The sequence below is a fragment of the Plectropomus leopardus genome, chromosome 9, assembly GCF_008729295.1.
Source record: "Plectropomus leopardus isolate mb chromosome 9, YSFRI_Pleo_2.0, whole genome shotgun sequence".
NCBI lineage: Eukaryota > Metazoa > Chordata > Actinopteri > Perciformes > Serranidae > Plectropomus > Plectropomus leopardus.
In genome coordinates, this window is record NC_056471.1 from 1731052 (window position 1) to 1850215 (window position 119164).

Here is a 119164-nt window from a genome sequence, read left to right on the forward strand (position 1 = left end):
TGCCTTGAGAGCCAGGCCATCTGTGCAGCCTGACCCAAGGGTGTGGTATCATCCTATAAAACTGACCATTAAATCTTTCTGCACAGACTGGAACACTTAATTGGCTTTAAAGGAATGGCACTAAGCTGGTTCAAATCATACTTATCAGATCATTCTCATCAATGATCAGTCCTCTGTGCATACTAAGGTCTGCTTCAGAGTGCCACAAGGTTCTGTGCTTGGACCAATCCTTTTTACTTTATATATGCTTCCCCTAGGCAACACATAATCAGAAATCACTCTGTAAATTCCAATTGTTATGCTGATGATACGCAACTATTTCTATCTATGAAACCAGATGAAACTGATCAGTTATCCAGATTTCAAACATGTCTTAAGGACATAAAAGCCTGGATGAGCCACAATTTCTTGATGTTAAATTCAGATAAAACTGAAGTTATTGTTCTTGGCCCCAGTCACCTCAGAAACTACTTCTCTAAGGATATAATTTCTCTAGATGGCATTACCTTGGCCTCTAGCACAACTGTAAGGAACCTCAGAGTTTTATTTGATCAAGATCTATCTTTTGTCTCCAATATAAAACAAACTTCAAAGTCTGCTTTCTTTCACTTGCATTATTTTGCGACAATTAGACATACCCTGTCCCAAACAGATGCCAAAAAATTAGTACATGCATTTGTTGCTTCTAGGCTGGTTTACTGTAACTCCCAATTGTCTTATGTCTCTCCAACTGGTGCAGAACGCTGCTGCATGTGTTCTAACCAGAACCAAGAGAAGGGATCATATTTTTGCTGTTTTAGCTTCGCACTCGCTCCCTAAAAAAATCCAGGATGAATTTAAAATCCTCCTCCTTACTTACAAAGCTCTAAATGGTCAGGCTCCATCCTATCTGTCACAGCTCATAGTTCCTCACCAACCCTCAAGATCACTGCGCTCTGAAAATGCAGGGTTACTTGTGGTTCCCAAAGTCTCCAAATGTAAGATGGGAGCCAGAGCCTTCAGCTACCACGCTCCTCTTTTATGGAACCATCTTCCAGTTTCGGTCAGGGAGGCAGACACCGTGTCTACTTTTAAGGGTACACTAAAGACCTTCCTCTTTCTGCACCAGTTAGAGAGACTTAAGAGATTTGTTGGGGTAACTGGATACTAGGGAGTTACAGCCTAGAATTAACAAATGCGTGTACTAATTTTTCTGCATCTGTTTGAGACAGGATATGTCTAGTTATGCAAGTGAAAGAAAGCAGTCCTAGAGGTTTGTTTTATATTGGAGGCAAAAGATAGATCTTGATCCAATATAACTCCGAGGTCCCTTACAGTTGTGCTAAGGGCCAAGGTAATGCCATCTTGAGAAATTATATCCTTAAAAAATGAGTTTCTGAGGTGTTTGGGGCCAAGAACAATAACTTCAGTTTTGCCTAAATTTAACATCAAGAAATTGTGGCTCATCCAGGCTTTTATGTCCTTAAGACATGCTTGTAGTCTAGATAACTGATCAGTTTCATCTGGTTTCATAGGTAGATACAGGTTTTTGTGTTTGGTTCTGCTTTTTGTTTCCACCCGGTTTATTGATAGTAATGATTTTGCTCCTTGTTCACCAGGGTCATTGTGGCTGCTGGTAATCTGGACAGAGGAGAGAGAGGGGCTCAGCAGTCTGAGCTCTTCTGTCTGTGTGATCAGACACTGGTGACAGATAGAGGATTTGGGAGCATATAATTCATCCTAGAGAGAGGGATAGATTGATTCTGGCTCACCTGTAAATATTTTGCCAGTTATACGTTGATGTTGGCCGGATAGAATCTAGTTTAAGATTTATTTTCTTTTTGGTGTAATAAGGAGGTGTAATAAGAAGCCACCTGGGCATTGACTGTGAGAAAGGTGTCAGTGGAAGCTTGCTGAGAGGTTGTGATTTTTTTTTCAGTTGTTTCAGAAAAAAAACATGTCACGCCCGATAGGCACACTGTACCACAGGGAAACAATGGTTTTACTGGCTACATTTTTCTAGTGATGCATCCCTGATCGGTCCTAAGACCATCTATGACCAGCTAAAACCAAAAAATACCAGCTTCCAGAACAAGCTGTTTTTTAGCTGTTTTTTTCAGCAGTGTGATGACTTATTTCACCAAAAACGTCATTCATTCCTTTTAATTTGCTGAATATATCCGTTATCGTATTAACAATGAATCATAGTGTTAGTGAGGACACCGCCAGACTGGAGCCCCTGAGCAGTTGAGGCCTAGGGCGACTGCGCACAGTCAACTGCTGTGGAGCTGCTGGCCTCAGATCCATGGCTCCCTCCTCCTCATCCTGACTCTGCCTGGCTCAGGTTGGCAGATGACGATGTGATCCTGACGCTGCGTTCCCCAGTGTTCACATTACCAGTGACAATAACCCCACGTTCACACTGCAAGCCTTAGGGCTCAAGTCAGAGCTTTTTATATAGCTGTTTAAATTATCATTTAAAATGTGGCCCTGATGTGGCCTACATGCTCAGAAGAACAACAAGACGTCACTATACGGGCACAGGCAGAGGGTGAATGAGACAAAGGGTTTCATCAGTCTCTACCTATGGCAAATGTCAATGCCCGTGTGCAATTTCAAATTGTTTTTAACCAACTCGGAAAGAATCTTTTAAGCTGCAATTCCACCTTCAACCACAGTGTGTGCTGCAATGGCAGAGTGGCGCTCTGTGTTTTCACTCATGTCCTCATTCAAGTCAGTGTTTTTTATGTAAGTATTTTTAAACAAAAGCACAGGCAGTGCTTGAATGAGACAAAGGGCTTGGTCAGTCTCTGCCTACAGCAATTCTCTCAATGTGCAATTTTAGATTGATTGGCCAACCCATCGAGGAGAGAAATGTATGCAGACAGACAGAGTGAGGGATTCTACATCTTATAGAAGGATGTTCATCTAGAGTGACGTAAAAGTGGCGTTGAATTCCGATACGTGTCATGTGGCTGTTCAGACTGAGGTCACAAAAAAGCAGATCTGTATCTGATTTAGAACCATAAATGAAAGTGGCCCAAGTCTGATCTGAAAAGATGAGATTCCATGTGATTTGTGCTTTTCACACTGACATTAAACAATCATATCTGGGTCACATAGGGGGAAAAAAAATCTGATTTTGGCCACATGGGCTCGCAGTGTGAACGTAGTGTAAAGAACATTATTTTCTTAACTCCATGTCTCCTGCCTGCTTATTGAACTGTAACATGTGCCTGACAGATGGTATGAGTCATTCTACATTTTATGTACTTAGCAGGAGTGATACATTCTCTGAGTCACCCTCATGTGCCAGCAGGATGCCAGAAAGGATGCTTTCTCCAATGATGGCAGCCAGTCCTTCCTCATGTGGTGTCAGCTCCAGCTTTCCTGGGCCCCCAGCTGTGGTTGTTACACTCTGCCGATGCATGGCTACCCTTTGTTTGACATCAGCTTTGAAGTTAAACAATTTTTTCTTGATTTCAGCTGTTGTGCATGTCTCTGACCCTGCTGCGTGAACTGCAGTTGTGACACTGCCACTCAGTCATGTTGAGTTTGTTACTGATTCCAAAGGAAAAAACACTAAGTAACATATCTTTTCCGCTTCTGCCTCAGTAACAAGCATTTCAAGTTCAGTCTCAGTGAAGCTATGTGAAGCTCTTCTTTTTTTGTTTCTCTTCCAGGGCGATTTTCTAGTTTTTATTTCTTTAATTGGCGATGGCATTGGGCATATTTATAGTCATTTGTAGTTATTAATGGGAGGACACAAGGTGGGTCAAGTGGCATGTGCAGCTGCGGTCAATTAACTGGGAAGTACAAAAGAAAGGTGCACAGGAACAGGCGCACAAATGCTTTTATACATGTGAAAATTTCTTTGCATAATATTTTTCAATTCAGCGCATGTAGATGCAGCAGCCTGTAGCTCCTCAAATCCTTCCTAATTTTTTTGCTATATATTTTTTTTAGACACCAAGGCCCCTTCTGCTGAAGCTTGACTTTTCTAAGATACTTATCAACATCAGGAGAAGTTGTGTGAGGTTTTGACTGGTGCAGACTGCCGACGACATACACCGAGCAGCCAGTCAACCAGAGGGGAGAAACAAAACCAAAAGCGCGGGATGAAGAGACTGAGGAGAGTCGGCATCAGGGCAAGGCTGACCCGACTTGGACCGAGAGCTGTTCCTTTACCAAGTGGATGAGATGTAACTGAGGCTCGCTCAGCAGCAGGGGACCGGGGACTGCTCTGCACACATCTTCAGAGAGACACGGTTAACACCTGGCATCCCGGATCAAGCTGTTGCACTGGATGGACTGACCTTGTGGGGGCCTTTTGGACATGGGAATCTGTTGCAAGTTGAAAATATGCATTGCAGGAATTGAACGAAGGCATCAGCAGCAACATCACTAAGCAGCTGGATGGAATCTTCATAGAAGCTGCTGATTTTAATCAACTCAACCTTCAACCCCAAAGATGTAGCAGGATCAAGGACAAATGTAATTTAAAAAAAATTGTAGGTAAAATGACTCATAAATCTACCTTCTACCCTCTTCTCTACAATCAGTATAAAAGCTGTGCAGTGTTTTTATACATGAGGCCCCTGGTGATTTTAAACAGTCACATCACTGAATAAAGCATTTTTCATTTTTCAAGTTTTACACGTCATGTTTTTAACTTAACATGGCCATATTGAACTGAACAGCACACACACACACACACACTTACACTTACACACATAGTTACAAAGATATTTTTCACTCCAAAGAAATCCTTTCCTGTAGTCACATTAGTGATACACCATTGCAGCGACTGTTTTGTGTTTTAGCTAAAAGCTATTATGAATAAATGATTAGGCTTCCAGAAATCTGGGTAACACTTTACAGAAAGCACACTCCTTAAATGAATTATGTGTTCTACACGTCCATTTATCTTCATAAAACAATTACCAGTCTTCTCTTGGCAGTAGTTTAGTGTGATTATTGATGTAGGATGTTACAGGCCGGGATGTAATGGAGGCAAATAGATTGGGCATTGTTTACATGAGGTTCAGGATTGTTGGTTTTCATTACTTACAGTGATCATCAACAAGGTTACAACTAAGTTGAGTCACTCCTTTGTTAACCCTTTGACACCTGGATTAACATCAGTTTTCTGGTGTTGCGTTCAGATACCTTTCACAAGTATTTGATCCTTTGAAAACTAAGCAAACTGATTTAATATCTGTTAAAAAATATGGGGGTAAAAAGGTTATGACCATCTTGGCAAGTAATGTACAAACAAATTGCAAGAGATCAGTAACTTTTTGTTTTTGTTTTTGTTTTTGTCTTATTTTCAGGTAATTTTCCTGTTAACTTTTTACCATTTTTTATTGCAAGTTTTGGGACCATGTCTCATTAAATTCTCCCCAAAATAAAATCAGACCAAACTGCTCAGGTTTCAAAGGATTACCAGTGCTTCATCACAGAGAAGGAGAAACAGTTTGATATAGTTTAAGCCACAAATCTTGTCTGTTCTATGGTAGTAATCCGCTGGGAGATTAGCCATCCAAATTAGAGAAGACACTGCACCTGCAAGCTAATGTGGTGCACCATGTATTACAGGAACAATCTGATGAGGTGACCCATATCAAACATCTCAACTTCAGCCCACACATCTATTCCAGAACACCCACTGGCATATTTATTACTGCACCTGGACTCATGGAAGAGGATATAACACACTTCCTCTTCTTAATGAAAAGCTGAATTCAGAAAAGTCAAACAGTAAGGTAACACACTGTTAGCCTGGTGAGACCTTCCTGATAACACAAGCTCAACATTGTGTTGATTCAAACTGCAATTCTTGATCTCACAGCCATCAAAACATAAAAACATTCATTATTATTTTTTGGGTGTCATTCTTTTGCCTTGGAAATTTTTCTTTTTTTACTATTTTCCAGCTGATGATGTAATTTTTTACCATATTTGGCTTATGGAGAAAATACATGCCATTTCCACTAGGTGTACTGTCACAATCAATGTTGCTGCAAATCATTGCAGCAACATATCCCAGACATATCTACTTGGCATATAGTATATTGAAAATAATTTATTTTCTGTGTATTTTTCATTGAAAATCATAGTAGCATCATGAAAAAAACATGGCATTTAAAGGATTAAAATTTTGTTGTAATATTTTTTAAAGCATGATTTTGAAAATCCCCTTTTGTGTGCAGTTTATTATGAGTATGTGTAATATTAAAGCGGGCCCTAAGGCATGATTGTTGTTACAGACACTATTTCTGCAATAACTTATCGCAGAAATATAATATAGAATATAATAATATATCATAATATATATATATTATATAGGTGTTTTCTCTGCTAATGTCAGACTTAAGCTTGTTGCTGTGAGAGCTGATTGGCTGCTTACATTGTTAACAATGGGGCTTAATGGAAAAAGTTTGGGGCAGCAGCAAGTCTAGCTGTCATCACAATTGTCTGACTATTTTCATCAAATGGCGTTTTCATAGCATGGCAGCTGTTTTGCAAATTTTACCATTAAACAGGACGCTGTAATAACGTGAGCTTACATTGTCTAATCTGCCTTAAATGTTTCATGTTTGATATGAGTCCTGGCCTCAAAACATCTCTTTGCCAAAATTGAGTTATAGTGATAGCGCCACCTACTGCCAACAGGAAATGACATGTTTTATACTTTGATGTGCATATCCTACCAGGTTGACTACATTCAGCTCAAATGTGAAGAGGAAAGCCATCAGACCTTGATGATGTTTCTTATGAAGATTGGGAGTCTTCCTTGAACACTGTTGCCATGTGAACGCATTTGCCCCAAATTAACATGTCTTATAACAGTCCAGCCCTGACAACATCAACATGCCATTTAGTTGTCAGTAATTGTACCATCTACTGGCAACAGGAAGTAAGCCCTGTGTGATAACGTCCTTTGATATTTGTTCATAAAGGTCAACAGCAAATAAACACATATGTGTGTGATATATGCAAAGACGTGAGGTGTAGTTCATCTCTGCTTGCAGCTTTACTTTTTTTAGTATCCTTTTTCTTTTTTATTGTTTCTCTGATATATAAAACTTAACATGTATATTCATACTGTAGTTTTAGTTGCTTAAGAACTCACAGCTTCCATTATGACCAATATACACAGCACAACACCACTCTGTAGAGTTGTAATGTCCATGTCATGGTAGGTTCTGTGCACATTTTCAAACACACTAACAAACTATGTCAACCACACACTTTATACCGGTAAGGGTTGCACTGACTGATTATTCAATGGAACATAGCAGGAGGAGAGACAGAGCACACACATACACACACTAATCTCAGACATACTACATTCACATTTTTCTCAATATTTAAGAAATATTGCTGGCAGCTGCTAGTGAGATCCAAGCACGTGTGGTCAGCTGGATTTCTGCTGTTTAAATATCACAGACTGAGAGATGGGCTGAACTGTGAGTATAAAGGGAGAGAGAAAATTAGAGGGGGAGCGAAGACTACAGATAAAGAAAAATAGATAGAGAGGAAACGAGAGTGATGAAGAGGATGAAGCAGAGTGAGAGAGAGAGAGAGAGAGGTTGGACTGCAATGCTGCAAAGAAGTAATCCACTCGGTTTTACAGCTCAGGAGACATTCGTAAAGCTATGCTGCCACTCTGTGGTTGGACATGGTGAGAGAGGACCATATACAGTCTGTGGGGAGGACTGAGGAGGAGGGTTTTGAGTCCTGATCATGCATGTGATGCACAAAACAGACTTATTTATTTATCTATTTATTGAACTAGTACAGGGGCTCTGTTTGCTCTTTAATCTGTTAATTCAGGTTGTGCACACTGTGCATTTTAAACACTGATAAAGTTCAGGTTTTTTTCAGGGGGTTTTTTTTTCGTTTTTATGTCTGTGCAGCGTGGTACTGAGTTGTTGAAAACCAGAATTTCCCTTTGAGAATAACAATCTATCTATTTATCTATGTAGCTAGATAGATAGAGAGATAGAGAGATAGATAGATAGATAGATAGATAGACAGATAGATAGATAGCTATATAGCTATCTAATAGACAGTGGTTGAAAGTGGAATCCCTTTTTTCAAGTATATTAGTATAATGTAGAGGTATTTGTACTTTATTTGAGTAATTCCATTTTTCCATTCCTCTTCTTATTCTGCTACATTTCACAGATATTCTTGCTAGTTACTTACACATAATAAGCTTAGAAAATACAACTTTACTTAGCTTGCTTACCTAGACCTTTGTATTCCCTTTAGAACAGAAACAACTGATGGGCTGTTTCCATCCTCGTCTGTCTTGTGCCATCCTTTCCAGATGTTGCCTCATCAGGCCCTCATTTTTTAACTCTTGCTCTGAGCTCCTTCTCCAGGTAGTTTTTGGGTCTTCCTCTCCCTCACTCAACAGTAAAACTAAGCAGCTCTTATCAAATATAAACCAAGATTCTGTTATTGAGCTGCGTATTTTTACAGTCTTTTACAGTCTTTTACAGTCTTATTTATTATACAGTCTTATTTATTTCTTGCGCACTGCTCTTTCCACTATGTATATAGTTTATTCTGTCATTATGTGCACTATGTGCATTGTCTTGTTTTTCTTACCTGTTTGTTGTTGAGCGGAGCACTGTTACGAACAGAATTTCCCTTGGGATGAATAAAGGATTCTGATTCTAATTTCTCACCTCAAATGTTTTCAGAAACATGTTTTAGATCAGCTGTTACACAGTTGAACTGTACTACAGTTGAACTGTGAGATCCAGCCAGCCGCCTTTTTTTCTTTCTCTCTATATTTCAAAAGTAACGTTTCAGAACAGAGTCATACATAGGTTAATAGCCGTTGAAAAGAATTTCAAATAGTGATAGGAAAAGAGAGAAATAGAAACTAACAGATGAAAGACTTGACTTTGACTTGGTATTCAGGACTTGAAAGGACATGAACATGTTTATTAACCCTTTGAAACCTAGAGAAACATCAATTTTCTTGTGCTGTTTTTAGAGGCCTTTCACGAGTATTTAAACCTTTGAGCTCTGAGCAAATTGGTTTGATTTCTATAAAAACATAGCGAAAAAGACAATGAGAAACTTGGTAATGTTCCAGGAACTGCAAGAAATACGTAGATATAGTGAATTATTTTTAAAAGCTAGAGAAACATGTCTAGAGAAAAAGAAAAAAAGCTAGGGAGAAACAATATATATAATTACATATTTAAAATATGTTACAGATTTTTTTTAATCTTTTTTTTTCTTTTTTGTTCTGTTTCTTTAAACTAATTTTTCGGGGTCTTTTCTCCTTTCATTGCTCATTGTCATCTTCATGTTTTAAAGAAATCAAGCCAATTTCCTCAGGTTTCAAAGGGTTACATATTTGCATTTCATTTAGATTTAGTGGCAATTAGCAATGAGGATTGCAGATTGCAACCAGCTGAAACTTCTCCTGGTTAGAATTCCCTGAGTGTTTATTGTTCAGGAGGTTTTCGTTGCAAACTAAATTATCCACAGAGATTTCTTACTCTCCAAAAAAAAAAAAAGACCGGGTGAGTTAGACAGGTAAAAATACAGAAGAAATGTTGAACAGGTGTCAGTACTCATGTTGTGTTTGTTGACCCCAGCTGGCTATGCATGAGAATCTTATTTTGAGTTTATTAAATAGCTGCAGCATTTATGTGTTCTTTTATTAGTGCAGCTAAGCCTATAAAATAAAATTTATGAAAACTCCAGATACTGCAGACCTTCCATGTCTGTATTTATCAATGTGCATATTTGTTATAAATTACTTATCCAGGAGATTGAATTACAGGACCAATAAATGTCTTGAATCAATCCTCTGTCTGCCTTGTTTAGTCCTCTGTGATTAATCCTTTCAACAGGACGGCCAGTACCAAAACAGAAGATGTGGCCTTACAGATGGCACCAGGAGGAGGTGGCACCCACAGGTCCTTACCATAACCCAGGGTAAGGCTAATAGATGAATAAATCATATATAGAATACAGGGTGTATACGGAGTAGTTGTAATTCATTATAAAAAATGAAAGTAACCAGTGGTGGAAGACGTATTCAGTTCTTTTAGTACTACAGTAATACTAGATTACAAGTAAAAGTCCTGCATTCAAACTCTTACACCAAGTATAAAATTCTTAGAATTAAAATATATTTAAAGAGCCAAATGAAAAATAGGCACAAGGCAGACTGGCCAATTTCAGTTATTCTCCCAATCATATGATATGATTTATTTACAACCATTATTGCATTAATATGTTCATTATTTTAATGCTGTAGTTGTTAAAGTTGGAGCTCATTTCAGTTACTTCATATAGCCTATTGCTGCGCAAATTCTAACCTACAATTTTATGTCATAATTTATAAGTCGTATATTTTGTATTTATAGTCTCAATTTCGCAAGTAAAGTTATGAAATAATGTAGCAGAGTAAAAATACAATATATGCTTGAGATGTAGTTGAGGGGAAATAAAAAATAGCATAAAACAGAAATAAACAAAATGAAGTGCAAAAACTCAAGTATTAAGTAGTAGGCACAGTGAGGGGAGCAGGAAAAAAAAGGTTAAAAGTTAGAAATAAGTTAACTTACATTCAGTGGATACGTAAGGAGAATATCCCATTAACGTCCTGCGCAACTGTTTGGTGGTAATACATTTTGAGGCGCTACATCTTAATGAAAAATCAAACAGTTGATTTGGCCTTTATGCAAAGGTAGTGAAGCTAAGCCAATGAAATCAAAACTGACTATTTGCTAACATATAAATTAACATAATAATAACAACAATATATACAGTGAAAAAAAAATGTTTTTTTACTGTTAAAAACAGTATTATTAATTATTATTATTATTATTATTGTTATTATATATATATATATATATATATATATATATATATATATATATATATATATATATATATATATATATATATATATATATATATATATATATAATAATCTATATCAGTATGACTGTTTCACAATTTCCGGTAATCTTAATACTTCTAATTCCATGGTCACAAATTGATTTGGTCTACTAACATATTACAGTATTATCACAGTACATTATTTGTAATTTTCTATTCTATTTTTCTTTTTTTACCACTACTAGCCATCTCAACCGTTTGACAGTGGTCTTTATTTTAAAATAACTAACAAACACATAAACAAACAAAAAAAGAGTGAAGAAGTTCTTTCACCTTTAAATAATGTTGTTACACTACCTCCTCCTGTACAGTAGGTGGCGGTATGAACCTTATGAGTAACGAACTGCAATTTGCCGTGTAGAAGAAGAAACTAACAGGAAGTAGAATATGACAAACAATGCTGGTTGACCATAGCAGAGGGCTCAGATAAAGTATGGAGAGCCCGGAGTTAACTTTCACTTTAGCTTACTTGGTGTTCTCTCTCTGTTTCGTGTTCACTCCCAACGAGTTCCGCTCGGCCGGTCTGACCGTCCAGAACCTGTTCTCCTCCTGGCTGGGCAGCGAGGATGTGGGCTTCATCCAGTACCACGTCCGGAGGACCAGCATCACCGTCCTGGTGCACTCGGCTCTGCCGCTGGGTAAAACCTGACACTAACACACACACAGCGGCTCTGACACGGTTTGTCATATGTCACCCTCAGCGAGCTGACACATAGTGGATGAGTCAGCAGGTGCTCATGGTTTTCCTGCAGATGACTCGCTCCGCTGGAGAAACTCACAGCGACTCATTTGTTGACAGGCAGAGGTTGTGTTCTGTCCTAATTTATGTTTTAGCAAAGCTCATTAACACACCGAGTGTAACATACGTTCTTCTGGCTTCATGTGTTCCTGTCAACTCCTTCATGTCAAGGTGGACAGCACTGGACTGTCTCTGCACGCGCTTCCTGTTTATGGAACACGTAGCATAGTGATGCTTAACTTAAGGTCCGCGGGCCAAATCTGCCCCCCAAACATTTCCTCATTCACAATAAAAAATAAAGTGATTGACACTGGGGATTGTTTTTTTTGTACTTTTAGTATCCATAAGGTGTCAGGGTGCATAAAACAGCATCATAATAGAGCTTGTTGATCAAAAAAAGAGCCAGTGGAGGATCCTCCACAACCCCCAACAGAGGTCCTTGATAAGACCCTAATGTCCTAAAATCCTAGAAATGTCATAAAACCAGAGAAATTAACTAAAGTAAACTGTGCTAAATACTAGAAATGCCCTGAAATCCCAGAAATGTCCTAAAATCTGAGAAATGCGTTTAAATAAGCCCAGAGCCAGACTGTAAATTTAGAGATGACACTGCAGTATTTGTAGGGACCATTAAGCATGTATATTGATTTTATATTGTTCTATAGCTTGGTATGTATAGACAATATATTTTGAGCACTAGTGTGGGTTTGTAGTCTATGCTGTCACATTGTTCAGGTTCAGGTGGTGACATTAGGTGTTTTAAAGTCAAGGTGGAAGGAAAAATTCCCATGAGCACAGGTGCAGGAACAGACGGTTCTTGCTGTAACATAACTGTGATCACAGCAAAGCAGAAGTTAACCTGATCACGTCACGTTTACATCATATCACAAGGTAATCAACTCTGCCATCAATTTGCAACAGACGAGAACATCACCCAAAGTGTATACATTGTTTCGACATTTCCGCATAAATAACAGTCTGTCCACCTATGCAAATGACCGTATTGAATTATTTTAATTTTATTAAGAGTCAGACGGTGAGTGACAGTTAAAAAATGTTGAGTCTGTCTTTCTGGGGATTTCATGATGAAATCGGAGCACAAACACAAGAGAGTAATAGAGCAAATATTTATTTGTTACTGCTGGTCCATTTTCCCCGTAGCGCAGAGGTCACCTGAGGCCGCGGTCATGCTCTCACACATGACTGGATTGTGTGACTCTTTGGTAATAAGAGTGTGGCAGTTTTGTAATTTTGAATTTCTATTTAAGTAAAAACTGAGATTGTGCGCAGAGTCCAGCAGTCTTGAGTCTTGGTGTTGATACATGAGCCTCAGGGTACTCATTTTTTGTGTGTCAACAAAGGAGAAAAACTCATATGTGTTCCTGTCAGATCCTTCATCTTAACGTGGACAACACTGGACTGTTTCCACATGTTCCTCCTGTTTTTTGAACATGTAGGACAGGCATGTCCAAAGTCCAGCCCGGGGCCCAATTGTGGCCTGACTTTAAATGGCCCTTGGCTTGTCTTTCAGAGTATGCTATACATGTGGCCCACCTTACAATTTTGGTTAATATAACAAGCTCACTTTGCATTTTTCCCATCACCTCATGATGGCAACAAAGACAACTGCAGATTCTTTAGGAGTAACTGAAATTCTATATTTTTTGAGAAATTCTGTATAAATCTTAGTAGAAATCTGTTTTCATTTAGTAATTGGGTTACCAACAAGATACTATTTTTAACCTAGCTATCAATATACAATGTTTTATTTTTATATCTAACATCTTTGTTATTCCAAATTAGATTTCTGTATGGACAAAAATGTGATTATGAATAAATAACCAGGATAATAATACTTTCTTATGGTAGTTGGATAGTTTAGTAACTTGAATTTAACTATGAAACTAGACTGTGTGTTTAATGTGGATGTGATGTGTTCCTGATGTCAGGGTTGATGACAGCATGTGTTGTTGTCCATGTTTTCAGGTTACTACATGGGGATGTCTATCGCTGCTCCAGAGAAAAACCTGGGATACATTCACCAGGTTAGTCTTCCTCCTCTCTCTCATCGAGGTTCTGCGTGTAGGCTCCCTTAATGTTAATGGGGTAAAAGGGGGGGGTGTTTTTTAAATATGTTGTACATAAAAATGTGAATGTCATGTTCTTACAAGAGACCCATAGTGATGCTGGTAATGAGGCAGACTCGGGGTTCAGCTGGAGGGGGTTTGGTAATGAGTCATGGCACAAATGTTAGTGCAGGGGTGGCGGTCCTGTTTTCTCCAGGTTTAGGGGTAAGCATCCTCTCTCAGAGTGAGGTGTGTAAAGGCAGGCAGCTGCTGGTGAGGGCTATTAATTTGTATGCTCCTAATACAGGCAGGGAGAGGATAGCGTTGTTTGGGCTGCTGAGACAGGAGCTGTTAGCTCTGAACCCTGACATGGTGCTGGTGTTAGGGGGGGACTGGAACTGCAATGTGGACCCCACTATGGATAGAAGTGGGAGGACAGGAGGGGTGCAGTTCTGCTTGACCGCCTTTATATCTTCAGTCAGCATAGCAACAGGTTAGAGAAACTAGTTTTTCTGATCACCATTTTGTGGCTGCACATTTAGTTATCTCACCATGTCCCTGTCGCTCTGCTTATTGGAAATTTAATGTAAAGCTTACAAGATGCCACCTTTTCCTTCAGTTTCTTCAGTTTTCAAGAGTTTTGGGAGTTGAAGGAAGAGAGAGGGGCAGTTTGAGTCCCAGAGTCAGTGGTGGGATACAAGTAAGGCCCAGATAAGACTGTGTTGTCAGCAGTATACTGCCTTTTCCACAGCTGATTCCAGCAGAACCCTTGAGAATCTGGAGCAGAGTATTAGGCAGGTGGAGGTTGAGTTGGTGGGGAGTGATTGGGGGGGGTGGGGGCTTCGGGAGAAGTTGTCAGACCCTGCACACATTTAATTTGTGTGAAGAACTTTGTTCTGATGTCATCATATGTGCTACAGTGTAGCAGGAAATGTGTCTGTCTCCACCTCTCTCTGTGGACAGAGCAGACACAGCCTGTCTTCACGAGGCAGCCAGGTCTGTCTGTGTCTAGCCAAGCTGTGACCACTGAGTCTGAACATAGTCAATGTCTTTCTCAGTTTCTGATCAGTCACGCTGCTCAGATAGTCGGCAACCGTGTATTGTCTGTTTGGAGCCAAATAGCACTGAAGTTTGCTTTGAGTATTTGTGATGGATGTCCAATAGTTAATGTAATGTTCTTTTTCTTTAGCTATATTTGGTTGGGCCAGATTGTGTGAGGGCTGTCCTGAGGCCATGTGCTGTTAGAGGAGGTGAGCCGCAGCACCAGCTGGCTGAGGAGACTCTTCTCTATGTTTTCCTCTTGGCAATGAATAGCTTTGTAATGGTAGGAGTTGGGGTCACTTGCTTTAAGTTTGTTTGTTTGTAGAATTTGATGGCTCTTTTTTGAATCTTCATTAAAAGGGGAAATTGTCCTTGTTCAGCCCTGCAGCCATTGTTGGGCATATCCCTGTGGACTTTGATGATACTCTTACAGAACTCAGTGTGTAGGGTTTTAGTTGGGTGTTTGTCCCATTTTTCAAAGTCTTGATTTGCAAGAGGATCCCATACTTCACTATCATACAGTATTATTGGTTCGATTATGGATTGGAATATTCTGATGGGTGTATTAATGTTTAAAGACTTTTTTATAGCATGGAAGGTCCTTCTCCCCTTGTCTCTGAGATCATTCAGGGCCAGATAGAAATGTCCTGTAGAGGTAATGTTTAATCCCAATATGTGCAGTTGTGTGTGTTCGATGTCTGTTGAGCCCAGCGAAAACCTATTTGGGTTTCGCTGACATCTGGGTCATTTCTGGAAGACCATAACCCTGGTCTTCTCCAGATGAACTGTCCTGGACAGGAGTTTTGCAGATGATCCAGTTGCTGTTGTAAGATCTCTTTAGATGGAGACATCAATTAGAAATCATCTGCAAAGAGTAGGCATTTAATCTCTGAGTCAGAAAGATTTTGCCAGATCATCAATATAAATATTAAACCGGGTTTAGTTATCAGGAAGATGCACATGACAACAGGTTGTCTTGATAAGGAATCCAGTGACATCATTCCCACTTTGCTGTAGCACAAAGTGGGCATATCTGTAAAGGGGAGACTCGTGTACCACAGAACCCATTTTCAATCAGATGTCTTGAGGTCAAAGGTCAAGGGACACCTGTGAAATGGCCATGGCCGTTTTTCCATTACCAAAGTTTAACTTAAATTTGAGGCATTATTAACTGTTTTCTGAAAAGGTAGCATGAAATTCTTCAGGTCCTCTAGTTTCAGGTGATGCCAGCATAATCACTGTAGCTTTAAGAGTCAGCCCAGTACAGCTTCTTAAAGACAGGGATGTCAGCTGGAGATTAGTGCGATTTCAGAAAAGTAAACTTGTTATGTACGGACCTTAATAGCATCACAATTAACAAATTAAGGCTGACAGCCCTGATAATTTAGTATTTAATTCTTTATTAAACTTTTTATGGGGTTTGTTTTCATATTCCAATTCCAATCTTCCTAATAATTAAAAAAAACTTTCTCTTTGAAAGGGTGAACTTGCATTATTAGGCCATAATATCATCATTATACCAGTGGCATAAAGTGGTCTCAAAATGACATTTTTATTGTATATCAAAGTTACTTATGGGACAATATAATATCCAACATGAGTTGGATATTACCGGTTTCATCTGTTCCTGTGAAATGTCATTAAACTTGTAAAGAAAACACACAGGTACTGTTAAGTTCATCCTCCTCTGTTGAAATATCCATTTTCACCAGACTTTGTGTTCATTTACAGCTAAAACATTGAAATGAAACAGTGATGCATTGAGTGGCTCTTGAGGCTGATTTCTGGTTGTGGACAGTAATTATTAATGCTGGTCTCAGCTGTGTTGTCATGTTGTGTTTCTCTAGGTGAGTGACAGCTGGAGAGCGTTTCTTCTTCTCTCTCTCTGCCTCCAGTTGGCCAGCTGGACACTCGTCATCTACTGGTCCCGCCATCACTGGCACAACCATCCCATCAGCCGGGCCCTGCAGGCCCACATCCAGCCTCCTCACTCTAGCTGGGGCTCCGTAGCGAGCAGTGTCAACACAGAGTTCAGGCGCATTGATAAGTTTGCTACAGGGGCGCCTGGAGCCAGAGTCATCGTTACTGACAGCTGGGTCTTCAAGGTGAGTCACTTGCCTCTCTCTGTATTTGCAGAGTTTCCTGTGAATTAAGGGTGCGACCTGTGGGCCATGTGCAGGTGGACACATTAACTGTTATGTCATTTAAATTATTTACAAACAGTGACAGAGGAAGTACCTAAAAGACATACTTGAATAAAATTACAGATTTCTCACCAGAGAAAGTCTTAAAGCATCTGGTATTTACTATACTCAAGTATCACAAATATTTTTTGATATTAAATGCAATTAAGTATTGAAAGTAAAAGTTCAAGTAAATGCTGTTAATAAAAAAGCAAGCGGTAAGAAGTTTAAGAATTATAAAGTTTGTTTCTTCATAACACGTACCACCTTGAAAAATGGATTTAAAGAGCAAAATCCAGTTTTTCTTTCCCTCCCATTTTTCCCTCCTTCCTTTCCTATTCTTTACTAAGTTACTAAGATGCTTAGGGAAAATGTGGAGGAGTAAAAGTATACATGTTATTTAGTCAATTCAAAGTCACCTTTGTCATTTCTGCCATATGTACAGGACATAGACAGGATTTAAATGCTTTTTCTCTCAGACCCCGCTGTAAACATGAAAGTACACAATCAAAAGAATTTAAAAAATTTAAAAGTGGGTAAGTATAAAATAAAAGTTCTAAAATATTAGTTAAAGGAAGGCACAAATGAAAACAGACAAGCACCAAGTGCAAATATAATAAATAGTTCAGATGTAATAAAAAGTGAAACACAGCTTACGGATGTGTGCATAATTTAAAAAAGAGGGATTTGGTTATTTAGGAAATGTATTTTAAAAAGTGAAAGCTGATAGAAATATAAGAATTCAAGTTAAGAACAAATACTCCCAAAAACACTTAATCACTGTAACAAAGTATTATTATTTTGTTACATTACATCATTGTTTAAAAATGAAATCGATACATGGCCTGTTGGCCATATTAACATGCAGTTCTTACATTAAACACTAGGTGTCACTATAAGCACGTGTAGATTGCCAGATGCCATCAAGGAAGTCAATCTTCCTCTGGAAAAATTGTGGTTAATGAGTCCGTTCCAGCTCTCCAGCCAAGACAGGTGAGCAGAATGAAATGACAGCGCTAATGTGGATTAAAGTTAGCGAGTCTGAAGCAGAGGCTGTGATTATACAACAGGAAGCACTATGTGCCACAGCTGCCCAGCCGGGTGATGTGATCAGATCTCGTTGTTCCACTAAGGTTTGGAAAAGTGAAATTTAATGATGATGATCAAGTATGCAGCGCAAAGTTCTTAAAACGTCTCTCATTGCAATAGTAACTGAAATTAAAGGTTGTGTTTACATTCACTCATGTCTTTTTCCAGGGGTTGCCTCAAAGAGCTCTGAATTTCCACGTATAAAGGACAGTACCTTATGTTGTCCTCCAGTATTTCATGCACATTGCATGTGCACGTGCCCGGTGCCTTCCAGCCGTCCCACATGTGACACATGTAACCAGCACTATCAGGCATTGTGCTATGTTTTAGGTGATGGAATGTTAACGTACTGCAAATCAGCAACTTCCAACTTAAAGAGCGCTCACACAGCAAGGTGCAGACCAGTACAGGCCTCAATGCAGGTCCATTCAAATTGGGACTTTTCTCCGGTAAACCATGCTAAATGTTTTTCAAATATCTTGCCTTCAACAGGATGATGTTTATTTTAACAGCCAAAAATCATACCTCCTCATGGCTGACCATTTCTGTCTCTCGTCAGGTGACCACCTACTACATCCACATGGCCTTACAGAATGAATGTCATGTGACCGTGACAGAGTCCAGACAGCACCAGCTGAGTCCAGACTCGCCGTCCCCCACACAGATCCTGACCTTGAGAGTGGACAGCATTAACCCTGCTGCCAGACCCTTTGATATCAGGTACCAATTGTGTGTGTCATATTTTCTTTAAAAATCACCCAAAAAACAAAAAATTGCCACAATTTTCTTGCCAGACATTAAAAAATAAAATAAAATCACCAAATTTTTTTCTTTAAACATCACCAGAAATGAAAAGGAAAGGAAGCCAAAATATTTTCTTCAAAAATTGCCTCGAATTTGTTTTAAGAAAAGAAAAGTGCAAAAATGTTTGTTTTGTTTTTTTTTAGAAAAAAGGTCAATGTCTAAAATGTTTTTGTTATAAAATGCCAAAAATAATAAAAACATTGCCAAGTCTTGTATTATAAAATATTTTAAAGAAAAATACAAAAATTGTTGAAATGGCTTCTTAAAATGGACACAAAAAATTAAAGGGGAAGTTTTCCCTTCAAATCAGCGGTAAAACAAGTACAGAATACAGAAATCTAAAATTGTATGCCCCTCCCCTAACCCAGAACAAAAAAGTCCCTCCCCAAAACTTACAGTTCCTTAGTTATATTTAAATATTCAGTTCTAATCCTCTTCTGAACTTATAAATTTTTTTTAACAATATATGTGTGAAAAAGCTGTTATACAGTAATAAAAAAAAAGAACCAATAAGGAATATGAAAGGTCACTTCAGATTTGCCTCAAAGTCATGGAAATTTATTGGTAAAAATGTTCATCAACCTGGTGTGTGCTGAGTCCTCACATGTCAGGACAAAACAGCATATGCCATGTCCAAAAAAAACAAAAAAAAGTCACTTCTCCACAAGGCGAGGGCTGTATCATACATCACATACGATACATCCTCGGTACAGCATCAGAGTGGAGTTAAAGTACTTAAAATAATGCGTTTATGTTTTTTAAAAGCCCTACATCACTGTAACACCATGACTGTGACCAAACCTGTTTTCAACTGTTTCCAGGCTCAACTCCACAGAGTATGCAGAGCTCAGGGAGAAGCTCCATGCTCCCATCAGAAACTCTCCTAATGTCGTGATCCACCAAACCATGAGCGAACTCTTCCTGGAAACATTCAGAGCTCAGGTGGAACTCAATCAGCCATACACCCCGCCCAGTGGACAGGTGCACTACTGTTTGTTTATATGCCAGAATCCTTTCCATACCATCACAATCAAAATATAACATGTTTTCTCTCCATCCGCAGGAGATGGAGCCCTGTATCGGCTGCATGCAGGTTCCAGCAGGCACCAAGCTGGTCAGACTCTGCCACACAGAAGGTGAGAGACATTCTGTGTTAGGTCATTCATGTGTATAGTAGGCATGGGCGGTATGTAATATTTCATACCTTCCTGAGATTTCAGGGGGGTATATACAGTTTTTAAAACTTTGCTGTTGTTTGGCTTTTTAATCACACCACAACGCCGTTCTGGAGGCCTGAAAATGCAAACTTTTGAAATCGGGTTCCAGGGTATAGTCTTTTGAAAATGCCACCCCTTCTGTCTTAGTGTAAACTGGCAATGTGCAGATCCTGTGAGAACACACTTTGCGCATGATCCTAATGTTCTTTTACGGTGTGTCGTTACAAAGTTATACCACTAACTACTGGCCTGGCATGCATGCTACAGCGTTTTGACAATGTTACCATATGAACATAGATTTCTTCAAAAATGGAAATGAAAGACTTTCCAGTTTTAGTAGGGCCCTTCTCGTCTAGACGTGGCCTTAATTACCTTGTTAACATATCATAAAACGCACCTCAAACAGTAAAACTCACCCAAACCATCTTGGTTACTCTTGTGAGTAATCTAGTTAGTAAGTCCACAGTTCCAACAATCACCAGCTCCAGTTTGGTTCAAATAAATCCGTAATTCACCAAGTTGGATGTAAAGACATGCTGTTATTCCCTGCAATCTCTCTCTGTCTGCTGGCCGCCAGCTGTTTACAGTCCTGTAACTTCTCCATCCACCACTAGGTGTCGCTGTGTCTTTCAGTTCAGCTGCCTGTTCCACCAGTAGAGACTGGAGACTGAGCTCTGGAGTTGCATGCTCTTCACTACATAAAATGAGTTTGATTGAAAAAGGAGTGTCTCTATTTATGACAGTATTGACAAACATACCTTCATGATTTCTAAAGACCCTGGTATACTGTGATACCGTCCCAGTCTCGTGTGTTTGCACACATCCCTGTCCAGTGAAGCAGGTTGTGACTGAGACCGCTGTGTGTTGTAGGAGCAGAGAATGAGTCGGAGTGCCAGCAGTGTTTCTGCAGACCCATGTGGTGTCTGTCCTGTCTGTGTCGATGGTTCGCCAGCCGCCAAGACCAGCAAAGACCTGAGACCTGGTTGTCCAGCAGAGTCCCCTGCCCGACCTGTAGAGCCAAATTCTGTATACTGGACATCTGTGTGGTCCACTGACAAGACACACACAAACACACACACACACACGCACACACACACACACACACACACACACACACACACACCTCCAAACAGACTCTTTCCTCTCACAGTTATGCAGAGTGTGCTTTTAAACAGCAGACATCTAAAGGAGAGGAGCAGTGGACAGGACGCTGACTGAAGTTAGCTATTCTTTGCTTTCAATAAAAAGGGATCGTTCAGAATGATGATGTAACACTCTGATTGGTTCTAATCCCAAACATAGTTAATAGTTGTCTGGTCTGTTCAATGTGACATTTTGGGAGGTATGCTTGTTTGGTTGAATCACAAGGGAAGATATCAGTGAGCTCAGCATAAAGACTAGATGCTTTTGAAGTGTAGAAGCTGCTTTTTAGAGCGACTCACAGGTGATCACATGGTTATTCAAATGTGTCGTCTAGAGCAGCAAATCAGAAATAAAGATTTAACCCTTTAACGCTAACACCTGCATAAACATCAGATTTCTTGTGCCATGTTCAGACGCCTTTCACAAACATTTAAACCTTTGAAATCAGATAGAATTTGTTTGATTTTTTTAGAAAATAAAAAGAAAACATGGAAGAAACATAATGAGCAACTTGGCAAGGAATGGTCAATAAACTGCAAAAACAAATAAAAAGTTGACCAGGAAATGAACTGAAAAGTAGCTGGGGGGAATGTTAGATATTATCAAATTACAAAAGGAAAATGTCAAGAAACTATATTTATAATTCTGTTAATATTATCTTTAAAATTATCTTTCAGAATAAAGAAAAAACATTAAATATTTGAGCACTTTCCTGAGGTCATTTTCTTATTTTTTTTATGCTTATTTTCTTTTAATTTTTAATTATTTATTGCCAGTTCTGTGGTCATTTCTTCTTAGGCTGCTTGTTGCCCTCTCCCTATGTTTTTTAAAAGAAACGGAGCCAATTTTCTCATGTTTCAAAGGTTTCACAGGTAAACTAACATATTTATTCTTTCCCAAATCCGTCCATGTTCTCAATGAAAATGTTATTCTGCAAATGTGCAGGTTGGAGACCAGGTGAATTCATACATATGGAAATGATGTAGAAACTTATTCTTTTTGGGGGAAAAAAATCTCTACGACAGTGGCATCTGGAGTTGTAGCTGTAAGGCATCTTTATTTCCCCTTTTCAAAAGACTAATTGGACCTGATGTCACATAGGGTAGAGAGGTCACACTATTTGAAAACTGTTAGTTTTGACACAGTGAAGGCTGTAAATATATATTCAGATGACAGAGCACAGCCTTTCATTCTGAGCCTGCTAGATGACCAACAGACAAGATGAACAGAAATATGGACCCTCAGTGTGACATGGGGCCTTTCCCAAACCGGCCCCTGCACTCTGTCCCACTCTCTGAAACCAGGGTTGGTACGTTGAAAAACCTTGAAAAGTCATGGAATTTGCAAATAGGAATTTCCAGGTATGGAAAAGGTTTGGAAAACTAAATATACCCTGAAAGTTATGGAAAAGTCATATAGTTTTTATGTAATGAACCTGTGAAATAATATATGATGTGTACAATGACTGTTGGAAATTTGAGAATCCAACAATAATTTCTGTTTTTACAGTTTCTGGCTGTGAGAAATGGTGTCATTTTTGTTGATTTTCAAGGAAAACATGCCTTCTTAAACCAGTCACCAAAAAAGTTTTTATTTAACTTTTATTTAACCAGGTTGGTCCCATTGAGATTAATTATCTCTTTTCCTTTTTTTTTTTTTTTAACCTGTCCTGTTCGGCAGCTTAGGCATGCAGTATGAGAGGTCTGGATGCCTTGAGGTGCCATAACAGATTTGCTCTGCAAAGGAGGAGTCTGATATACTTCTTCCTGTTGCAGTCCGTACTGAGATTTATTGGCAAGGCTACCGGACAGCACAACATCTGAGTGGATAGGGAGAGAGAAAAGAGAGAGGTTGGGGGACACAGAGGGGAGGGGAAGACACAAGAGACAACAAAAACAACAGCAACAACAACAACAACAATGACAATGAGAACGATGACAACGACGCTAACTACAATAAAGATAGCTGCAAATATTTACAGCAGTATTAACGGTGGAAGCAGGAAGAAACTGAGTAAGTAAAAAAGAGGAAAAGAAAAGAAAAAATAAATAAATGAATAAAAAAATAAACAAAAATTTAAAAAAAAACAGATTGCATAAACACCCAAAATAACCTTGACATGGATAACATCAACATTTGTAACTGTTGTACGTGTGTGATTGTATAACAGTTGTGTGTGTGTGTGTGTGAGGGTTTGTCATTGGATGTGGTTTGTAGTTGACGGGGGGGCCGCAACAACACCCCCCAAACTCCCAGGGGCAAGCAGGCCAAATATCTCTTTTCCAAGAGAGACCTGGCCAAGACAGTCAACAGTGAGAACACAACGAAATATAAAGAAAAAAATGGCCCAGAGTTTTTGCCCTCCAAATCCATGCATGTTTTCTTTACTCTTTCTATCAACACAGCAGCTAATTCAAAGCTCACAGCAGAAGTGTCTGACCTGTATGCCATCAAGTTTAAAGCTACTGCTGAGTACATCAGCGGAGAAGTTAAGAATGCAGACCCCTTCAGTCATGCAGAGGAGACCTAACTGGCATGAAAGGAAGGAAAACTGTCCACTGACATCAATGAGTAGCAAACTAACTGAGGCAAACCTCATCATCTCCCACGTTCACTGCTCCTGTCACAATGAACGGCTGGATGGAGCGGGTGCTCACACTTGGCTCTCACAAGGAGTGATGCAGCCAGGTAGTCTTCAAGGACAAACTGGCCATGCTTTCCTTCACCACTGGCTCTCAGAAGTCGATGTTCAGACATTAATGGAGGCATGAAGATCACACTGTAGCCCCTGCAGAACAGCATCCAGCACTGTGTGGCCTCAAGGTTCTGGCTCCGTCTCACTCCATTGACTCCGAGACTCCAAGACTTATTATTTTTTGAAAGCTATTTTCAGAACAGCCTCAGAATTGAGCTTCAGAAATGTTAAAATAAGAAAAATAATAAAACTTTTTAAACAACATTTTTTTTATCTTATTAGTTGCTACTGTTTAAAATTACAAAACAGATTCACAAGCTTCAGATCAATGTTTTCGATCACAAGAGTAAGAACTACTTAAAGAACAAAACACTTCATTTGGCTGTGAAGGCGACTACAGAGTGACTCAGCGTGCAGTGGGAGTGGACAGAATGTAGTTTGGGAAAGGCCTGTAGAGTTGAGGAGAAGTGGTGGACAGCAGGGCAGCTGTCTCAGTGAGGGACAGGTGTTCTATAGCGACAGCTAATACTGTGTTTACATCCCAACACTGTAGAGTTACTGTGATACTGAATTTCATAACAACACTAGTATGGGTTGTCTAATACTGGCAGGACTATTGATACACTTTCAAAAAAAAACTATACAGCTTGTGTCAGTAGTGTCCTGCATTGTCCTCTAGGACTTGCAGTAAAGACAGTGAGGTACTTTCTGCACTACAAATGTAAACTAACTGCACCATCAAAACTCAAAGCACAAGACTTGAACTATTTAAAATATGAATGTGACTTTAGACAATGTAGAAAATAGATCCATTTCAAACTACAAAAGAACTCCTTCAGAATAAAGCTGTGCTATCCTCAATGCCAGATGTTAAATCAGTATAAATATCAGAATGAGTAAATGGTGAAAGCTTTTAAAAAATGTCCTGTGTTGTTGAAAGTGTCACTCTGTGGTTAACACATGGCCTAATTGTTGACCATATTTAATCAAAATCTCAGCAGGTTTTAAAGTATCTTGCACATAAATGTGGCATTTCCATAAGCTCCATTCCACGGGCTGATATGATTGATCTGACTCTGTCTTCATAATCTTAAGCTCTAAATCAGGCTGAACCATGAATGCTGTGTAGGATACGGGCCAGCTGCTTCATCCATTGGGGTTAGGGTGGATTATGTGGGGCTGCAGGTGCAGCACTGCTGTCTTGTAGAGTCTTTGGTGACCTGACGGACCCCTCTCTCAGAAACTCCATGAGGGCCAATGCCAAGGGCCAATGCCAAGGGCATAGCCTTCGTTCCAACATTGGGAGGGTACACATTAAGGTCTGGGGGTAAACTGAGCATCCAGAGCCATTTTTACACCGATGGCACTGTAGGGCCCCAACAAAGTCCCTTATTTCTGCCTCCTTAACATGTTTACACAGAACCAAACATCAGTGAAATCATACTGCTCCAGCTTGTGATGTAAAATTGGTTACAGCATCATGGGACCAAAAGTGGCATAACAGGTGTGATGTTTAACATATCAGTATCTGCCAATAGTGTGACTTATAAGTCAGTAGCCCTTTCTAAACAATATCAATGACACAAAATGGCAATAACAATCATTTAACGTCACATAATACAGTGGCTGCTCTCGTCCTTTTTGATATTTAAAGAATGTTAACCTTAATTTAAGAAGAACATTCTGGGAACTAAAAGAAAACTTGCCGCTAAAACATTACTAAAACATTGCATTGTACAATTTTCAAAACATTTTTAGAACTAAAAATTGCTAGCTGGGTAGCCACTGTCTGAAAGTACAGTTCAGCTGCAGCATCCGTTCACCTGATGAGGACGGCTTCAGCCACAGGTGTTTTCCCTGTTTGTTTTCTGTCCCTAACACTTAGCCAGAAGCTTCTAGGGGACCACAGTGTCATGGAGTCGGCAGTAGTTTTACATTTTCATGCCTCCTCGCCGACGATAGCCAAGGCCCGAGGCATTTTGTTTTCACGTTGTCCAAAGGGTCAATCCAGGTTTCAAAGGGTCAATGAATATAGAACACATACAATGTACAGTCGATGTATTTCATAAGCATATTGTGAAAAATCACACTGGAGGTCAAAATTTTCAAAATCTTTTTAATTGTATTGCATAAACATAATTGGCATATTCTGAATTATAACAGGCTTATAAACTATAAAACATCTACTGTTACAAACTGCATATTGTATGAGTTGCTTGAACTGCAGTAACGTTTGTATAATTTGACTTCAGATGTTTGATCCTCATTAAACTGGTGTTTCACCTTTTCTATGAGTAGACCAGCTTCTTGCTCATGGGGATTTTTGCAGCTCACAGGTCAGGGCTGCCATGAAATATAAACTGTTAGATGGCTCCAACACAGAGATGGAGCTCAGCAGTGGAGTTATGAGTGGAGGTTATTGCTCAGGGCTGAAGTTTTTCAATGTTGTTGGTGGGCCTTGACACAGCTTTCACAATAGCACCTCAGATATGTACTGACGTTAGTTTATCTGCTAATGAGTGGTGAGAGCAGCTCATGTTTAACCTCTCGCTCATCCTCTCTCTAAACCTCATCTCGTCATCTGTCCTCCCGGTGCTCTCCTCACAGCTGTGTGTGTTGAACGTGTCCATCGCTACCAGCTTTACTCCTGAAACACAGAGAGGAATGAGTCATTCAAAACATGCTGCCATGATCCCATTACTGACTGCTGCTGCTTTTACTAGACGGACTTCCTTTACAGGTTTGCGCAAAACTAAAGCGGTACTTAAAAATGTTGATCAAACACAATATGGTGATGACTGTGTTTCCACTGAGTGATGTTTTGCGACTTCTCCTTTGGTGATAACACTCCAAGAAGCATGGTGTGATGGATGTTGAAAACATTAGCAGCTTTATTTCTATTGCAGCCACCACACTAGCCGTCATTATTTACAATCCAAGGCTACGTAGGCGTGTTATGGAGCCATAATGGAAAAGCAAGCCCCTTATATGTGGGAACGGCTAGGTATGCATTTCTGGGAGGTCATACTCCATGATTTTACAGAGGAATTCAGGATTTAAAACTTCTGGATGATCCACTCAACTTTTGAAGAGTTATGTGATGCAATAACACCTCTTGTAACTCCTGCTGCATCATGAGGGAGCCAGTTACTACTGACAAGCATATAGCTAAAGCATCATGTGACCTGGAAAAGCCAAAAAAAATGTTTCCATTGCAATTTTGTGAAATATGGCTTTTTCAAATTGCCTGAAATACCACATTTTGCATAAGTTTACAAGTTTACATTTTGTGACCATGGAGTTCTACTGCGATTTGCAAGTACTGTTAATATATGAAGCTGTTAGTTTGTTTCCAGCTTAAAGAGAATAAATCATCAGACTTAATGGCACTGCAGTAACAGTCTAACCTAATGACTCGTAGTGGTGGTAGTGTGTGAGCAGGTGAGGTGTGTGAGCTAACATCCAACTGTTGACCAGAAGCTTTAAGTGCACAACAAAAACATCGACATTTCCTGTCTGAGAGAAGCCAGGTCCTTCAAACTAAAAGCACCATGGATCCCCTTTGATTTATTTAATTATAACAATTCTTATAATTAATTATATAATTATAATTTCCTTATAAAAGTACTTTATTTAACTTCCTTATAACTGTATTTCATTAAATGTTATTATAACAGTAGTGTATTCAGTTTTATTATATTTTATAACTTATAATTTACCTTTAATGTGACTGCAGTTCATTCATTAATTTTGGATTTTAGTAGTCAACATTAGTTTAAAGGACATTTAAAAATATTGACATATATATCGTGTATTGCGGTATAGCTTTAAAATATCACAATGTCATTTTAAAGCCCCATCGCACAGCCCTAAAAAAAAGAAAGTAAACACATATGAGCTACATTTTTCTGCAGAAAAAGCATATCTGTAAAAGTGCTAACATTATGTGGCATTATAACTACAATGTAAATAGTGTAAACTGTTAGAACTGACAGGATGTCCATCAGTCAGGTGATATTTGTGTGACCTCAGGCATACGCTTTAGCAAGAATCAAAGTCACAATGAAGTAATACAAGTATTTTTTTCCTGATAACTGTGCACACAGACTAAGTGGCTCTGAGAAATATAAAAAAAGAGTATTTCATCTCCCCTCCACACACACACACACACACACACACACACACACACAGACAGACACAGCCTACTCTCTCTCTCTCTCTCTCTCTCTCTCTCTCTCTCTCCCTCTCTGTGTTTCCACCAGCTGCTGATGTCTGACAGGCTGATGATGACTGTGTTTTTTCCCCTCCTTGTTTCAAAGTATGTTGGAGCAGATGGCCTGGAGAGGCAGAGTGGGGGAATGTGTTGGAGAGACTGCTGGGGAATGTGCCAAGTGTGTGTGTGTGTGTGTGTGTGTGTGTGTGTGTGTGTGTGTGTGTGTGAGTGTGTGTGTGTGTGTGTGTGTGTGTGTGTGTGTGTGTGTGTGTGTGTGTGTGTGTGTGTGTGTGTGTGTGTGTGTGTCTGTGTGTGTCTGTGTGTGTGTGTGCGCGCATTTGTGTGGTTTCAGTTCGCGTGCCTTCTCGCTGCCCTCTGCCCTTCATGGCGCCAGCTCCACTTCCCCTCCACTCTAAACATCTGGTGTCTGGAACTTTGAGAACACACACACACACACACACACACACACACACATGCAGGCATGCACACAGTGAAAAACAGCCAGCGAGCAGGGAAAAAGCCCTCAGCTAGTTTACATCTAAAAGAGCAACATGAGTGCACAAGTGTGAAGCTGGATATGAAAGCTGTACACTGTGATTGTGTGTCATTAATAAAAACCTTTCACCCAGGCTTATTTATTTTAATGTAGGTTTATTCCATAACCACAAGGGTGCAGAATGTGTTCAGAGTGCACTCAAACCTGTATAAATGTGAATTTCAATGTAAATATCAATATATATCTTGCACTCCAACCATTCTTGTATATACTTTAATTCCATGGTTCTGTTTCTTGCACTGTTACACTGTTACTTGTGTTACTTGTGTTACTTGTTTTGTTTTGCACTGTAAGACTCGTACCTTATATTTTATATTTTATATTTGTATCTTCTATTTTATCTGTTTTCTTTTTCTATATTTATGTTGCACCAACCCACCAGAAACAAATTCATCGTATTGTGTTAACTATACCTGGCAATAAATCTTTTTCTGATTCTGATTCTGATTCTGATTCTGAGATGGCCGTTTGGGTCATGCTCCTTTAGAGTCTTGTCAAAAATATGAAAATCACATGAACTCATCCCTCTTTGTAGTAAAAGATCAAGTCAACATGTGTTTCACATTCATGTTTCATAATTTTGTATACTTTAAAGAAAAGGTCTTTGGGGAAACATCAGAAATGTTGGAGGGGAGTGTCCCTGTCTGTGTTTGACTGACAGCAGCTGGCAGGCTGCCAGAGTCCCAATGTTACACCGTAGGGTAGTGGTTCCAAACCGGTGGGTTGCGGGTCCATTTTGAATGAATTGAACATTGAATTCCTGGTACAGAGCTTTTATTTCGAAGTGCTGTTTCTGTTTATTTTTTCAAGATGTTTTATTTCTTATGCTCTGAGCCAATGTGTTGTTAACATTTTGTGAAATAAAATTGAATATATGGTTATTAATAATGTTTGAACCTTGAACTTACAACTAAGGAGAAATCTATACCCCATGACTGGACCAGTTACAACATTGACATGATGTTGGAATCGAATTATTGTGTTAGTCTAACTAAAACTGGATTTTTTCTTAAGTCAAATTTCTCAAAGTCGTACTAACAAACCTGGATTATGCAGTTGGGGGTTGATTTACTCTTTCATGTAATTGCCTGAACTGGCCTAGGCGTTCTGCACATACTCCATAATCCCTGCATGGGCTTTGGCCCACAAGTCAAACAGCAAAAATTTGTAGATAAAAGCTGTGAAAAACAAAATAAGAAGGGAAGAAAACAAAACAAAGTTACCAAGTCAAGTGTAGAGTACGTACGAAATGTACAGCACTGAAAAGTTTTCCATGTTGTCAATATTCCACATGCAACCTGTTTGCCAACTTGTGTTGTATGTGATGTAATCGGTCAACCTGAAGAAGGTCCTTGCTGAAAGGGGGCATATCTCCACCTGCTGTGGTGGAGTCAGACGTACTTCTGTCAGTTAATGGATTCTCCCCCTGCACTTGTACATTGTGACAAGAACAGTAGTCCAGTTAATTGAGCTTTATGTGTAGCTCCATTTAACTGTGCATGCTCTACAGCGGGTGATTAAAACTGCCGAGAACACCACTGGTTCCCATCTACAGAGCATCAGTGACCTCTGTGAAGTGAGGTGTCTGCACAGAGCCCAAAAGATACTGAAAGACAGCAGCCACCCCAGCCACAGTCTGCTCACCCTGCTGCCATCTGGAAAAAGATACAGAAGTATCTGCTGCAGAACCACCAGACTACAGAGCAGCTTCTTTCCCCAGACTGTGAGACTCCTCAACTCCTCCTTCCACACCAAAAAGATGTAGAAGGATTTAGGATAATTTTTAATTTAATTTCTTCTTAAACTACGTTTAAGAAAAATGACAAATAAATCTATCTTGTAACTTGTACCTTGTAAACGTGCTGACTCCTGTAGGGAACTCATTAGTAAACAATCTTGTGCTGTAGCCTACATTTCATGGGCTGACACATTGACATGATTTACCCATTGTATGATATATGGATAGGCTCATATTGGCCATTGTGTTTACATGCGTGTTTGCTTACATATGAATGTCACCAACATTTTTGCCAACATGCTGCCAGAATAAAAAGCATGGTTCCTCACCATTATAGAACTTTGGGGCATCTATTCTCCTTTATTTCTCCTCTCCACCCCTGCTTACTTGTGCAAGTCTGAAGAAAAATAATACAAAGGAGCACGCAGCTGCACTTTCGAGTGGAAGATGCACAATCCTGATAGTAGTAGATGGTAATTTTACACAGGCCCCAAGGAAGTATGCCAGGCTTTGATTTTTTTTCTTTTTTTTTTGTAGTGGCCATAAACAGTAATAGTAAAATACATCATCACATGATGCCCTGTGATCCAAAAAGACATTTTCCCATTGACTTCCATGGCAAACCAGACATCTGTAAATCAGTGGATGCTTTTTTGAGTATCACAAAGGTAAAGGTATTTACCTTTACCTGCACCTTTATAGCGCTTTTCAAGTTGTTTGACCACTTTAAGCACTTTCACACCACCCGTTCACACACATTCATATACTGACCAAGGATACATTACAAGGTGTCACCTGCTACTCAGTTTTATAAACATTCATGCGCACTCACACAGCTCTGTGCATATTGAGGGAACAGTGAAGGTAGTTCAATTTATGCAATAGTAATAAAATTTATGTCATAGGATTATGCTAATAACATAAGCATGTTTATTTTGTGGGAAAACGTGTCCAGCAGAAGTCTATTGTTTTGTCTGTGAAGCTTGTGAGTTATAAAGAAATTAATTAGTGTACCTGTGATTAATATTGTCCTTATTAAGCCATGTTTAATGTGTGTTTAAGGTGTGTTTTGAATCAATCAAACTCTAAGTCACTTCACAGAAAGTCCATCGTCAACTAGTGTTGTGGAGGTGTAACTGCAGTGCAAAATAGACACTGCACAGGTGTAAATGTTCCAAATGGTGTAGGCCACTTGCATAGGCTGCTACGTAAGCTCTGCATAGAGCTGACACACAAGTATAAATCTACTTTTACTGCACATAAAAGGATGGCAAAGTAGAAATGACTGGAATTAATGAGTAAAAACAGTATTTGTGTTAAAAATGTGTGTGGTGGAATTCGTCCTGTATGTCTTGTAAAGAATTTATCAAGGAAACAGGTTAACATGGAGAATGCGTCAAGTTATAATCAATGGCAAATTAAGACAGGAGCAAGGAGGGCTTCTTACTGAGATATGATCAAAAATAAACATGAAGCAGGCAGAATAATATATAGAGACCAGACGAATTTGTCTCTTTCTGTTACTGGAACCACAGACACTGTTTTAAGAATGTATGTTATATACAGAGAGAGTGCAGCATTTACCTTCCTCTTCTTGCTCCTGCCCTCGGCCTGCAGGGTCCTGGTACACTGCTCTACACACTGAGAGAAGTTCAGACTGCTGTGGTCTGAACTGTAGTCCAGCTCAGCTAACTGAGCCAGGGACAGGATGTAGTTACAGGCAATACGCAATATAGCCAGCTTGGATAGCTTCTGCCCATAGGAGTAACACGGCACCTGGAGAGAGAAGGAAATGAAGGAGGATGGGCAAAGAAAGTTATTTTTGTTATATTTGCTCCCATTTTTCATTGGTTTGAGTTACAAATAAAAGACTTCTTTTGTGCACTCAATAGATATAGTATAGTATTTCTTTCAAATTTCTGTTACAAATGTGTTTGAATCAGTGTTAGTGAGCACTCCTCCTTTTCCAAGATAATCCATCCACGTGACAGGTGCTGCATGTCAAGATGCTAATTAAACAGCATCATTACTACACAGGTGTATTAATGTGTAGTACACAGGTGTGAAAAACAGTATGTAAAAAAAGTATGTAATGTATGTAGTAAATATGCAAAAGAAGCCACCACACCAGATTGGTATGGTCGAAAAGGCTTTTTTGGAGAGCACATTGAGGTGCGGTGTGAGGGCCGTGGCCTTTTGGAATACTATTTTTTAGGCCTAAATTATAACCCCACCATGTGGCAAATTTGGCCCATATTTCTTGAGAAGCATTTGCACCTCATTTAAGTCATGTTTCGTGTCTGGAGCTTATTTCAGTTTACGGCAATTTAAGCGACAGAATAAGACACCAAATAAAAATTTTTTTAAAAAATACTGAATCGGCTTGAAACTTAATAAAATTTTAAGGTCACCAAAATGATCATGGTCAAGTCTATTGTATAATAAGTCAATAAAATAATTATTGACAGGCTTACTTATTTTTGTTTTATGTCTTAGTCATAGGTATAGTATGGTTAGTATCTGCACATTGAAGCCACCATAAACACATCTATTGTCAAAGGAAACCAAAACCACCATGTATGCAGTTTTGCATAATGTTTCTGTGTACAGTATGTGTGTGTTTGAGCTCCTACATACATTGTTGTTGGTGTTTGTTTTCAGGGTGAACTGGCTGTAATCTGACCTGCTTCCTCAGGGCCTCGAACGCAGCACTGATGGTGTGGACACGGGTCCTCTCTCGGGCGTTGGCTAGAAGCCTCCTGGTCTGCTGAATGGCTTTGACCTCTGGAAGACGCCCAGGTCCATCAGCACTCACCCCAACCCGCTTCCTGGTCAACTCCTGAGAGTAGAAGGACATTTTTCTGTTTCACTCAACAAAACATCAGCACACTTGTTGAACTTGTCCTTATGTCACTTATAGGGTTTCTCCAGAGTGGGGGGGTTACCACAGTAACAGCCTGTCACCTGCAGTTCCTTTCAGCTCACTGTGGTTGTTTCTGCTTGTGTATGTAAACAAATCAGACACAGACGTGAATTTTAACAGCCACTGAATACTTCATATTAAAATTTAAACACCACTGAATTCATAGAATGAAAATATTTTACTTTGAAAACCATGTACTTTATAAGATTTCAAATGGCAACATCCTTGCTACCTAGGACAGGATAGGCCGGGCAGCCCAGATATTGCTATGTGAATTATTTTTACTTCGACTTTGTAGATCTGAATTTAACCAATCAAATTTGTTTTTTTTCTTTGAAAATTTTCAACATGAATTTTTGCATCTGAATTTAATCCATGGAAATTAAACAACCTTTTTTCATTTTCTTTCTTACTTAATTTCTTTCAAAAACTTGAAATTCTGAAATATTCTATTCTTTCAAAATAAAATATTTCAAGTCAATGGTGTTAGAAATTCAATATGAAGTTTTCAGTCTCGTTTCTTATAGTTTCTTATTTGCTTCCATAGTTATACTATTCCTCGCTGTAGTATTTGAAACTCGTCTGCTGAACAGAATATGTCCGGAACTGCTCGATTAGACCTGTTTTTGTTAAAAAATAGCACCACTAAAGCTCTGCTAACTTGCTGAAAACACATTTCATTTCCTTCTTCACAATAAAAGCATCCTGCCAGTTCATCAGTGGATAGTTTTAATGTGAACAGTAGGAAAGGAAACTCCACACAGCTCCAGTCCAGCTGAAAGCAATCAGGAAAATCACAATCTGATATCTGAGAGTTCAGACAGAACAAAGGAGGAAGACTAAACTCCAAACCACAGACATTCAGTTAGACGCTACAAAAGCACTGAGAGCTGAACGCAGAGAGACTTTGTAGAACAGATATTTCTTTCTGGTCTCTGGAATAGTCACACAGCTGGACAGACAGGGAGGAGGACATCACAGGTAGGTGGACCACAGCAGCACATTACAGTTTTCCCCTACTGCTAGCTCGGCACACCGTGACTTAAGTGGACCAACTCCGGCCGATTAAAACCCTTTCAGATATAGAAGGAAGCAGTTCAGGCTTTGGTGATATATAATATTTCACATCTTCATACCTTCCTGAAATTTTACCGGCGCTTGCAACCCCTTGTTAACTCATCATAAAACATGCTTGATTCATGTTTGAAGAAACACAATAAAACTCAGCCAAACTGTCTTGGTTACTCTTGCTAGTAATCTAGTCAGTAAGTCCACTGTTCCAACAATCACCAACTCCAGTTTGGTCCAAATAAATCTGCAATTCACTAAGTTACATGTTAAAAACATGCTGTTATTCCACACAGTCTCTATCTGCCTGCTGGCTGCCACCCGATTACAGTCCTGTAATTTCTCCCTCCACCACTAGGTGGGGTGTCTTTCAGTTCAGCTGCCTGTTCCACCGGTCGAGACCAGGGACTGAGCTCTGGTGGTCCGTGCTGTGCACTAAATACAATTACTGTTATAGAAGAAAAGCACCTGTATTGATGATTGTATTGAAAAAAATACCTTCAGGATTCCTAAATACCCCAGAATATCGTAATACCATGAAACCTCCCAAGCCTAATTGACATGCCAAAATATTGTGATACTATTGCCATATTGATTTTGCCTCCACCCCTACCTAGTGGTGATGTTGGCTCATGCAAAAATGTGAATTGCCCTTTTTAGGGTTAGTGTTTGGTTTGTCTTTTCTGGGCTATTGTAGAAACAACATGGCAGACAGAGGATATGTAGATATAAACAGTTAATTCTACGTTAGCGAAAACACAACGATCCTTAGTTACAGGTGGTTATGCACGAATGAAAGCATAGCTATGACTGTTGTATTCTATTTCTCCATGGATTAATGGAAAAACAACCAATAAATTAAAGTCCAGTGCATATTCTATTGGTTTTTCAGCACTTAGAATTATAATGACCTAGAAGACTGAAAATCTTCACCAATTTTCTATACAAAGATATTTTTCCAAGGTAATATTTATCAGGACAGGTTTTCATTCACCTTAGGTGACTGGACTTGGGGCTCCACATGTTCGTGACACTGGGAGGTCTGGGAGACTCTGGGGGCAGGAGGAGCTCCAGTTTGGGTTGGAAGAGAGGGCTCCAGGGAGAAGGCCCGGTGGCTGGGAGAGTGGCTGTGGCTGCTGCTGCTGGATGATGACAGAGGGAAGGTTGAGCGGAGGCCCAGTTTGAGTCTGTTGGACAGAGGCTGGGAGATGGCAGTGGGCCAGTGGGATATCTCTGAGTTAGAGAATGGCGAGGCAGGTAGCTGGGACAGTTTGGAAGTGATGGCTGGCACATTGATGCCAATTCGCATGTCTATGGCACCACTCTGAGCTGGAGCCACGCTGCCTTCTGGTGGTCCTGAAGGAGCCCCTGTAGAACTGGACATCCCCTCCTGTGACACCATCAGCTGTCTCTCTAGAGGAGCCAACCTGCTCACATGACACCCCTCAGCCTGGGTGTCATCTACAGAGTCCACATCTGACATGTTTGCTGGGTACGTTTTCATGTGTTCAGGCTCAGGGCTGCTGAAGACCCTTTTAGGCTCCCGGGACTTCCTCTTGAACTTCTTGTTAGTGTCGGGCACAGACATCAGTACTGGCTCTTTGTTCATGGATCTGCTCCAGGTACCACTCAGGGGATGAGGGTTCTTCATTTTCCCACAATTAGTGTCACAAATAAGCTCCTGAACTGAAATTAATTGTACAACAAATGTACTTCCAACTAAGAAAAATATCAGTGACACAGAACTAGGGCTGCCCCTTGAAAGTCAGAGATTGGAATCATCAGTCGGAGACCCTTTGTCAGCTGAAATTACTTGAAGTCAAGTCGTTGTGTTTTTTCCTGAGCAGTGTACTTCTGGGGATGTCTTGGTCCCCAGATTTTGCTGCAGTGTGAGTGCTCTTGACATTCACAAAGCTGCAGACATGCAAACAGCAGCACTCTACAACACAGAGACCTTCTCCTTAGAGATGGTGACTTTACAGCTCACAGAAACTTCATACAATACAGTCTCTGGCTTTTGTTTGATATCTAGTGACAGCAAAAAATGTTGTTCCACATTTACGACGTGCTGCCAGTGCTGTTAGCTTGTTTACTATATTACGTGAATGCTGCTCACACTGAACATCCCACTGTGTATGTTTAACCTTTATATAGAAAACAAAATAATTTGTTGAATATTTGTAGTGAACAACCTAGTCTGATTCAACTGTAATAATTCTGAATCAGGTACAGCCCTACACTGAACTATGTATAAATTCTGCAACGTCTTCAAAACTGTCAGAGTGTTGGTATTGAACAGGGTCTCTCACTGTGTGAGTGTCATTTTTCCAAACGTTCACCTCCTGGAAGCTTTGCTTCATTACTGTGAAAAAAGTCTAAGAGGACGTTTGTGTAAGACTGAACTTTTGGTCCCAGTCTGAGTGAAACGTTCACATTCTTAATGTACACATAGCCTACTTAACCAGTGTAAGCTGTGTTCAGTACCACACAAACTCGGCAGAAAACCCCAACCTTCCTGACAAACTCTCAGCTGCCAACTGTGTAACACAAGCTGCTCAGCTGCACTGACAGAAGCTGCACAGCCGTGTGTGTTACTTTAACTTCAGCAGCAGATTTTCTGTGGCTCCACTCTGTCTGCATAGCAGCATCCTGAATGATCCACATTAGTACACAAAGCTGTGTAACATCTGCTATTCCGCACAAGTCGTCCCTTTGGATTGAGACTTGCAGGGAGCGTTACTCAGCTCTAGAGGTTTCTTTCTGTGAGGCCTCAGAACTGGGCTTACTGTGGAGCTGTCTGAGCGCGGCTCCACTCAGTCTGCATAGCAGCTCTGTGAATAACCCACACTGATACACACACTGAGCACAGATAGGCTGCAGTGGACCCGCAGCTGCTGGACACAATAACGGGAACAGCACATGAACGGAATAACAACTGTTCAGAGGCAAAATCAACACTCCAAACACACTGACCGGTGCTGTTATTAAAGTGAATTGGTCTCACAGAAGCTGTTTAACATACATTTTTAAAGCGACCATAATATGACTGGATAAATTACAAAAGTGGACAAAATGAGGCTTATTTGTCCAGGGCTGTCACTTTGTCATCATATTCCAAATTGACACAAACATTTTTTAAACTCCAGCAAACTGTGAAAAGTGTCACAGGTCACAGTTCAGCTGTCAGCTTGACTGTGAGAACGCCTGTAACGTTACTTTTCCAAGACGCGTAAGTCCTCTACACGCTGTCCCGGTACCGACACATCCCTCTGTGAAACTCCCGGTCCCCTCTTGAAGAAAGCTCCGGTATGCGCTGCCGCTCCAACGCTCACACTCAGTGAGCTGGCTCTGCACCAGATATTAATCACACTTCATAAATCCACAAACGGTGTCTTCTGATGACACCGGTAGCTCTGCTCCGGTCCCCTCCGTGTCTCTGGATCCTCTACGGTCTTTAAACGCTGCAGCGCGTGCAGGGTTCAGCCTGCCGCTACACAGGAAAGATCTACAGTGACAAAGCAGAGGGGGGCTCGCGCTCCTCTAACTCTGCTGGCGTCTGACTGGCTGGAGCTGTCTCGAGCCTCACACACACACACACACACACACACACACACACACACACACACAGTAGTCTGTTTCAAAGTATTTCCACTTTAATTTATTTCTCTCCAGCCGCGCATTCAGGTGCCATGATTTCTGTACCATCGTATGTGTAGCCGTTTCACCAGATATGACAGATTATAGACCATTTAAAGAAAAAGATTAGCCTCCACTGAAAGTTAGAGAAAAGACTCAGCAGCGCCACCTGCGGGAACTCCCCGAGTCTAATTTGCACAAATAAAACCAACTATAACACAGTTAATCATATTACAGTTGGTTAAACTGGAGCGAAGAGGACCAAGAGTGTGCAAGTTAGCCTGCTTACAATCTAAGTTAGACTAGCCATCTTTTATATGCTAATTTCAAGGTGTAGGCTATCTTGCTTGTCTTGATTTTTCCAGTTTTGTCATACTTTTTACTCCTTTTAGTTACTCTTTTTGTTTTATATTGCTTGTTTTGGAGTTGCATATTCTGATTTTGTACTTTTTGTTGTGTGTTATACATCTGTAGGCTGACTTGCTGCCTGTCTTGGCTTTAACACTTTTGAAAAAAGAGCAAAAATTACCAAAAAGCCAGCTGTAATAATTTAAGGTGGATTATTCTCGTTATGTTTCAGAGACTTCATTAAATAAACAAACAAAAAAATCAATCAAAAAACTTTTAAAGAGGGGGATTATTTGGTAAATTAAAATTTATGAAACACCTCAACCACAGACTAAATTCTCAGTAAGTCACAGGAAAAGCTTTAACTTTAAGAAGGTTACATGGCTTAAGAAATGGCCACTATCAAACACATCAGTAACAAAGATGATATTTTTTATTGATCCATGCTTGTAAGAACATACTTTTGCTTTTACTAGTGATATCACAGTTATTCCACAAAATTGTCTTATTGGGTAAAAAGTCATGTACAAAACATATTCTATGCAATAAATGCCTGCTGATATGATGATATTGTAATGATATGATAATTGCATGAATTACCCAAACATTGGGGCAGTTTATTTGGCCTGATTCTGGGGCGTCATTCATCCTGAGTCTTAGATGAGTCAGGCAACTGGATGCTGCCCGACTCATTTCTACTGGCAAGCCGGGTTTAGACCAGTGCTGGGCCAGGTCAATTTTGATAATGGTCCAGTGATGGCAGTTATAGCAGCTGCAATCAGGCCAGTTTATTTGTCCTGACTCTGGGGCATCTTTCATCAGCTGAGTTTAGCAACCAGATGTAGCCCGACTTCATTCTTCCAGCGTGCCGAGTTTGGGCCAATACAAGGCCAGGTCATTTTTTTTTGTAACGGCCCAGTGTTGGCAGCCCTAATTGAGCCAGTTTACTTGGCCTGGTTCTGGGGTCTCATTTATGGGCAACTAGATGTGTCCTGACTCATTTCTTCCAGGAAGCCAAGTTCATGCCGATGTTGGGCCTCCAGCTTTTTTAAGGACATAATGTGGAATAAAATAGCCTAAAGACTCAGGATATTCTAAGCACTTTTTCAACCACTTAATCTTAAAGGTGCTCATATCCACAGATTCCAATAACTCAGTACCCCCTACGGGCACATACAACTACCTGTCCTCCATGTAATGTTACACACGAGTAAAAAACAAACAAATCATGACACAAGCAGAAAACAAGTTTAAAAACAATGAAAAGGGGTACACTGTAACTATTGACATAATGATATATATGTTCAGAAGGTGGTGTTAACAATTATCAACAATAAAAGTGTTAAGCTTTCTTCCCCGAATCATCTGACCGAATGTAGGTTAATTAAGCAATATGACAGGAGAGGGAGTGATGTTGAGCTCGTATATCGTCACGGCTGTGATTCGGTCGTAGGCACGAGTCCGCAGGCCGAGTGCTGAAGATAATCACAGCCGTGATGATATAGCTACAGCACAACACACGACCTCGAGTGTGATATTGCTTTTATACAACAGCTCTGCAGGCATCTTTTATTTGTCAATAGTAACAGGCGAAAACAGATTATGATTTGTTTGTTTAATTAAAGTTTTTTTTTTTGGCTACGCCGAAACAAATAGTTCCGCTACCGCTGGACGTGACAGCTGTTGCCTAGCAACACATTAACATTTTCCTGCACGCTGCTCGCTCATCTGTGTTGGCTAGGTCTTCATGTTATGCAAAGAGCAGCTGCTCAGTATCATGAACATTTATCTCTGTGTTTTCAGTGAAATCAGTCTGTTAACAGACACTTTGGTGGCCTGTGTGATTCAGATGAGCTAGTTAGATCAGACAGATCGTCGCTGCAGTGTGTGTCCGCTCGTTGCTGTGATCTCCGTTACCTCGAGTACCGTATCAGCATGTGTGTGTGTGTGTGTGTGTGTGTGAGGCTGTGGATAGGTTCAGACGAGTGTGTCCCTGTCTCACTGCACATCCTTGTAACATCTGTGACAGCTGGTTTACTCCCAGTGAACGGAAGTTTACCAAAACCCGTCCGTCACAGCTGCCCCCTCCTGGGCTTCCTCATAACTTTTAGTAACTCCAATGCATGAACAGTCAGCTCTAACCACACAAAATTCCCGTCCTTTCTTGCTCGCCTCCCACTCCTCTTTCTCTCTCTCTCTCTCTCTCTTTCTCTCTCTCTCCTCTTCTTTCCTCCCTCAACCTGTCCAACTGGCCAACTGGCAGCTGCGTGAACAGCGCAAACCAACAGTTTGAACCTATGCTTACACCGTACTATAAACATATCCCACTTTCACTCTTGCACTAATTATCGGATTTTGAACGGCCGTGAAGCTGAGTGATACATGCAGAGTTAAAAGTTAACAGTCCAAGTGATGTTGTACTCCTGTATCAGCACTCATGGAATGCCCCTTAACCAATCAATTTGCTTGGTCGGAACGAACTGTTGTATAATGTGTATTTGTACGTTTGCACCAGAGCCCTTTAAGGGAGAGTCGCGTCATCTCCGTTCGCTCCAATGGACCGTTTTTTTCACAACAGAACGTGGAGCATCGCAATAGTTCCCGGAAGTAGCAGCACAGCAATCATGGATGTATTATAAGGAAGGACAGCAATGCATGGTCTATTTGAGAGGACACCACAAAAGAAGGACATATACCAACTGCTTGATGTACTATTTATGTTTCTAAGTTTATTAGATATTAATGAAATTAATTAATTGCCGTAAGTCAGTATAAAGACAAAGATCAAAAATCAAATCTTTATTTGTATGGCACTTTTCATACAAAGAGTAACACAAAGTGCCTAACAGAGATTAAAAACAATAACAGAAATGAAAAACATCAATGAAAATCAAGAAAAATACAGACAGCCTGACCCTCCCACCCCCACATATACGTACGCAACAACACACACACAATCATGTAGATATTCCCACACATATTCGCAAAGGCACCCGAACATCCACCCTTACCACCCACACACACGCACACATACACCAACACACACCAATTGTTACTAAAGATGGCTAGAGAGACACGGCTAGGCACTGAGACCTGAGGCGAGGGAGAAGCTACCTTTGGGGGCCAACCTCACTGAGAGAGGTCACGGTCCAGCACCGCCGGGGCGCCGCCACAGAGACCATCCCAACCCGGGCGGACAGGAGTGCCCGCACCAAGATGCAGAGCCCTCTAGCCACCCGGGCCGAAACAGTCCACGGTACAGCACCCCCAATGGTGGACCAGAGACCACTCCCAGTCCGGTAGGCCCCGATGAGGAAACACTGGAGCTAAAAACTAACACAATAAAATAAGGTAAAGAACATAAAAGCTAAGAACGTAAGGGACTGAAACAGTAAAATAAGACAAAGAATACAAGTGCACAGTAAAATAGTTTAAAGGTTATAACCGCGAATAATTAGATAAATAAATAAATAAATGGGAGACTAAAACAGTGGGATAAGATAAAATAAAAAAGTAGAATAAATAAATAAATAGTTATTTAGTTAGTTAAAAGCCTGATTAAAAAGATGGGTCTTGAGCCTCTTTTTAAAAACCTCAACACTGTCTGTGATCCTGAGGTTCTCCGGGAGGCTGTTCCACAGACGGGGGCCATAGTAACTGAAAGCCGCCTCCCCATTTCTTTTAGAGCTAACTTGTGGTATGGTTAAAAGGCCAGTGCCGGAGGACCTCAGGGTCCGCAAGGGTTGATAAGGTAAAAGCAGCTCAGTTAGGTAAGAAGGCCCAAGACCTTTGAGACACTTAAAAACAAGTAAAAGAACCTTAAAATCAATCCTGAAACGCACCGGGAGCCAATGAAGCGATTTTAAAACCGGTGTAATATGCTCCCGCCCTCTGGTCCTCGTCAGCACTCGTGCGGCCGAGTTCTGCAATAGTTGTAAATTGGAAATGCTCTTTTTGGGAAGACCAGAGAGCAGGGCATTACAATAATCTAGACGACAAGAGATAAAAGCATGCATCAGTTCCTTCGTGCTGGCCTGAGAGAGAAACGGGCGGACTCTGGCTATGTTCTTTAGATGATAAAAAACAATTTTTGTTGTGTTTTTGATGTGTGGGATAAAAGTAAGCTCAGAGTCAAAAATCACACCCAGATTTGTTACAGATTGTGATGTTCTAAAAGCCTGTAACTTTGGTAAAAGTCTCTCTTTCTGGCCTTCAGGACCGATGACTAAAACCTCTGTTTTGTCCTGGTTGAGCTGTAGGAAATTTGCTGCCATCCATGAATTTATGTCTGAAATGCAGTTAAAAAGGGCATCAATAGGCCCTGTGTCATCAGGAGACACAGCGATGTACAGTTGAGTATCGTCAGCATAACTATGAAAGCTGATGCCGTGACTCCTGATGACGTCCCCAAGGGGAAGCATGTACAGATTAAAAAGAGTTGGGCCTAAAATTGACCCTTGGGGAACCCCACACTTTATCTCATGGATTCCTGAGGAACATGTATCCATACTTACAAAGAAGTGTCGATCTGTGAGGTAGGAGTCAAACCAGTTCAGAACAGTACCAGAGAGGCCGACCAGGTTCCTCAGTCTATTTAATAAAATGTGATGGTCTACTGTATCGAAGGCGGCGGTTAGATCCAGTAGTACCAAGACAGTGAGTTTATGGTTATCTAAGTTGAGCCTGATGTCATTTAAAATCTTTACAAGGGCCGTCTCGGTACTGTGATTCATCCTAAAACCAGACTGACACCTCTCTAAAATGTTATTTGTCATTAAAAAGTCATTTACTTGGTTAAACACAAGTTTTTCCAAGATTTTACTTAAAAATGGTAAGTTCGATACAGGCCGATAATTATTAAAAATGTTGGGATCTAAATTGCTCTTCTTCAGAAGGGGCTTCACCACCGCCGTTTTAAAGGAGGTGGGGAAGACACCCGTCTGAAGAGAGCAATTCACCATGTATAACAATTGTTCCTCAAAGAATGCATGAAACGTTTTAAAAAATGGAGTGGGAATTGGGTCTAAGAGGCAGGTTGTGGGCTTTACTTGGGAGAAAACTCGACCAAGTGTCCTCGCATCTACCAGGGCAAAACTCTCCAGTGTTTCCTCCGGTAAAATCAATGATCTGGGTGAGTAAACACTTAAAATCTGATGCGGTAAAAGACTCGATCTGATGTCATTGATTTTACTTCTGAAGTGGTCTGCAAAATCCTCACAAAGGGCGTCACTTGGTATCTTGGAGGGTCTATTAAAATTTGCGTTTGTTAAAAGGTCGATTGTGGAGAAGAGGAATTTTGGGTTGGTTTTATGGTCGTTGATTAATTTTTGAAAGTGAGAAATTCTTGCCTGTTTGACTGTGTTATTGTAGGTTTTGAGGTGTTCACGGAATATTTCGTAGTGAACTGTTAACTTTGACTTTCGCCATCTCCTCTCAGCACTCCTGCAGTTTCTCTTCAGCTTTTTGATGTTCATATTTCTCCAGGGCGGTGTAGGTTTTGTTTTAACAGTCTTCAATTGAAGTGGGGCCACTGAGTCCAGTGTTGTCTTTAATTTATTGTTAAAACTGTCAACAATGAAATCACATGAAATCAGATAAATAAAATACACGTTTATATATATAACCAATAAACAGCAACCTGCTCCTTTACTATATGGTTAGTCTAAAATTATGACAGCATAACCATATATGTCATATCCACATCACTCATATTTATACTATGTTATTATACATTTTACATATATAGGTACTATACATATACAGTATATATATGAGTATGTGTGTGTATAGATTTGATATATTTTGCATTTTAAAATATATTTTTTTGTATTTTAATCATATTTAACCCTTATTTAGCACTCAGTCTATTCTTTTCTATTCTTGAGCTGCTGAAATGTGTGAATTTCTCAAGTGTGACATTAATCAGTCTAATCTAGCCCTAGCTATTAACATTAATCTTCAAATATAAGCATGTTTTACTTTTAAAAAAAACAATATAATAATGAAACTACATTCAATGCGCTTCGTGTATATTGTAAATCAATGCAGTTATTGAGTGCTATTTAGCGAAAAATTGAGTTTTGTCTCTCCGTATTATGTATTCAAATGGCCCGCCAGACATTTCCGGGAACTAATCGAAGCCTCCATGTGTCACGAGACACCGGAGCATTTTGAACTTCCGTTGTCAGTACTCTGCTTGTTCCAGTGTACTAGTTTGCACATCTATTTACTTTTCTTGTTATATTTTCTTGCTTGAATATTTATTTTTTACCTGCATTTTTAACTGTGTCATCTATATTATTTGTATACTGCATCTTAACTTGTTTTTTAAATCTGTGTACCTTTTAACTGATGTTTTGTATATACTCTGTTTATCAGGTTTTTTTTAAAGAAGGGGTGGGAAAAATGTTTCTACATTGCCCCATCGTTCTTAGACATAGCATTACAGTATAACACCCACATTAATCCCTGTATTTTTGCAGGACTACCAGTGAACTCGTTTCAAGTCTTTTATTTTGTAGCTTGTTTACATATGTGAGTTGGAGCCGGAAAATACGTCAGCTCCTCTGTGTACACCAGCTGATCGGAGCAAAATCAGATCCGTCATCACTGTCGTTTTCTGATGTTGTGAACATCTGGGAGCTCGGCGGCGGTAGGGCTCGGTCCCCGCACACGTTCAGCAGGAACCTGCAGCGCGTGCGGCAGACTCTCGAGCGCAGCGAGGCCTGTTTGTTTTGCTTCATACCGAGGCCTAACTGCGAGGCTAAGCTAATTAGCTAGCTGTCACTGTTAGCAGGATTCCTGAATGTAAAGTACTGGGGAAGGAAGGGAACGGTCGGAAGATATCTTTCCAGCCACACTCGATAAAACGATGAAGCTCCGAGCGACGTACAGCTATTGAACATAAAGCTAATATTCGCTGTGAATGGCTGGGAAGTTGATGAAGCCCGTGTAGCCTGTGCGGGTTCCCAGACAGACATTGTGTGGTCCAGCTGCGCTCTCGTCCAGCTGCAAGATGTGGCTGAAACTCTTCTTTTTGTTGCTGTATTTCATAGTGTTGTTTACAATAGCGAGGATTTTTGAGGCGGTAGTCTGGTATGAGACAGGCATGTTCGCAACTCAGCTGGTGGATCCAGTTACTCTGAGCTATAAGAAGTTAAAGACCATCCTGGAGTGTCGGGGGCTGGGGTACTCTGGACTGGCCGAGAAGAAGGATGTCAGCGAGCTGGTGGAGAAATCAGGTAAAGGTCACACATGATGAGTCATCTGCTGGTTTCATGTTTAAGGGCTGGGAGATGCCACATCATCTGGATTCAGTCTGACACCAAGTCAGAGCCCGAATCCTTCACATTGTTATTACAGTTAGTACTCCCAGCTAGCAGGGAACGTTCCCACAACATTGATTAACGTTACCTACAAGTTGCAACAATGTTTAAAAGAAAACCTTTTAATCTAATGTTCAAAGAACGTTTTAAGGATGTTTATCTTTTCAAATAATTTCCCTGTAAGGTTAATGCTGACTAAGACGCAAAACTTTAACTGCAACATTCTGAGGTTATTCTGTTGATATTGAGAAGTGGCAGATCATGTTCCCACAATGTTACATGAGAACAAAGGAAGAACATTTTCAAAGCAACATTCATAACATGTTTGAGGCCTGAGATTACACAACATTTCTCTAAATGAAAATGTTATGTAATTGTTAAAAATTAAAAAAATAAAAATCTCTTCAACATGTTTTGATGTTTATGAAGAACGTATTTTACAGGTGCAGTATTTCAAATCTCTGTTTGATCGAAAATGTTGTACAATTAAAACCTTTAATGGGAGCTTTTACTATGGTGTACAGATCTTTTGTTTTATTCTTGCCAAAAATAGCAAGAAATAGAAATTACAAAAAAAATAAATCAAGGAAATGATCTCGAAAAAGTGCTTAAAAATACAACAGTTAATCTATATATGTAATTACAATAATGATAAATGTTTTCCCTTTGCATTTTACTTTTCTCTCAAGACATTTTCTTAGGCTTTTTGAAGATAATTTTTTCAACCTAATTATTTCTTGGAATTTGTGAAAAAAAACTTTTTTATTTTTTTTAACTTTATTGCCATTTACATCAATGAACAGGCAATTAGCATTGCAGAACAGAAGCCTAGAGAGCTGTCTTACCCTACACAATTGCACAAGTGGGCAAAGATTCACCATAGCACCGTAGTTGATACTTACATAGTAGACATACATACATACCCATGTATACACCTTCCATGAACATAATTACATGCATCCATCCATACACATACACCTAAGCATAACTCATATGTATACACATACACATACTACACACATGCTGGTATACATAATATACCTACATGCAGACATACATGCAGGAGTGCATGAAGGACCAAGCTTTAAAATACTTTAAAAAAGATTTAAAAAAACAATAAGGATAAAAGTATAAAAAATATATAAGCATATACAGACACATGTACATATACCCACATCCAAACATACTCATACATATATATACATACATGTATATATACATACACACCTACACAAACATACACACCCACATACAGTACATACATATACAACTGGAAATTATTTTAAAAAATAAATAAATAAAAAAGGAGGGGAAAAAAACAAAGGCTAAGGGAAATAAAAAGGTTTCTTACCAAGATAATCAACTACTGATGCCCATCTTCGTTTAAAAATAGGGAGTTTTAGTTGTAGTTGAGCTGTCATGCGCTCCATCATATAGACGTGTTTGACTTTTTGCAACCATTGAACAGTCGTAGGAGGGTTAGGTTTCAGCCGATTGATGGTTATTGTTTTTCTTGTAGTCATCAGCAGAATATGCACCATATGACGCTTGTTTGTGGTAAACCTGTGATCAGGCAATACGTCCAATAAAAAAAACAATGGATCCAAAGGAATGACCAATTTCAGGATTCTCTCCATTTATCCTTCAACGTTCTTCCAAAATGTCTGTATTCTTGGGCAGTCCCAAAAAATGTGGATGTGGTTGCCGACCATACCACAGTTTCTCCAGCATTTGTTGGTAAAATTATTTTTAAACATAAGGGTCATCAGCGGGGTCCTGAAGAACCTCAGCATGAAAAGTTTCTTACCAGAATTTTCTTCATTTATGGCCACAAAAGAAAAAGATAATTTCCCAAAAGAAGTCTTGGGTTTTGGAATACTGCACTTTCCCCTGACCAAGTGACTTGTGTTGTTTTTTTTTCTGAGCTGAGTGTAATTAAGTTTTTCAAAGGAGGAGCAGCAGCATTATGAATGATTTTAAAGAGCAGGCAAACGTCTAAAAAAACAACAAAAGAACCAAACAATGAATAATGAATAATAAATAATTCATATATGTTATTATGATAATTATAAATATAGTTTTCCATTAGCATTTTTTCTCCTAGACATTTTACCCTAGCTTTTAAAAAATGCTTTTCTAAATCTACTAATTTCTTGAAATTTGTGAAAAATTAATCACCAAGTTGCTCATTGCCTTTGTGTCCCATATTTTTTGTCAGAAATCACACCAACTTAAATATTTTTCTTCAACATTGTTTAACCCTTTGAAACTTGAGCAGATTAGCTTGATTCCTTTCAAACAACATAGAAAGAAGGCAATAAGCAACAAAAGAGTATATGACCGAAAAATGAGAAAGAAATTAAAAAAAAAGTACATGAAAATTACCTGAAATTATTTAATAAGAAAAAAGAAAGAAATAGAAAGTTAAAAATCAAACAGGGTCATGATTACTCACATCCTATTGTTTTCTGATATTAAGACAACAAATACTACACCTCAAACTCAAAAGCATTGCTGTGACACATAAATTCATTTAATCACTGTATCTCCCAGCAGTTATATCCATCAGCTGTCCCAGTGTGGGTTAGGGGAAACCATTTACAGACTGGAGCAGCATTAGTTAACATTAGTTAAAGCTGTTTTTTTTAATATTTGCACGTCTGTAAAAGTCAATAGAAAATATAAAATGGCCCAATAACAACGTTTGGTGACACGTGATTTAACATTAGCAGCGGTGCAGAAAATTTCAGTGACTACTACAAATATAAACATGCTTCACATGTTGAAAATTCCAACATATCAGGCTTGGGCAGGGAAGAAAGTAAACAGGAAAATGTGTCAATATCTGCACTGGTGGTCAAGTAAAATTTGGGTAGCTGTATTCAAACTCTTACTCATGTTACAGTTTAGTGTAAACTGTAACAACTTGTATTTAAATGTTTGCTTTGGTTTGGTTGGATAAGTCTCATCACTGCGCTGTTTTGTCCCCCCACAGGAGAGCTGACGCAGGGGGAGCTGTACTCAGCCATCAAGAAAGAGTCGGAGCAGACAGAGGCAGGAGATGCCAGCACTACACACTTCAGCGGGGAGATGCACTTCTATGAATTAGTGGAGGACACTAAAGACGGGATATGGCTTGTTCAGGTAAAAGCACTCGAAAAAGGGACAACTAACTGCCTCCCCTGCTACGCTGAAGTGCCTGTGAGAAAACTGCAGCTGAGTCCTTCCTCTACAGAGGAAAAAGAGGTAGATAAAGTACAGCAGCTGGGATGCACCACATTTGTTGACAGGTGCACCAGTTCTGCCTTCTTTATTTGCATTTTGAGATCTGAGGGGTGTGTCATAAAGTCAGAATACCAGTTCAACCAGATTTTCCACTGAACATGGCTTTATTTTTTTTCTTCGTTAAGTTGGTTTAAATAAGTCTGACCTCTCTACAGTGTAAACGTATCCCTCCAAAGTAGCCTGGTCCTGGTCAGGTTGGTTCTTAGCTTCACTTTAGGCGAAACCAACTTGAACTGATACACGTCAGATTGTCTGACTAAAATATTTTTTGTTGAGTTCTGCCTCGACATCTCTTTAATATTACTGTTGTCAACAGTAATATTGACATGGGTGATAGCTAATTGTATATTTAAAATTTGAGCTCTAGGCTTGGGTGTTATCTATTTTTTTATGATTTCATACCTTCCTTGAATTTCACAGAGGGCTTACATAGTATAAGACAGTACTTGTGTGTGACGCTTTTGACTGTATTGAAAATCATACCATCAGGATTTCTAAATCCTCCAGTATACCGTATACTTTTATTTAAAGTGCTGCAGTAAGTGGATTTGAGAGCATTTTCTGAAGACACATTTTACTTTGTTTCTTGTGCTGCACTAAGTGGAATAGTGATGAGAGCCATATCTAATATTTTTTGTTTAATTACTTTGTTATTTAAGTAAAAAAATAAAAAAATAACCTTAAGGAATTGTTTTGTTTGGATGCAGAGATTTTTTCTTGTATTGCATTGCAGAGCTATGAAACTGTCAAGCACATATGCCGGCTTGATCTGAATAACTTTAAAGTAGCTGAAGTGTGCAGCTGGATTATCCAGGTAAATACGAGTAGCGGAGTGGGACTCAATATCTGCACATACTCAATATCAAATAACTCGGATCGGGGAAAAAAATGTGTTCGGGAGTAACTACTAACAAGCAGAGTGCAATGCCAGATGAGCCTGTCAGAGGGGCTTTCATGAGATTTGCGTTGTGCTAGTTGTGTGAGCATGTCATGTCCCTGTGTGTACCTGCAGGTCATCGCTCAGGACCGTGACGCTCTGCTCAGCCAGTCCAACTGGGGGAAGATGGTGCAGAAAGTGTCCCAGTTTGGGATCAGAACTGGAACCTTCAACTGCTCTAATGACTACAGGTGAGAAGCAGGGCCTCCCTCCCACAAATCAAATGTTAAAATTTGTCCTTACTGACTGAGAAAAGAAAAATGGTCAGGCAGATTTCCCTCACAATGCCTTCATTCCTGAATGCTAAATGCAGCCGTATAAAGATTTGACGATGTATGCAAGTGTTGTTATTATTAGTGCATTATCACCACTCATGGAAACGGCCATAACTGAGTGACTTTAAATCCGATGTACTTGAAATGATAAATGGACCTGTACTTGAATAGTTCTTTTTTAGTTTTCTTACCTCTCAAAGCGCTTTTGCACTTCATGTCACATTCACACACACATTCACACACTGGTGGAACAGGACATTTGATGTGGTGATGTCATCACTATCATTGTAAGTGTGGGCAGCAAACAGTGAGACTGTTTTGTGCATTTTACACGCTTTTCATTCTTCTTTTTTTAAATAATTTTAGCTGTGTTCATTAATATGGCATACATTTTTGCAAGATTGTGTATTTTTGTTTAATCTTTGAATTTCCAGCTCAGCTCCTACAATAAGTCTAAAATACACTGTGGAAACTAAATAGTTACATTCAGACTGTGAAGTGTAAAAAATGCTCCACTGAAACCCATTCAAACTGACATTTATGATCCCACAGCCACCAAAGCATAAAAACACGCATTGTATTATTTCTGGGTGTCATTCTGGGCTTTTCCCTTAGAATTTGTCATTTTGACTATTTTCCACTTGATTATGTTATTTTGACCATATTCAGCATATGGAGAAAGTACATGCTATTTCCACTAGGTGCACTGTCACAATTAATGTTGCTGCTAACCACTGACATATCCCAGACTGTCAGAAGCAAAAATCTACTTCGCAATTAGCATGTTTAAAATAATGTATTTTGTGTGTGTGTGTGTGTGTGTGTGCGCACGCGTGTTTTTAATCTAAAAACAGTGACATCATGACAAAAATCTGGCATTTAAAGGGTTAAAATTCTGAAAATGAATGAATATATATATGATTGGGACTTATGTTGGATAAAAATGATCTCAATGAAAGTAAAAATAATATTAATGTATAATATTTTCAAAGCTTGATTTTGAAAAGTGCATCTTGTGTGCGGAGCAATATAAGTGTCTGTAATATAAAAGCGGGCCCTAAGGGTTAAAGATCACCCAGCAATGGTCAGTTCATACATGTCATGTGTACCTTGGGTAACGTCTGCCATGGCGCTCTCTGCTCCGCCCAGCAGGTCATGTATCAAGCGTGGCTGGCAGCGCTCCACCCTCATAATGTCTGTTCCTCAGACCTCAGCGTCGAAGGGCAAAGTCATGCTTAAAGAGTACAATGGCCGCCGCATCGAAACGGAACACATCTTTCGATGGATGACCTCGCACGTGGCTCATCGAGTCAAAACTCTGCGTCGTTCTGAGCAGTTGGTGGAGGAGTGGCGCCCTGACCCCACCCACCCGGTGAAGATGTTCTTGTTCGCCCATCTGTCCCAGCCGCCCGCCTTCTTCTCCTCACTGTCCGTCAAGTTCACCGGCAGGATCGAGTTCATCTTCGTGGATGTGCGTCACTGGGACAACCACAGCAGCCTATCAGAGATCGGTGTGACACAGAGCCCCGCCTACATTCTCAAGATGCCAGAGGGCATTTATCGCTATGGCAACAGGTGATGATCAAACGTGGGAATTACCCTGCCTTCACGTGCTCCTCGGAAATATCCTACTTCCCAGTCGTACAGTCATCATTACAACACGGATTCGAGTGCTGTGGTCAGAAAAAAGCAACAAACATACACGTTAGAAGTAAAATGGTTGTTTTTTTGTGGCTGATGTTTTACCAAAAAAAAAAAAGGCTTGACTCTGCATCTAGGAATACAAGATAATGCAACATGCATAATAAGGGATAGTTAGACATTTAGATGATTTTTTAAACTCTTTCATCAAAGTTGTATTGTTAATTATAGCAAGCTAATTTAACGTTATCAATGTCAGTATACTCGCCTGGCATGCTTTATAGTTCAAGTTTACTTGCTTGCTACAGCTAATAGATGCTTTTACTAAAATGTGTAACTACTAAAAGTATACGATAGCTACTAGGAAGAAAATTACAAAATATGTAATTCTTTCCCATCAGTTCTTGACACTGTTTTCAAGCTTTCCACCATTTCTGCTGCCCTGAAATGTCCCGCTAACATCACAACTCGGGTGTCATCGCAATTTCTCAATTTCTGACTTGTAATTATAACTTTAGAGAGCCGTTCATGTGCTATTTACTTTTAAATGCTATGTTTCCGAGGAGCACGTGAAGGCAGCATTAGACTGGGTTATTGTTTCTACAAACAAATACAGATGTCAATCAGCTGTCTCAGCTTCTTTTTTCTACTCCCTGTCTCCACCTCTTCTCCTGTACTCCTCCTCCTCCTCTCTCCTCTTTTCTACCTCTTCTCCACTCCTCTTTCCCTCCTCCTCTTCTCTGTTTAGTACTGGGGAGTTTCTGTCCCTGGCTGCCATGGATACGTTCCTGCGTTCAGTCCAGCCGGAGGTCAATGACCTGTTTGTCCTCAGTCTGGTCCTGATCAATCTGCTGGCCTGGATGGACCTCTTCATTACACAGGTCACTGTCTGTTTATCCAGTAGACACAGCGGTGATAGTTAACTGTGCATTGACTGTTAAGTACAATTTTGAGGTACATGCATTTCCCCTGGGTATTTGACTTGATCCTCCTCTTCTAGATACCAAAAGGGAAATAATGAACCTTGTATTCCACTACATACATCAGCTGCATTCTGCGAGCTTCATGCTCAGGCTGCCTACATGTTTGTGCAGCCTGTCTCTTGAATTTTGAAATATCAAGGTCTGACCTATACAGGTTCATTCTGAAGAACTTTGATGCTTACAATTTGTTGGTTAAAACGTGGTTGTGGAAATACTGTACTTTACTTAGAATAATGTTTGAATTTGTTTTGTTTTTCACATTGTGCTACAGCTAGTCTTATTTGTAGGATCTGAACACTTACTCCACACTTTGGGGCTGTTTACACGGCAACAGTTCTTGCATGAAACATTAAACTTTTAGTGCAGTTTTGGCCTTTGATCACACTACAACAGCATTTTGGGGGCCTGAAAACGCAAAGTTTTGAGACCAGAGTATAATCTTTTGAAAACGCCACCCCCTCCGTTGACATGTAAACTGCCAATGCAAGGATGCACTTCACGCATGCAGATTACGTTTCACACAAACAGCCATGCACGAGCAGGAAGACAACAATAACAAAAATGGCGGACTACCGAGCTGTGTTTGTGCTGCTGACTAGAGATGGCAAATTCGACACCCAAGATCAAATTGTTTCGAAACGTTTCATCACTTCCGGCTTCGGCACGTAGCTCGAGACGGGTTTTGAAACATTATGTGATCGGTAGCAAACCCTGACAGACAGTTTCAAAAGAGCGTTTGAAGTGTTGTGTTGTGGCGAAAAGTAGAGGGAGAATTGTGCGAATTGAACTGAGTTGTTGGTAGATTGATAGATTGACAGATACATGCATACATACATATAATATAATATAATAATATATTATATATAAATAAATATACACACATAGATATATTTATAGATTTATATAGATACATGTAACTATATTATAGCTATACAGGCTTTTAGGCTGGGGAAAAGGGAGCTTACAACATAAACAATGATAAATGGGTGCAATGCAAGCTTTACCAGGAGATGCCAATGTAGAGCAAACAGGTTTTGAAACGTTTCAAAACGTTTCAAAACAATGGTTTAAAAGTATTGAAACGTTTCAAAGTGTTGAATTTGCCATCTCTACTGCTGACCACTGAGGTTATTAACGCTTCCCGTTCTCCTGCGTGTGTTCACAGTCATCTTCTTGGTTGTTTATACTCACTGCTCTGTAGAAGAACACCTTTATGTTCTTCTATGGTGTGTCATTACAAAGTTACACTGCCAACTACAGGCCTGGCATGCATTTTTGGATGTCTTTGCGGATGTTTTGCTCTCTTCTATAGGTGACTCTGGAGTAATATTTTGAATGCAGGACTAACCGTTTTTCTACACTGTGCTATGCTACAGCTAGTTTTATTTAAAGGATCTGAATACTTTTTATACACTTTATTTCATTTCATTTTCTGAATCTGTTCTCCACAGTGCTGGAGGGAGAGAATACAGAGATACAGTCAGTTCTGCATTCATGTCCAGATTCTGGTTAACATTTTTTCCTTCTTATGTTCAGGGAGCAACAGTGAAACGATTTGTAGTTCTGATCCGAACACTTGGAACCTACAACTCCATCCTGCTGGTGTCCTGGCTACCTGTTGTGGTAGGAAATCATTCACACCACACATTTCTCACAGCAGACATCTTCCACAAATTCTTCTTCTGTTGAACAACTGCTTCTCCCAGTGTTGGGGTGCCTACAATTACATGCATGTTCCCCTATTATTCCAACTATGATAATATTCTGATTTTGATGCGGGTCATGTAAAAAGCATATTCCAATTAAATATTCCAAATTAGGCCCTTTTCCAAATGTAGCAATTTCCAATTAAGACATGTGGGACATGCCAGTATTATTTGTTTTTTCGTAACAATATTTGGATGTTTATATAGCCAATTCAGAATATGCGTCTGTTTTTCTTTTTTTTTTTGCCTGCAGTATGCGACACATGGCCTTTTGTCCGTTTACAGTTGGCTCTGTGCATTGTCATGGATACATTGTATAAAAACCAACTGGCCAACAGTTTACAGGCTGGTATAGAGATGCTTACTCAAAAGAATATCCCACATATCTGGTCTGAAAGAGAAAGACATCTACTTTGATTCATTATGACAGACTTAGATATCAGCATATACTATATCACACCAACCTTTTCAAGGAGATGCTGAAAGAATGAAAGAGGGATGCTGTTGTGAGTTCACATGGTCCAACAAGTCTACCCCAAACTGTGAAAAAATATATCACAATACTAAGACGAAAAATGACATGATTAATGATGTTGGAGCAGGTTAATCAGAGTTTGCACGTTTATCTGTAAATGCGAGTGTTAATGCAATATTCATTTTCAGTATCCATACAAACTGCTCAGTAGGATTATTGTCTTTTTCAGAATAAGTGCAAAAATGGGACTATTTTGTGCATGTAAACATCGATTCATAATTGATCAGCGCTTCCGAGTTTACAGATTGATCAGATTTCGTGCAGAGTTTTAATGGCAGAGAGAGGGGCGGGTGTATCTCTTGATAAGCTGTATAATCCTTGGCAGCAGCAGGGTTGGCAGGCAATACGAAAATGTGGAAGTACAGCTTGTAGTTCAAGCAAAAGCTCAAGAGCCAGCGTTAATTACATCGTGCTTCGGCAAGGGCCAGGGCATATATTGTCCTTGAAATATAATAATGACAATTATGTATGTAATTTTTATTAGCTTCTTTTTTATCTATAGAATTTTTAAATCTAATTATTTCTTGCGAAGTTGCTCATTGCCTTCTTCCCCAAGTTTTCCAAAGAAATCAATTAGCTCAAGGTCCAGAGGTTTAAGTATTTGTAAAAGGTGTCTGAACACAGCACAAAGAAAAGTCCAGAAAACATTTGTTCAACACTTCTTGAAGAGCTCTGTTTGCTATTTTGATCTGTGCCACAGCCATGCATCTAGGGCTGCACCTAACGATTATTTTTTTCGATTAATCTATTGATTATTTTTTAAATTGATCTAACTATTATTTTTTATTACTCGAATAATATAACAACAACAACAACAACAACGAATTTACTGAAAATAACATTTTAAAACTTGTCTTGTGCTGCAGGGCTTTATTCCCCAACAAAACACAGCTCAGTCTTAACTGGTAATCTGTGTTTTACAATAAAATGAATGCAAGAGCTTGTTCCACTCAAGTAAAAGAAATGTAGTACAATCTACATTTAGCAATTCAACAGCAAAATAAATAAAACAAAGTAAAAATCAAGTCACTTTTAAGAGGAGTAACAAAACAGTTACTCTTTGTTACAGTAACAAACCTCAAATCTAGCAGTCCAACAAAACATCTTACAATAAAATTAGTGCAATTTGAATAACACTATAACTTTATCTAACAGAAGTAATTATAACTAGTACATTCTTCCTGCATCAAAATAGTCCAGCCTGAACTGGGCCTTAAAGCATATCGCTGCCTGCTGATATGAGTGCTGTATTTTCATATTTATAATCACATATTCCACTCATTTATTAAGTTGTCCAAGCTCCTGCACAGCTGACAACCCCATCCTGTAAATGTTTCAAAATAAAATACATTGTATCAGCAACTGACTGCATCCTGTCCACAGAGACACAGTCAGAGGACTTTTGTTTTGAAAGGGAAGCAAGAAAGTTGAGTTAAAACAAACATCTTTGTATATCTTCATCTCTGTGACAGAGAGAGACTTTAAACTGCAGTATAAAGTGGTATAGGCTGGATCCCAAGTCTCTTATTTTTCATTTCCTTGCTCCGCGATCCTCGCTGGGACTGGAAGTCGGTCTTGGTGCGCCATCTTGAAGGACGTACCAAAGCACTTATTTGTGCCAAGGATCGAGAATCGAGGAGGGACCTCTGAGGGGCGATGAGTGAGGACCCTCCAGAGCAGTCTTTACGGAAGTCTTTTATCTGCCGACACGCCCCGTCAGCACCGGAGTGAAGACAGATCAAAGATTGCACTCAAGTTTATCACTCCCGAGTTTGATATTTCATTCATCTCCTGATTCACTACCCAAGGGAAGTCAGCTTGGCGATGAGGAGCATGCGCTGAACGCCGAGACCAAAGTCTGACTGAGGTGTTGACATGATGGAACAGCTCACCTTCCAATCACATTATGTGGGTGTGTTAGTCTGATTTTGAGAAATTCGTTTTAGTCCGATTTCAGTCAGACTAACATGTTTACATGTACTTTAAAAGTCCAGTTTGATTCCACAATGATTCCACTTTTTCCGACATCATGTAAACATCTTTTAATAAATGTATTGTTGAATTGATTGAAGCTGATCACTAATAAGTGATTAATGACTCCTTCCAGGCCCTTCTCCAGCTGCCCTATCTGGACACTCTGTATGGGTACAGCCTGAAGCTGCTTCGTTATGCTGACACCACTACACTGGCCAGCCTGGTGAGAGCTGACTGGACCTTCTACTCCTCCCACCCAGCTCTCTTCCTGTCCACCTACCTGGCCCACGGCCTGCTGGTCGACTACTTTGAGAAGAAACGCCGCTGTGGCATCCGGAGCCAGGAGGACAGCACCACCAACCTGGAGTGGCTGGCCAGTCTGTGGGACTGGTATACCTCCTACCTGCTCCACCCAATCGCATCACTGCAGCAGGTCCCATCTGACCACTCAGACTGGGAGGACGACCCCAACTTCTTATTTGAGCGCTTGGCGTTCCCTGATCTCTGGCTTCGCCCGTTAGTTAACATGGACTATATGAAAGCCTTGCCCACCTGGAGGTTCAGAGCGGTCCGTCAGGAAAGGGGGGAGGTGTCTGATGAAAAGACAGATAGCTCACAGTCGGACACAGAGAGCGGCGAGCTGATGGATTCCTGTCCTGCAGGTCCAAGGGAACCTCCACACAGCAGGCAAACACACAGGAGATCACTGAGCAGCGAGGACAGAGATACACAGCTCTCTATGGACAACAACATGGACCCCAGCTGCTGTCAGTGTGCTGCCGCTGCATCATCCTGCTGTCGTCATGGGAATGGGAGCTCACCATCAGCTGACAGGGCACTGGAGGATGGCTGCCTCCCACCTGAGGGCGTCTCGAACCATCAGCGCTGCGACTGGTCGGCATGGCCCTGTGACATGCTGCAGTGCTCAGAGTGCGTGGTGTGTCTGGAGAACTTTGTGAGCGAGGAGTTGCTGATGGGTCTCCCCTGCGGCCACGCCTTCCACCAGCAGTGCATCGTGGTGTGGCTGGCAGCAGGCAGACACTGCTGCCCCGTCTGTCGCTGGCCAAGCTACAAGAAGAAACAGCAACGAGCTGCACAGAGCAGCTCAGCCGAACACACACTGCAGGACTGAGGACATCTGATGGAGCCCTTCCTCATGTGTCCTCTCTATTCTCACTGCTCATTGGCTCAGAGATCACTGAGCAATGACACTGTGTGGTATCATCACAGCTTAGGACTGGGAAGGAATGAAGGAAGAAACATTGCCAGTTGGTGTGATCAGGGCTGATGGTGTCATCATTCAGCCTGCTGAAGGCAACATGCTGGCCTTCATGGCAGACAGATGAAACTATGAGAGCCCGTCACCATGGTTACTCCATAGACAGCAGGTGATTGACCCAGTTACTATTGGTGAAGTCACAGCAAACTTCGTAGTGCAATAAAAGATATTTCTGGTTTTCTTTTTTTCCTCTTCCCAGTCTGTTCCCCCGTGAAACCATCAGAGGAAGAATTCTCTCACATGGTTTGATTTCAGGCTGGACAAGAAGCAACTTATTAAGCTAACTGCATCCAAACACACGTAAACTGTCTGCTCCATCCTGTACCATGACTGACTACAAATGCAAACACCTCCATGCTCTGTGTTTCTATTGTTATTAGAATTTTGTGAAGAATTGGGGGGAACTGGATAGTCCTCTCTGTTGAACCCTTTCATTGGCCAACATAGAAAAGCTCAGCACAATAACACTATTCACTGAATTAATCAGGTGTGAAATATCACACTCTGCTTCCTCTGGTTCTAAAGGGATTGACATAACCCCACTGATAACTCCTAAGAATCTTCATTTTTCACTTGATTTAAGTATTTATTTGATTATCCAGACCAAAGGCAGTATATAAAGATGGACGACATGACAACTCCCCGAATGTGAAGCCAAAACATCTCGGATTGCTCCCTGGTGACTGACTGCAGTGTACCCCGCCCCTTCCACGTCAGTGAATCGGCAACATGTTCTCATCCCATCAGTCACATGTTGCCACTTTGCAGTGGACTTCCGTGTCTACATATCACGCTCCAGGTATCTATCTGCACCTGCTGCTGATGTTTCAATATGCCACTACTGTGATGTCAAAAGCACATCGTGGGATGATGCTGCATGTGGTTTTGTTAGGCAACAAAAGCACATGGCAACCAATATCAGGACATTAACAAAAGCCCATGCTGACACGGATGGTTAGGTTTAGACAAAAGAGGCACATGGTAGAAAAAAAACATCACATTCAGAAGGGAAGGAAACACCACACTCCTGGAGGGGATCATGAAGACATGACAGGTGCCGTCTGGCCGCATTCTGAACCAACACCACACATCAGCATATCACGAAGTAGTGATAGGTGATGTCCAGCCATCCGCACAACATATAATTACACTGCAAAAGCATATATATATATATATATATATATATACAGAAAAAGTCATACTATTCTGCTGCAGAGCCATGTACACTCAACTGGCAATACGCAAGGAGTCTATAGCCCATTTTTAGTGTGTTAACCCATGTTTGAAAAGCCCACATGCACTGCTAATTTTGGTGGAAAAGCAGTATATGAGGCGAGCAGGAACATGTGGGCGGGGCCAGCAGGACAAACAGTAATGTGTATATTTTGTGGGCCGCATATCACAGAAGTAAACCCGGTAGTGAAAAAACTTCTGGCATATGCGCTAGGCGAATAACTCCATTGAAATGAAAAGGTGCCATCTTTGGTCCGGTTGGTCTAATGTTGTCCATCTTTATATATAGTCTATAATCCAGACAGAATGCACTTAATGTCTGTTTCCCGCCCCACCACTGTCACTGGTTTCTACCTTATTTCTGCCTAATCACATCTCAGAGTTTGTCTCTATCATGAATTTAAAAATGAGCTGTGATTTGTCCCTTAGTCCCAAACCTGTTCTTTATATTAGGATACAGAGTAATGCTTGGTGGTGGAAGGTCACGCTTTATTTGCTCTGGGAAGATGGAATATCTTTGTTACCCGTTGGAAATTTTAACATGAAACCCCCCTGAAGTCAAATTTCTGACCTCAAAATCCAAGATAACTGCTCTGTGCATCCATCAACAGTGGTGAAAGCTGTAGTAATATATGTTTTATTAGCACTTGTCTTATTTGTGTCTCATTAAAATAGTCATACACGCAGTCCTGTCCAATGCCTATTTGTGGACATGTTGCTACGGTGTTTCTATGCTCAGGATACCACGTAATGTGTTGTTTTATGCTGATACTGCTAACAGTGGCTAACCTGGCTAGAACTGGTATTGCTAACATTTTGGTTTCCGACTTGTTGTTGGACTACAGTCAACTTGGGTGTGATGTAATTTCCAGCTCTGAGGTAAAGAGGCTTTGCAGACGTTTAACAAAATAACCTCCAATAATCATATGTAAGCCCAGTAACTCCCTGGTCTGAAGTGCATTAAACCACAAAAGGTGACAGTTTTTATTCAGTGCACTCATAACATCCCTCACATTAGCGGTTGCCCTGAGACACACTGATCTGCTGCCAACACATTTCTGCTAGGACTTTATTCATCAGATAAGAAGTGGCTCCTAGACTTTCTAAACTGGTGTAGAGTTGCAGAACTGGTACCAGTCAGTCCTCATTCCAGCCCAGTCCAGTACTGCTCCTCTGGCATTATTTCTCTTCATCACATTAGTCTTGGATGTGTGGTCAGTTAAAGATTTCCTATCATAGAGACATTGAAAACACTAATTTATATTAGGCTTTGGCGGTATGTTATATTTCATACCTTCCTGAAATTTCACCAGGGTATTCAGTTTATGATGGTGTAAGTGTGCAGCGCTACTTACTTTCAGCTTTTCAGACTAATAAATACAATACAGCATAATAGAAACCCATAAAATGTTGAGAAAAGTAATACTATCACCTATTTCTTTATTAAACAGAGAAATTCAACTGAGCACCTTTTGAATTCAACTCTCTCTTGGTCACAGAAGGCTGACAAGGCCTAACAACCTCAATAACTCGGGATAAAACACTCTTCTTTCAAACTGAACAGAAACAAAATAAAACTCAACCAAATCGTCTTGGTTGCTCTTGCTAGTAATCTAGTTAGTAAGTCCACTGTTCCAACAATCACCAGCTCCGGTTCGGTCCAAATAAATCCGTAATTCACCAAGTTAGATTAAAAAAACATGCTGCTATTCCCCACAGTCTCTCTCTCCCTGCTGGCCACCGGCTGTTTGCAGTCCTGTAACTTCTTCCTCCACCACAAGGTGTCGTGGTGTCTTTCAGCTCAGCTGCCTGTTCCACCAGTAGAGACCAGAGACTGAGCTCTGGTGGTACGTGCTGTGCACTACATACAGTGAGTTTAAAAGAAAGAGGAATACATGTATTTACAATACCATTTAAAAAGACATATTCAGGATTTCTAAATATCCTGGTTTACCTTAATATTGTGATACTGCTGGAGCCCCATTTATATGACAGAATCCTAAAGCTTGTGGGAGTGTATGTGGTTTAGCACGTGGGGATAGTTTTCTTTGTAGGTTTTCTCCCAGAAACACAGACACAGAGATCTATTCATTCTAGGGCTAGGAATTGGTGCTCAACATGTTTAAGGTATCGCCCAAAATACGCAGTACCAAATCGCATCGAAACATCTTCAGCCAAACACCTGGGGCTGCACGATTATGGCCAAAATAAGAACCGCCATTATTTTGTTTAGCCTTGGGATTACTATTATTTATCATGACCATTCATTGTTTTTAGGAACAAAATGTTTTATTGGATTTTCACATATAATTAAAAAAGTTAAATAAAATTCTTTCACCTCTATGTTGTGCTGCATTCCTGCTAATGAACTAATCTTTGCACCAAAATAAGACTTAAAATAAATTTCTTCCTCACCTGAATTCAGTGGATGTGTATCTACCACTGTATTTCTTAACCACGCGTGGACCACAGTGTGGCTGACATGTTCAGAAACGTAAAGTTTCAAGGCATCTGCAACATAGTAATGTACAAATGTAACGGCTCTGGTTTTCAGAAATGAGAAATGAGCAGCTCTTTGCTAACAGATTCACCTTTATAGGATGATGTGTCAGATGTGTTTCTGTTCATTCATCTTTAGCAACACAATGCTACCGTTTAATTAGTCCACTTAACCTTAAACAATGCAGCAGTTTTACATGGATACTGCATGTCATGGCTGTTATTGCCCTTTGCCTTTATTACAAATAGATGTATGTTAATGAGACAGCCTGATATGAATTTAATGTGACGTGTATCATGTATGAAGGTGCAAGAGTCTCTGTAAACATGACCCTGTTTCATCAGCCAGCCAAAGCTTGGAGCAGCTGCTCAGTATGCATGCCTTGTGTTTCAGACTGCTGCTGTACACATTCTCCGGAGGTGGCATGCCTTGCTCATGGGCAGCTTGGTGTGTGGTTCAGCAGTGTACAAAAGAACAGACAGTAGGGTTGCAACATTATGTGACTTTCATGGTACAATAATTGTTTCAGGAAATATCACTATTAAACTGCATATGGTACTACACAGTTACTATTAACAATTTCTACCACAGTGTGTGTTTTTTGTATAAAACTGCTTTATATTAATTAAAACTTAAAACCATTTTTAGATGGGAGTATGTGTAAAAAGTCTGACAGGCAGTGGAGCAGTACAGCAGATGTTACATGCAGGAGAGATATCCGTCTAATTGCAGTTTATTTTTATTACTGTAGATAAGCAAATGCACACAGAATGATAAACCTCCAATTATAAGGCCACATTTACACAGGCAGTGATTCAATCTGATAGATATTTGTACCTCACACCATGATCTACTCTACATTCAGCTACATGCACACAGGTAACAGTCCATTCTGATAGACATTTGTCCCTAACTGAAAGATCTAGTCCACATAAAAATTGTCACTGAGGGCCTTTGGGCAGCTGCTAAAGAGGCGTTCCACGGTCCCTCTCCCCGAACACAGAGGGCAGGAAGGGGTCTCGCTTTTTCCCCAGACGTGAAGGTTTGATGTGCTTGGCAGGACATTGCAGACAGCTCCAGGGACACCCTGGAAATCTGCTCGCCAGATGTTGGACCAGGTGATCTTTGGCTGCAGTGCTCCTTCCCATCTAGTCCATGCCCATTCCTACCGTCCTGCTGACTATAATAATAGGACTTTTTTCTTGTAAATTCACAAGTTTAATCTTGTAATATCACAGCCTTTTTTCTCAGATATTTACAAGTTTAATGCTGTAATATTAAAACTAATTCTAGGAAGTTTACCAATTTTCTTAGCTTTTTTCTTGAAATTACAACTTTATTCACGTAATATTATGCACAAGATTATAAATTATATAAAATGAACAGAAAAAAACGAGGTTACTGTAGTAAATTGTTTGGGTTTTTCTTAAATAAGGATTATAAAAAATAAATGAAAATTAAAGGATAAGTAAATGTAAATCTTAATGATCTATTATGGTAAACAGTGGAAGATGATGGATAAATGGATGGATGGTAAACAGTTGCATTGCTTTTTATATTTAATGTATTTAAAGGCTTTCAAATAATATTTAGTGTGTCACTTTATAGCCCTTAAAAATCCTGTTTTATTAAAAAAAAAAGTACTGTGCCTTCATTGCAAGAACATAGGTTTCATTTCTAAATTGGGCAGGGAGATTCTATCTTTGAAACATCTAGCACTGATCACTTCATTTCCTACATCCTGATGGATTTTTATGCACTAATTTGTCCCCTTTTTAAATATATTTATTTTTGGCATAAAAGTCTCTAATTATGTCAAACTAAAAGTTTTGTGTTGCGGTTCCCATGTCATCTTCTAGAAAAAACATTTGCTCCTCTTCTCTTTTTTTCACCAGTCAAAAAAATCAAGCAAAAGGGAAATGTGTGCAGACTGTAAGACTGACAGAAATTCCAGACAAAAAAGGGAAGAAATAGACGAGTTTTGCAAGTTTATACCAAATTGTATTCTTTTATTATTTGTTATTGTTTATCTGCTAAGTTGTTGCTGATATCTTTATTATTATTATTTAAGCAAAATTAAAGAGTAATATGCCACTTCAAAAACACACCAGCTTAGTTGGCATGTGTGGGCTGTGGGAGGAAACCAGAGCACCTGCAGAAAACCCACATGTGGAACACAAAGGTGTCACCCCTGAGTCCCCATGCTGCCCTTACACTGAAAGGTAAGTCAACCTCAAAACATCTGGGAACATGTCAAGTAATGTGTGTTCATAGTTTGGCATCACTAAAATATAGTTTGCATATTTTGCTCACCTCAATTCATTTAAATAAAGATGGGGGAAAAATAGAAAAGACCTTCATTTTAAGGAAATCCTGACAACTTACTGATTTTAAAAAACAAATAAGTTTGCTAACATTTGACTTCTATGTTGGCCAACAGGAGCAAATGCACTGCAGCATAAGCGGTCTGTGTTGTTGCCTGCCAATCTTCTGCTCCACACTCCTGTCCAGCAGGCGGCAGCAGTGCATATACAGGCTGCTTTATCAGCCGCCATTAAAAGCCAAAAGAAGAAGAAGCGGACTGTGATTGGCTGAGAGCTGGCCAATGGGCAGCTGACAGGAGGTGTGTGTGTGTGTGTGTGTGTGTGTGTGTGTGTGTGTGTGTGTGTGTGCGCGCGCGCGTTTATAAAGTCGGCAGCAGTGTGAGCAGCGGTGTTGCAGAATGTTTGGAAAACTTTCCCTCTCGCTCTTTCTCCTCACTCTTTTCTACCATGACCCTGCGGACGCACAGAAGAAGAAAGAGGTAACATGTGTTCAGTAACACCGCGCAGATAAAGTTCCTCCACTCTGGCTGACATGTTTACGACGGTTTCAAAGTTGTCCCGTGCCAACCTTCGAAGCTAAGCTAACCAGAAATGAGCTAACGTGAACGTGTGTGTTTGGTTCGTCACGGAGTAAAGAACTAGTTTGGAACAGATGACACGAATGTGGTCTCCACTCACACTCAGTGGTTACTATCGTGAAGCTCTGTCTGGCAGCAGGTACGAACGTGGTGTGGGACTCGCTCCAACGAAAGCACAAGTGTCTTACCCAGTGAGAGTCCCACTTCAAGATGTTTTCAGGACTCATTCATTTGACGTTAAATAACTTAACACAGCAAAAAGGCAGAAACCGAACAACTGCTTCAAAGTGCCGCAGAAAGTAGGCTACAGTTTTCAGATAAAGAACCACTTCCGGTTTTGTGTCTTAGCTTGTCTTCTCGTCTATGTTCCTCGTTTGTCCTCGTCTAAACCTTCAGCTGTTAATGCTTTGATACTTTAAGCACTCATCACGTCATGGTTTTATTACGACACTAAGTGTGTTTTAATGTGTTTTTTTATTAAATTTGGCGCTTAGTTTTACATGAAGCACTTACACAATTCCATTTTAAATTATTTATTTTATGTATGTTTTATTTATTTATTTTCTATGAAATAATCACTTTGCATATTTTATACAACAAGCTATATTTTATATTACTTATATGCATTTATATTTTATTAAATGCGTATTAGTCATTTTAACACTACAGCTTTGATCAGTGCTCCCAAACACTGGTGACCCAGGGGAGCTATATAACTGATCCTTCCTCTGATCCTCAGAGTATGTGGACCAAACCTTTTTTTTTAATTTTGTTTTATTAGAAAAATAATTTTGTATGGTTTTTATAAGGAAAACTTGAATCATTTTGTTCACACTTGGTCCTTGAACACCTGTGCCTCTATCAAACCTAACCACTGAGAAGGGAAAGATTAACAGGCGGAAACACTATTTGACAGGAGAACATACTGACATGGGCCAGCAACCACGCCGGCAGTGGTGAGGTGTAATAGCCTTTCTACAGCCACAATAAGCTACAGCCAACATACCCCAAGAGTCAGCGAGAGCAGGGGTGGAAGATGACTCACAGGTGGATTACACAGCAAAAGACATCGGAACGGACATGACTATGCATCAAATACGTGACTCAGTGAGGGATGGGGCACGGACCTGTCCGCTAGGGTTAAAACTAGCAACATTTGGGATAAGGTGAGCTTATCTGTGGAGGTAAAAGGTAGTACAATAGTGCTTCAAGATGCTTCAGGTTTGTCCTTGTGGCTGGCAGAAAGTCACATCAGTCAGAGGCCTTAAAACTCATCAAGGAAGAAAGGTGTTTAGCAGAGGAAGGGCAGAGTGGCCGCATCGATCAGTACTTTTTAAGAAGTCAGTCGAGTCAGTCGAGTCAGTCGGGTGATGTCCAGCGGCAGGTAGAAAACCACAGTTCGCAGGATATCAGTAACACTGCCCCTGAGGAGGAGGAGGTAGTGAGAGGGGATGCAGTTGACACTGAGGTCAGCAGGTCAGCCAAAGAGAGAACCACGGAGCAGAAGGCTAGAGCTAGATGGCCAAGGGCAAATGATAGTAAAGAGTGGGAGGAGGTTAACAGTGACTTGTTGGTAATCTTAGGTGGACTTAGAGGAAATGTGGTTGAGAGGTTAGAAAAGATGGGAGAGGTGATTTACTCAAATGTTGCGGAGAGATTTGGGGTGCATGACTGAAAGAAAAACATAAAAAAATAGTGTTAATACAGATAATGTTAAATAGGCTGTGCTTGTATAGCACATAGTCTTATTGACCACTCAAAGCGCTTTCACATTACATTTTCCCATTCACCCATTCACACACACAGTCACACACTGGTGGCCGAGGCTGCCTTCACAAATTTGCGTTTTGTTTTTTGTGAGTTGCTCATTTTTTCAAATTTTTTCGACCGTGCATTAAGTCTTTTCAACGACACTCTAACTTCAGCCTTACGCAGTAACAAAGTTGAGACTAACAAAAAACACCCTTCCACACCGCGCTCTATGCCTGGTCTGTAAAGCTATAATCTTTACAAATATACCATGTACCATTTGACAGCTTAACAACATGAATTTAGGTTTTTAACCTTTTATGAATTAAATTATTTTTGGGGTGTATTTATTAAGAACTGATGCATTGAGTATTTTTAAATAACACTGCTTAATCTGTAATGTCAGTAGATTGGGGAGTGGATAAGTGACGTAGATGCTGTGATGTAAAAACCAAGAAAACCTACATTTTGTTGTGTCTGACATCATCTTTGTGTCCGTGTCCTGTGTAGACTCTTCTGTCGGAGAAGGTGACTCAGATGATGGAGTGGGCCTCTAAGCGGTCAGTCATCAGGATGAATGGAGATAAGTTTCGTCGCTTTGTCAAGGCTCCTCCCAGGAACTACTCGGTGGTCATCATGTTCACGGCGCTGCAGCCACAGAGACAGTGTGGAGTCTGCAGGTAAGAAGCAGGAGCAGCAGCAGGAGAATACTGCTGCTGTTTGAATTTGCACCTATGGATCTGAATGCACCTTTTCATTTCAGACAAGCTGATGAGGAGTTCCAGGTCCTGGCCAACTCCTGGCGTTATTCCTCGGCCTTTACCAACAAAGTCTTCTTTGCATCTGTGGATTTTGATGAAGGATCAGACGTCTTTCAGATGGTGAGACAACTTATTATTATTCTCCACGATAGCTCCCTTCTACATATATTGTGTGTTTTGAAAGTAGTGGTGTTTGTGTGTTTCAGCTCAGTATGAACTCTGCTCCGACCTTCCTCCACTTCCCATCCAAAGGGAAACCTCGCAGGTCAGATACCTACGAGCTGCAGGTCCGAGGCTTTGCAGCGGAGCAGCTGGCCAGATGGGTGGCAGACCGGACTGATGTGCAGGTAACTGTAAAACACACCACTGTGTGGACCGTTTGCTTTGATACATTTGACCCCAACTCTGAACTCTACTGTCACACTCAGACATGGGGATGATGGAGCCTGTGAAAAATGTGCTCCTGTTTGTCTGGTTTTCAGATTCGAATCATTCGTCCTCCCAACTACGCCGGGCCTCTCCTGCTTGGCTTCCTCCTGGCTGTGATCGGAGGACTGGCATATCTGCGACGACACAACTTAGAGTTCCTCTTTAACAAGAACGTCTGGGCCTTCTCTGCACTGGTAACATGAACTAACACACACACACACAGACACACAGACACGTACACACATACACACACACTTCAATGCACAGATGACTACATAGTGAGTCCCAGTGCAGTCCTCTAATGCACACCTATTGATAATAACATATCAAACTTCTGTTCTCCCGCTCTGCATTTAAACTCAAGGTATAATTTTACACATAGATTATACGGGGAAGGGGTGGACAGACAGACTGTGCCGACACCTTGCTCCCCAGAGTTACACCATAAGGTGTGTGAGGGAGAGACTGTGCGCTTCACGAATGAGGGAGGTGAGGGAAAGGTGGGATCCCGACCCCCGGTAGCTTCAGTGTTTTAGGAGAGAGAGAGAAACCATGTGCCACGGAGCTTCAGTGTTCCTACCTGAGAGCAAGCCTGATGTGCCTCTGACTGCTTGTCAGTGGCTGTATCTCTTTATAATTTGTAAAAATAAATTAAAAAAAACTCAGACAGTTTCACAATTCAGTAATCTGTGTTCAGTGTTCTAATTTAGTTAGTTAAATTTTGTGCATCTGAAATGATAAGTGTTCACCTGATCTGTGCTGCAGGACAGAGCTCCACTCGTGGTGAGCTGCGGGAGGGCTCACGTGTTGCTCACAGCGACACAGAAACAGCTCGACTCAGTTTATAAAACTTGTTAATAACCACTGCATAAGATAATCATCCCTGCTGTCACTGTGTGTGTGACAGGCACAGCAGCAGTTGTGTGTGTGTGTGTGTGTAGATAGATAGATAGTATAGTATAGTATAGTATAGTATAGTATAGCAGTACCTACCCAATTAACAGATACCTGGGTAGATGAATATCTGGGTCCAGCCTTTGTCTCTAAGTGTGGAGGAAATAAAATATTAGCTCAAACATATCCTGATTTATGTGATGGTTCTTGTGTGTTTCAGTGCTTCGTCCTGATCATGACTTCAGGCCAGATGTGGAACCACATCAGAGGACCTCCGTATGCACACAAGAACCCCAGCACCGGACAAGTTGTAAGATAGAAACACATTATTTATCTCTGCTTGTTCGAAATTTAATTTGATTTCATTTTCATAGTAGTGTGTGACTTTTTGTGTGTGTGTGTGTGTGTGTGTGTGTGTGTGTGTGTGTGTGTGTGTGTGTGTGTGTGTGTTTTCAGAGTTACATCCATGGCAGCAGTCAGGCCCAGTTTGTGGCAGAGACACACATTGTCCTCCTCTTCAGTATCCTTCAGCTGTCTGCAGACAGTCAGCGCACTCTGAAACTCTGAAAACCAAAAACCATTCCTTACTGCATCGTTTCCCAACCTGGGGGTCCCAAGCCCAATTAGTGGTCGCCAAAGCTTCGGGGGGGGGGGGTGGGGGGGGTTTACTAGGCCATCTTGATTTTAAGAGCTGTTAGAAAAAATTTTAATAATAATTTTGAAAGTTTAGATTATCATTTAACGCTTTGAAACCTGAGCAAATTGGTTTGATTTCTTTCAAAAACACGTGGAGAAGGCAACGATTAACGACACAGCCCCAAAATTAGCAAACATTTAGTAAAAGAAAAGTTACAAAAATTACCTGAAAATAATGGATAAAAAGAGTCAAAACCAGGTTGGACATTGCCTTTTTCTCCCCAATGTTTGGAAACCAATTAATTTGTTTTTGTTTTTATTGTTACGTATTAAGTACGATGATGTTACGCACTGTGTATGTTGAGGAAGAATAATGAGGAAAACAAAACAAACAAAAAAAAAAAAACATAAACCTGAGCACAACACTGGTAGTTTGTAGAAGTGCTCGGTGTGAGTAGACTGACGTCATGCATCACATGCAGCTGTTATCTGAACCTTGACCTCACTGCCAGATGCTGCTGTTACCATGGGAATAGTGCTGCTGTGTGAGGCTGCTACCTCGGACATGGACATTGGAAAGAGGAAGAGTATGTGCACACAGACACTTTCCGATGATTCCTGTTTTCCCTGACTTTGTTGTATTCACTGATATTGTTTTTCTCCATTAAGTTGTCCAAATATTGGACATTTTCCATTTTCAAGTCAGGGAGCCCTCAAAATATCCATGTTGTAATTTCTTTGATCTCAGTCCTCCTGCTGCTTTATTAAAGCCCCACTCCAGCCTCTCATTACACAAAACAACAGGAAGTTATCCATCAGCGTTACCATGGTGATAGTGATGATGGATTACTTCCTGATTGCAGTTTTAGAGCACATGTCAAGGTCAACATCAGCAGCAAGGATAGCGATAGCCTGTGTATTAGCATGGATAGTGAAAGCACAGAAGAATGAGGAGGAGGATTTTCCTCCTCTTCCCTCACCTGAAAATGTGAAGCCCACAGAGACGAGGCCATTGGAACTTGTGCACATCAGACACTGGCTGACGTTTTGGGAGACACTGCCGGTGCCTCTACTGCTTTTCAGCCAGCGCCGCCCCTGCCCCAGCTGCTTGCACACATCCATTTATCAATTCCGTTGAAAAAGCTTTATTCATCCTAAAGGGCAGTTTGGTTTTTAACAGTTTACAGACCATAAACATTCACAAATAAACAGCAGACAGAAATAAGGAGCATGTCAGAGACAATAAATAAATCTATGTTGGCTGGCACGCTGGCGCTCTCGTGTGGTAGTAGTAAAAAACACGAGGGCTCAGCAAGTAGGACACAGATCAGAGTTTAAAACAATTAAAATAAAAAAGAAACAAATAAAGTTACAAGGCAAAAAATACAAAAGTGATGAGTATGCTACCAATAGGTTTGAACAATGCTTACACAAGCACACAAATGTGCTGTATAGGAAAACTAACTGTGTGTGTGTGTGTGTGTGTGTGTGTGTGTGTGTGTGTGTGTCAGTTATGTGTGTAGCAGGTATTGGTCTGGTGATGCTGTTCTTCAGCTGGCTGCTGTCCATTTTCAGAGCAAAGTACCATGGATACCCGTACAGGTAGTTCCGGAGAGACACATCTGTACCTGCGCTGCCATTGGCTGAGCGGAGGCCTTGTGTGTGTGTGTGTGTGTGTGTGTGTGTGTGTGTGTGTGTGTGTGTGTGTGTGTGTGTGTGTGTGTGTGTGTGTGTGTGTGTGTGTGTGTGTGTGTGTGTGTGTGTGTGTGTGTGTGTGTGTGTGTGTGTGTGTGTGTGTGTGTGTGTGTGTGTGTGTGTGTGTGTTTAGTGTGTCGACTAAAAGTCCTCTTGTGTGTGTGTGTGTTGCAGCTTCCTGATGAGTTAAAGGCGACCGACATCTTCCAGCCTCACAGCAACTTCCCCAAAGTGCTGTCATCACACGGAGCGCTGCTGCTGGGAACGGCCACGCCACATCTGTGTGTGCTGAGCCACGGTTTGTCTTCTAATCTGTTGAGCCAAAAGCGTGTGTGCCGGCACACAGAAATAAACACTGTGCCTTCTCAAAGACTCAGCAAGCTATGAATTTGCCAACAACACAACCATCAGCAGTATGCATTCTAAACCGTTTTGTGCCAAAAGGTGTTTTCTACATGCACATTTTGGAAGTTTTTCAGTCCAGCTCCTACTGGACACAAATCTCAGCGTGTCTTATTTTTTAATCAGGCCATGGACTCTGTTCTGTTTGTTTTGTTGTTAGTTTGTTGCTTAACTTGAACCAGGGAGTGATATTCGTGGAGTAGCAAAGCGGGAGCTGTTATTTCTCTTAGCGGGAGTTCTGGGAATAAGTCATTTTGGTAACATCTTCGTCAGGACTTGGAAACAACGTCCCAGGAAGTTTTCTGGAAAGAAACATTTTGGAGATTGGGAGAGCTTTCTGTGGTAGTACAAACACAGAGTGCATACTCATTTATCAAGTTTTTAAGAAAGAATCAACAGACTTAAATAGTTCCCCTAGACCTAAAAGTGGGTTTCGAAGCTACTCCTGACTGCTTGGATCAAATGAAACTCATTAAGATATTACTCTTACTTCATGAAAAATGTAACTTTATATCATGTTCAGCTGAGCTGTGCTGCTCTGTTCTGACTAAAGGATGCCATTTTTGCTAAATATGAATCACAAATATAACAATTGAACAATGTTAATTTCCCTAGTAACTGTCACCAAATTACATATTTCTTTCTCGGACTCTAAGTACTGTATATACAGTTGGGTTTCTGTTCCTTTCTCTGTCACGATCTGCTCGTTACAAAATGACAGAGATGAAGGAAAAATAATCTGTTTGCCATTTTGAACTAGTGAAACAAATGAAGCCAGATTTGAGTCAGTGCGTACATAAAAGCTCTGTAAAAAAGACCGAAACCTCCATCAGCAGGCTCTTCCATTTACTTAATAGTAGGAGTCTTGAAAAAAGCAGCTTTTGAGTGCTTGGTTTGAGTAACTGAAAGAGTCAAGTGCAAAAGTGATCTGACTGATTTACCTCCATTGTATCGACCCAAATTTGCTGATTAACCCTTGAAATTTAAGTATATTGGTTGATTTTTTTTCAAAATCATGGAAAGAACCTGATCAAAAAAAGAAGAAATGACACATAAAATAGCAAGAAATTACCAGAACGTACAAGAAAATTACCTGACATTTATTCAAATAAGAGGGAAACACAGAAAAAAATGAAAAGAAAGTTTAAAAAAAGGAAATGACCAGGGAAAAGTGCTTAAATTATAATAACTTTGTAAAATAATTTTTTTAGATGGAATTTTGATTTGAATTTTTCCTAACTTTAAAAAGAAAAATTCTAAATCTACATTTTTTTTTTCCTTTTTCCCATGATTTTGAAAAAAAATCAACCAATTTTGTCAGAGTTCAAAGGTTTGAATAAAAACGGCTGAAAGCACAAGGAAACCGATGTCGCTCCAGCTTTTAAAGAGTTAAACACAACCCAGAAACATGAAACATAACGGCACTACACTGTGTCACAGTGAAGGTGATGCATCTAACTTCACACATTAGTGCCTTATAAACCACCTGCCTAAAAGTTCTGTTAATATGTTTTCATTTCATGATAGCCCGGCCATTTTTGTAATAATTGGTCACACAACTGTTAGTTCTCCGTGTTCGTAGATGAGGAACTTGTGTCCATACAGCCAATCAAATGGCCTTATGTTCAACCAGGGTTTGAATTGAATTGAATTACATTTATTTCAAACTTTTACAAAAGTAATAAAATAAAACAAACAGCAGTGATCACATGTAGCAGATTTTCAATAAGCAACACAAAATTACAGTGTTGTGTTCCAAATCTCTTCATAGCTGCCAGCGATCCAGACAACCACAGCAGCTGGCCTGCACAAGTCTCTCTATAAACTGAGTCATGAACACGTCATGTCGAGAAGCTCAGAATCCTCAAATACGGAGCAAATTGGCTTGCTTTTTTTTAAGACATGGGAAAAAAGGCAATGAGCAACTTGACAAGAAAGGTTTCACAAATTGCAAGAAATTAGTAGCTTTGGAATTTTTTTTTAAGTTGGGGGAAAAATGTCCCAAAAATATTAACACATAATAATTATCTTAGTTATGTATTTAAAAAATATTTTACTGATTATTCTAGCACATTTTTACAGGCCATTTCCTTGTTTGTTCCTTGTTTTAATTTTTCCCTTTGTTTTGTTTGTTTTGAAAGGGCTTCAAGGGGTTAACAAGTCACCAAACATATTAATTTGGGGTAATTTGCAGTTTGTTGGCTAGCTACTAAGTTGCCAAGCTGCAGCACATTGAACACCATCCAAACGCTGTGGAAATCTGCAGTTGATATTTTGGCTCCTCTCTGGCATTCTTCAAGTAGCAATGGCCACTCTGGCTCATGGGAACTGTAGTATTGCTCTCAGAAACCTTCAACAAGCATTTAAAGCTTTGAAACGTGAGAAAAAAGATTTCCTTCTATGGAAAGTATGGAGAACCCTGACCCTGAAAACTATCTTTAAAAAGGTGGATCACAAGAAAATTGTCAAATGGATAGGAGAAAATGTCCACATGTATATCTTTTAATTTCAAAGAAATTCTAATCAGGTTATGTTTGGTTTTTGGGTTGTTGTTTTTTCATTCATATGCTTTTCTTTTTGTTAGTTATTTTCAGGTAATTTTCTTGTAACTTTTTTTTTACTAATTTCTTGCCTATTTTTTCGTCCATTTCTTGCTCGTTGCCCTCTTCCCACTTATTTGTTGTTGTTTTGTTCTTTTAAGAAATTAGGCCAGTTCGTTCAGCTGTTCAAGGGTTGAAGTGTTTTAGTTAGTGTGCAGGTGTTGCGCTGTCTTTCGATAGACTCGTTGTGATCCTTGCAGAACCTGCAGCTGCACCCACTCTGCTGCTCTCTGAGCTCTGTGCCTTACACTGCTGAGCCTCTGGGTCTGATGACATGTCTTACAAACTGAATAAGATAAGAAGTAAGAATGGCCTTAAGCTCAAAGATTTTGCAGTTTGTATACATAATAAGAAATACGCAAACTCATTCATGAGAAGTAAACGTATTTTCTGTTGTGTCAAACCAAGTGCTTTTAATGTTTGTGGATGCTTTCTAATGTACCAGGAGAGAATATTTGATCTGCAGTAATTATTTCTAATATTAAAGTGCCTTAACTGCCCGTCAGTTTTTATCTTTCTGTTTTTACATTTTTTTGGAGAATAAATTCTTATTGCAACAGTATAACCGTGTGAACCCGACTGATACAAAATGACTAGATACAGCGTCAGTGATCGTTTCATTGACAAATCAGACGCAACATTCCTGGAGCTCCTATATCTCCTATATCTATTACTTGCTTTTTTTGTCACCAAAGCCTCTTTTATAACTGAATCGAGTTTTTAGTCCGTACTGACTCATTTGTTATCCTGTATTGCCCACAACAGTCGCCACACCTGGGGTGAGGCTCTTGACTCCACCCTGTCACATCTGTTTGTGGCGACTCGGAGCTGTTTGGCCAATGAGCAAACACGAGGCTCGGTGCACGCAGTCAGCGAGGGGCGGAGTCGAGGGCGAGCCTCTCCCCAGGTGTGCGGAGTGTTGTGGCGAATGCGCATGTCCAAGTTCGGTAGAAGCATGTGTGGTCATGAAAACTCATGGACTAAAAAAGTTGGAACAGATGAAGTGCCTCCAGGCATGTTGTGTCTGATTTGTCAATGAAGCGATCCCCAACTCTGTATCCAGTCATTTTGTATCAGAGTCGGGTTCACACGGCTTCACACAGTATATTCAGGGTTCCTTTAGTCATGGAAAACCTTTTAAAGCCATGTCATTTCACGAATTATTTTTCCAGGCCTGGAAAAGTCACGGAATGAGTAAAAACCATTGAAAGTTTTTGAAAAGTCCTGGAATTTTGTCGTGCATGATGAAATTCTCACAGTAACCTTCCACGAATAACCTTCCAGGTGATGAATGTAACATAGGGGCATATTCATTTTTTTCTGGCATGCTTTGATGTGTGACAACATTTTGTTCACCATCGCATATGAGTCTTCATTTTCTTCATGCTTTCTGTCTCTCCTTCCATGTATGCCCACGAGCTGGAATTGTGTGAATAGACTTTGAATCTGATATGTTTGAAAAATATATTGCAAGTGGAGCAAGAAAAGAATTATAATGGTTCCTTAATAAGTCATGGAAAAGCTTTGAAATGTCCATAAAATGTGTGGGAACCCTGTATATCAGTGATGCTCATCTGACCATTTTCTAATTCATAGTGAAAATAAAGTGATTTACATAGGGAAACTTATTGTTTTGCACTTTAGATGTCAAAATATGAATTTTAAAACAATGTCTCAGCGTGTAAAATAGCATCAAAATAGAGCCTATTTATAATTAAGTAAATAATGATAAAAAAAGGAAGGGAAGGATTTGGGGTCCTGGCTAAGCCCAAAACCCCTCAATTCCTGAGGACGCCCCTGCATGTACCTGACCTGTGCAACTGGATTTGCCTCGTTTATTCACTTTGTGATAAATATTAGAATGTTTCTTTATCAAGTGGCCCCTGGCCTCTTGTCATTTTGTAGAAGCAAGTTGAGAATCCCTGCAGGTGAAGAGGTTGGGCTTACAGTGTAGTGTCAGTGTTTGACCTGCGGTGGCGCTGTAATGTTCCGTAAAGCACTGCGCCGCAATAAACACACGAAGAGGAAGAAGAACCCGGAAAATATGACAAGATGGCGGAATGTGAAAACATCAACGATGTCTCAGACGCAGGACCTCCCAAATTATCCGAGCTGATGGATCGTGGCTGGAAGATATTTGAGGATGTAGACAGCACGAGCGAGCCGCTGGGCTCTAACGCTGTCCAGGTGAAGGTGAGGCGCGGTATCAGCGCGCTGGAAGAAGCCTCCAGAATGGTGGCTCAGCTCGAGCTGTTCAGCCGCAATGAGGAGCTGGAGGAGGTGGCCACGGCGGACCTCCGCTACCTGCTGCTGCCCGCCCTGCTGGGAGCCCTCACCATGAAGCAGAGCGGTCGGGACAAACGGCTGGAGATAGTGCAGACAGCCCGGGCTTACTTTGTGGATTATCTGAAGAGATGTAAAGAGTATAACGTGTCACAATTTGAACTGCCAAAAGTGACGAGTGACAGCAGTCCCGATGAAGCATCAGAAAATGGACTCTGCTCAGCCAGGGTAAGTGCGCAGCTAGATGATCTGCCACTTCAGATGTACCGTTCAGTCACATACAGCTTGATACTGTGCCGCACCCCAACAGAACCAGCGCATTAAAATACATATCAATGCTCCAACATGTAGAATGAGAATTAGTGTAAGTACATCCACCGTCGAAGAAGCAGGTACTGCAACAGTTTGTACAAAGCAGCAGCGACAGGAGCATCAGTAACATGCTCCCGTCGCTGCTTAACTTAAGGCTGGGCGATAAAACGATTACGATATCAATGGCGAAATAACTTCTCCTCGATTGAAATATGACACATAGTCAATAGAATAGAGCGCATTCCAGTCATGTTTGGACGGACAACAGGAGCAGCCAATGGTAATAAGAGTAGCAACACAGCGAATCAAACACAGTGAACGACTTTGACTCTAGAATAAAGCTGAGTGTTTGGCAACGAGTCCTATGAGCTTCCATAGCGTATCATTATGGCAGATCAATCAGCTGATGGTCCCACAACAGCGCAGAGCGGAGCTTTTCTTCACAGCACCGAAGTGTCTGAAACAGCCAAATTTGCAGATGACTTCTACAGACTACAGACTACTGTTTTGGGGGTCTTGGGCCACAAGCACACACACTTATTTTCACCCTCTCTCTAACTGGGAAGTTGGCAGGCTGTTGGTAGCTATAGGAGAAATAGGTCTACTCAAAAGTTTTTAATTCCTGAGTAAAATGATAAACGAGAGAAAGAAGTTTAAGTCAGAGTCCTGCAGTCAGGTGAGGTTGGCCTATTATCAGCACTATGTGCTTACATTTACCTGTTTGGTTAAGATGGGGCTTTTAATTTTTATATAATGCTGGACAGTTGAATAATAATAAATCATATGTTTATTACACTCTAACACATCATGGTGAAATGAAGCTGTGTCAGTGAACTATGAGGGCAAAAAACAAACCAAAAAAAAAAAGCAAAAAGCAAAATACTCGTTCATTAATCGTAATCAAAGTAAAATGTTCAATCGTGATATTGATTGTAGGTATGAGGTTCAGACCTTTGCTGGGAGGAAATTTTAGTAACTGGACCTCTTTGAATTTAATTGGTTAGGTCCATCAGTTGGTGATGCTGTTATACAGTATATTTGTCATGTTCTTGTCCCGTGTCTGACAGAAAATAAATATTTAAACCAAAATTAACCTTATGATATCTACATATCTCACTTAGGAGTCAAAGGGAACCTTTAAGCTTGACTGAAATAGTGATTTGATGTTTACTGTGATATATATCGATTTCGACTGATATGAACAAAATTATCGTGATAAGGCTTTTTTCCATAATGCCCAGCCCTATTAACCCTTTGAAACCTGAGCAAACTCGATTTCTTTCAAAAACATGGAAAGAAGGCTATAAGCAACATAGCAAAAAAGACCACAAAAAACAGCAAGAAATTAATAAAAAGATTTTTATAAAAAGAAAGTAACTGGGAAAAAAACAGGAAATGAACGAATTTGTAAATAACCAAGTTGAGACAGATTCAGGGGCTGTTATTAAAAAAAAGTACCCACTAAAGGCCATCTAAACTAACTTTATCAGCCACAGAGTTAGCTTGATGCATTTTACCATTAGTCTTGATACATTATAGCATTGGTGTTTTACCTCAGTTATGTTTAAGGGTTGTCGAACATTTTAGCTTTCAGTTTAATGTTTTGGCTTTTCATTTACAATTTTGTCCCCCGGATTTTTCAAAGGTTTTGGCCCCTTCTTTTTCACCTTGATTGGACACTTTCTCAGTTTTGCCTTCTACCTGATGTCAGAGGTGGAGAGAGTAGCCAGAAGTTCTACCGAAAGGATGGGCTCACATTGCTCAAGTCTGTCCTAGCACAATACAGGTTTTTATATAATGTTTTGTTTTTAAGACTATTGAGTCTCATTTCTTAATGTCAAATATAGAGTAGCAATATTCACCTTGCTTTGCTTGGGGGCCACTTTTGTAAAATGAAAGGAGGCCAAGGGCCAGTTGCAGCAGCCCCATACATGTTTCTAGAATTTTAGGACATTAAAATGGGCTTGGTTAGGACCTCTGACAGGGGGTGTGGGGATCATTCACTGACACTTTTTTTAATCCATGTCAGTCACTTTTATTGTGAATTAGAAAATGGTTGGGGGGCCCACCTGGCCATCAGGGGTCAGATTTTGCCCAAAGGCCGTAAATTGACATCACATGTCAGACTGTATCTCTCTCTCTCTCGCTCTCTCTCTCTCTCACACACACACACACACACACACACACACACACTCAGTATCATGCAGTAAACTTCAACAGCAGCACAAAGTGCAGGTGCTGAAATAAAAACACGTCATGAACACTTCTTCCAACCCAAACTTGAGCAGTATAACCGTCCTGTCATTTATTACAGGGCTGCTGAGCTAGAGTGAATCATTTTAGCTTTAGATGTACCTAATAAATTGGCACCTGAGTGTGTGCTGGGAAACAGCTGTGTAGGCAGGTGACTGACACATGGTTGGCTGACACAAATCAGGGGTCGCTCCTTGTTTTCCACTCTCACTCTACGGGGCTGCATGAGAGATGGATTCAAATGGTGCATTGTTTAATTCTTCCCGACAAAATGTCCTGAAACTGTCTTATAATAATAGAGGCAATTGTTTGCTGTCAACTGTTGGGTCCTAAGACTGCCTTCAAATTAAAAGACTTTTATTGAGGCAAACCATGTTTTGTGATAATGGGCTCTATAAATAAAATTGACTTGACATTGTGGAAGGACGTACAGGAAGTGTTTAATTAAAATTAACAGTAGCTTCACATATAAACATCAGCTGACTGTGAGCAGAGCAAAACAGAGTGATGAAGTCCTGACTGAGCGTGCTGTGTGAGTGACAGACTGTCTGCAGGGAACAGCAACAAACAGGGACTCATGATGACCTAAAAATGAAGCAGGCCATTCTCTCATTTGTGATGTGTCCTTCTTGTTCTAGGCTGCCCCCTGTCCCTCAGACCTGGTCTCCATGGCAGCACAGAGACAAGCAAAGATTGAGCGGTACCGGCAGAAGAAGGAGCTGGAGGCCAGACTGTCAGACATACAGAGAGCTGTGGACAGCGGACAGGCTGACGATGAAATCATCAGAGATTATTACCTCCTGAATGTGCGGAGATGGGTCACTGTGTGTCTGGAGGAAATTGAGAGCATCAACCAGGAGGTGGAGATCCTTAAGAGAATGGACGGTCTGAAGCAAGGTGCCGCCAAGCAGCCAGCTCAGCCAGCCCGGCCTCCCATGAAACCCTTCATTCTCACCAAGGACGCTGTACAGGTGAGACTATGTGCAGGAGACAAACCAGACCTGGCTGCTACTCAATCAGCCACATTAAGTCATTTAGTGGGCGGGTTTCCATCACAGATTTGTACAAATTCTAATCAATATTTTCGAAATGTCGATAAAACATTGAAAACTGTTAGATAACTGTGTTTCCACTGAGTGATGTTCTGGTTTTCCTCTGGTGATAACATTCCAGTTCGTACTGACAAGCACATAGCCATAGCATCATGTGACCTAGAAAAGACAGAACATTTAAACCAAATATGGCTGTTTCAAATCACCTAAAATAAAACTTCATGCAAGCATAAAAATGTTTTTACTATAAATGGGAGATATTTTTTCGAAATCGACGTGTTTTTATTAGGTAGATTTTATATTCACAGTTGCAATTTGCGCAGTTTGAGGGTTAATTGAAACCCGCCTATTGACACAACTAGCAAAAAGAGCTGCTGCAGAGTGCAGAAGTAGCAAACAGAGTAGAGTTAGACCGAAAAATCAGCCAGTCTGAAATGTATCAGCCAGTATGGAAGCTGGTAGCGAGGAGGTAGCTGTTTTGCTGTACAGAAATGCTAAACTTGGTTTGAGGTCATTAAACAACAGAGTCACCATATCCCAACTGCAAGCGTCAGATCGTGTTACATCAGACGCTCTCAGTCTACTTTGATTCCAGTACATATAATGGAACTCTGTTACCTCATGTAAACAATCCACTTTACCTATCAGCTGTGCACGCAGTGACATGATGGGCAGATATTTAATTTCATCGGGGTTCCAGAGGATCATTAAAATATCTTAAAATGCGTTGAATTTATCGATCTAAAATAAAGGCCATCATTGGTATTGAAACAACCTAGATTAATCTTTCAAAAGTTTTTAAAATGCTCAGACATGGGAAGTACGATTTAATGGATTTTTTTTCTCATGTTACTTTGTAAAATCTCAAAAGAATTAGTGAATATTTTTTTGTTGAAATGAATAAATTCCCCTTTATAAACTCGTCATGGTGGGAATCCAAGCGGTGGAATCTCACAACCAGAATGGGAAATACAAAATACAAAATCACCAAGAAAACTGTCCAGCAATGCCATTTCCCACCTCTGTCAGTAAACCCAATAGATACTTTTATGATAATATAATTTGGGCTGGGGCAACACGTCAACGTTATCAATTACGGGGATACGCCGTTTTACGTAACGAGTCGACGTGCCACAAGGAGAATGTAAGGCCGTTTCACACAGCGCGTCATGAGCATGAGACTGTGACAGAGAGGGACGTTAAACTGCAGTAAAATGTGGTACAGAGTCAATATAATCATCAAAACACCATATTCACTGTCTGTTCCCGCTGCCAAATGTGCGTGGTGTATAATTCATGAATTTGTTAACCTGTCTTCTAGTCTGAGAAAATTTTCACACTGAGATTTAATACTGAATTCAGGGGGCATTGTACGGTTAATAAGCCATTTCTGCACAATTGAGGTGCTTCCAATGCGAGCGACGGTAAAGTAGACAGGGTGTCCAACAAAAGTTCAGCTCACATCAGCACGCTGATACAGTCCAACAGAAAACAGTGCAATCAAACTGATTAAGGGGCGTAAAGTGTAACCTTTTCAAAACACCACTCTTCTGTCGCTGTGTAAATTGGCAATGCGCAGATTAGAGGTGTGCGATATGACAATATTAGATCGTGAAGAATTAGAATGTGTCCACGATTCGCCATCACGGAGAGAATGTTGTATCGTGCTACAGTGCACATTCTATCTAATGTAGTTCTATGCTCATACACGCGACGCATCCAGACTTTTTGGCTGGACTGCAGAATATGGTTTGGCTCTGAGAGTGGCCACAGGCAGCGCAGCCTCTGCCAGTCACACAGGGACGTCCATCCCTGGGTCTGAGCGGAGCTGCAGAGGGAGGATGTGTTAATGAACAGCGGGCACAGCTCCAGAGAAAGCAGCTCCCATTCACTGTGTGACTGCATCTAACGATTTAAGTGTATTGTTCTGCATTTTACCTTATTTCAGCGTTGCCAACTTTCACACTCCTGACGTGTGAGCAAATCTCAGGCCAAAACACTGCGCAACATCAGAAGTGCTGAACAATCATGTAATGCAGTGAACGACTCACTACAATACAGCCAATTATTTGACAACCGACCGCCGTGTCATTATCACGGATCAAACAGCTAATCGCCCGACAGAGCAGTGCGTTTAGAGAGAGACAGACAGACAGAGCGGAGCTTCTCCTCACAGTACCAAAGTGTCTGAATGAACCAACAAACAAATATTCAGAGGTGGAAAGGGACTTCTTTAGATTTCTACAGACTATTTTGTGTTACTTTCAGGTTCAGCCAGAGTTTTGATGGAAGTATTTAGAGCGCATCTCTCTGTTTCTCATCCAGCCGCAGGCACTGAGCTCTCACTATTATTACCAGGGTCAGACATAGTGATTTGGGGGCCTGGGGCCACAAGCACATTGCCTTATTTTTAAATTTTCTCTAAATTTAATTTGAAATATCCCTAAAATATGTCCTCAGTGTTCAAGTAAATAAGTCCCTGAAGGAAAAGGGTTTGGAACCACTGTACATGGTCCAGCCATATACTAGGTTTTAACCTAGTCTTGTTTTTTTTATCAGCCGAAGTACATTATTTGCTAGTCTGTTTCATGCCTTCCCTATAGATACACAGATGAACCAATCATCACAAACCGTCAAGTCTTGTCTTGTCTTGACGGGTTTTCACCTGAAAAAAGGTATGGTTCCCATCAAAACAGTGGAAGAAAATACACACAGATTAAAATCTTTGCAAAAAGGTACTTTGGCCAAAATGTTCTGTTATTCTTTTTTATTTCAGGGCCATACTTTCTAATTTGGGAAATTAGCTTGATTGTACCATTCAGTAACATACACAATAGTCTTAAAATCCAAAATGAAAAAGAATGGTGATAAAATCGTGATTCTGCCTTTAAAAAATCGTGATATGATTTTTTTGCCATATTGCCCACCCCTAGCACAGATCCAGTGAGAACTGTAAGGTCACGACCACACTTTGTGCAGGCACATGATGTTCCTCTATATGGTGTGTCATTACAAAGTTACACCGCCAGCTACTGGCCTGGCATACATACTACAGCATTTTGAACTGTTTCTTGTGGAGCCATGTATATGAGGATCATTGTTATCATATGAACACATATTTCTTTGTAAAACACAAAAGAAAGACTTTTCCCTTTTTAGTAGGGTTGTTCTTGTCTAAACGTGGCCTTAGAGTCGCTGATGTTTGCCTGTATCGCTTCCAGTTCGGTTGCAGTGTTACAGTAGCAGTGTTTCCCACACACAGACTTGACTTAGGTGGACCAGACAGCAATATTATCCTCCTGTGCAACCAGTTCCCATTTTTTTCATTTCTATTAATGTCTTCATCAGTTGGAGAGAATGACACCACCCACTGTCTGGTGGACTGGATCATAACACTACACACATGATCTGTCTCATGTCACACTGTGGCTGTAGTGTTTCAGCAAATGCAAAATGTCAAAAAGCTTTTATTCAGTTACCAGCTCCAGTTTTTAACATGCGGTGCAGCAATGTGTGACAAAGTGTGTGTGTTTGGTCCACAGGCTCAGGTGTTCGGGGCGGGATACCCCAGCCTCCCCACCATGACCGTAGATGACTGGTATGAGCAGCACAGGAAGCACGGAGCCCTCCCTGACCAGGGGATACCCAGCAGGGTCTCTGCAGAGGACACTGATGCAAATGAGAGGGAGGAAGAAGAGAAAGAGAGAAAGGCTGAAAACGATGATGAGGAGTCTTTGCTGAAAGCCAGAAACTGGGATGACTGGAAAGACACTCATCGCAGAGGTTATGGGAACCGCCAGAACATGGGCTAACTGATCCCCACACCGTGTGTCCCCAGACAGATTGAACTCTGTCCTCATTTCTATTCTAATCAGCCCAGGACCTTCTTCAAGATCCTGATTCACCAGACTGTTGGTTTGAGAAGGTTACCAAACCAGAAACACACCACAGCATTGCCAAACACCCTTTCGGGCTCATGGACCCTCAAGGTGATTCACTGATGTTCTATTTTCTGTTGTCAGTTAACAAGGTGAGATTCAACAGTCTGTGTGGTGTTTTTCAGTGAATCTGAGTAAAAATCTACAATTGATGTGGACTGAATGGAGCCCAGCTGTAATGCCAATGCTTCTGCTGTGTTGTGTGTATTCCTCTAACACTGTCAATGCAAATAAAGAGTCTCAACAAACCATGGTGTTTACACAACCTGCTAACAGTCTGATATGTTCAGATCCAAACACACTTCCTCTATATTACTTTGCCACTAGCTCACAGTCAAGTGTCATTTTATGTGGTGGGACGGGTTAGCCAGTAACTGCAAATGACTTTTGATTGGATATATTTTTGGAACCAATCCTTTCATGAAAGGAAAAAAGAGTTTGATATGAAAGATCTCAGCATTACTGAAGACAAATAACCCAGATCCCCAAAAGGCAAAGATGTACTTGACCCTTTCAAACCTGAGCAATTGAAAGAAGGAAATGAGCAATATACTGAAAGAGAGAGATTTCAGGTAGTTTGTACATCAAATGAGCTGGACATCTGTAAGTTCTATGAAAGCCAGCTCAGTCATATAATTAAAGCAGCTTTTTTCACGCTTAAGGATGGAAGACTTTTTTAAATACACTTTATAGTTATTAGTATAGTACGTATAGTATAGTAATTATTTCTCTCAAAGTTTGGTTGCAAATTTGTTAAAATCTGTAAGTAAGCACTTCACCTTCTCCAGGATAATCCCTCCACCTGACAGGTGCGGCTGATTAAACAGCATCATTATGACACAAGTGTGCTTTGGGATGGTTACAAGAAAAGGACGCTCTCAAATGTGCAACATATAATATAAAAACATATACAGGTATATACAACATAATAACATAGCTGGTACAAGCTTTTGTACAAGTTTTGAGAAAGCATGCCATGAGCTCTGCTGCAACATTAAAAATGGATCTCAGTTTAATAAAGCCAATGTTATTTAAACTGAAAATTTACTGAATTTAATCAACAGGGACAAGCACCAGATTGACATTTTAATAAATGGTGAAATTTAAATGAATACTTGAACACATAAATACATACATAGTCGGCATGTCAGCACCTAATAAGCACGTCACGCGCAACAAAAGTGCTAGAACTGCTGAAAGGCTCAACTTTTTCCTTCTTTGGGAAAAAACTTGTCGGCTGAAATAAAGGATCAATATCGACAAATGATAGAAGTTGGAATGGTCCGGAGTTCCCCTTGCCCGGACGCAGGTCACCGGGCCCCCCCCCCCCGGAGCCAGGCCTGGGGGTGGGGCTCAATGGCGAGCACCTGGTGGCCGGGCCTTTACCCATGGGGCCTGGCCGGGCACAGCCCGAAGAGGTGACATGGGACCTCCTTCCCATGGGCTCACCACCCGTAGGAGAGGCCGTAGGGATCGGGTGCAATGTGAGCTGGGCGGCAGCCGAGGGCGGGGACCTTGGCGGTCCGATCCTCGGCTGCAGAAGCTAGCTGAGGTGTTCAGGGCACGTCTCACTGGTAGGAGGCCCCGGGGAAGACCCAGGACACGCTGGAGAGACTACGTCTCACAGCTGGCCTGGGAACGCCTCGGGGTCCCCTGGGAAGAGCTGGACGAAGTGGCCGGGGAGAGGGAAGTCTGGGTTTCCCTGCTTAGGCTGCTGCCCCCGCGACCCGACCCCAGATAAGCAGAAGAAAATGGATGGATGGATAGAAGTTGGAGTATGAGTGGGAGCAGCTGGTCCAATCCTCCTGTTCAGCTCCAAAACATTTTCCTTGGTGAACAGTTATCTTCACATGAAATCATTACCATTATCAAGGGCATTGGGTTGAGTCTGTCTCTAAATTTTATTATACGAGATTAACTCGTTTATTTTGTTCAATCCATCTCAAAAAGGCAGCCATTGTAAAACAGCTCCTCAACTGTAGGTTACTTAACTTAAGTAACCCACAGTTTACTTAACCCAGAATTACAGAAACAGAATTGATCATTTGAAATCTGAGCAAATCGGCTTGATTTGTTTAAAAATGTGGAAAGCAGACAATAAGAAACTTAAAATAAAAAGAAATGACCCAGAAATTAGAAGAAATAAGTAAAAACAAAACGACCTAATATTTGGGGGGGGGGGTCTAACGACTTTTTATTTCTTTCTTCTTTTTTTTCACAAATTGCAGGCCATTGACTTCACTGTAATACATACATGGACATTTCATGCTAAGTTGCTGGTTGAACAGTTTTATTTAGAAAATCTAACCGGAAGTCCCTCGCGGTTCCCGGCAGCTTGTCAGACAGCCTGATCTGTCATTCGCCCTCTAAGGACGGTGTTAGCTGGTAGCTAGCAGAGCGAAGAAATCCTCGCCAAGGAGAACCGCCGTGTGTGTACAGTGTGAGGTAGTATCATGTTCCTGTCTCTGTCCACGGTCTGTCTGTCCCACTCACCCTCTGCCTGTCTGTCCGTCTGTCCTTCCGTCGCCTGAAACAATGAATGGTGGAGGCTAAGTTAGCTAACTGTGCTAAGTTCAATTGAGGATAGTTGGTAAGTCATTGTTTTATAGCCCGATTCAGAGCTCACTGTCTTTAATGTCATTGGTTTTCATTTTCAACCCGAAGAAGAGGAGACCCAATGAACCGCTAACCTGGTTAAAGTTCGAAAGGTCACGGCTTGTCATTTTTTAGACTCCGGCTGTCAGTCATTGTTGTGTGCATTCTAACTTCTGTCAGCTGTCAAATGCTTCAGTAGCTCCGCACAGCTCACTGCATTACTGTATTAGTGAATGCGACCAAAGGCGAAAGTCTTGAACATAAAACAGCAAATTTCTCTGGAAACCAAAAACAACAAAGTCCAGCACTGGGCATGATGGGAAATATAGGCAAAGTGATTGAGACCGCAGTGAAAACCTTGTTTCTGAAAGGCCACCAAGAGGCAGAATAAAGCAGAATATTTCATTCGATAACATGTTGTGAATTTTGGAAATGATCTCCTATTAATTTTGACTTTTGGACATTGTCTTGTTCTGAGGAAGCTGTGTTTATATCTGGTGTATTTATTTAGATTATAATCTGCACATTAACCAGAACACCAGAAGGTGTTTTAAGACTGAGGATGTTTTTAATTCAACATGTTTGAAATGTAAGATATGCACAGCAGTGAGTCTTACACATTGTACATATTTTGCATAATTGTTATTGATGCACATTACAAAGTACTTAAGGCAGCAAATTAAGTTTGAAAAAAAAAAACATAAATAAAATCACAAAAACGAAAAAAAAAAACCCAACTATGTTGTGCATAAAAACTGATCCAGTGAGGATGTGCTTTTAGTTGTCTATTATTGTATTGTGTTGTGTGTTGTGTTATTGTAGTTTGATCACAGCAGATCCATGTCAGTAACATCCACCGTCACATCATCACAGAGCCGAGAAGAGCAGTCGGATTCTCTAGACGCGCAGTCGTCTTTTCCTAAGTCATTATCGATTCTCTGTCACATCTGTCCTTGACCTTGACTTTTTCAATGGATGTTAAGGAAAAGGATTTGGAAAGGTTATTATTTGGACTTCTTGAGCGTAGCCTGGCTTAATGACGGACATTTTTTTCATTTTTGTACAGTAGGAGGAAATTGATAGGAGTTTTAGTGCAGTATCCCACTCTCTTGAGACTTTCTGTTTAGCATTCTTGACTTCATTCGCTCAACTTGTTGCTAGCTGCTGGTTTGATTAAGTCTTTTCTGGCCACTCTGAATGAGGCGTCTGCCTGTCTCCCTCCGTAGATGCCAGGTGCTGGTCCATGGGTGTGAGCCGACTGGATGTATTTTACAGAAGGCTGCTCCTCACCAAACTCTTCATTGGGGGATGGGGGAAGCCTGAAGACCTCAAGAGGTACAGAAAAAACGAGAACACAACAGAATACAGCTAGAAATACTGTATCAGAGAGTAGAGAAGCTTGTCATCATACACAGGAGCAGCCTCTTCCTCCCATCTCTACTCTCCTCCATGGCCAGAGTTTTTTAACTGTTCAAAGTCAAATGTTGGACTCAGCTGTAACATAAAAGAATACATCCTTGCTCCTATTCACAAACATGATGATATAAGCCATTTATCACATTTCTTCAGACATGTTTTTGATACAGTATGTTATTTTGAGCTGGATGTATTTTCAGAATATGGCTGTTTTAGCTCACCACCTGCAGCTGCTGCTCCATCATCATCTTGTCAGTTTCCAAAAACACTTTTGATTTATTCATCAAAAGTACAAACAATAAAAAGTAGGGTCCGTCAATGCCAACTCACCCAGAATTCAGAACTTCTTTCAGTTCATGTCATGGATTTTCTCAAAATGGTAAATGTTAAAATGTCTATTAAACTCCTGGTCCTTGTAAAATCTGTTAGCTCTACTCCAAATACTTTTTTAGTTACCAATTTCTGAAGTTTGTCCCCGTGGCTAACTTCATTCATATTGCAGTTGTGTTTAAGGCCTCACCAGCTGCTTATTTTTCACTGGAATGGACTGAAATCTTTACAGTCATCAAATAAAAAGAAATTTCCCAAAAGAAGAATCTTTCATTTTCAAAAATGAATATGTCCACTAGTTTTCACTTTAGTGCATCAAATGTTGCCTTTGTACAGTATTTGTATAGTTTTATGTTATCTAGAAGTTATGTGGTCCTGCAGAAATGAATGAGTGCTACAGATCTCAGACGCGAACAGAGCTTTAGAGCTGAACACCTTCCTCTCTTAGACATTTTGATTACATATTTTCCCAGGAGGGATTATTCTAATTTCCTTTTTTGTGGGAAAGTGTCAGTGTTGATTGTAGATATATTGAAAAAAATATAGATGTTATATCACTCCATTACTGACTACTTAAAAGAGCTATTTTTCTTACCTTGCACTGTCTGTAATATTGTGGTCAGCGGTTACATTTCAGAGGAAGATATTTGTACTATGTTGACTGAAAGGTTTTCTCTTTGTGTGTGATTTAGATTGATTAGAAAAAACTAAAGCAAGTCTGAACTAATCCCTCAAACAGGTTTGGGCAGATAATTGCAAAACAGATTGTGAGATACTCAGCAGTATGCAGAGTGTAATCACAGTTAATTACTGAAAAAGTTGATCTTTCATTGAGGTATTTATTGTTTTAAGTGTGTTTTTGGATGAAACAGAACAGTGTCTGAAGGGATAATGTGAAGCCTATGATACATTAACTGTTTAGGGCATTTTATGTACTTTCTTTCTTAATTTTTGGATCATTATGGCTGCGTTCATGAATATGGCATACATTTTGGCCAGATTGTGTTTTTTTGTTTAATCAGTGAATTTCCAGCTCAGCTCCTACAATAAGTCTAAAAGAGACTGTGGAAACTGGAAATTGTTACATTCAGACTGTTAAGGTCAAAAAATGCTCCACTGAAACCCATTCAAACTGTCATTTCTGATCCCACAGCCATCAAAGCATAAAAGCATGCATTGTATTATTTCTGGGTGTCATTCTGGGACTTTGCCTTGGAATTTGTCATTTTCACTGTTTTCCATCTGATGATAGCATTTTTACCATATTTGGCATATAGAGAAAATACATGCTTTTTTTCTGTAGCTGCACTGTCACAGTCGATGTTGCTGCTAATCACTGACATATCCCAGACTGCCATCATAAAAAAATCTACTTTGCATGTAGAATATTAAAAGTGATTAATTTTGTGCTTTTTTTCCATCTAAAAACATAGTGGGATCATGACAAAAACTTGGAATTTAAAGGGTTGAAATTCTGACAATTATTGAACATTTCATGTTTATGATTAGGACTGATGGTTAAAAAAACCTCAATGAACGAAGAGAATGATATTAATGTATTAATGTATTTTTAAAGCTTGATTTTGAAAAGCACATTTTGTGCTCAAAGCGATACGAGTGTGTATAATATTACAGTGGGCCCTCAGGGTTAATTACTTTGTCAGTAACAGGAGGCAGAGGATGAGAATCTAGTCAAAGGCTGGTGGATCGGAGTGTGACTGTGTAGGCAGAAACTAGCCTAAACACTCTGTCATTTTCTTAAACTAAAAATACTTTTTGAATTGGCCACCAAGATGCACATTGCAGTAGACGAGGTAACATTTACTACTGACACTATTGCAAGTAGTTGATGAAAAGCTTTTCTTCTAGAGAGAAGTTGTTTCCCACTTTGCATCCTGTCAGCTGCCCTCTGACTACGTGTCCGCAATCATCAAACTATAGTAGTCAGACTACTCATTAATTTACCTCTACTTTTTAAAATAATAGTGACAGTTTAGCGTGATATGGATTTGAGGTCATACAGTTGAGCCAGTTAAGTGATGAAACAGATGTGTAGTGATGTTGAACTGAAATGTTCTCTCTTGTTTGTATTGTGCAGAATATTTGAGTTCCGTAAGATCATTGGAGACAGAGAGAGGTGCAGGTATCTGGTGCCAAAGGACTACCCAGTTTACATCAACAAGGTACTCCACTTCACTGCTCAGTAGTGTAACCAAGTAGTTGTATTCTTACACATATACGTCTGTGTTTGTGCCTTTGTGTTCAGACAGAGGAGCACTCTGACTGTCAGATCCACGAAGGCTTCTTCATCTCTCCCCTGGAGCACTTGGTTCCTGGAATCCTGCCCCCGGAGGCTGTCAAAGCCAGGTACAGACCGTAATGACCCTCTCCTCAGGCTAAATGTCATGATGTCACAGCAGTGGACATGAGCACTGTGACCTCAGGAAGATAAATATTTTTACTCCTAGTGAAGTACAAATATAGGAAAAGAGCAGTGATACAACCTGAACAGCATGAGACAACAGACAGTAGAATAATCTACATGTTGACAACACGCTATTGAAATACAAGAATAGGACTAGAAAAGGCCCAACTTCACTGTAGGAAATCCAGTAAGAATCCTGTAAGACGAAAATTCAAATGAAAAGGTGTTGATAAGTCATGTGAGTCTTCACAGTGTGTGTTGTTGTTTCAGTTTCCAGTTTATAGTTCCTAAGAGGTGGCAGAAGAACAGACCAGTATGTATCCACCTGGCAGGGACTGGAGACCATGTAAGACTCAAAACCTTTCATCCTCACCTTCAGTTCCTGATATCCGCCCTGTTTCTCTTGTTGGGGTTCTTCTCCATTAGCCGTGTGATATGAATAATGACTTTATTATATTTTATATAAATATTTTTGGGTTGTTTGTCCTTACGTTTGTGGCACAGATGTCCATTGGATTCAAGGGCTGAATCCAAATGTCCGCAGACTCGCAGACTGAGCCATGGCGGACTTCAGTCTTACCTACTGTGACAAATTCCCTGTCCTCATGTAAAGTCTGCGAAGGCAGATAGACAGGCCTGCAGTCTGTCTGATTAGTTGCCGTGGAAACATTTGAGTGGTGATTGCTGCAGTCACAGTCTGCTCATCTGTCTCTGCAAATATGAATACCATGTATAGGCTTTTTCATGACTGAACAAAATGATATTCATGCGTTTCTATACAACATACAGGCTACACATATTACATAATACAGAAATGTTTGTAAATAAGGAAACTATGACTTATTGAATTGGGCATTACTGACATCAGAAGACCTTTTGATGTCACTTTTCTTATACTGGGTGTTACACTGCACAGTTTTTAGCATATAGTTTCATAACAAAATGCTTAAATTAATACATATTTCTGTATCATGATCAATGTCAATTCATTTCAATTTTATTTACAAAGCCCATTACTACAAATCACAATTTGCCTCAGAGGGCAAAGTCTGTACCGACTTCCCTATAATACATCCATGGTCTGCACCCTGAGCGGACTCTCTGGAGGTCTGCAGAAAGTCTGATTTAGACTCCTTGTGGACTGGATGAATTGTGGATTTAGACAGCCCTCAGCACACTTTCTGTGAGCACGCCAGCAAAGTGCAGACATTTGGATTCAGCCAAGGATGAAGTGATTAGACTTTGGTGATCATGGGTCAAAGGTCAAAGTCATTGTGAATGCACATCTTCACTGTATCATGATCTGACCCTAACACCTTGTAGCAATAGAACCCTGGACAGATAATTGTCATGTTAACGTGATCCACTTCCTCTGGATTTTCTGACTCTCAAGTATTAAGGATGTGTGTGTGTGTGTGTGTGTGTGTGTGTGTGTGTGTGTGTGCGTGCGTGCGTGTGTGTGTAGTTTTTCTGGCGTCGGCGGACCCTTATGGCCAGGCCCATGGTCAAAGAGGCAGGAATGGCCTCACTGCTGCTGGAGAACCCTTATTATATCCTTTGTCTTTTCCCATCTGCTCCTCTAGTTTTAAGTTTTTGTCCATTGTCCTTAGAAACATAAATTGTAACCCCTGTATACTACTGTGCTTCAGCTTGTACTGAGGCAGTTTTTGGTAAGTATTTTTATTGTTAATCATGCATCCACTATATCAGTGTTACATAAACATATATTTTATGTTAATCAATCCCCCTATCTTCATCCAGTGGCTTTCAAAGTTTGGGGCAGGCCTCCTTTTGGGAAGGGCACAGGGGTGTGGAGGGGGGTTGTGCATGAGATAAGAAGTTTGAGAACCACTGTCACAAACTGATGTATGTGTACCATTTTTTTTCCTTGACCGACCTTTTACATGGCTATCGTAAACCAAAAGACCAACTGTAAGTCAGCTCCCATTCACACACTCTGGACTCCCCTGATTGATTAAAAATGTGGAAATTGTTTTATTTTTTTCAGACAGAAGTTGATAAAAGCGAGCTCTCAGTCTTAAAACTGTTTTAGTGTCACAGTGTGTAAAGCACACTGTTGAAGTTAAGTTGAACATGTGACCACTTTGGGCCTGTTCATAGTGACAGTTTGATAAGTAGGGCTTAGGATTTGAAATGCATCTATACCTGTGCCTAAAGCTGCAATAATTAGTTGACTAATTAATCAGTCAATTCAAAGAAAATGAATCAGCAACTACTTTGTCGCTTAGATGTTTCAGTCATTTTTCAGTCAAAAAATTCCAAATTCTCTGCCTCTGGCTCCTTAAATGTGATGATTTTTGGTGTTTTTGACATTAAATATATGTAAATACCTTATGATTTTCAATGGTTAAGTTATATTTTCGGTGCACTTCTGCTTTAAATCTGGGATGAAGTCATTGTAAAGTTAACAGTGACATTATTTGTGAGTATTTTAGGCGGTCCTGTCTAAAGAATGTGTCTGACCTGTTTGTGATGGGAGGAGCTCTGATCCTGGAGTCCACGGTGCTTCTCCGTTGGCTGGAGAGAGAAGGTTACTGGCCGCTGGGAATGACGGGCATCTCCATGGGAGGATATGTGAGTCACAGACCCAGCTCACTGTTTGTCACTCTGTATACAGAAGCAGTTTGAATTCTTTTGATCAAACCTGTTTGTTCTGTCAGTGTCAAACTAAGTAACTATCCAACATGTGTGTCATTATGGAAACCCATAAACACCAGTACCTTCCGTCACATTTGAAAGTAAATATTTTACATGCGAGCCTGCAAACAAATACAGTGGTGAGTCCAATATAATACCTCATCCCAGCACAGATCCTATTTCTCATGAAATCTTGTGTGTCTGTGTACAGATGGCGTCCCTGGCAGTGACTAACTGGCCAAAGCCCATCCCTCTGATTCCCTGTTTATCCTGGTCCACGGCCTCCAGTGTCTTCACCACGGTAACGCTCTCTTTACCTGACATACATCAATATGGAGGCTCTCGGTTATTACAACAGCATTCAGACTGACAGTACAACCAAAAACTGTAGCAGAGGTCACAGGTTTTTTTCTTAATACTGGTTGATAGAAGCTATGACTGTGCAATCAAACTAATAATAATAATTATTGTTGTCGTTTTCAATCACTTATTGTTGTAATGGAGGTATGACTTTGTGCGTGCGTGCGTGCACGTGTGTGTAGGGTGTGCTGAGTAAAGCAGTGAACTGGGCAGAGCTGGAGAAACAGTATGCAATCAACTCCGTGTATGAAGAGGAGATCATTAAGCTGTTGGAGTACTGTGGGGTATGTTATCCTTCCTAATACTTTCACATAGTGATTGAAAATCTGTAGAATTTATGCACACTTGGCTCAAAGGTTCCAGTTTCAGTTTGATAAGGATCTGAACAATGCTAATGAGTAAGTATAAATTTAAAAACTGCATGCACCAAACAATAAGCTGAGTGATAAATTGATGAATCACAGGAAAATGTATCAATAATGATGAGAATAATTACTTATAAGCAGTGGTAAACACCTGCTTGTTGTTACTTTACACATTGTTACATCAGCGTTAGGCTTTGGTGGTATCACAGTATACCAGGGCATTAAGAATTCAGGAAAGTATCTTTTCCAATAGTCATAAATACACGTGCTCCTCTTTCTGTTAAACTCATTGTATGTAGTGCACAGCACGCACCAACAGAGCTCATTCTCTGGTCTCTACTGGTGGAACAGGCAGCTGAGCTGAAAGACACAGTGACACAGAGTGGTGGTGGGAGAAGTTACAGGACTGTAAACATCCGGCATATTTTAAACATCTGACTTGATGAATTAAGGATTTATTTGGACCAAACCAGAGCTGATGATTGTTGGAACAGTGGACTTATTAATTAGATTATGAACAAGAGTAACCCAGACGGTTTGGGTGAGTTTTATTTTGTTTCTGTCCCATGTGAATATAGTGTGTTTTATGATGAGTTAACGAGGCAAATTAAGCCTCATCAATCTTAAGTAACCAAGAGAAAGTTGAGTTCCAAAGGTGTACAGTTGTATTTCTTAGTTTAATAAGGAAAATACCCTAGTGAAAGTTCAGGAGTATATGAAAAGGTTGAACCCGTGCAAAGCCTAATTAGCATGCTTTTCTTTGAGTCATGTAAATGTGAAAGACACTGTTTCTTTTTCTTTTCTTTTTTTGACAAACAGTCAGACCACATTAGAATGGTCACATGATATTTCAGTCCAAGAAACATTCATCAGGAGTAGTCCATCTATAACAAATGGTTCTGCCGTTATATTTGGCTCTTTGAGTCAGGACGCTGTCCAAGAATCAGAGCAGCGAGGATCTGAACCCTTACCCTAGCACACATAAGCTTGAGTAAGTGGGTTGTGTCTGTGTGTTGGTCTGTGTGTCCACATTCATCAGGCTGATTCCTTTAAGATGGGTCCAGAATTTACGAAGAATGTGGACTCTTTAGAGCATCTGCTGGGCCTGTCTGGAGGTGCCAGAGCATCAATGGGTCAGAGCTCCAAAGCTGGAGGGGAAGCTGAGGCTGGACGAGGCCTGTTGATAGGTGGAGGACCTGCAGGGGGCGGGGCTAGAGTAGACCAATTGCTATCATCAGTGAACAGCAGTGGGATGAGCATGGACACGCAACCAAGGTAAACAATTTGAGTTATTGTGAGTCAAAGTTGTTGAATGTGATCTCTGCTGTTTTTAAGGGCAAGCCTTCAAACGTCACCTTCATATTTGTTAAATCCACTTCTGCTCCAAATGACTGTGACTTTCTATTTTTTGATTGCTGGACATATGTTCCACATGCATCAACAGACACAGCACACTCCAAACATGCTACTACTGTATATGTTCATAAGGTTAATAGATGAGTCAGTATATATATACTGAGCATATTGTTTGATTTGTTGTTCATAATCTATAATTAAGATCTCTAGATGTAATTCTTGCGATACATGCTGGCATGCCATTTTCTTCAAAGATGCAGTTATTAATAGATATTTAACATGTAAATCCTGAGAACAACTCATTTATGCCAAGAGAGTTTTTTGAGAAACTAGCCATGGGTCAATATGAAAACTTGATGTCACAATGATCCAACTTATTCTCACTCTCAACTTGTTAAATACAGCAGCTGGGTCAGTGGCTGTATGCTTTAAAGTCTGATGCTCGAGGTACCCCTCCAGCATCAGCTTTAGATGTGTCAATTTCTGCTTGTTACATGCTACAGTGTCTTTCAAAATAAACTTCTTGCTGACAGGAAATGCAGGTTTTGCAACCTACTTAACATTTAGATAACAAAACTACTTTTTTTAGGTTTAGAAAAACAGTCCTGATGTTGTGTTAAGATCACTAAGTTTTTTGCAGTAACTTAGGGATGTTGCTTGATCACAATGACATATAATGTCATCCAGTAACCATGCTACATGCTGAAAAAACTTGTCAACTTTTGGTTTCAGAAGGGAAACAAACACTGATCTCCCTCCTGCCCTACTTTGAATTTGTTGCTTAGTCTCTTTGTTTTTGCTGCAGATGAGATTACACAGACAACTCCATTAATGAGTCCTAAAAACTGGAAATGAGTTAGCATTTCAGCGCCTCTGGTTCCCTCGTCTCAAAGTCAGTGAGTTGTTTTTATGCGTTTTTGGTTGGATGTCTGACATAAGATCTGTGGTTAACAAAAGCTGAAGAGACTTTCAGGTTTTGTTCTATAACATAAAATATGTCAGTAAATAACCTACTGTGACCTTTGAAGCTTCATTTGTCTTTTGTATTGCCTTTTCTTTCACTTGCTACAGACACTTTTGTTTAATCTTCTTTGGATCGACCAATTATTACTTTATTTTTTACTGTCCTTAACTGTCTTGTTCAATAAATAGATTTGGGGGAAAAAAAGAATTTGTCATAAAAAAGGTGGTTGCTGACAAGTGGCATTGTGTATTTTGTTTATAGCCTAACGTTAGATTTTTACTTTTGGCGATTGCGTTTAGGCTTCAAAACTTCTAAAAGTGGTGTTCATTTGTGAGGATTATCTTACTGAACAAAACATGTCAGTATAATAAACATTATCTTATTTTCTGCAATAATCCAAATGAAAAAATCCATAGGCTTTTTGATGAGGGAACCAGGGCGATGCAAACTTCTGGGTTCGGCCCACAAAAAAACTTCATCCCACACATAGGGGTGACCCTCTTGTTCACCATGGAAATTTTCAACACAACAGTGCTTAGTCAAGGGCATGTGAGTACATCCCATAGACTTTGATAATACCTAGACAGCGGACCAAAGATAGCAACTGCACATCCCAGTGGAGCTGCTCACCTGGGACATAGGCCAAAAGCTTGCCAGTTGATGTCCACGGTATTCAGCCCATTGAATATGTGCAGTAGTGTTTCTCCCGCTGGCCTCGCCCACGAGTTCCTGCTCAGCTCTTAGATTTTATATAGTGATGACAGCACAGTTCCAATTCCAAGATCAAACAAAAAGACACAAACTTGCTGGGAATAAATCTAAAATAATCTTCTCTGTGCAAAGCATCGTTGGATCTTTTTAAAGGCACTGTAAAAATGTTAGCTATTATCATTAGTATTTCTATATGTTTTACTGTCAGTTGTTTGTTGTTTTAGAAACCTTGGTGCAGACGGCACGCTGCATGAGAAGAAGACGGATTCAGTCAGATGCTTCCGGCCATCACTACACAGAGAGTCTATCAGCTTCATGAAGGGAGTGATGGACGAGTGCACACACATGGCCAATTTCTCAGGTCAGTGTCATGCTGCAGACTGATTCTCAGGAAATTATTCTGATTAGTACCATAGCACAGTTTTGTGTTGTATTTCTGATATGTCCCAGTGGAAGCATTTATAGAGAAATAAAGGCGGTCTGCCCTTCCATCTGTCCCAGTCCCTGTAGACACCAGTCTCATTATCGTGGTCCAGGCCAAAGAGGACGCCTATATCCCTCGCACAGGGGTCCTCAGTCTGCAGGAGATCTGGCCGGGATGTGAAGTCAGATATCTGAATGGAGGACACGTCAGTGCGTACCTGTTCAAACAGAACGTCTTCAGGTAAGCTGCTGACTCAAAGGACAGCAGGAGATGTGTGGGACAGAATCCCATCAGTTAATAACTGATGGGATTCTGTCAACAGAGACATTTTCTGGTGGCTTTTATTTTGAAGTGGCAGCAGGAAGTTTGAGTAAAACATATGTTTGTATTTCTTCATCTCTGTTACAAATCAAGACATTGAAACTGTAGTAAAAGGTGATAAAGAGTCACTATTTTTCACTGTCTATTTGTGCTGACAACCACATGCTGCAAAAAAATCAGCGAGCCACCAGTTCTCTAGATGTGCTGTGGCTGATAAGCAGCTGAGACGCGTCTGAGCAGCGCTGTTCACAGGGGTGTTGCAGCTGCTCTGACTTGTTAACATGGATGCGGCAAAAAAGACACAACAGGTTCCATGATGCTCACGCTCTGCTCACACCTGCAGTGTGTTCCAGGCGCACCGCTGTGTGTAGGTGGTCAGTGCAATGATTAGCTAAAGCTGTAAAGCTCTATCTTACCTCCACTGCTCCCTGCTCCTCCCAGCAGCAGCTCTAGTCATATGATGACTCTAAGGTCAAAAAAGTCTCAACACTTGGCTTTGACTTTAACACTGTGACTTGTGACTGCACTTGGACTTTAATCTTTTGACTCAAAATGACTCCCCAAACCAGACTAAATGATTTGAATAAAGCCAACCACTTTGCAGAAGCAGGAGAAAAAGGTGTGTTACAGTAGAACCACAGAAGGTTTCTAAAATGGTTCCATTCAGACATTCAAACATGCAGGCAGCAGGACTGACTGCTGCAAACGTCCTGACAGCAGCTCACATCACCTAAACATCATCACCATCAATGATACGAGGCCAAGAAACATTTGGCTCTTATCTGGTTCATGCTCTGCAGGCTACATCGCTCTACTGTCATGAGTGGACACTGGCACTCAATTATCAAACAAATGGACAACAGAATACTTGGAACCATTATTTACATGCAAAGCTTGGTATTTATCACTAGACAGGTTTCCCTTAACCCTCAAATTGTGCAAATTGAAATTGGGAATATAAAATGAATGAATGGATGGAAAGGTAAAAACATTTTATGAATGACACGCGAATCTTGTCTCTCAGATATTCACTGGTTATTTATGTGGTTCTGTAGTTCAACAAGAACAACAAGGTGACGTGTTTGCTAGAGAAACACTCAAGCTGTGTGTGTGTGTGTGTGTGTGTGTGTGTGTGTGTAGGAAAGAAACAATGTAAACTCGAGGTACTTAAATTCCAGACTGTATTTCTAAACTACATTTTTATGCAGCATCTTGTCTTAGTCATGCTACCTTTTGCCGTGTTTTGTATTGATTTCATATGTGTTTTGTTTGCAGACAGGCCATATATGACACATTTGACCGATTCTGCCTGAAGTATCCCAACCTGCACTAGCCTCTGCAGGCTGAAGCCTTTCCCTCCCTGTGACCGCACCAGGATCAGTGACTGGACAGTGGACACAGCAGTGCCTGTTCGTAGATCACAAGCTTTTTAATGTTAACATTTTCTAATAGTAGAAAGAGACTACCACGTGCCCTGGTACACTAACCCAAAACAATAAAAGTGACTAAAAGTGTAAAGCATCAGAAATACTGTTGGATGTTCCCACCAGTATGTGGTTGTCAAAGTAACACTCAGGCCTCTAATTTCACTTCAAACTGGTGAACCCTGTCTTCACTGGTCCACAGCAGCATGGACTTGTCCATGCTGCTGTGGACCAGTATTGTGTACTGTGTCCTCAGTATTTCACCTGTAGACACTGTGAACAGGACATAGAGACACACCCGGTGATATTCTACCGATATCATTTGAGCAAAATATATACTCACTGTGGTGTCACTACGCACATTACAGCTACATCAAGAAGGTACAAGGTGTTCCTACAATATCAGGGTGCACCTTTTTTTGCCATGTTTTTTTTTTTTTTTTACTTGCCCCATTAATAAATAAAATTGACTTTGGTCAATTTTTTCATGCCCCTATATAAATGATGTATAAATTGACTGTTATTTAATAACAACAAAACCTCAAGTTAACTGACACGTTTAAGCTTTATTAAAGTAAACTCCTGTATTCAGGATCATTGAAATGCTTTCTTGTGCTTCAGTTTCATGAATTTTATCCTGCACCATTTTCTCATCATGTCCTGGCTGGTTCTGTACACATGCAACTTCCAACAGAGATGAGGAAGAAAAATGGCTCACTCCCCAGCTACTTCAATAAGTAGCTTGGCAAAAAACAGCAACAACAATTGGTTAAATTCTTTTTTACCACGTGCAGAGTGGTTGGCAGAGGGAGTTGCTAGATTTACCAGCCTGACATGGTGTTTGACTTGCTGCAGCCAACTAGGAAATCCTTTTTGTTGAGCCCTGAATTCTAATGACACAGGATATCATAAGATATATTGTAATATGTCAGGAATTAGGGATGCACCATATTGGATTTTTCTGGTATCGGATATGCTGATATATAACAACTCATTTGGCTAATTGATAATGATATTGATATATCCACTTTTTCCCCACCTAATTATAGTGATGATCCAGTCTCTTCTGTCATGGAATTAACATTATATTCTGCATACTCTTATTGTGATGAACCACCAGCAGATGGAGACATGAAAAACAATGTTTTCCACTGAATGTGATATTCATTCATTGTTCAAAAAAAGAAAAATGCTTCAGCTTGGAGTTGATGTTTTCTACATGTTCACTTTGTCATTAAAAACAAAAAATATTGGTTTGTGATATCAGCTGAAATCTGCATGTTGGCTGATTCCGATTTTCATTTTAAAACCAATATCTGCCGATAACGATGACGTGCCAATATTATCGTGCATCCCTATTAGGAATTACATCAAAGAATAGAAAATATGCTCACTGTAAAGCTGCTTTTATACAAGAGAAATTATTCAGAAATAATTATATTAAATTTTGTGATAATGCATATAAAAATTAATTTGGTTATATTTATAATCCTTTCTATTTTTAAATAAACAACAATTTTATAAATAAACAATAATATAAATAAACAACCTGCCTACACTAAAGGGAATCATAGAAACCAGTGCAGCGTGTCAGTTGATCTGATCAGGGTTTGTACGGCCATGAAAAACCTGGAAAGTCATGGAATTTGCAAATTGAAATTTCCAGGCCCAGAAAAGTTTTAGAAATTTACCCTGAATGTTTGGAGAAGTCATGGAATTTTGTTCCACAAAGCTGTATCAAGGAATGCTGGAACTTTAAAAATCCAATAATAATTTCTGTTTTTTTACAGTGTCTGGCTATGATAAATGATTGGAAGGCACATTCTCTTTAAAAATCCCAACCAAAAAAAACCCACAAAAAGAAAAAAAAAGGAGGCTAAAACCTGCAGGCCCACAGGTTTAAAAGACATGTTTTCTGTAAATATCAAACTCCCCCTTTTTGCACCAGCCCCTCCCCTCTCACAAATAATGTCCAGTTTCTAAATTGTATTTAATGTAAAGTTTTAATCCCATTTTGAATTCATAATTTTTAAATAATATATAAAGCTTTTATATACTAATGAAAAAGAACCGATAAAGAGTATCAAAGTCATTTCAGCGAATGTATGGTCTTTAAAGTCCTGCCGATTTATTTGTAATTGTGTATTAACCCTGTCTGATTAATATCAGCCTCACTGTTAATTCTTCACCCTCTAACAGCAGCACCAGGGCTGTCACTGTCAAAGCTAACCCAGCATGTCACTACTTTACCTTCAGGGTGTGACAGGCTGCACACCTCCACCTCCTCAACACTGTCATAAGCTGCACTGCCCCTGCTGGCTGTAGAAACCTTGTGCTCTGTGCAGCATGAAGTCACAACCTGGTCGCTCATGTTGTTTGTGAAACAGCCAGTTATCAGTGTGTTTGTTTGGCTGCACTGTAGAAACATGTTCCTGTCAATCTCCTGCTGTATTTCTGACAACGAAGCCAGTTTGCTTGCCTGTATCAGACCACTCTTACTGTTACCATTGTAACCGCAGGTGTCTCCAAATCGACCACAACTGGAATTTTAGGGTTTGCAACTTTATGGTTCAGAAAGCCACCTTTGGGACATGAATTTCCTGCTTGTCTTTATTTTTGGAGCAGTGTTGATTTTTGGGCAGTTGGGAACAGTAGAGTCTGTAAATGTAATATACATATTTTCACCTCATAAAGTTGTTGTGCCAAACCTCATCTCTGTTTCTACCAATTTCTTGGAAAATGTCTTTTTGTTTGTGTGTTTACCTGCTGGGTGTTTCACTTGTTTCACAGCTGGTGTCTGTGTGCAGTGGCTTTATCAGAGTTTTGTCATTTAAAACCCCTGCCTGCAGACAAGATTCATGAGAGCTGTAAGACTGATGCAAACCATGAAGCTGTGAGCCGTAAATCTAAAACAATAGGTCAAGAGGCTCCGAATCTCTGTTGAGCTGGGGAGAGCTGCAGAGCTGGTAATAATTCTCTGTAAGTTTATCACCAGCAGCACTGTTCACATTTTATTATTATTATTATTATTATTTTCTTAGTTTAGTCTCGATGGGTTTTCAGTAGGTCAGGATTTTCACACTTACACACAACAGCTAGGTCACCATTCCAAGTAGAGGAAACCCCAAATGTACAACACACATCAAAATATGAAATACATTCCATTCCCATACATCCATGATTAAACGGGACTGAGGGGGTCCACAGATCTGGGGGAGGGACTCCATACAGACCCTCAAATTAAAATTGCACATATAAAATACAACATGGCAGCCGGGTCACAAATGTTTTCATTTTACAGCTAAACAGTTCAGTAAGATGTGTCTCTGAGAAAAAGATAATGCAGTAATAGAGTCTTAGTCAGGCTCTGATTGGTTGCTTCTGGTGTGTCATGGTCAATTCTAGTGAATATCATGAAAGGTAAGAAGGAAATTTATCAGTATGGCATATTTCATACTCAGGTAAACTCAGTGTGCTTCACAGTGAAACATACACATATGAAGAATGCACTCCACCCTCACAAATGGAATATAACAGGCGCGCGCACACACGCACACACGCACACGTATTTATTTATTTATTTTGTGATCAACTATTTATCAGAATCAGAAATACTTTATTGATCCCTGGGGGAAACTGCAGTTTGTTACAGTTGCTCTGATGCCAGCAGAGAGAATTATAGCAAGTACAAATAAGCACCAACACCAGTAAGCCTTGTTCTGGAAATTTGTTGCTGAGTACAACATTGAGCCAGCAGTTGTCTTTCTGATTATTTACTTCATGCATTTGCAAACGCACCCCTGCTCGCTCCAGCTTGAGATGACACAAAAAGGAAGGGCCCAGAGCAGAGGAGATGCAGGAATAAAATCTTGACGTGGTTACACTTTGTCCTTCAAACAGGACAAAGACAAACAATGACATGGTTTATCACACAGTATACGTCATCATGCACAGTACAGAGAGAACAAGGATTTACACCAAAAGATAAACACACAGTGGTTCGTCACAAGACACTAACAATATGAAAAAAACAATGCTACTCATTATGATATGATAGAGAGAGAGATGATGATGAGCAATGGGAACTCCCATTACAGCCTATATAGAATATAAAATAGAAATACAATAAGAGCAAACAATTGGCACAATATGTAAACATTTAGATCTTTAAAAAAGTATGTAAATAAATATGCTCAGTTTATGTGTGTAACATAAATGATAAATACATTCAGCTGTGAAAATTTAAATTCTAATAACGGTAATGTGCTGAGTGTGTAAAGCGTGTAAATAAACAAAAACAACAACAACAATGAAATGTATCAACTAGTATGTACGTTTAAGATATAAAAACAAGTATCTGTGCAAAGCTACATTAACAATAACATCTGCATAAGACAGAACAGCAATAACAATATATATATATACAAAATATACAATGTGTAATGCCCCTCCCTGAGCTACCACCTTATCGTGGTGGAGGGGTTTGCGTGTCCCAGTGACCCTAGGAGCTCAGTTGTCGGGGGCTTTATGCCCCTGGTAGGGTCACCCATGGCAAACAGGTCCTAGGGGAGGGACCAGAAAAAGCGTTGCTCACCAGATCCCTTATGATGAAACACATAAATGGTTCAAAGTTTCCCTTGCCCGGACGTGGGTCACCAGGGACCCCCTGGAGCCAGGCCTGGGGGTGGTGTTCGATGGCAAGCGCCTGGTGGCCGGGTCTGTACCCATGGAGCCCGGCCAGGCACAGCCCAAAGAGGCAACAAGAGACCTCCTTTCCATAAACACACCACTCTTAGGAGGGGTTGTTCAGGCATAAGGGTGTCCATATGTGCACCTTGGCACCACGACACCATAGGCCACAGGTCGATGATCAACTTTGTAGTGGTGGAAGGAATACTTTGAAGACCTCTTCAATCCCACCAACATGCCTTGAGGAAGCAGGGCCTGGGGACTCAGGAGTGGGCTCTCCCATCTCTGGGGCTGAGGTTGCCGAGGTGGTCAAAAAGCTCCTCGGTGGCAGGGCCACATGTGCTTTGTGGACTTAGAGAAGGCATTTGACCATGTCCCTCGGGGAGTCCTGTGGGGGGTTCTTCAGGAGTATGGGGTATTGAAACCTCTGATACGGGCTGTCTGTTCCCTGTACGACCGGTGCCAGAGCTTGGTCCACATTGCCGGCAGTAAGTCGTACTCATTTCCGGTGAGGGTTGGACTCTGCCAGGGCTGCCCTTTGTCACTGATTCTGTTCATAACTTTTATGGACAGAATTTCTAGGTGAAGCCAGGGCATTGAGGGGGTCTGGTTTGGTGACCTCAGGATTGGTTCACTGCTCTTTGCAGATGATGTGGTCCTGTTGGCTTCAACAGGCCTTGACCTTGATGATCGGTTCTCAGCCAGTTGTGAAGCAGCCGGGATGAAAATCAGCACCTGTGAGGCCATGGTTCTCAACCGGAAAAGTGTGGAGTGCCCTCTCCAGATTGGGGAAGAGACCCTGCCCCAAGTGGAAGAGTTTAAGTACCTCGGGGTCTTGTTCACGAGTGAGGGAAGGATGGAGCGGGCGATCGGTGCAGTGTCTGCAGTAATGTGTACTCTGCACCGATCTGTTGTGGTGAAGAGTGAGCTGAGCCGAAAGGCAAAGCTCTCGATTTACCGGTCAATCTTCATTCCTACCCTCTCCTATGGTCACAAGCCTTGGGTAGTAACTGAAAGAATGAGATTGCGGGTACAAGCAGCCGAAATGAGCTTCCTCCGTAGGGTGGCTGGGCTCTCCCTTAGAGATAGGGTGAGAAGCTCGGTCAGGAGCTCAGAGTAGAGCCGCTGCTCCTCTGCGTTGAGAAAAGCCAGACGAGGTAGCTTGGGCATCTAATTAGGATGCCTCCCGGACGCCTCCCTGGTGAGGTGTTCAGGGCACATCCCACCAGTAGGAGACCCCGGGGAAGACCCAGGACACGCTGGAGAGACTATGTCTCTCAGCTGGCCTGGGAATGCCTCGGGATCCCCTGGGAAGAGCTGGACGAAGTGGCCGGGGAGAGGGAAGTCTGGGCTTCCCTGCTTAGGCTGCTGCCTCCGCGACCCGACCCCAGATAAGCGGTAGAAAATGGATGGATGGACAATGTGTAACGTGTTGACTATGGCCTACATTCAAGAGTTAAATAATATTGCACATTACCAACACACTGCTAGATTTTTGCTCCTTGTACTGCTGCTCAGACTTTTACCTGACTGTTGATTTTCTCAGACTGACAAGCACAATTTCATACTGGAAAATATGTACAGCTAAACAATGCTAAAATATATTGACAATCAGATGGACTAAATAATGTCCAGCAACAAAAAACCTTCCTAGTTTTGAGGCTCAGCACTTTGATACCAGTGTAGTTTCTGGCATCACACTCGGCCCAAACAGGCTCAGACTATCAGTTTCCATGTTTATAGGTATGAGAGCCAATATGCAACTTATAAAAAAAAACATGAGCAGTATATTCTGTATGCTGTCATTCTTGTGTATTATAGTGTGGTTTACCTACATTTCAAGGTGTTGGAAATCAAACCATGGCCTGTACTTTACCACTCAGTCAGACCTCTCATTTTCATCAAACCAAAATTCAGGACTTTTGATCTGCATCCTGACTAAGTTGCTCACAGGTTATCATATAAAGTTACCATAACTAAGTACAGTGGTGCTCAGTAACTAAGTACATTTATTTAAGTACTGTAATTCACCCACATTTGAAGAACTTGTACTTTACTTAAGTATCTATTTTCTGCTACATTGTATTTCTACTCCACTACATTTCAGAAGGAAATATTTTGCTTTTCAGTCCACTATATTTATCTGACAGTTTTAGTCACGACTCGTACATTCAGATGAACAGTACAAAATATGGTCAAAATTAATGCTGCAAGCGGCATTTATCAGTGTCCAAGCAGATTGCAAACATTTGAATTCTTGTTACTTTTTTAATTGACAAAAAGCAAAACTGTAGATGTTCTTTAAAATAATCATAATTTTATATTTCAGAAATGCAGCACACCTGAGCAGGCTGAGCTCGGAGCTATAAAGCAGACCTGCAAGATTTCCTCAGTCTCCCTCTTGGCAACAGAAGCAGACATTTGTTTGTATTTCCTGTTTCACACTCGCTCACTCACTACTGACTACTCACTCACACACTCACACTGCATTCACACTGACCTACTGACAAATGCACTCTGTAGCTACTATCTTGACCCACTTTTTAGCCATGCAGCTGGGTGCGGGTGGAGACCTGTTTCTGATGCACTTCAGTGAAATGTCCAGGCAAAATTCTCAGTTGGGTGGGGTTCCTGTTTATTTAGCGATGCACATTTATAAACAAGCAGCTTTCATTGCAATCAAACTTATGGTGATTATCTTTAGCAAAAACTGGCGAGTGAGCAGTAAAAAACGTGCAATCTCCCCATCACCCATGCATGATTACCTCGCTGTTACACCTGTGCCCCTTAAATCTTATTCACAAAGAAAACACAAACAGAAAATAAACAGACATAACTAGTGGCTTGAAAGAGTCTGATTTTCTTCTGTTTTCTTTCTTCTTTCCTCTAAGTCAGGGAATGACTCAACGTTGGGTCATGACCTTTACACAGCTTCCTGAAGCAAGAAGATCTTGGATATGGGCCACTCCAACTGTCCTGCCTTTATCTTCAACTGTACAGCACATACAAATATTCCCATTTGTCCACATCTCACTGAGTGAGGATATTGCTCTTTGAGACAGGGATTGTTTCCTGTGTAAGAGTCTCTGGGAGGTCCACAAATTGATTACTGTCCAATTTAGACACCTCCAGTCCTGTAAGGATGTGGCTTTCGACAACCTTTTCTTGGCCCATTGTGTGCAGCAGGATGTAGGTTTTTGTGCCCTGTAGATTCAGCTTCTTCATGAAATGGTTGGTACAAAAGGTTACTGAATGGAACAGGTACAGTCATGGTCTCCAGCCCCAGTACAACCACATGCCTGTAGAGACACAAGGACACTGCTGTCTGGTGTTTCATGCGTTTTATTTTCTTTGTCTTTGTTGGGGACATGCAGAATAGTTGGGGTTTGAACTACATTCATCACAGGTCAAGTGGTTTCTGCATTCTTTGTGTGGCGTGAGCAGCAGATAAAAATGGTTGCGACAACTCCACCTGGGGAAGGTTCACCCCCAGGAAATTCTAAAGCTAATTTTTAAATTAAGAAGGTCACACCAATTAGTTTTAACCATTGGGTGAGACAGGTTTTCGGTTTAAAAAGAATTTATTTAACAAAATAATGGTTCAAAACACTCAAACAGAAAGCTAAAATGTCATGCACTAGGATTCAAGTCTATTAGTGTGGTGACAAAATCAGCACTGAAGCAAAGGAATGAGGACAAGGCTGGGGCTTACCAAGGCAGCAGGGGCACCAAAAAAAAGGGAAAGGGTCCATAAACTAACCACCCGTGACACTGCACACCAACGAAAAACAGGATCGTGAAGAAACCACCACCACCAGGGACCTGAACTGCTGCCTAGGCCCACAGCATCTGTTCACCAGAGAGAAGGAAGTTAATAAAAACACACCATACAGGACTACACATCATGTCTGGTGCAGACAAAACAATGAAACAACAAGAAACCAAATCCAAACAAATGAAAATAAACAAAATCAATAACAATACAAACAAAAATGTCACAATTAATACAAATTAATGTAAAACAATTTCAAAACAAATTAATACATATAACTATTTTAAAAAAATGGTACACGTCCCTTAAGTATGGACAGACTTGGCCTACAGAGTCCGAGCAGCCTTAACGTGCTCCAAGACCCAAAACAGCTATGCCCAAAAAGCCAAACAGCTAGGCCCAAAGAGCTAAAACAGCAGTCATACTCAGGGAGTGGAGGCTGATGACGCACAAAACAGTGGCCTCACTTTGCTGAGGCTCACAGCTCCACAAAGCACAGAAAGGTGAGCCTCAAAGTCTGCGGCTCAACCACATTGCAGCTGCACGGACTGCCAACTGCACCCGGGAGAGCTTCCAGTGGAGCGATCCGTCCACCACAGGACCAACAATCAGCCGTGCTGTGCGCCACAACAGCTGCCAAGCCAAACCAGGCTGCAGTCACCATGGAAGGTGAGTGGAAATGGACGCAGACGCAGAAGTGTGGCCACACACCTGTATATACTGTATAAGCGTTCACAGCGCCGCTGTCAGGTGCTTAATCAGGGTGCCAGTAAGGCTGGCACAGTGCCATACAGTGACAGGGAATGAGACAACCTCCTGCTACACTTGTGACACAGGGTAAAACCCAAGTTTTTTAAATTGACTCTGTTCTGATAGGGAGCACTCTGTTCAAAACAGCAGACAGATGGGGTTAGGGTGTGCAACAAGATAAAATTTATTAAAAGCCAGCTTGATCAAAACACAACTTAAAGGGCCCCAGCCAAAAGTCTCTTGTTCCTACAACAGAACCCGCATCCAAGTCCTCTTTCTTGGGGTCCTAGGAGAGGCAGAACCCAGGAGATGGTCAGTGCAGAGCCTGAGTACAGAAAGTTTTGTTAAGGATTGGGTTCTGTTTGTTCGGCAGCTTCGAGATGTTACAGACTACTCAAAAAGGCTAGGAGTCCATGCACTGGGTCATTAAGTTATAGTAAAAAAAAAAACAAAACAAAAAAGCAAAAGAAAAAAAAAAAAAAAAACTAGAAAAAAAAAAAAAAAACACAACAAAATAAATGACCCAGGCAAGTAATTCTGGCGGATAAAAACAGTTCTAAAACGTGGTCTTCTCTTCGTGACAAATGACTAAGATCAGGCAAAATTGCGGAGAGGTACTTAACTGACAGGAGAGGCGAAGCGTGCTTCACCTCTCCACGTGTCTCAGTGCGCTTCCTCTCCGCGTCTCTCTCTTTTTCTCACTCCCTTGCTGGAGCCGCTCTGCTGCCGAGCCCCCGCTGCTCTCCCAGTCGCCTCCTTTGCTGGTGCGTCTCCTGATTCTCCTCACGGGGCTACGCGTCGTTGGCTCTCCCGTTGCCGCTGCTGCTGCTTCACCCTCTCGTCCTCTCGCTATGGTACACTTCGTCCGTCTCTCTGGCTCACTCCTTGTGCTTTCTCCTCTAGTCTTCTTGCTCTGCTTCCCTCTTGCACACCTGTGTTCAATTGCCCCACCATCCCAGAGAGAAACCCCACAACCCTTAAGTGCGCGCAGCAAGCGCGTTCTCCCAGTGCCAACAGGTGTTCCAAATCAGAAATTAAGATCGTGCACCCAGGAGAAAGGGGAAGAGGGTAGACTTGTGCAGAAACAAAAAAAAAAAAAGGCTCAGTCACACACACACATCCCGTGACACTTGCTCACGTGACCAACCTTTAAGCATCCGAAACAGATTCCTTTTCCTCTCAGGAATTCAATTTTCTCCCTTTGAGAAATTTTATCTAGCTTTGAACACATTGGTAACAGATGGGACCCTTCACAATAAAGGCAGGATTCTGATTACTCCATATTTGTGTTGGGTTGCTTTGGCATTTTGTGCACTGTGGGCTTTATAGTATGGTCAGGAGAAGCAGTGGTTGTTGCAGAACTGCTTCCTTTGACTATGCTTTTGGGTAACAGCTTGCTGTCATTTACAGCCTTCTTTGAAGTGCTTGGAGGTGCATCTGAAATGTCACCAGAGTGGATGAGACAGGACTTTGACTTGGATCTCCAAAAAGTTTATATCTGGGAATGTGGCCCTGTAACCTTGTCGTTCTTGTATTTCACAAGCTGTTGATGTCCATCTGTCTTGCAGCGTATATGGCCACCTTATTATGATGTTTCTCATGTTTGATGGAATGTTCATCTCCTCCATGTGCTGTATCTCTGTCATAGCATATCAGCAACCTCTTAAGAACAGTGTAAATTCCTGCAGTGCCTGAACATCCTTTGCTTTAATAACAGGCCATTGAAATGCTTTGTCCATGTAGGCTGTTGCTATTCAGTGTTCACTGCCAAAGTGTTCTTTCAGAGGACCTTTTGCTCTTTGATATCCTTGCTGTGGTGCCAAATACAAGCAGCTGCTTGCCAGCTCTCTGGGCTGCCCCCTAGTGAACTGCTCGAGAAAATATAAACAGTCTTGATAGCTGCTTGTTCTTTCTTCTACACAATGTTCCAAAGTCCTTATAAAGAAGATAAACTGTAATGGATCACCGTCGAATAGTTATGTCTCTGTGTGGCATAGTGACTGACATTTGCTGTTGTACAAGCACTGAGGTGATTTCATTTTGCTTTTGCATTATTCCACAAATTGCATCCTGTTTAACTGTGTTTTGCATTAATGAGGTGCTCTTTGTTTTTTGTATTTGTTGTTCCTGTGTAGGTGCCATCCTTAGAGATGCAGCTACTGGGGCTGTGAAAGCATCCTGAGACTCATGCTGTAGAGTAGTTGCACTTTTACTTTAGGCCTCACATCAGATGTTGAGAAAATAGGTGGCACTCTTGAGCCTCGTTTCAAAGTCAAGGTGTTCCATCTTGGCACAAATTCATTTGTGTTTGGGTTAAATTCATATCTTTGCTCTTTAAGACCTTTGCTCACATATGACATTTGAACAGGCTTTTCCTCCAACCTTGCTGCCTTCCAGTACAGAAGGTCTTGCTGCAGCAGCAGTTATTTGTGCATCAAGCTCCAGTTGCTCCTTTATTTTTCTCAGTTTGTTTTTCTCCTGTCTGAGTTTTTCCTCTTGTGCCTCAAGTTTGTGTTTTCTTTGCAGAGCAGCAGCTTGCTCCATTAAAGCTGCCTTTTCTGCTTTTGCCTTTATGTGTGCTGATGAAACACTTGAAACAGATAACCTGTTCAAATGGCCACTCCTGTATAACCTTTATTGACTGGATACATTCAACTCACTGTCTCCAGGGTTAATGTCACTTTGAAACTCAGTTTTTTTAGTGTTATCATCACCATCATCATCATGCTCATCATCATCATCTTTATTTTCACCATTATTTACATCATCGGCATCATTTACATTATTTGCTCCATTTTCATTCAGCAATTTTGATATTGGCAATGTGGTGATTTTTGTCTTTAAATGACTTGCTTGTGCAAAGCTGCATTTCCTTTCATTTTGAAGCCTCTCAATAATCATTGAGATCCCTTTAAGAGTAGACCGTCTTGTTCTTGTTTCAGAGACATCAGATTGCATTTCTTTGGGTACGGTTTCAACAGTAGCACCTTCCATTTTATTCATTTTCCACATATGCGTACTGCTCCTTTAAGAGAGAGCTCTTAAACATGCTGCACTATGTTGAGGATCTGGGTACAAACAACACACTTGCACTTTCATGTGAGTTGAGCAATGATCTCTCTTTTTTAATTTGCACATAGTCCACAGAAAATCAACACCATCAATAATGACTTGAATGCAGTGAACTATTTTCCTCAAAGCAGCCCTACGCTGCAGCACAATGGCATTTCAAACATAAATACAGGTGTATATACTAACAGGGGACCTCGTTGAGTTGATCATGGATGTTTTATAGTGAAATCTGGATACAGCCGTGGCGGCGTTCATTGTATCTCAATTAATGCTAGGGGCTTAAGAAAAAACACTAAGAGAAAATCGATATTTTTATTTTGTAAGGGCGAAAAAACTAAATTTATTTTTCTGCAAGAAACACACTCAAAACTAGTGGATGAAAACTTCTGGATAAATCAGTGGGGCGACAAAATTATCTTTGACCACGGTTCCACTAGATCAGCAGGCTTGGCTATTGTGCTCTGTAACTCTCCTGGTAAATTGACTACCTCTAGAATAAATAATAAAGGTCATTGGCTAATCTGTGTCCTGGAAACTGATGAGCAATTCTGCATTTTGGTCAATATTTATGGCTTTAATAACCTAACTCATAACAAACAGTTGATTTTGGATGTCTCTAATGCCATTGAATCCCTTAAGCTTATTTATCCAATTGCTAGCATTATTATAGGAGGAGATTTCAATATGGTCATTGATGACTGTCTTGATAGAAATCCTCAAATCTCAAAACAGCTCCTATAATCCTGACCTATCTGTTTTTTTGTGGCACCCACAATCTGTTAGATACATGGCGCCTTAGACAGCCAGATATCAAACAATATTCCTGGTTCAAACCAAACGACACAATCAAATCCAGAATAGACTTCTGGCTAATGTCTTTTCCAATGTTAAGCCATATTTCTGACTGTTGTATGTCAGCTCCTCTCACTGATCACTCTGTTATTAAGCTGTCTTTTACTACCCCTGGCAGATGTTTTAGAAACAAGGGTTACTGGAAATTTAATTCTAGTTTATTAAAATTCCAGATCTTTCATGAAGATATAAAAGCCATTACAATGGAAGTGATGCTACATAAATCTATTACTTCTTACATCTCTAAATTGGAATTCATGAAGTTTAAATTCAGAGAACACACTATTAAATTTTGAAAGTCTCTCAACAGAAGTTAAAAATGATCAGAAATCAATATTATCAAAGAAATAAACAGCTGCTGCAGATCATCACTTTCTGACAATGATAAGCAAAAACTACGAATTCTACAAACTAAACTTAATGAAATCTATTGAAAAAAAGCTGAAGGGGCCTACATAAGATCCAGGGCAAAATTGATAGGGGAATGAGAGAAGAGTACATCATATTTCTGTCAATTACAGAAAAGAAGGCAGGAAAGAAATTCGATCAAAGCCTTATTTATTCATGACCAAATTTGTTCTGATCCAGCCTTGATTGGTGAGGAAATTGTTTCCTTCTATCGTAACTTTTACCCATCAGCCTTTTCTGTTGTTGATGCTGACTCCTTCTTCAACCATATCTCAACTCTTACTCCCATATAGACAAGGAGTTTGCAGAATTATGTGATACTGATATTACTTCTGATGAGCTAATTATAGCAGTAGAGAGTCTGGCTTTGGATAAGTCACCAGGATGTGATGGTCTTACAGCCAACTTTTTTAAACATTTGTGGGACTTGTTAAAAAGTCCATTTTCTCTTATGTTTAAGGAAGCTACTGACAATTTCACATTCCGCCACGCTATGAAACAAGGCATAATAACTTTGATCCCAAAGCCTGGTAAGGATCCCATAATTATAGAAAATCTCAGACCAATAACATTGTTAAACACTGACTTATAGTTAAAACACAGTCGAAAAATATTGTAAACAGAGAAATGTACCAGTGTGACTCTATAAGGCTGTAAACGTGGACATGTGGGATTAATGAGTTTCTGTGTCCGCTGTGATGACATCTAACGTCCCCGACAAACACTATAGTCCCATTTAGCCACTTGTTAGCAACTGCCTTTTTTAAGACGAGTAGAACCTTTAAAGTTCAAAGTTCGGGTTCGAACTCGGGCAAAATTCTCACTTGAGGTTTCTTTTAGCGATAAACATTTATAAACGACCAGATTTCATTGCAGTCAAACCTACTGTGATGACTATCTTGACAAAAACGGGCGAGTATGTGATAAAAACCGTGACGACCTGCACTGCCAACCGTGGTGAATCTTATTTACAAAGAAAACACAAACAGAAAAATAAATAGACATAACTAATGGCTCCTACACACTCTGTTGGATTTCACTACATACTTATTTTTATTGCATTATTTACTTTATTGAACTTTGTTGCATTTGTTTTCTGACTGTGTCCTCCCTCTTTGTCACAAACATTGAGCCAGGTTTGTGTCAACTGAAAGATAAACACCTGATGAAGCAAATACACATCTGGCTACTGCAGACTTGCCAGTCACTTAGTCTGGGGGCAGCTTTTGATCTACATCCTGCCTTTACAGCATATGTGCTTTCATCTCCTTTGTTTGGGGTCAGCTCATCGACTCAGACCTGCTCTGTGTCTGTCAGTTCACCAGTATGACTCAAAAAAAAACTCTTGAGCTCACACCACCACAGCAAACTTTTGGACTGGTCGTAAATTATTTCTACAACACACCATACCTCAGCCAGTGAACAAATCAGCTAATGACTGGAGCTCATAGAAGCTTTTGACAGAATAAGTTAAGAACTGAATGAACTTCTATTTTTGAGTTGATTTTTTTTTTTTTTCAGATTTGTCACCAAAGATTAGTTTTTAAATTAGTAAAGAAGCACACGATATGGCATGTTAACAAGAGGTCATAACAGATTTGCTGAGGAGATGTACCCAGGTGCAGGTAGTATTTTCTCCTAATTAAGTATGAAAAACAAATTAACAGAGAGCATGTTTCTTTTCTGAGTTTTATTGCAATAAACAGAGTTCACATCTGCTGATGTAGATCCCCGACCTAGTCAGCAAGAGTAGTATTATTGTAGTATTTTGACCACAGACATTTTAACTAAACATGTGACCTTTAATGATTGTACTATTGCTGTTTTTGTTTCAGGATCCTCCAGAGACCAGAATCACCTGATGCTGAACCTGAACATGGACCCAGCTGTGTGTCCCTGAAGAGTGGGGCATCCATGGAGCCTCCTCTTGTTTTTAGACAATCTGCTGCTGGAGGATAAAAGTCTAAAGCTAATAAAAATGCATTTGAGATTAGTTTTCATACAACATGCCTGGATCTGCTCATTTTGACTTGTTGTTGATGTAGTGAAGTGAAATACAATCAGATGTAAACACAGAGTGTTTTATTCTGAGAAGTAGGTGGATGTTTTAATGCTGTATCACTGTCTGATTTCCTGTCTGCTCTGTGTTAAATTTGGCTGAATTTATGCAAAGTGATCTGGCGTCCAGCAAAAATAGGAGCCTTGCATATCTGATCCGCAAGCCTCTGGACTGCCGGAGTTGAGACGGAGTCAATCCGCAATGCAGCGGAGCCAGCAGAAATTAGAACATAGACTAGAGTGTAATCTATTTGGTCTGTCTACGGTGACAGATCGGAGCCAGACCCCACACGAACCTGGTGGAAATTAGGGAGATTCAACCACTCTCTCATCTCCACAAAACTAACCAATCAGTGAGTGAGATGGGTGTGATGTCAGAGTACCCTGACACCTTAAATTTACCTGATTGATATTTGAACTGTTGACTCAGAGAATTTGAACTGTTTTGTTGTCATGTTTTATCTGGAAGCTGACCAGTACAACCAGTCTGACACTGAGAAGCTCCACTGGAGCCACTGGAGGTTCTGAGTGCATTGCTCCAGGGGACTTCAGCAGTGCACAGTGAGGGAGGGGAAGCAATACCAAGGGGCTGGGGAGAGCTATTGGGAGTGAACCAAACTGACTGGTGAAGAAAACAGTTGGCTGAAAGCTCAGAAGAGCTGTAGACTGCGCTGTTAGTTCTCTTAGGACTATTAAGAGTTTAGGACAGTCGCACAGCACATCCCTTGAGGACATAAAGCAAGTTGACCAGCTCAGGAAACATACTGTGAGTGACTTTGAGAGCTTCAACAGGACCATGCTCCTTGGCTAGTTAATGAGGGAGATGGAGTATAAGACAGGGTAAGCAGACTGTGAGAGAGCACGATGAATCATACCTTGTTTTTATAGACTCGGAATATAGGGCCCAGGTGTTAGAGGAGGAATTAAAAACCATCCTGCCCAGCAGTGCATTAGAGCACACAGACACTGTTGCATTCTAACAGCAGAGGTCCACGGTGTGCACAAACATATTTTGAGCACATTTTTCATAATTCCTTCACAGAGTGGACTGGGAGAGGTCAGAGGTTCCCAGTGGTCAGTCTGCCCACAGCATCAAACACACCTGGACTCCATATTTATCGTCTGTACGTGTACAACAACTAGTTTTATATAGACTCTGTTCACAATCATTCCCATGCTGAACTTTTTAGACTAGTGAACTGTCAGATAGTCCCTCGTGGATTTGAGTTTTAGTTCCATGATTTTAGTTTGATTGTGTCATTTATATAATACCCTGTTTCAGGAGCTGGAGGAAAACATTGTCACTTTTGTGAAGATCGTGCTTACAAAAATCCCGAGGGTTCTCAGTTCAAATAACCCAGAATGCTTAGACAGTCTGAGGGAGGACAAGGAGCAGTCGGACAGAGAGGATGAAGAGCAGAGGAGGAGTAGACGAGACACATTTTTGAAGATCACATTGCACTTCCTGAGGAGAATGAAGCAGAAGGAGCTGGCTTTCTGCAGAGCAGTAAGATCTCTAAAGATTTAACATGATTGATGAAAGGTATATTTACTAATGTCTCAAGAGATGGACCAACATTAATTAATGTACTCAATGTTTAAGGAAATTACATGTTACAATATTTTTTTTAATCTTTATTCTAACTTATTGATATTCTTTGTTGTATGCTCATTCAGGATATTCAGTTGCAGTTTGTCAGCGTGAACTCAAATCTAACCTGCAGAAGAAGTTTCAATGTATGTTTGAGGGGATCGCTAAAGCCGGAAGCCCAACCCCTGTGAATGAGATTTACCCAGAGTTCTACATCACAAAGGGAGGGACTGCAGAGGTCAATGATGAACATGAGGTCAGACAGATTGAAACAGCATCCTTGAAACCAGACAGACAAGAAACCAACAATCAGACAAGAAGACATCTTTAAAGGCTCACATGGAGGATCAATTAGAAGACCAGACCACCTCTGACTTTACCACTAGCCTGTGTTGGTGTGGGATCCGTGGATGGGGGATGACCCCAGAGCAAACACTCGGACAGGATTAGCGTAGGAGAAACAAAGTAACAAAGAATGTTTTTAATTAGAATAATGTAATGGAAGGGAATGGTAGTTGGATAAGGGAGCCGGGGACCATGTGGGCAGCGATGGCAGGTGAGGTCATTGAGGTGGAGGGTGATGAAGATCCCGAGGTGGTGACTGAACACGGAGGCGAGGGGCTGGGTGGTGAGGCGCTGGAGCTTGGCGACGAGAGGCACTGGAGAAAACACAAAAAGGTACAATGAGCAAAAATCCAAAAAGCACGAGAGCGAATCAAAAAAGCACAAAGAGAAACTCAAACTGAGACTGCCGATCTACCACTTGTGAAGCTGGCAATAATCTGGCAGTGAGGAGAAGTGAAGCCGGAGTATTTAAGCTGTGAGGAGATGATTGCAGATGAGGTGCAGGTGAGAGAGTGTGCCCAATGCTCCAGCACCCAGAAGCCACGCCCAGCCCCTGAAACACAGAAACACAGACAGACAACCCAAGCATACACACAGACAGTCCCAAACACTCACAAACAGTCACAATAATCACAAACACCACATAGCCTCTACTATACAAATATATTGTCAATTAGTAACAGTTAGGTGTAACTCTTCTACAACAGTCCCCATAAGGTTTTTGCAACACAGTGAACATTTCTAATTGTGCAGCCAGCTACCTCTGGCTTGCTGATCACCAGCTGGCAGCGTCCGCATTGTCTGTCTGAAGCATAGTGAACATCGATCTGCATTATGAACTCTGATTGGCATGGCCTTGATCCCCGGCTTTGCAGCGTCTCATATCTGCTCTTCCATCAGCCAAACAACAGTGAACATGGGTTTGTACTGGATTGTAATTTCTGGAAAGTGTTTGAGGGGAAAGAGAGTTCGGACTGAGACAGAGACTGAAACAGAATGTTGAGCTCACATCATCAGGATGGTCTTACCAGGCTAACAGTAGGTGGCAGTACTGCAGGACCTTTTCAGCCCTCACAGTATACTCATATTGTGGGACATGTGTGTTGTTATGTGTGTTTGTAGGCTGTCCGGCTGTCTGATCACAGAGGAAGGCTGTGCTTCTCTGGCCTCAGCTCTGAGCTCCGACCCCTCCCATCTGAAAGAGTTGGACCTGAGCTACAATAAGCCAGCAGACTCAGGAGTCAAGCTGCTGTCTGCTGGATTAAAGGATCCACGCTGGAGACTGGACACTATAAAGAGGTACAGCTGGTGCAGCAACCTTTTCTCGGCCAAACTGTCAGTCTGGCTCATAGACTGCATATAAAGATGGTGGAAAATCCCTTTTTTGTAGAATTCAATAACTCATTAAAACTGAATTTATCAGAAAAATGATCCATTGAACAAACATCAGAGAGATGGGAGCTACCTTCAGTGACAGAAACCATCTTTGGAAAAAATGTATTTGGCATGTACTTTGAGTTTTTAGTTTGGCCTATGTCCCATTCAATAACATGGAGGGGCGGGCTTTAGGATCTATACTGCAGTCAGACACCAGGGGGTCATGAAGATTGAAAACTTACACTTTGGGGGAAATGTTGGTGACATTGACAATGGTTCTGACATCACGGGACCAACAGAGGCGTGACGGGCGTGACATTTAATGTGACACCTGCCTCCAGTGTGATGTATAACATATGCGTTGACAGCGCTTTCTAAATAATAACAATGGCATAACATGGCAATTACATGCATGTCATTTAGCATTTGTTATATTGCTGCTGATCTCTGCTTGGAGGGTAAGGAGCCCCCTAAATCTCATAGCGCAACACATGCATATTTACAGCTGCAGTTCTTCTTATTGGTGTTTGCTGCTAAATGCTAACAGCTGCTTATTTAATCTCCTGTGGTCGGTCACACGCGTAACACGCCGTTAAAGTGTCACACTAATACTGGCCAAGGTCCCATCTTCCCAGCTGTAGTGTTTATACAAAGACCATTTTGGCGCTATTACTACCTCCCGTGGTGGCTTAAAGGTGAGACAACTTGGCCCTTAATTCTGCAATACCTTTTATACAGAATAGCATGACTTTTACGATAGAGTGGAACTTATTAACATGCTAGGAAATGAAGAATTCTGGAAATATCTCCAACTACTGAGCAGTATAGGGGGCCTGTTCAAAGTTAACAAGGGTTTAGGAACCCAGTATGATGCAGAAGGTCTTTGACTTACCAGCCAAAACACACAGTGCTTCATTGTTCTATAAAAGCATTATAAATA

The 119164-nt window shown here is 40.6% G+C and overlaps 6 protein-coding genes across 9 annotated transcripts; 5 read left to right on the top strand and 1 right to left on the bottom strand.

The window, feature by feature from the left end:
- The first annotated feature begins 11303 nt into the window (after nucleotides 1–11303).
- On the top strand, nucleotides 11304–21627 carry tmem129 (transmembrane protein 129, E3 ubiquitin protein ligase). Of its 3 annotated transcripts, XM_042493173.1 has the most exons (8): nucleotides 11304–11561; nucleotides 13649–13707; nucleotides 16617–16874; nucleotides 18601–18761; nucleotides 19667–19826; nucleotides 19909–19981; nucleotides 20933–21131; nucleotides 21164–21627. In XM_042493173.1, exons 1-7 carry the CDS (start codon nucleotides 11357–11359, stop codon nucleotides 21115–21117), a joined length of 1101 nt encoding a protein of 366 aa, XP_042349107.1. In that variant the 5' UTR covers nucleotides 11304–11356; the 3' UTR covers nucleotides 21118–21131; nucleotides 21164–21627. The 3 variants fall into 3 exon arrangements, with proteins under 3 accessions (XP_042349107.1, XP_042349106.1, XP_042349108.1); XM_042493172.1 differs by having other exon boundaries at nucleotides 20933–21627; XM_042493174.1 differs by having other exon boundaries at nucleotides 16665–16874; nucleotides 20933–21627.
- Nucleotides 21628–26002: 4375 nt separating this feature from the next.
- Nucleotides 26003–37885, bottom strand: atoh8 (atonal bHLH transcription factor 8). Its single transcript, XM_042493983.1, has 4 exons — nucleotides 35393–37885; nucleotides 33091–33246; nucleotides 31992–32183; nucleotides 26003–26547 (listed from the first exon to the last, which is right to left on the bottom strand). The coding sequence occupies exons 1-4, from the start codon at nucleotides 36047–36049 to the stop codon at nucleotides 26542–26544; spliced, it is 1011 nt and encodes a 336-aa protein (XP_042349917.1). The 5' UTR covers nucleotides 36050–37885; the 3' UTR covers nucleotides 26003–26541.
- A 7090-nt stretch (nucleotides 37886–44975) lies between these two features.
- rnf103 (ring finger protein 103) lies at nucleotides 44976–60241 on the top strand. 2 transcript variants are annotated; one of them, XM_042492877.1, is made up of 7 exons: nucleotides 44976–45623; nucleotides 48703–48851; nucleotides 50005–50120; nucleotides 51354–51779; nucleotides 52594–52726; nucleotides 54365–54451; nucleotides 57177–60241. In XM_042492877.1, the coding sequence occupies exons 1-7, from the start codon at nucleotides 45398–45400 to the stop codon at nucleotides 58173–58175; spliced, it is 2136 nt and encodes a 711-aa protein (XP_042348811.1). In that variant the 5' UTR covers nucleotides 44976–45397; the 3' UTR covers nucleotides 58176–60241. The 2 variants fall into 2 exon arrangements, with proteins under 2 accessions (XP_042348811.1, XP_042348812.1); XM_042492878.1 differs by having other exon boundaries at nucleotides 51357–51779.
- A 4495-nt stretch (nucleotides 60242–64736) lies between these two features.
- On the top strand, nucleotides 64737–72527 carry LOC121947920 (magnesium transporter protein 1-like). Its single transcript, XM_042493115.1, has 10 exons — nucleotides 64737–64858; nucleotides 67217–67386; nucleotides 67470–67587; nucleotides 67674–67814; nucleotides 67950–68090; nucleotides 69011–69100; nucleotides 69247–69310; nucleotides 69939–70013; nucleotides 70938–71028; nucleotides 71296–72527. The coding sequence occupies exons 1-10, from the start codon at nucleotides 64778–64780 to the stop codon at nucleotides 71309–71311; spliced, it is 987 nt and encodes a 328-aa protein (XP_042349049.1). The 5' UTR covers nucleotides 64737–64777; the 3' UTR covers nucleotides 71312–72527.
- Nucleotides 72528–76166: 3639 nt separating this feature from the next.
- igbp1 (immunoglobulin (CD79A) binding protein 1) lies at nucleotides 76167–84226 on the top strand. The gene is made up of 3 exons (XM_042493407.1): nucleotides 76167–76634; nucleotides 79610–79942; nucleotides 83566–84226. Exons 1-3 carry the CDS (start codon nucleotides 76176–76178, stop codon nucleotides 83833–83835), a joined length of 1062 nt encoding a protein of 353 aa, XP_042349341.1. The 5' UTR covers nucleotides 76167–76175; the 3' UTR covers nucleotides 83836–84226.
- Nucleotides 84227–86280: 2054 nt separating this feature from the next.
- On the top strand, nucleotides 86281–102022 carry abhd18 (abhydrolase domain containing 18). The gene is made up of 14 exons (XM_042493134.1): nucleotides 86281–86406; nucleotides 87783–87891; nucleotides 90401–90485; nucleotides 90569–90669; nucleotides 90998–91073; nucleotides 92193–92277; nucleotides 92632–92659; nucleotides 93184–93322; nucleotides 93597–93686; nucleotides 93928–94029; nucleotides 95150–95385; nucleotides 97366–97502; nucleotides 97643–97805; nucleotides 99162–102022. The coding sequence occupies exons 2-14, from the start codon at nucleotides 87800–87802 to the stop codon at nucleotides 99217–99219; spliced, it is 1392 nt and encodes a 463-aa protein (XP_042349068.1). The 5' UTR covers nucleotides 86281–86406; nucleotides 87783–87799; the 3' UTR covers nucleotides 99220–102022.
- Nucleotides 102023–119164: the final 17142 nt, after the last annotated feature.

What these genes read in the sequence shown, in the direction of transcription:
- tmem129 (XM_042493172.1), top strand. Translation starts at nt 11,357, where the DNA reads ATGGAGAGCCCGGAGTTAACTTTCACTTTAGCTTACTTGGTGTTCTCT. An exon ending in GCACTCGGCTCTGCCGCTGG is followed by an intron (nt 11,562 to 13,648) that starts GTAAAACCTGAC and finishes CCATGTTTTCAG; the next exon opens with GTTACTACATGGGGATGTCT. An exon ending in CTGACAGCTGGGTCTTCAAG is followed by an intron (nt 16,875 to 18,600) that starts GTGAGTCACTTG and finishes GTCTCTCGTCAG; the next exon opens with GTGACCACCTACTACATCCA.
- atoh8 (XM_042493983.1), bottom strand. Translation starts at nt 36,049, where the DNA reads ATGAAGAACCCTCATCCCCTGAGTGGTACCTGGAGCAGATCCATGAAC. An exon ending in CCCAAGTCCAGTCACCTAAG is followed by an intron (nt 33,247 to 35,392) that starts GTGAATGAAAAC and finishes TTCTACTCTCAG; the next exon opens with GAGTTGACCAGGAAGCGGGT. An exon ending in TCGAGGCCCTGAGGAAGCAG is followed by an intron (nt 32,184 to 33,090) that starts GTCAGATTACAG and finishes TTCTCTCTCCAG; the next exon opens with GTGCCGTGTTACTCCTATGG.
- rnf103 (XM_042492877.1), top strand. Translation starts at nt 45,398, where the DNA reads ATGTGGCTGAAACTCTTCTTTTTGTTGCTGTATTTCATAGTGTTGTTT. An exon ending in CGAGCTGGTGGAGAAATCAG is followed by an intron (nt 45,624 to 48,702) that starts GTAAAGGTCACA and finishes GTCCCCCCACAG; the next exon opens with GAGAGCTGACGCAGGGGGAG. An exon ending in TGTCCTGGCTACCTGTTGTG is followed by an intron (nt 54,452 to 57,176) that starts GTAGGAAATCAT and finishes GACTCCTTCCAG; the next exon opens with GCCCTTCTCCAGCTGCCCTA.
- LOC121947920 (XM_042493115.1), top strand. Translation starts at nt 64,778, where the DNA reads ATGTTTGGAAAACTTTCCCTCTCGCTCTTTCTCCTCACTCTTTTCTAC. An exon ending in ACGCACAGAAGAAGAAAGAG is followed by an intron (nt 64,859 to 67,216) that starts GTAACATGTGTT and finishes TGTCCTGTGTAG; the next exon opens with ACTCTTCTGTCGGAGAAGGT. An exon ending in AGACAGTGTGGAGTCTGCAG is followed by an intron (nt 67,387 to 67,469) that starts GTAAGAAGCAGG and finishes TTTTCATTTCAG; the next exon opens with ACAAGCTGATGAGGAGTTCC.
- igbp1 (XM_042493407.1), top strand. Translation starts at nt 76,176, where the DNA reads ATGGCGGAATGTGAAAACATCAACGATGTCTCAGACGCAGGACCTCCC. An exon ending in ATGGACTCTGCTCAGCCAGG is followed by an intron (nt 76,635 to 79,609) that starts GTAAGTGCGCAG and finishes TTCTTGTTCTAG; the next exon opens with GCTGCCCCCTGTCCCTCAGA. An exon ending in TCACCAAGGACGCTGTACAG is followed by an intron (nt 79,943 to 83,565) that starts GTGAGACTATGT and finishes TTTGGTCCACAG; the next exon opens with GCTCAGGTGTTCGGGGCGGG.
- abhd18 (XM_042493134.1), top strand. Translation starts at nt 87,800, where the DNA reads ATGGGTGTGAGCCGACTGGATGTATTTTACAGAAGGCTGCTCCTCACC. An exon ending in CCGGAGGCTGTCAAAGCCAG is followed by an intron (nt 90,670 to 90,997) that starts GTACAGACCGTA and finishes TTGTTGTTTCAG; the next exon opens with TTTCCAGTTTATAGTTCCTA. An exon ending in AGCTGTTGGAGTACTGTGGG is followed by an intron (nt 94,030 to 95,149) that starts GTATGTTATCCT and finishes CACATTCATCAG; the next exon opens with GCTGATTCCTTTAAGATGGG.